The sequence below is a fragment of the Poromitra crassiceps genome, assembly GCF_964638095.1.
Source record: "Poromitra crassiceps genome assembly, chromosome: 13".
In the NCBI taxonomy this organism is placed as follows: Eukaryota; Metazoa; Chordata; class Actinopteri; order Beryciformes; family Melamphaidae; genus Poromitra; species Poromitra crassiceps.
Genome location: NC_139644.1, coordinates 2,432,300 through 2,576,478, shown reverse-complemented (window position 1 = coordinate 2,576,478; position 144,179 = coordinate 2,432,300). Strand labels below are relative to the sequence as shown.

Below are 144,179 nucleotides of genomic sequence, written 5' to 3'. Positions count from 1 at the left end.
TGTTCTTTTGTAAATTTTATTTCCATAATCTGAAACTCTGTAAATGGTTTAGCCCGGCATCTCTCGGCCTGTCCCGGAGGGGGGTCCACAGCTGGACCCCTACAGTACATCAGCCTCACAAGGTTCCTGCTCAGCCAACAAGTCACTGAGGCAATCCATGTGGCAATCCATGTGGTGGAAAGGTTTCCTTGCGCGCACGGCAGGTGAGGGGGTGCCGCTGTGTCCCGGCCTCATTCTACTCTAAAGCATGGCATCCCCTCCTTTCCCTGTTCTCTCCACATATTCTCGCTCATACTCCCCCTGCTCTCCCTCCCCACGTCCTCCCCTTCCTGAACTCTCCCCCCACTGTTCTAAAGCATGGCATCCATTCTATTCTAAAGCATGGCACCCATTCTCTTTCTCTTTCCCCCTTCCCCTGCTCCTTCCCCACCTCTCCCTCCCTGTTCTCTCCTCCCCCACATTTCCCAATCCCCCCCACCTCTTCCCTTTCCATGCTCTCTCCTCCACCACATCCCCCCGCTCTCCCCCTCCCTTCTCCAGCTCTCTCCTCTTTCTCCCTTCCGCTGCTCCTTCCCCTCCCCCTCTCCTCCCCAACATTCCCCATTCCCTGCCACTTCCTGCTCTCTCCTCTCTCACATTCCCCCTGCTCTCCCTCCCCTGCACCATCCCCACCTCCTCCCTTTCCTGATCTCTCCTCCCCCACTATTCCCCCACTATTCTAAAGCATGGCACCCATTCTACTCCACAGCATGGCACCCATTCTATCCTCTCCCACTATTCTAAAGCATGGCACCCATTCTACCCTAAAGCGTGGCACCCATTCTATCCTATATTTCCATATTTTCTATATTTCTCTATCATATGATTGTTCAATGTGTTATTATTACTACTGTAATTTGCTACTGTTGTGTCAGCTAGCCCTCCTTTCCCTGTTCTCTCCATATACTCTCATACTCCCCCTGCTCTCCCTCCCCACCTCCTCCCCTTCCTGAACTCCCCCCCCACTATTCTAAAGCAAGGCATCCATCCTATTTTAAAGCATGGCACCCATTCTCTTTCTTTCCCCCTTCCCCTGCTCCTTCCCCACCTCTCATATCCCCACATTTCCCATTCTCTCCCCACCTCCTCCCGCTCCCTGCCCTCTCCTCCCCCACATCCCCCCGCTCTCCCTCCCCTCTCCTGCTCTCTCCTCTTTCCCCCTTCCCCTGCTCCTTCCCCACCTCCTATACTCCCCAACATTTCTCATTCCCTCCCCACCTCATCACTTTCCTGCTCTCCCTCCCTTCTCCTGCTCTCTCCTCCGCTCTATCCTATATTTCTATATTTTCTATATTTCTCTATCAATTGTTCAATGTGTTATCATTACTATTGTAATTTGCTACTGTTGTGTCAGCTAGAATTAGCTAGACATATTTTCTGTGAAGCCCTCTTGACATGCTTGTGAATTAGGGCTATACAAATAAACTTGACTTGACTTGACTGATGGGAGTCCATTGGACTACTTTATTTCATCATTTGGCAGACGCTTTTATCCAAAGCGACTTACATCACATTTCAATACAATTCATTCAGAGAAATACAAACAATGAAAACATAACTAAAACCATATATAATCAATAAGGGTTAACCGATTCCGGAGGGGCCCAGGTGTAGCCCGAAAAGGTAAGTTTTTAGTCTCCGGCGAAAAATCGGCAGTGTCTCGGCCAGCATGACGAAGGGGGGAAGTTCATTCCACCATTGCGGAGCCATGGAGCCATATATTAATAAGCCCTACCCTGTTCTCAGTTTGATCCTCCTAAAGCAAAGCATTAAAACTAACCCTAAACCTAATTCTAATTCTAATCCACAGCCTATAATAATAATAAGAACACTCAACTCCCTCCGTTAACCACAAGGACTGCACTGTGTATACTGTATGTGGCTCTATGTGTGTCTCGTCAATGGTTTTGTTAAATGGTTGTTGTTTGCTAATTGCACTGTTATTGGTTTTGTCTGGTTGCACTTTATTGTGATGCACTTATGTGTTGTAACTATGATGTGTCTATTTTTACATCCTGTATGTACCGAAAACAAAAAACCCCGGCCCTGGTCGTGTGGCAATTAAAGATCTATTCTATTCTATTCTATTCTATTCTATTCTATTCTATTCTGTTCTATTCTATTCTATGAAGTTGGGAAATGTCTTCAATCTCTCACACACACGTGCACGCGCGCGTGCGCGCGTGCGCACACACACACACACACCCACACACACAGATACACCCACCCACCCACCCACCCACCCACACACACACACACACACACACACCCACACCCACACACACAGCATGTGTAAAGTGAAGAACAATCAGTCCGCAGGTTACATAACATCAGGAGACAGAGCGCTCAGCTCACTGCCAGCCGCCCAGCTATCACTTTAAATTAGACTGTGCGGCATGTGTGTGCACGCGGAGAAGAAATAGAGTGCCAAAGTCACGCCCTCTTCCCGGTTAAGGATACAAACCAAAGGATTTCATCCGCCATTCTTCTTTTCATGAAACGCCTATATGTTTGGTTCAAACTAATAGGCCCTATTGAGAATCAGGAGAGACCATAGGTACAGTATGTCTGTTTGGGAATGCCCACAAAATATTATACGGCTGACGCGCGTGTGAGGTAAAACCCCCCCATATAGATCGTGTCTGCCTGGGCTGAGCTAGCAGCTAAATGCTATGCTTATGCTGAATGTGGAGAACGGGGGATTTACCCCCTAGCGTAGCCAGCTACCCCAGCGTCTATTACAAGACACAAACTCTCTATAGAAGATTTCACTCAGACCAAAACTGAAAAACAAAACGTTGATTTTTCTTTTATCTGCTATTTGTGGTCCGAGTGAAATGTTCTATGGTCTTTCCTGATTCTAAATTTAGCTGAATTGGTTTGTATAAAGTAAAACAATTTGTATACGTTTTTATGAAATTCTTAGAGACGTCACACATGCCGCCACATGGAAGCCAGCCAGAATAATTGTGGGTGCAAGCATCGTTGCATACATGCATACCACGGCTTTGATGCCCTTTTTAACTACTTTCTGGGTAAATTTGCTGTGATGTCGGCTGATTACCTTAACATGATCCAGCTCTAGGACGATCTAAGCAAAAACTGAAGCTTTGTGGACTGCAGGACTCAAAGTATATAACAAAAGTACCCTACCTTTATGAGCTTCAAAACTAGATTTAGCGTTCAATTTCACAAGACTCTTTACACTGAATGAAAGCCAAGGAAAATCTGGTGAAACCCCAAAACAGCCCAAATCAATATTTTCTCATAAAATCACATGATGCAGGTCACATTTTGTCTAATCTAATTCAACCATCTTTTAATTTAGTTTTTCAACATGGTCTTCTGGGAGAGAGTCCACTTATGTTCCAAATCTTTAACCTTGTGCCACAATTTTGGGCCTAAAAGGTTAATAATCTTAAATGCTAACAAAGGAATTGGTTTTTGTGCTGTAGGACCAAAAAAGAAAGAAATGTTGAACTTTGCCTTTACAAACATGCAATCTTTTACAGCTTAAAACAATATTCCCAACTAATCTTCTCCAGCCATAAGCAAAGAAATATTGCCAAATAATCACAAAATGCTGAAGAAAGACAAGAATAATAATTGTCCAAAATGTAAGAATATCACCAACGTTTCTTTGTTTTGTTTGTGTCCGCCAAGCTACATTGGAAAAGCAGCAAGTTTGAACAAACTGCTTCATTTAGTGTTTTTACCCGTTTTGATTACCGAGAGCGGGTGTTTGAGGAGGAATCCTTGACTATAATTCGGCTGTCTGTAAAAACCTTGTGAACTATGAAAATGAAGTTCTAACGTAAGTTCAGTCAGGAAGACTATAATCTGCACTTTACACTTCCTCAGTTCACTTCTTATTTCTCCACCCCTTCAAATCTGCTGACATGCTCAAAATAGCCTGTCAACTTCCGGGCTTCAATTGAATAATCAGCTGTTTACCGCCTGGTCTCTATTATCCAATAGCATAGTGTCACATCACCTCTCACACCACACACCTCCATTTGTAAGCCTATCACATTGCTTTTCACCCCTCATCGTAAGCCTATCACATGCCTTAGTCCTAATAAATACACTTGTTTCTATCCATTCAGCCTCTCAACCTTGCTGCTGACAGTCTCGCACCCTCCACCTCCCCTTCTCCGCCCAGTCTTCGCAGACCCATCAGATTCTTCAGTCTGAGGAGTCTCATCAGTTTCAGAAGGAGAGGCATCACCATCACCACTAGCCTGGGTAAACCCAGCCTCCACGTGACCTACTCTCAGACCTGCTCTCAGTAGTGACTGAGAGCAGGTCACATGGAGGCTGGGTTTACCCAGGCTACATCACCACCACCAGTATCTAGACCCGTGATGGAATTGCAAAAAAAAAAAGAAAAAAAAAAAGTACAGTGCACCTGAACGCAACATGCAAGATACCCGCTGAATAAGGCCATGTTCAGACTAGGAGGCCAAATCTGATTTGTGAACTTTAGTGACCTATTAATGACTTTATCCAGATTGGTTTTATGAGTCTGGACGCTCCAAGTCTGATTTGTGTCACTTGTCCCAAACCACATATGGAGGTAGTTTCCAATCTGCTTTCGACTGATGTGACTTGAGTGCGGACGCGCAGATCCACCAAATCTGATTTGAACGTCACTCGCATCTCGTCATCAAATGCTTCTGCGCAGGAAAACCACGTCACCAACGTACGTATTTACTGACGCCCACGTCGTTACCATAGCAACCCATGCAGATAGGCTGTTTAGGTCTGGCTACTAGGGATGTTCATCAATTATCGAAAATCGATAATTGATCGTTAAGGATTGGAATCGATCCTGTGGCATTTGGATCGATTTTTTAATTATAAAAAAAAAAAAAAATTTGGACTAGGTTTGGGTGGAATTCGTTCCTCCTCGCCCCACTCTATTGCACAGCCGACTAACGTGAGGTGGAGCTTCATATAGTCTCTAGTTTTCTGGCTGGGCACGGGCCTTTGTGCCAACAAAACTATTTTAAACATGGGGAATTCACACCGGCATGCGCCGGGGACAGCAGTGTTGGAGAGGAGACACATTGAAATAAAGAGTTCATTGAGGAGAACACGTTGTCTTTCGTATTTTCTGCCATAGGCATTTGTAAAAAAAAAAAAAAAAAAAAATATTGAAAATTTTCTAAGTTTTTTAGGTTTTCTAAGTTATTTCTAAGTTATTTCTAAGTTTTCTAAGTTATTTCTAAGTTACTATTTTCTAAGTTTTTTTCTAAATTTTCGATGATCGATAATTGATCGTTAATTTTCACCAATTATCGATTTTGGAAAATTTTCAAAATGAACATCCCTACTGGCTACACAGATCCGACTTGAGAATCAGATTTGTGGCAGTGCGGACACACTCCCAAATCAGATTTGGGAAACCAATCAAGATAATGATGATTAATGACTGTTGGGGATTACATTCTCTTATGGAACTATACATTAGATAAAATATGACTGAACCGTTCTCTCCAGGTTAAAACTACATTTTGACCTGTCCTGATCAAAGGCTGATCTAATGCAGGAGCCCCCTCCTCACATCCTGAGATCATCCAGAGGACCAGACTGAATCTAATCAGCACCAAGATGCTGATTAAGTCATCCCTCAGGTGACTTCACACCTCTGAATGGTTCAAAGCACAGCTCACCACGGGTGGGGTCGCTCCCTCCCAGTCCTCAGACTGAAAGGAGCCGGGCCACCCCTCCCCACTCGAGGGATCGGGGGGGCCCTAAGGACACTCCCTCCCTCTTAGCAAAAGAGGGTTCGGTCGAACCTTCTAACCAGACGCCATTGGCCAATCAGCCCACGTCCACCGATTGGTCGAACTACCACAACAAAACCGCTGCACACAGCAGAGTTCAATGAGCTACCAGAAGTTTCCAGGAGCCTCCTGAGGTCTTCAAGTCTCCATCCAGCTTCACCTGTCTTCACGGGGAGGGGGGGAGAAAGGGGGGGGAAGGCAGACCGTGATGGGACCCTCCATGGCTCGCTCCCTCCTTTCCTTCCCCTCTAGAGGAGAGAGTTTGGGGTTTGGGTAAGCGCTGGGACCCGCCGCCGCTCAACCTCTCCCTCTCCTGAAGATCCGGGCATGGACCAACCAAGCTGAACGACCAAACACACCTGCATTTTGACTCAGTCTAAACCCAGCTCGTTTTATTTTGTTTAGTTAATAGTAAGTCGCAGGGAGACAAGCTCGTTTGTGCCGTTAACCAGTGTCAGAGGTTCGTCAACGCCGCCCCACAGGGCAACCAGGAGAAAAGCCGAAAGCCCACACGAAGCGCACCGCGGCCTGAATCGAATCGGCCGCTGGGGTCCTCGAGGATCCACGCTACCTTGGTTCCACGACGGAGCCCGGAGGACATTCCACTCCTCTGAGTGGAATGACGTGAGACTTTCTGGTTAAATTACCTGGGCAGAGTTGTGGTTAGATACAATTGAAATGCATTTACGTGTTATGGTAACGTTGACTGAAACTGCTGTTATATGCTGTCAAGTGCTGGTTTACAACTGAACGTACTCTGTCATGCGCGGAGCGAGACCGGCGATGCGGCTGCTCGCCTCTCTCCCTCCGTGCTAATCTCTCATGCACCACAAAGCGATATGTGCATTACAATGCTAGCTATCACTTTGTCCTCAAACTGCACCCTCTCTCTCTCTTTCCCATTCTAACCTCCTCAGCTGGGAAACCCAGCTGACGGATAACCAGAATCGGCATTTATTGTGATTATTGTCCCTTAGAGAAATAAACACCTCCAAATTGGCTTTAAGCCTACAGCAGGCTACTTTCCTTCCCAAATTCGGCCATTCTGGTGGAGGAAGTAACCCCTACTCTCTCAGAGCCTCTCTGAGCCACCCATAGGCTAGGGTAACTCCAACCCCGCCTACTACCATCTGATACAGATGCAAACCCCTGCGACTCACACCAAAGTGACATCACATGGAGCTGCCAGGTAGCCGCAGACCTCCAGTCTGTGACCCCTTCTCTCTCTCTCCCTTAAACCCCATGCACGCACAGACACACACACGCACACACACTTGTATATTGCTTTCCATTTAGGTTTGATTAGTTATAAGTTTCTTAGTTAGTAAATGTGATACCTTTGCTCGATGATCATTAATATTTGATATTGTGATTAAAAGGAATCTGTTTTGCATAACTGCAAATCCTTGTGACTTTATTCATGCATATTTACATCTTTGGCAGAGTTGTGATAGATTTGAACTCACTTACCTTCAACCCAAATGATATTAATCCGAGACATTAATATTTGAGACTAACTGTGATTAAGGTTGGGTCCTGCGCAAAGCAGGTGGTGCCCCTAGGTTAATCCTTATCAAGGATTACATATTTGATATTTCAATAATTTTATGAAATATTAATAATTTTCGGATTATTAATATTTTATTTTACCCAACTAAATTTTATCCAAATAACGAGCACAACATGACTTTATCAGCAAATCGGATTTGCCTGTAATGTGAACATGGCCTAAGTGTCCAAATGTTCATGTCATTCTGGCCAATACTCCACTTCTGTTATAGCATTTCAGTCTGGAATATGGAATATCTTTCAATAATCTATGATTTAGCTGCTAAATTGTCAAATACCGCCGTCTGCTCGCTACCCAGGCACTTATGTATGTACTTAACCTAACTAACTATCCGGTGTGCGCAACATTGTCAGACTAAACTCCGGCTGACACCCCAAAAACCTACAATCCGCTACAGAAAAATGTATATTGATTGTTTATTAACTGGCCCCTGGCCTTCTATCATTTCACGAAAGTGGCCCCCGGGCAAAGCAAGTTGAGTATCCCTGATCTAGACTCTACAGGGGGATCTATCTGGCTGCTGCTCATGGCTGATGCAGCTCTATCAATATCTCCCTGTAATGTCTAAGCGCCAAAGACTATTAACAATACCTAATTCTCATCATATTTTCTGTAATTCATCATTCATCCACTATTGTAATAAATATAATTTTATTCATTTTCTGGTATCTAGTCTCTCCTGATTGAAATGGAATGTGACGGAAGTGAGGTCACTCGGGCAGTTGTGTGTGTGTTGAATGCATTTGCAAATGCTCAACTGTGATGTCACTCAAGCAACTATGATCTTATGTTAGTCACAATTTGTGACGGAATATTACCCAAATTCCAGAATCGGGGGTCCGCCCCCTTCTCAATGTTCCTCCCTCCGGCTGCCTCGCTCTCCTAATTGGACCTCTGTGTTCCCGGACCTCTCGGCCCTCGTGCCAGCACGCCGATCTCCCTCGCTGCTCGACGGCCTTCCTAGGGTCCTGCTCAACTCTTCCACACCTGGGCTGTGTGAAGTCTCAGCCCGGGCTATATTATATCACATCTGCTTATCATATTTTATACATTTTCACAAATCCTTTGATGCAGCTGGTGTGCCTCTGTTGTGTGTCCCCATCCATCGGCGCCGGAATGAGTTTAGAAATGGGCGCACAATAAAATGAATAGAATAAAATAAAATAAAACAAAACTGGATATTTCTTTACCTCCACAGTGATCGACGTGTCCTGTGTGTAAGCCAGCATCTTCTGCACTGCCTCTTTGTGCTGATCGCTCTTCTCATGATTGTCCAGGATCTGGCATTTCTTCCAATTGTTCACTCCTATGCTGGAAAAGGTTTCCTCTCCACATTTGGCTTTTCTTCTTTGGCAGCACGTTCATTTTTCTAGCTAATGTAGTTAGGCTGTACAGTCGGAGATGTCACCATCTTGACTTTGACCATACAGAACGGACGGTTAAAGCATTAATCTCTTGCTTACTTACTGACTTTTATTATCAGCATAACCTGTATGAACATTATACAAAAAGTTGGCTCTAGCCTAGCCGCGGTGACTTGTGCCACAGTGTTATTGTTCCCCGGAACAACATGAACTAGGAACTAACAATCCTATAGTTGCAATCACAATACCCAGAGTGCCTTGTGCCACTGAACAAAGCCGAGTAGCGAGTCGGGGGGTGGGGGTGGCTCGCTCACTCGCTCTCCCCTAATAGTCCATGGGCCAGACCAGATATCGGTATCACTCAAGGTGGCAAAATCTAGTCACATTTTTTGAAAAGGTACATGTCCATAGATGATATTTTGGTATGATAACCTTTGCTAAGTGGTAGCTTTGTCACAGTTATCAGCACATGAAGTTAACCACCCCCTACAATAAATTGGTATCTTAGGCGCTGGTGCATATCCTACTTTAGGCTCATTTTCAGGACCTTTACTCATGTTTTATGAAGGCATGTTTGGTCTAATTTTAAAGGGTAGACTCATAGGTTCATTTAAGCACAGTTGTGAGTTTGTCTAATAAACATAGAGGTCACATGGGCTCTTCAAAGTGTCAACAACATTCGTTTTTGCACCATTTCCGCCTAAACTATAGTCTTTATTTGAGCATTGTGACATGTAGGAACATCACTGACACAAATAACAAAACCTGAAATACTCACAGGACTGTAACAATTGAGGAAATGTATAATCTTCCCATATTATCCCACCATGAAGGCTGATTGTGGGACTTAAAGTAGAAGATGAACCCGGGCCAGAATTTTCACTAATTGGTACCATCCAAGTTGACAAATTCTAGTTTTGTATTTTGAAAAGGTCTGTACCTTTAGATGATATTTCAGCCTTGATAAACCTTCCCAAGTGGTATCTTAGTCACAGTTAACCCTCAATGACACCAAACGTTGTGTTGGTAGCAGGATTTGGTTGATTTGCTAGCCATCTTGTATTGACAGGAAGTAGATTTTTCTTCTTCTACTATGACAAGATTGTAGCTTAGGTGTCCCCAAGTGAGGACAAGAGCTCTGAGTTCAGCAGAAATAAGTATAATAGTGTAGAAACGGCAAAATGTGATGTCCGTGCAGGAACCCCGGGGGACTCAGGAGGCTAAGGAGCACCGGCTCGGCTGGCTGCTGCTTATTCGACTCTCTTTTTTCAGAATCAGAATCACTTTTATTGCCACAGTAGCCTATGCAAGTTACATACGAGGAATTTGTCTTAGTGTCTGTATGCAGCGTAGCGGTCACATCAATATACAGAAATAAGAAGTAGGAAGATACCTAAAGACAATCACAAAGTTGCAAGTGCAATCAAATCGAGTAAATATATCCAATATGTACATGAGTGGTGAAGTGTTCTGTGGATAATAAATATTTACATGAGATTTACAGACTTAAATAGACGTTAAATAGGCAGTGGATTTACATGAATTTACAGTCGGAGTTAAATAAGAGTTTACATTGAATGTACATCAAATTTACAGGCTAAGTTAAATAGGCATTAAATGTGCAGGGAATTTACATTAATTTACAGTCCCAGTTAAACAGGCATTAAATTAGATATGAGTTCCAGTTTTATGGGGGGGGAGTTCAGTTGAGTTTAGGAGGAGGTAGTGAGTTTGTGTGTGTGTGTGTGTGTGTGGGGGGGGGGGGGGTTGTTGGTGAGGTCATTGGCGGAAGGGGTTTCCGGACCTTGTTGGTGAGGCTGATGGCGGTTGGGAAGAAGCTGGTCTTGTGGCGGGTGGTTCTGGTTTTGGCAGACCTCAGTCTCTTGCCATGGGGGAGTGTCTTAAAGAGTTTGTGGCCAGGGTGGGAGGGGTCAGCCATGATCTTGCGAGACTGCTTCAGTGTCCTGGCTGCATGCAGGTCCTGGAGGGATGGCAGGTTGCATCCGATTATCTTCTCAGCGCAGCGGATGATGTGCTGAAGTCTGTTGATGTCTTTGAGAGTGGCAGCAGCATACCAGACGGTGATGGAGGAGGTGAGGATGGACTCAACGATGGAGGTGTAGAAGTGCACCATCGTGGCCTTTGGCACTTTGAATTTCTTCAGCTGCCGCACAAAGTACATCCTCTGCTGTGCCTTCTTGCACCAAGTCAAAAGTTGATGTAGAGTGTTTCCACACTCTCATTGCAGGGACAATTTGTCCCCTTGCCAGCCCCAGCTCCCCAGCCATTCCGTTTAGCGGGCAGTAATGGGCAGCAGCAGTGTAGCAATTTAGCATAGCATAGACTGTAGCAAGGCTAGCAGCAAGCAACCAGTCCAGAGCAGCATACAGCAGCGGCATAGACGTTATATTACTATAGATGGGTCACCCCAGGCCCCGCCAATTCTAACAAATGGTAGCAGCAAGTCTCCCGAAATTGTCACGTGACTCCAATAGACTCAGACCTGCCGAAAGTCTCCTAAGTGGCCATGTCCGTGGGAAACCATGGGCTTGCCCACGTCACAAAATGACAGGAAGTGAGTTGAAGTTGGGCCGTCTTGCTTGAAATCCCATCGTCTTTGGCAACGGTAATCGGACAGCAAGATGGCGGTCAGTGTATCTTTGTGAGAGCAATTCGGACACTCCCCCCCGACCATCCCTGACACACCCCCACTCACCCCCCACCTGCATTCGCGGGCTCCAGATTTGAACAGATATCCCAGAATGCTCTAGGAAAATCCATGCATCAATCAAACCAGGAGGAAGCAGGACATTCGAGGCTTCATTTTGTGGTAGCTATCAAAAACCAATGGGTGACGTCACGCTCAGTCTGTCCAGATAATTTATACAGTCAATAGAGAGCCAAAGTGGAATGTCACTTCCTGCTTCAGCACTGTACTAGAGATTTTCATCCGCCATTTATTTTCCCATCGACATTTTGTAAAATGCTTATAAAGAGAGTTTTACAGGTTCAAACCAAACGGTTCAGCTAACGCTATAATTGGGAGAGACCATAGAACATTTCACATTCAAACATTTAACAAAACTTAAAAAAAACATTGAAAAAGTATTTTCTTCAAATCCAATTTTGTTTACGTTTTGGCCCGAGTGAAATGTTATGCGATCTCTCCTGTTTCTAAATATATCTGTACCGTTTGGTTTGAACCAGTAAAACTCTTTTTATTAGCATTTTACGAAATGTCCATGGGAAAATAAATGGCGGATGAAAATCTCTGGTACATTGCTGAAGCAGGAAGTGACGTTCCCTTTGGCTCTCTATGGTCTGAAAGAATGTCTATGCATGGGGAAAAGAATGGCGGATGAAATCCCTTGGTTCGTAGGCTACGCCTAACCCGGAAGAGGGCGTGACTTTGGCACTCCATTACGAGACAGAGGGCGGCTCTGTTGTGGAGGAGGAGGACTAGGCTATTGAAAGCGCTGTCACACAGAAGCCTTCCTAACATTTAATCCATGTTGGAGAAGGCTTCCTGCGTCCCCGTTATCAGCTATTTGATTTTAGATTTTTTTTCTGATCCTGATTTTGGACTTGTATCGTTTTTCCTGCCCGCTGCACGGCGCGGCTCGCTCTATGGGCTCGGTAGGCGCATCCCTCGCCGCCTCCCGGTAAGACATAACGGGGCAGGGCTGCTGGCTGGCTGCCTCCTCAAAGCATCATTTATTTCAACACAGGCAGGGAGGACCGAACGGCGGGGCGACCATGGACTGATGTCCGTGTCAGAGCTTCATCTGAGAGGTAAGAAGGCCTGCCCGGCACGGAGCGGCCCGGGGGAGGGAGGGTGCTGCTGCTGCAGAGAGGAGAGAGGGGGGGTCTGTCTGTGGATCTAATGGAGGCTGTGTTTGGTGATGGCAGGAGGGAGCAGCAGCATCACTGCGGGGTGGGCGGACTGCGGTCAAGGGGGGGGGGGGGGGGGGGTCGGTGAACGAGGCAGAAAGCAGCGTTGGGCTCGGGTCCCGGCCCGGGTCTTTGTGTGGATGCTTCCCGGGAACAAGAGAGCCAGCGCCGCATCGAGCTGCGTTTTTAACAAACACCATGACGTCAGCGTCTCTCCATGACGTCACTGCTTTTGGTTCTTCTCGTGCATTTGTGCAGCATCACCACCGACTCCGAGGCAAAAAAAGAAGTGGGAGTGTTATTTTGTTTAGCAGGGATGCGTTTCTATTTGATATATTTGTCTTTTTGTGCAATTTTGACTGGCCACATTCTGGTTTGCAGTGACCAGATCCCAGCAAACCAAATGTGGGGCAAAGATGTGTGGGACCAATGCTGAGTAGGGCTGCAACTAATGATTATTTTCATTATCAATTAGTCTGTCGATTATTTTAGACTACTCTACTTGATTAATGGTTTGGTCTATAAAATGTCACCAAATGGTGAAAAATGGCGATAATTTCCCCCCAAAGCCCAAGATGACACCCTCAATGTCTTCTTTGATCCTGACCGAGTCCACAACCCAAGTCTGTCATATAAGACTAAAGACCAGACCGCTGGAACAAGAGAAAACTTTTCCCTCTTAAAAATTAGTGTCTCTCAGTGATTTGACTTTTAAAAACTAGAACTAATCAAAATGTGGGACATCATCTCAATATGTGGGACATGGGCAAAGGCATGAAAATGCTGTGCAGTCCCTCACAAAGTGGGACATCTGGTCACCCTATGACAGGCTTTTCACACCCTGCCTGTTCTCTGTCAGGTTCTCTTCCTGTGTCTCGTGCCTGGATGGAAGTGATCAGTAGCAATGCAAACAGTTAATAGCTTGTTCTAAAAGGTAATAATGGCTATCATTTACCCAAATAATATGCACATAATATATATATATATATATATATATATATATATATATATATATATATCTCCAAAATGACAATAATGCTGCTGTTACATGTGAATTAACGATCTATAGGTATATAGGCTATATGACTGTGGCGCTGCTGCTGTTTAGATTGGGGGGGGGGGGGGGGTAAATTGGGTCATTGCAGCAGCAAAAGTAATACTGTACAAGTGATTTGGTGATGTAGTGAAGCCACCTGGTCTTTCCCTCCCCAAATATGATCCCCATCCGTGAGCGTGACACAGGCCCGGATTAACACAGTGTGATGCCCCTGGGTGACCCAGACTTGAAGTCCCCCCCCCCCCCCCCCCTACACGTAAAAAGTAAAATTTACTATGGCAATAAATACCACAGATTTACATGACTGTATGGCTAAAGTAGAGCCTCAACACACACATACCAGACACAAGACACAATGTAGATGATGGGGAACATCATCACACATGAATAGAATTGGGCTAATTTAATTTACAAGAGTCTCAGCTTTCAGTCACACTCAAATTCTGCAATTCCAATATTGTTTATGGGTCCTATCCACCTTATTCCTGCACTTACGTTTCCAATGATTCTCAGCTGTTGCCAGTTGTCGACTTCCTGTTTAATTTCTTTTCACTGTGCTGTCAAAAGAGTGGGAACGTTTGGCTTATTTGATCCGAAATGGCTAAAAATAGTAACGTGTGTTTGCATAGCAGCAATATTTGACAAAAACGAGGTGAATGTCAATTCACTCGTTCTGTATGGGCTTATTTTAGCCGAAATGGCTAAAAATTGTATGTGGTTGCGTAGCGGCCGCTCTTGTTTTGAAGGCTAAACGTCCAAACCGGAACTCTTATTATTTGGTCATTGAACGGAGCTTTAGCGGTCTCTCTCTTTCAAGATTCAAGATATTGTCACTCCGTTGTACAATTATGCACATGTGAAATTATTGTGCTCATTACAAGACATAGGTAGATACAAAGTCACAACAATTATTATGATTATTTTCAGTCTCTTTCGCTATGAACGGTCCTGGGCAGAAACAAGCAGCCGGCAGCTGAAAACAGGGAGGGAGGCTGTCATGGAAGTGCCCACAATATGCAGACATATTCAAATAGAAATAGGCAAGTAGTGACGTTGACGGCGGGCCTGACCACGTGACCGTCCGCCTGGCTTGTGTTCTTCTTCTTGTGTTCTGTACATCCATGGTGTGAGCCTCCAGCCTGTTAGCTGCTAATAAGCCTCCACAAAGTAAATCGAATTTCAAAATGTGTTATTTTTGATATACTGGCCTCACAACGAGAGCAATACAGTTATGTGTGTCTACTGACATTATTAAAACATCATAAAGATAACGTTTCTGATAGTTTGCTAAATTCCTTCATGCTAATCTCCTAGCGAGCTATCTGGCGAGCTTCTTCTGCAGCTTTCTGGCAGACTAGATGCGGAAGTATTGCTGTTCTTATTTATCCAATGTATATTGTCTCTTGCCCTCGAAATGGGGCCATAATTTAGAAAACGGAGGACATGAAAGCATGAAAAAGACGTCAAATTGTCTTTTCAGACCATAAACTCATATGCAAAGGGTTTATTTAAGACATAGACCGAGAGAGAAGTCGGGCCATTTTTCCATTCAAATGCATGTACCGATTTTGTTTGTGGAGTACACACGTCGCCCCCTGCTGGCCATTTGAAAGAATACAATTTCCGCCTTAGCCTCAAAAAGAGGGAGGCTGAATTGCCGACTGTCCCTATCAGAGTGAGCATTCTTAAAGGGATAGGCCAACTTTTTGGGAGATTCACCTATTTGCCATATCACTCATGCATACATAGCTTTGATGTCACTCTGCACAGTATGTTGTGAGGTACAGTATGTTGTGAGGTACAGTATGTTGTGAGGTACAGTATGCTGTGAGGTACAGTATGCTGTGAGGTACAGTATGTTGTGAGGTACAGTATGTTGTGAGGTACAGTATGTTGTGAGGTACAGTATGCTGTGAGGTACAGTATGCTGTGAGGTACAGTATGTTGTGAGGTACAGTATGCTGTGAGGTACAGTATGTTGTGAGGTACAGTATGTTGTGGTGAGGTACAGTATGTTGTGAGGTACAGTATGCTGTGAGGTAGAGTATAGGACTGCAACTAACGATTATTTTCATAATCGATTAATCTGTTGATTCTTTTCTCGATTAATCGATTAGTTGGTCTATAAAATGACAGAAAATGGTGGCAAATGATGATCAGTGTTTCCCAAAGCCCAAGATGACGCCCTCAAATGTCTTGTTTGTTTTGTCCACAACTCAAAGATAATATCAGTTTACTGTCATACAGGAGTAAAGAAACCAGAAAATATTCACATTTACGAAGCTGGAATCAGAGAATTTAGACCTTTTCTCTTAAAATTGTACTCAAAACGATTAATCGATTATCAAAATAGTTGTCGATTAATTTTCTGTCGATCGACTAATCGATTAATCGATTAATCGTTGCAGCTCTAGTAGAGTATGCTGTGAGGTACAGTATGCTGTGAGGTAGAGTATGCTGTGAGGTAGAGTATGTTGTGAGGTACAGTATGCTGTGAGGTACAGTATGTTGTGGTGAGGTACAGTATGTTGTGAGGTACAGTATGCTGTGAGGTACAGTATGCTGTGAGGTACAGTATGCTGTGAGGTACAGTATGTTGTGGTGAGGTACAGTATGTTGTGGTGAGGTACGGTATGTTGTGAGGTACAGTATGCTGTAAGGTACAGTATGCTGTGAGGTACAGTATGTTGTGGTGAGGTACAGTATGTTGTGAGGTACAGTATGCTGTGAGGTACAGTATGCTGTGAGGTACAGTATGTTGTGAGGTACAGTATGTTGTGGTGAGGTACAGTATGTTGTGGTGAGGTACAGTATGTTGTGGTGAGGTACATTATGTTGTGAGGTACAGTATGCTGTGAGGTACAGTATGTTGTGGTGAGGTACAGTATGTTGTGGTGAGGTACATTATGTTGTGAGGTACAGTATGCTGTGAGGTACAGTATGCTGTGAGGTACAGTATGTTGTGAGGTACAGTATGCTGTGAGGTAGAGTATGCTGTGAGGTAGAGTCTGCTGTGAGGTACAGTATGTTGTGAGGTAGAGTATGCTGTGAGGTAGAGTCTGCTGTGAGGTACAGTATGTTGTGAGGTACAGTATGTTGTGAGGTACAGTATGTTGTGGTGAGGTACAGTATGTTGTGAGGTACATTATGTTGTGAGGTAGAGTATGTTGTGGTGAGGTACAGTATGTTGTGGTGAGGTACAGTATGTTGTGGTGAGGTACAGTATGTTGTGAGGTACAGTATGCTGTAAGGTACAGTATGTTGTGAGGTACAGTATGCTGTGAGGTACAGTATGTTGTGAGGTACAGTATGTTGTGAGGTACAGTATGTTGTGGTGAGGTACATTATGCTGTGAGGTACAGTATGCTGTGAGGTACAGTATGTTGTGGTGAGGTACAGTATGCTGTGAGGTACAGTATGTTGTGGTGAGGTACAGTATGTTGTGAGGTACAGTATGCTGTGAGGTACAGTATGTTGTGGTGAGGTACAGTATGCTGTAAGGTACAGTATGTTGTGAGGTACAGTATGCTGTGAGGTACAGTATGCGGTAAGGTACAGTATGTTGTGAGGTACAGTATGCTGTGAGGTACAGTATGCTGTGAGGTACAGTATGTTGTGAGATACAGTATGTTGTGAGGTACAGTATGTTGTGAGGTACAGTATGTTGTGAGGTACAGTATGTTGTGAGGTACAGTATGCTGTGAGGTACAGTATGTTGTGAGGTACAGTATGCTGTGAGGTAGAGTCTGCTGTGAGGTACAGTATGTTGTGAGGTACAGTATGTTGTGAGGTACAGTATGTTGTGAGGTACAGTATGTTGTGAGGTACAGTATGCTGTGAGGTACAGTATGTTGTGGTGAGGTACAGTATGTTGTGAGGTACAGTATGTTGTGGTGAGGTACAGTATGTTGTGAGGTACAGTATGTTGTGGTGAGGTACAGTATGTTGTGAGGTACAGTATGCTGTAAGGTACAGTATGTTGTGAGGTACAGTATGCTGTGAGGTACAGTATGTTGTGAGGTACAGTATGTTGTGGTGAGGTACAGTATGCTGTGAGGTACAGTATGTTGTGAGGTACAGTATGCTGTGAGGTACAGTATGTTGTGAGGTACAGTATGCTGTGAGGTACAGTATGTTGTGAGGTACAGTATGCTGTGAGGTACAGTATGCTGTGAGGTACAGTATGTTGTGAGGTACAGTATGCTGTGAGGTACAGTATGCTGTGAGGTACAGTATGTTGTGAGATACAGTATGTTGTGAGGTACAGTATGTTGTGAGGTACAGTATGTTGTGCGGTACAGTATGTTGTGAGGTACAGTATGCTGTGAGGTACAGTATGTTGTGAGGTACAGTATGCTGTGAGGTAGAGTCTGCTGTGAGGTACAGTATGTTGTGAGGTACAGTATGTTGTGAGGTACAGTATGTTGTGAGGTACAGTATGTTGTGAGGTACAGTATGCTGTGAGGTACAGTATGTTGTGGTGAGGTACAGTATGTTGTGAGGTACAGTATGTTGTGGTGAGGTACAGTATGTTGTGAGGTACAGTATGTTGTGGTGAGGTACAGTATGTTGTGAGGTACAGTATGCTGTAAGGTACAGTATGTTGTGAGGTACAGTATGCTGTGAGGTACAGTATGTTGTGAGGTACAGTATGTTGTGGTGAGGTACAGTATGCTGTGAGGTACAGTATGTTGTGAGGTACAGTATGCTGTAAGGTACAGTATGTTGTGAGGTACAGTATGCTGTGAGGTACAGTATGTTGTGAGGTACAGTATGCTGTGAGGTACAGTATGTTGTGAGGTACAGTATGCTGTGAGGTACAGTATGTTGTGAGGTACAGTATGCTGTGAGGTACAGTATGTTGTAACAATAACATTGAAGCATTCATATTGACTTAAATATTTTGTTAACACGTTCACTGCCAATGGCGAGTTGACTCGTCAAAAAAATTCCAACGGTTGACTGCCAATGACGGTGCTACGTGGATCAATGCCCCCCACGTCTCCTATAAAAATATTGGAGCCACCGAAGGTGTACAACCCATTCCACCGACCCACTAAGTGGCGACAGTGCTCTCCATTCTAGAGGAAGGCAAGCAAAAAGCAGTGTGAGGAAGCCATTCTCATGAAAATGGATTGGCGAAAACGCTTTCGCACTTGGGAGCTGGCGGTGGGGTTTTGCAAATTTGCATAATAGATTACGGGTGGAACACACTTTGAAACACGCAGCATAAATAAGACCAGAATCGCAAAAGCTTCATCAAAGCTCTCAGAACCCCAAGAAACGAGCGAGCCCATCCATCCAGACTTCCTCAAAGAGCGGCCGCCAGCAGACAGGCACAGCAGCAGCAAAGCAGTGAGCCTGGTGACGCGAGGTTACAGCAGCAACAGAAACGAGCTTGTGACACGCCCGCTGCAGCCAAGAAGAACACACACGGAGGGAGGAGTTTGAAGGAGAGGGGTGTTTCCTGCTGTTATGGAGGAAATTACTGTTCAAAACTATTGTTTAGATGTCTGACGTCTTACTGATGCCAAAAATGAATGGTTAAAGTGATTGTTCTATCGAATTTCACAAAAAGCCATTTATCTCAGAATAAATTTTCAGACGCTGAAACCATGCTGTATTCAAGTGCTAATGCCTACATAACTACTAACTCTACAAACTAACTCTTGTAGACAGAGAAAGCACACATTCTATTAGTTCTTTTGAGATATTGTGTGTTCACAAAATCCTAACAGAAACGAATCCTCGGCTCTTGAAAGATGAGCCAGAATCCTCAAAAAAACCCTCTGGCAGAAGCTAACTACAGTTTTGAAAAACGGCTGGCAGTGAATGTGTTAATATAAAAACGTGTGTAGAGCACAGTGGTAGAGTACATGTAGGCTATATTATGAAAAAAGTATCCATCGCTGCTGTAATTTTAAGAAAAAAAAGAAAAAAAAAATCCTATCTATCCCTTGCTGCCACTGGGAAAAAAAAGAAAAAAAAATCCCTACCAAACCATCACCTCAACTGACAACCAACAGGAACCAAACTTTAATTGTTTTTTAGGCCTTGGGGCCATGGACCCCCAATATGATGAGATTTGGTTTCTCAGATACAAATCAGATTTATTTTTATTTTTATGTAGCCTAGATATGATTTTGTCCAGAATTCCATATATATTAGGTTGAGAGACAACAGAGAATCTTGGAATCCTCTCAATGACCACTGGTGGTCCCCTGACTCCACATTGAGAACCACTCAACCACTAGCCGCTTTCACACCGGCCTTGAAAGCAGTAAAATACATGGAAAGTGTGATCCGCGCCTCCGATGTGAAAGTTGTGAAAGCGGGTTGGTGGATAATTGTGTTCTGCCTTTCGTCCCGCCAGTGGACCTTGTCACAGTGCCGGATTACCCTCCAACCCGCCTCCACCTGAAAGCGTAGGAGTGGCAACACGGAACAGAGGTGCGAATGGTCAGCTCATTCATAAAAAAAGACAGGGGAAACCACCTCATGCAGCAAGAAAGGCATACGTGAAAGTAAAAAAAAAGAGTAGCCTATACAATCATGACTGCAGGGACGCCAGGAGGAATGCTCCGTGCCTACACTATGAGGAAGTAGGTTAGGCTTCATGCTAATGTTGACATTAGTAGGTAAAATTAACGGATATAATAAGCTTCAGAGGACGTATAGCTGCACTCTGTCTAGCTAGCCAGTTGTGCCTTCCCTTACAAAAACTACTAATGTTATAGTAGTCATGTGCATTTATAGCCTATATACTATTCCCCCGATGAACGTTATGCAGACTGCAGCTGTTTGATATGCGGGCGTCGTCTTTCAGAACGGACGCTAATTAGGCTACTTCATGGGAATCATTTGCTTTACAAAAAACTGGAACTAAAAGATAAGAATGAGCCTTGTACCTAATAGCCTACATCAGTGGTTCCCAACCTTTTTACACCAAGTACCACCTGAGAAAGTAGTTGGCTATCCAAGTACCACCATATGACCGACGTTAAAATACAGTCTATTCAGCCAGGCCCGTAGCCAGGGTTTGAGAAATACCGAGGTCATTTTAGCGCGGCGTGGGGGGACCAGGGGGGGCTGTGCACCCCCGGATAGAATTTTTTTTCCATTTTAAAGTAAAATGCTTCAATCTGGTGCACTTTGAGAGCAAAATGAAGAGGCTAGATCTATAAAGAACTACATACATCATGTTAGATTAATATCCTCTTTACTGTGCTGTTGCTTTAAAATGATACAAAAAATAAATGTCTCCCCATATGATATAATTTATATTCTGCATACAGGTCACATGGCAGAATACTGCTTACTTACCCATTCACTTAAATAAAACTGTCCCCAAAGTCTAGCCCCAATCTAGCCTCAATGCAAAATCTGAATGTTGTGAGTTATCTCTCTTCTATAGCACACAGAGAGGAAGCAAATTGTTGCATTTCCGATCAACTGTCGCATTAAAACATCAATGACAGATTAATAGATCTGGGGACCAGTGCTATTTTTCAAAAAAAAAAAAAAAAAAATTTTGGTGTGGAAAATACCGAGGTCATAACCTCGGTGTCCTCAATGGTAGCTACGGGCCTGTATTCAGCTATGCACAGTTCACGCAGGAGGCAAATTTATTCCAACCTGCAGCCTATGTGCAACCTGCAGCAGCTGCACTTGTGCTGGGTTGACTGCTGTCTTCACCTCCTTGTGCTTCATCGTTGCTGCTCTCCTCTACTACAGCTCTTTTACGATTCCCTCCCATTTTGATCCACTTCATAATTTAAACATTGGGATTCCAGGGATCAAGTACCACCAGCAGGGGGGGCGCAAGTACCACCTACCTTGAGAAACACTGCCAATAATATTAATAATTATTATTATTTCACTTTCACATGTTTGAAAACTACTACTAATGACCACCATGGATTTTGCACAAAAACTTAAAAAAAAAAAAAAAAAAAAAAAATTGGGGAATTTTCACAGAGCCTTCCAAGTACCACCAGCAGGGGTCGCAAGTACCACCTACGGTACGCGTACCGTAGGTTGGGAACCACTGGCCTACATGATGGTGCCTCTGTGATCCATAAAGTCGATCAGATTAATATTGAAAGCCTTGTTACCATGCTGCATGCTGCAAAACACCTTGGTGTTTTATCACTTTGATGTTCAACGACCGCAGCTGCACGTTGGCTGGCGTACATCGCCGATGTTTGGTTGTTGAATTAATTTGTTCATCATACAGTAGCCTAGGCTACACTAACCTATGGAAATATTCATTTAGGCTAGGAGGAGCTGGCTGGAAATGCCTCCCCTCGCTTCATTTCAATCCGGGAGGGGTGGATATCACCTGAAAGCACACCCCAGGACGGGAATGTGGCGGTGCTGCTTGGCTCTGTGTGAAAGCAATTTCTGTGGCGAGGCTGCCGGCTTTGCGGGCCTTCTGAAGTGCAATATTGCGCGATCTGTGTGTGAAAGTGGCTACTGACTTGATTGTGCAGAGAGAGAGAGGAGGGAGGGGGGATAATGTTGTGTTTGTGCTGCGGCCCAGCTGCAGCTATCACGAAAAACCCCCAAACGAAAACGACTTCATGGCGGTCTAGAGGACAAGTTGGACAAGTTAATAACGTGCAGAAATCTCCCATTGTGATTACATTAGAGCGTGTTCAGAGCAGGGGGTTTGTCCTGGGTTCGTGTTCTGCTGGCTAACGATAACCTCACGTTAACAATCGTTACATGGGAGTCAATGGCAATAAAGTAGTTTGCCACTGAATGACCAAATTGATATAAATTTCAACCATTTTGAGCAACGCTGTTTCCATACAGGCCACCAGCGTTGGCTAGTTGTTGATATTTATAAAGATTTTGTAGCTCTCATATAACTTTTTTTTAGGCGGTGGGCAAACTGTCATGGCGTCGTTTTCTGAAAAAAGTTTCCTTTTCCTACCACAGCCAAAGAGTATAGTGAGACAAGAGGAGACGTGCTTCGCCTTCATTTCTTGGTTTTTCCCATAGTTTTTTTCAAATCAAGCAGCATGCCGTTCTGCCAGAAATCTGGGGGTTTAGTCCTGCTTTAACTACCAGAATTATTCACGGGTGTGGCCAGGCAATGCTGGGCATTACGTCAATCAAAACCAATCAGATTCCCGTCTCGCAATCGCTGTTTGCGTGAGGCATGCAATATGCTGTAATTCTCTCTATGCGTAATAGAGTGGACTCACTCGTGCGAGGACAGAGAGAGCTTATTGACAGATCGTCTGTGTTGCCAACGACCCTCCGGGTTATGAAGGTAAATAACCTATGTCCATTGTCCAACAATTTTTCTCAGTTCATTTCCCTCTTTGCGATGTGATAAAAGTTTCTCAGTGAGTTATAGTTGATTGCCTCACTGAATTATCTGCTAATACCCAATTTTAGCAGCATAATTTGATGTCCTGGCATGGAAAGGCTGTGCGTAATGACATATCCAAAAGGAATTTTACTTGCATTGCGCTGCGCTGCACGGAGATTATGGTGCGCAACCCAGCGCAGCGAGGTATTTGCGCACTAAAGGTCCTTTTCAAAGCTCTTAGCGCAAAGTAATTGCGCGCTGCTGACGATAGGATAATGCCATCTATCCCCACATTTTAGCGTTGAAACGCCTGCTTTGGCATGTGGCAGCCTATGCCCAGTACAATTATCCCAGGCATGCGCTTGTGTCCGCCCCCAATTTGCATTGCGTACGGTGTTAAACGAGCGCAAACGCTAAATTAGTCCTTTTGGGAAGATAGAGCCCAACATCTCTTTAATAGAAACAGAGCGGGGAGCTTGGTGGTGTCAGTCAGGCACAACTCATCTGTATTTTTGAGACATCTTTGTTGCAGGGGCGTAAATATAGACGGTGTAGGCAGTGTGGATGCACTGGGGCCCCTGTGGTAGAGGGGCCCGTGGAGAGAGCAGGCTCTCCATCAACGGGGAGCGTACCTATGTTCCCCCGGTTCTATGTTCCCCGGGTTCTATGTTCCCCGCTCCTGCTAAAAAGGGTTCTATGTTCCCCGGGTCCTATGTTCCCCGCTCCCAAAAAAGGGTCCTATGTTCCCCGCTCCCGAAAAAGGGTCCTATGTTCCCCGGGTCCTATGTTCCCCGCTCGTATGCGTAAAGTCGGCGAGTGCAAACCGCAATATCTCGAGGTTGTGAGACTTCATTGACAGACTGCATGAGGGAAAGCTCAAGTCTATAGGCTCAGATGCACACATTCGAGTCCGACAGTAAAAATAAATTATAAGTTGGTGACTGCGCGGCGGCAGCAGCAGCAACATGCTATCCATAATATTACATTTTTCAGAGAGAGAGAGAGAGAGAGAGAGATCAATATTTGCAACATTGACGCAGCACAAATCGCCTCTGCCTATATAACCCACAGACATGCACAAGTTCTGTAAAGCCATTCAAATAAATTGTTTAATTTCGCTTGATATGTTTCCCAATGTTTTTTTATATTATATATTTTTTATTTCATTAATAGAGCATGTGGACTTATAGGCAATGAAAACAAATAGGCCTGCTTTAATGGCTTTCTTTAGCGGATAAATCACCTCCACCGACAGCTAATAGGTGGCAGTTTCTCACCAGTTCTTACTTAGACTACTTCGGGCCCGGCGCCACGAGGGGGCGATAGGGGGCTTTGCCCCCTCAGTTCAATTTTCTGCCCCCTCACTTAATTATTATTATTATTATTTTTTATTATAGAATAGTTCATCTATAAAGGCCAGTTAGGCAATGTTTGTACCTCACATGTTTCGGCTGCTGTTTCTGCAGTCTTCATCAAATTTGATCAGTTTAAGTTGATGTAGGCTACCCCCTGTAAACATAGCTCTGTTGTTTCAGAATTGGCAGGGAAGCGCTATTTGCTGTGCTTTGGTTGTCACAAGGTGTCAGAGATGTAGCTATTTATTAAATTTGAACCTCACTGCATGTTGTAGTGATCATGGTGTGATTAAAACACACACACACACACACACACACACACACACACACACACACACACACACACACACACACACACACACACACACACACACACACACACACACACACACACACACAGAGAGAGAGAGAAATCAGCTGCACCCAAGCACACAGCATGCCATGAGCAGCAGAAAGATGGAGACAACGCATCTGATCACTTTATTTCTTTAATTTAATGAACCTGGCACTGACTGGCTATTATTTTGTTTATTTTTTTGTCGATTTTTGCAGCAATTGTTTATTCTATGACTTTTCATATAGACATATATGTTCAGAGTGCTCCAGACAGGTCCCGCATTTCACGTTATGCAAAGCTCAGCTCTATTAATGCCTTAATCTGCTGCTGTGAAATAAAGGTTTTATTTGATTTTGAATAGTAGTCTTTCTTGTGTTGTTATTGCGCTTTTCAGAGGTTATTATGGTTAAAAAGTCCAGAAATAGGCATAGCGGGTATATAACCTATGTTTTACCATATAAAAATATCATATAAAAAAAAAAAAAAATCAGCCCCCTCCCCAGTTATAACCGCCCCCTCAGTCATTTCATCCTGGCGCCGGCCCTGGACTACTTTGAATACCAAAATATAATAGCCTGGGGCTAGGCTACATATCAAGCGAAATTAAACAAATTATTTGAATGGCTTTACAGAACTTGTGCATGTCTGTGGGTTATATAGGCAGAGGCGATTTGTGCTGCGTCAATGTTGCAAATATTGATCTCTCTCTCTCTCTCTCTCTCTCTCTCTCTCTCTCTCTCTGAAAAATGTAATATTATGGATAGCATGTTGCTGCTCCTGCTGCTGAATGTGTGCATATATCTGAGCCTATAGACTCGAGCTTTCCCTCATGCAGTCCGTCAATGAAGTCTCACAACCTCAAGATATTGTGGTTTGCACTCGCCGACTTCACGCATACGAGCGGGGAACATAGGACCCGGGGAACATAGGACCCTTTTTCGGGAGCGGGGAACATAGGACCCGGGTAACATAGAACCCTTTTTAGCAAGAGCGGGGAACAGAGAACCCGGGGAACATAGAACCCGGGCAACATAGGCATGACCCCCATCAACGTATTGGGCAGAGAACGGACCCTTGCAAATGACTGAAATTACCACCCCAGAAATATGCCTGTGTTCAAATAAGAACATACATGGTGCCATTTGTGATATCAATCAATCAATCAATCAATCAATCAATCAATCAATCAATCAACCAACCAATTTATTTGTAAAGGGTCAGTGTACGTTAATCAACATTCAACAATCAGTCATGTAAATGTACCCGACTTAGCCAGAAGTCTAATTTTCATCGGGAGTCCCTTTGCCTTGTGTTGATCGGCATCCTAGAATAAAACAACCTGTAATAGTTAAAAACGAAAGACAAAAACGAAAGACAAAAAAGAAACACCACTTTTAAGAAAAAATAAGAAAAAGCACATACAATACAGGTAGAACAGGATAACAGTAGATAAAAACCACATAGGTATCATGAGCGGACAAGATAGACAAGGGATGGGGATGGGTAAGTGAATGAAGGTGGTTGAACAGCAGACATCAGTGTTGACATTGTTGGTTATCAATTAGCCATTTCTTAACTGTTGGGTTTTAACCCTGAATAGCTGGATAATCGGTTTGGCCGCTATATACAGGGCTCCTGCCAGAAAGCACTTGAGACACCAGGTGGGGTTTAACACGTTTACTTCTGGTAAAGGCAGTCACCGACTGTACAGTGGTTTACAGTTTATCTTCTCTGACTGTTGTACAGGCAACCGCCGTAGTGAAAGGAAAAAAGGGAGGTTTTATCCCTCTGACAGGTTTCTAGCCGTTTCTAGGTGCCCCACATGTGTTTACTCGTTTCTGACTGCTTCTAGAAACTTCCACAGACGTTCATACCCGCGGTTAAGTCAGCTGCAATAACAGCTCTAACTTCCGGTTTGTATTTCCAAAATAAAAGCACTAACACAAGATAATAACAACAAAACTTGCTGCATTAATGCTAAATAAGTGATACAGCTCTGCCAAATGAGGAATTCTCAACATTAACGTTGTATTTGAATGAGCAGAAGGATAGAGATTCTCTGACTGATTGTGGTATTGGATTCCATTGGTGAGATGCTTTGAAGGAGAAGACAGCCTGGCTAAAAGTAGTTTTCCTGAGTGGGATTGTACAGTCTCCTCTAGGGATGTCAAAAATGAAAATTTTTCTTGACAAACAACGACCGACAACGATTGATCGGTTAACTGAGAAGATTAAAATGCGTTATTTGACGGTCTCTGCCCCATTAAACGATTACAACAAATGCTTTATTTTGTTCATTAGAAAGCATTTATTTTTACATCTACAAGCAGAGAAAAAACACATTAAAGTGCCCATATTTTGCTAATATAATGTATTATTATTTTATTGTTGGCCTCCAGTAGAGTAACTTATTGCATCATTCATAGTTCAAAAAACTCATTGTTTTATCTTGTACTGGCCTTGTACTGCCCCCTTCAGTTCACCCTCTGTCTGAAACGCTCTGTTTTAGGTCCTGTCCCTTTAAGAACCCCCACCCTCCGGGAAATACTCCAAGCGGGCAGCGGGGGGAAAGTGTTTGCAAACCTCTGCCCAGAGGACCCGGACCCCACGTTGAGAACCACTGCAAATCACAATCGTGCAGAGAGGGAGAGAGAGGGAGAGGGAGAGGAAGGGGCAGAGGACGCTGTGTTTGGCTGCAGCTAGTCTCCCTGAGACTAGGCTGCAGCTACCTCGATGTTTCCTCAAAGTTGAATCGAGAGTAACGAAGGGACTGAAGGGAAATGACGCGATTTTCGTCAGTATAACTCAAACCAACCAAAAGGAAACATTCACCATGACGTGTACATAGGGGTTGGCTATAATTTAAGTGACAGACCAATGGTCAAATCAAAAAATCCAGTTGGGGATTTACTCTCAAAGGCGAGGAGTGACAATTTTTTGTTGTGCCGTTTTTGTTGTGCCGTGCAGCCTGAGACGCTGATTTCCCCCCTCTAAACAGAGCTCGATTTAACTTATTATTTTGGTCTTTTTCAAAATTATTTTTTTATTTTATAGTAGTAATGGTGCATATTTATCGATACAAGCAGTGTTTTTATTCCAACATGAACCAATAGTATGTTTAATACTAGACTGAAATGAGGCCAGAATGCAGAAATCTCCCATTGTGATTACATCAGAGCGGGGGGTTCGTCCTGCCTACACAGCACAAAGCCAGCACCAAGACTGAAGAAACTCACTGACTTTAAACGACTGGACACTGCTTACCACTACAGCTTTTAACCAGGACTTCTATCAGGAACTACTAGATACTCAGATAAACACAAATAAAGACAGCTTTTAACCAGGACTTCTATCAGGAACTACTAGATACTCAGATAAACACAAATAAAGTGAAACGCAGATACGGCCGAGACGAGTGGAAACTAGCAGCATTAGTTACTGTCGCGGTGCAGTCTACTGGAATGTCAGAACAGGGAAGGGAGGGGCAGGGCGCGCACGCCGCGGGCCCGGGCTAGGCTTGGCATCACCATGGTAACCTCGCGTCACCAGGCTCTTCTCGGCGAGGAAGAGCCTGGTTTCCGCTCACAATTGATTTTGTCACCCTACCTGGTTCCGGCCTAGAGCCCGCCCTAGACAGGAAGGGCAGCGTTTCTAGCTCGTCAACTTTTACGTTAACTTGACAATTTGACACAAGTATCAGAACGGCAAACAACAAAACAAAAGATGGACGTACCGAACAAAGTTTTTGAAGAAGTTATTTTAGAAACATTGCGGATTGACAATCTCACATCTTTTAAGCCAATACAGAAGCTTTGCATCTGACAATTAATCGAGGCAAGAGACGTCAAGCTAACGGCAACAAAGACGTTTTTTTGCGCACTGCCTTCCGGTGTTCATTCTGGTTCCGTGGTTTACGCCCCATGACAAAAAGCGGGGTGAAAGGTGCCCAGACTATCACCATGGTAACAAGTTCTACTGACGTCACTAGAACTATGGCTCTCGCACAAATCCATGTCCTCTCGTCTACAAGACTTCATGGGGGGGAGGGGGGGTTCATGGGGGTAACATTAAAACACTTTCACCTATTTAATTAGAAGCTTAGCCCATGTTTAATATGACCATCCAAGATTGAAACAACATACAGTATATATGATACAAAATTAAGAAATGCATAATATGGGCCCTTTAACAAAATGAAAAGACAAGTCCTCCAGCACACTAAACAAAAACATTCCTCCGATAGTGGACAACGTGGACAGAACGAAAAAAATCCATACCCACAATTCTCAAATGAATGATGTTACCGCAGGTGTCAGAATTAGTCTAATAAAACCAGCAGAAACACATTTTAAAAGCTCAGAACGAAAACGTGTTGCTGCTGGTGAACGAATTTCCACTTTGAAAAGCACATCACGCAGCCGCCCCATGCAGTGTTTCAGTGGATGACAGCCTCCAGGCTGCAGGACGCACTGACCAAGCGCGCATCGCTATCTCCTCCTTTTAGCAACATTCTCACTTATCCCACAGTGATAAGCTGCTTTTGAGATCTGCAAAAAAGAGTTTGCTTCGCTCTCCCCCCCTCTCCCTCTTCACACGTCCTTATCCGCGACTCCAGAAACAAGTAGGCTATAACAGAACTACACGTCCATGGTGTCCGCAGCTGTCCGTTTCGTATATCAGGCATAGGCGAAGTTTGCATTGGTTCAGGGGGTGCACTGCACCCCCTAGTGGCCATAGCCAAAAATGCATGTAGTGATTTAAATATCAATTTAATAGAGAGCTCCAGGAACGAGTCCGGAAATCATCGATGCTAACAGCCCTGGTTCTTCACAGTTTTCGCCTATGGGAGTTTTGAATGGGTTTTTGGCGCGATGCTTCTAATAATCTCTCTGGGCAACGCTGGCTTAATCAAACGCGAACCAGTGTTTAGTAACATCATCTTCACACATGAAGACCACTTTTATGAGTTTTGAAGCTTTTATGTGCCGTTAAAAGGGTGGCTAGCTAGCAAATGGCTAAATGAGACTACAATGTCGACGCGGATATTATACGTCATCACGAGTGAACGCGGAAATTCTTTCTCTCGCAATCAATGCGTGGACGCCTATGCGACACTGTGTGTAGTTCTGGATTAGCTTAGCACGAGCTTTTTACCTCTAGGGCTCGCAGTTACGCTTCAAAACCCATGAAAGTGGTCCTCATGTGTGAAGATTATCCCGCTGAACCTTGGTTCGCGTTTGATTAACCTTGCGTTGCCCACAGACATTATTTGAAGCATCACGCCAAAAACCCATTCAAAAATCCCATAGACAGAAGAACCAGGAAGTTCGGGACTTCCGCATTCAGCCTACAAAAATACGTCATCCCTGGAGCTCTCTATTATAACACAGAATAGTAATATTTTATTGTAATACCTTGCTCTAGATAAAGGGTAGAATAATTGTGTGACTGTGATTATTTTCAGTGTTTATTATGAAACTGATAATATTATTCTCATCTAATTTCCATTACCGTGGTACGGCAGCCAGATGCAACCGCCTCGCCTGTATGGGCATCTTGCATGCGCACCCATGACAGGCAATTGCGACGCTGTACATTCAAACATAGGCTACACTGCTCAGTGCTCAAGCACTCATAGCTCTCTCCTTTGAACACTTTCTCACTTGTTTAGTAGGGCTGTGGCGATTCACTTATCTCCCGATTCGATACTATCACGATTCTTGGGTGCCGATTCGATTTATATTGCGATTCTTAAGTATTGCGATTCTACGATTATTGCGATTCGATATTACGATTTATTGCGATTTTTGTTTATTCTTTTCTTTTCTTTTTTCAGTTTGTTTGCTTTTTTACACTAGATTAGAACATGGGAAAAGTTGAATCATACACTAGAGACTGTATATTATATATCATGAGTAGGGCTGGGCGATATAGTTAAAAACAAGGGCGGACTGGGATCATAATTCAGGCCGGGCATTAGATACCAAGTAGGCCAGGCCAATATGGGCCGACGCGCGTGAAATTTGGGCCGTTTGAAGCCCAATTTGGGCCGTTTGAAGCCAGATTTGGGCTGTTTGAAGTCCAATTTTACAATGAGATGCACCCACTTTAACCCTGAAGTGTAATTACTTCAGACTAACTAATAAAGTAATAAAACCACTAGTAAACCAGTAGGCGGCGCCTGGCCTGCTGTTCAGTGAGTGGCCTGACTGCAAGCACCTAATTTTTTTTTTTTTTTTTTTTTTTTTTGGCGATTATCGATTCTGGAATAAAAGATAGATTAAAAAATCGTGACATTAAAAATCGCGATACTTAGGTGAATCGATTTTCCCCCCACCCCTATTGTTTAGACTACACAATTGTTGGTTTTGCAGTTTGTTTGATTTGAGTTTGATTTCTAAGGTAAATTTCATCACTCATTGGGCATATTAGTCGGGATATGAAAATGCACCTGCTGGTATTCTAATTATTAATTTTCCTCTAGATTTTTTCTGCATCCCCAACCTTAAAGTTAAAACTTTGCCTATGATATCAGGGCTGTAGTTATCCCCTATCGACCTTCCGGGTATAATAATTAATCCCCTCAAGTCCCTTATCCACCCATAGACTTCCACGCCATTCTCACGCCCAAGCTGTCTAAGGCCATGTTTACACGGCGACGCTCCCCACATAAAATGGCAAACTTTTTTAGCGTTAGTGCCTTCCTTTTACACAGTGACGGCGTTATTGGGGGTGAAAGTGCAAAAAAATGAAAACAGGTCCCAGAGTGGAATTCTTGATAACGCTGCCCCTTACTGTTGCCGTGTAAAGTGGAGAAACGCAATTCAGGTGATGACACAGCCCCGCTTCACCATGGAAGACAATGGTAGGCAATAGGAGCATTGAACTAGCCCAATACTATACAGCCTTATGGCACAGGCACAATGAGTCGCATTGACATTCAACAAATGTGATAACGATTTGCTAAAAACACATAAGTAAGGGTTAATGCCCGACGAGGTGTACATTATCACTTTTTAAGGGACGACGCTGAAGCGAGAACCGGGCCGACGCACAGCCGAGGACCGGTTGCTTCAGCTAGCACCATTGAGGTGCCAGGGACGAGCAGAGTCGCGAATGGGATGAGCGACTTTTGAGCCCCCCTAGCGGAGGAGGGGTGAGGCGTCCTGCGCTGGTGGAGGAGCAGAGGGAGCGGTGAGAGGTTTGGAGCCTGACCATAGATTGTAGGTACTGCCCTGTAGGCCAGAACCAGTGTTTTGAATTTAATGCGTGCCGAGATGGGAAGCCAGTGAAGGTCCTGGAAGAGGGGAGTGACATGAGAGAATTTGGGTTGGTTGAATACCAGACGGGCTGCAGCATTCTGAATGAGCTGAAGCGGTCGGATACTACGTTGCAGTAGTCCAGGCGGGAGATGATAAGTGACTGGACCAGGAGTTGTGTCGCTTCCCTGGTGCGAAACGGGTGGATTTTGCGGATGTTGTAGATGCTCAAAAAGTTGTGAACCTTTGCACATGCATCAGAATGGGCGAAAGTGCAAAGCTGATATGGGTCGTGGGCATGGGCGTGGTGATAGCGACCCCTAGAAAAATTAAACGGAGTAGCCCTCACGGTACGTTTCACCTACAGGTACGAAATTCGCAGGGCACATGTATCATGTCCAGACTGACAAAAAAGTCTCCTGGTGCCATGACCTAGACCAAACAGGAAGTCAGCCATTTAGAATTTATTGTGCAATATTTTGGACGTTTCAGCCATTTCCAGGGGTCGTACTTTAACTAACTTCTCATCGGATCCCCCTCAAACTTGCACAGCATATATAAGAGAACGCAACGATGAAAAGTTATTAAAAGTTTGCGTTTCCGTCAAACGGCGTGGGCGTGGCTACATGGCGAAGATCAATGTCTTGCCATGAGACACGAAGCCGCAGTAACTCTAATGCACGTTGTCCAATCTGCTTCAAACTTGTAATGCATGATAAGTGTCCATGCCTGAACACATATGCATCAATATCTGGTTATAGTCATAGCGCCACCTACTGGCAACAGGAAATTACACGTTTGACACTTAGATGAACGGCGGCGGCGGCAGCTGTGGCTCAGCCACCAACCACCAACCAGAAGGTTGGTGGTTTGATCCCCGGCTCCTCCAGTCCGCATGTCGAAGTGTCCTTGGGCAAGACACTGAACCCCAAATTGCTCCCGATGGCTCTGCTAGCACCCTGCGTGGCAGCTGGCTATCCTTCCGTGTATGAATGGGTGAATGTACCTACTGATTGTAAAGCACTTTGGATAAAGGCGTTATATAAATGCAGGCCATTTACCATTTACCATGAACTGCTCATAGAGGGTTGACCAGATCCAGCTCAAATGTGATCAGAAAAGCCTGAAGACCTCGATGAAGCTTGAATGTGAAGATTAGGAGTGTTCATTGAACGGTGTGGCCGTGGCACCATGGCGAACGTCAATGTTTCGCCGTGACACAGGAAGTTGGTGTAACTCCAATGTAGATTGTCCAATCTGTGTCAAACTTCTCATGTTTGACAAGTGTCCCAGCCTGAAGACATCTGCCAATATCCATTCATAGACATAGCGCCCCCTACTGGCAACACAAAGTGGTTTGCAATGCCCTGGGCAGCACCCGTGCTGATAGACCGAAAGTCAGTTAGTGGGATGATCGTGTCGAAAGCTGAGCTAAAGTCCACGAACAGGATCCTGGCATACGTTCACACATTGTTCAGGTGTGTGAGGATGTAATGGAGGGCCATGTTTATGGCATCGTCTACAGACCTGTTGTCTCTGTAGGCCAGAAAGGTCAGATCGCGATGCCTGTAAAGTAGGGCTGCAACTAACGATTATTTTGATAATCGATTAATCGGTCGATTATTTGTTCGATTAATCGATTAATCGGATAAAAAAATGCACTGATATTGTTTCCATCCGTTTATTGAAAAACAACTTTTTTTTTGTTAAACAAAAACCCACCGGGCTTTGCTACATCAAATAGCTTTGACAGGGCATGAACGAATACAAAATACATACAAATGTATGGTGTAAGTGCAAAAGATATCTTCATATCTTCTTAAATAAAGTGCTAGGAGGAATTTCAAATCTAGCTACAACCTCCTCCAACCACTTTGCGATGTTGGGAGCTGTATGTCTCTCGTGCAGAGGCATGGTGGTCAGGGAGTTTGCCTGCATGACCCAATCATCGGTTATGTAATGGCAAGTAATGCCAAGGTAGGCTTCGTTTGCAACACTTGTCCATACATCTGTGGTGATTGCAATTTTGCTGGTGGTGGCCTTTAATGCATTTTTCACCTCCTGGAATGTGTCTTCATATTTTTGCTCCATCAGTTTTGTGAAGAATGTTCTTGAAGGAAGAGTGTAGCCAGGGTGGAGGGTGTTAATCATGGCAATGAAGCCTGCATCTCCAACCATTGACATGGGCCTCATGTCGGTGACCAGCATGTTCAGGACACTGTCTGTCATGATGGCTGCTTGCCTTGGTGTACATGCCGCAATCCCCAGAATGAAGCCCCTCATGGTGAGTTGTTTTTTTCTGAAATGAGAAAGACAGTATGAGCGAGTATGCCTAACAGCACTATTAACATAAAACTCAATAAAACTCACTCATTGATGATTTAGTTGATAATTGCTTATGTAAAGAAGGCCTTTATATAACAGAAGCCTCAAATGCAATTTGTCCTAGCTCACTCCTTACATTAAGATGCGCACACACACACACACACACACACACACACACACACACACACACACACACACACACACACACACACACACACCAATGAACAAGGGACAACAACCCCTCTTTTAGCTCTAGTCTGCTCTACCACTAGTCTGCTCTACCACTAACGTTAGCAAGCTAACGTAACGTTAACTAGCCGGTCGGCTTAACACACCATGCTTGTCGACCTGGGTGCGGGCGCATCAGCTGTTAACGTTAGATAAACGAAACAAACTATCTGAGTTTACATACCACGTCTGCTCTACCACTAACGTTAGCAAGCTAACGTAACATTAACGAGCCGGTCGGCTATAACGTTTTTATTATATTATGGGTCTGAAATAAAGTTTGAATTGAATTGAATTGTTAACGTTGTCGACCTGGGTGCGGGCGCATCGCCTGTTAATGTTAGATAAACAAAACAAACTACGGTATCTGCTGTGAGACGAACATTTCCACTTCAAACAACAATACACATGGGTCTAATAATGTAACATTAGTTTACATGCATATCGAGTTTGTAGTAGTATAACGCTAAGTTAACTTACCCGGCTGCTGAGCTCCCTTCACCCGGCATCATCCAATGATCCAACATGTTTGCGTTTAAGGTGTTCACGCAGGGACGTTGTGCTTCCATGCCATGCAAGATCGGCTTTGCACATTTTGCACGTGACAGACTTTTTATTTCCAGTTAATATGAAGTGCTCCCAAACTTGCGAAGTTTTGGGTCGAGCTGCTTTCTCGTTCTCGGCCATGTTTCAACTTGTTTGTCGTTTACTGCGCGTGCGCTAGGCGAGTGACGTAGTCGGCTCCGCGACAGCGGGGCCAGGGAGTGACGTAGCCAGCACTGCGCCGCAGCAGCTGCGGTCAGCTGTTGTTAATATCAACAAAACAGATGGCTCTGCGGTCCAACTAATCGCGAGGCAACAAATCGATAATCAAATTCGTTGCCAAGGAATTTAATCATCGATTTTAATCGATTTAATCGATTAGTTGTTGCAGCCCTACTGTAAAGGACTATATGTATTTTTCCATCCCGAATCCAACGCCGCCATCTTTGAGTCTCTATGAGTTGCGGAGATATGCCCGCCCTGCTTGCATGACTACAGGAAAGAGATAGAGGACAGTGGGGGGTTGGAGGTTTCAAGTCACTGACCAAACACTATTTCAGTGATTGCTGTCAGAATATATAGAGCCATTCAACACTTATTTTAACACAAAAACATCGCTGAATGCAGCTTTAATCCGTCATCCGAAAAAGAAACGTCACACACGACACTTTGCACACTGAGTCTGATGCGTTTTATTAATAAGTTTGTCGTTCTATTCGCAATGCGAAATAAATATTCATCCTCTCCTGTATGCACATTACAATGACAGGCAGCAGGGCTGACTGACTGCAGCAGCGGTGATGTGGACTGGAGAAGGCAGATCATGGCAGCAGGTCGAGGAATGGTGCTGTATTGCACTGGACGGGCTCCATGCTCACCTTCACCTCGCCAAAGCTGGCTGTGGTGCACCGTGCCCCGGGGGAAGGCAGCAGAGAGGGGCCAGTGAGTGGAGCGAGCAGCGTCTCTCCAGCTGCCTCTCCGTTCAGCCCCTCCTCTGTCTCTCTCTCCCTCCCAAACACACACACACACACACACACACACACACACACACACACACACACACACACACACACACGGGTCAGGTGACTGATGCGGAAAACGCAGAAAATCGAACCTGTTCTGAAAACTTTAATGACGGCCAAAATTGACAACAATGTGTCAACAATGATTGACACAAGTGAAATCGTAATTATTTATTTTACGTGCGTCAATTTTGAAAATACGAGCTTGGTGTGCAAAAGCCAGTAATGAATGGGGAATGCCATCTCACTTTTAAAACTATTGTAAGCTAGTAGCGGGCAGCCTATTAGGCTAATTTGGAGTATCTTTGTTGTTGCTCATTTGTATATTATTTTATTTTGTTTAGGCTTCAGTAAAAGGTGATCTTTGCACAACTTGCACTACCATGTAGGGATGTGCGGGGCAGAACCTATAATGCGGGGTTAAATGTAACAACAAAATACTTTTTGGGCCCTATCATTGTACGGCGCTATCGTTTGCGCTGCGTTTGCGCGCCTCTCATTGCTATCTTCCCAGCGTCTTAAGCTATCGTCTGCCTCCACCGTCCAGTTTTGCGCTGGGACGACACAGGTGTAGGCATGGCCCAGGCGTGTCGGTGGGCCTCTAGCCTATCATGTGTCTCGCGCAAGTGTCATTTAGCACTGTGGAGAAGATACCGTCGGTATGTATGTTCCGAGCGCAAAGAGAGGTTTGGGCGTTGCCCATTCCAAAATAGGCGTTCCAGCGCAACGTGTTAGAAAAAGGGGCCTTGGGTGCTCTCAATTTTAACGCCAGCAAATAGCTGGTCTTAGCGCAAACAACCCCACTACGCCAGGCGTACCCCTGAGCGCACACAGTATTTTCCGTGCAGTGCAGGAAATCCCTGCTTGGATACATTTACGCACGGCATGGATGTCACTCTCCTTGCGCCTGCACACACTCTTCTCTCCTCGGAATGCCATGTTGATTTTAAACTATAGGCTACATTGCAGAAAAAACACACCTTGATTTAAAAATGAATAAATCGTTTGTCATGGTTTTATTAGGCTACATAATTCCCGACCATACAGGTTTGTGGTGTGAGGTAACAGTAGATTGCTTTTGAGAAAGTTGTGATGGTGTTGTGCCAAGCTGCCTCTCCCCACCCTGGCCGGCCCAAAACACCCAGGGCACCGACCCGTAGTGTCCGGCCAGTACAGTAACCTCTTTCCCTGTAATTGCACGCATGCAAGACCAGCTTCTCCACAGCACGGATGGCGTGACCGCAGTCAATGGCTTAAACAAAGTGGACAATTCTGACACAGGCTATTGAAATAGGCTAGAAGTACTCCACAGAATCGGCTATAGGCATGTTAATTGAAAGAACTAAATGCCTCCTGGACAAGAGTGGCTGTGTCGGTGCTCTGTTCCTCGACCTCAAGAGGGCTGTTGATACAGTCGACCACCGCGTACTGCTGACCAAGCTGGCCCATTTTAACTTCTCGGCCCAGGCACTCGATTGGATTGAATCATATTTCTCCAACAGAAAGCAGTGCGTGGTGATCAATGGGGCCAAATCACCATTCATAGACTGTCCAGTAGGGGTCCTTCAAGGATCCATTCTCGGCCCGATCTTATTTTCTTTGTATATTAATGATTTCTTTGATGTATGTAAAAATGTCCATGCACAGTTATATGCGGACGACGCCGTAATCTTTACGGCTGCAGCAAGGTAAGGTAAAGGTAAAGTCCCACTGATCGTCACACAATGTGTGAAATTTGTTCTCCGCATTTGACCCATCCCCTGGGGGAGTGGTGAGCGGCGCCGCGCTCGGGAATCATATGGTGATCTAACCCCCCAATTCCAACCCTTTGATGCTGAGTGCCAAGCAGGGAGGCAAATGGGTCCCATTTTTATAGTCTTTGGTATGACTCGGCCGGGGATCGAACTCACGACCTCCCAGTCTCAGGGCGGACACTCAGACCACAAGGCCACTGAGCTGGCCAACGCCGCAAAAGCTGCACAAGCCCTCACGGCAGCAATGGTCCACGTCCAGGAATGGCTGAAAGATTCCTGTCTCCTCCTAAAAAAAACGGTTTGTATGATGTTCGCAAAAAGAAATAACAAAACTGTCACTGGGTGTGTTCCTGAACCGTGAGGAACTCGCTCTAGTAAACAAGTTCAAATATCTCGGAGTCACCTTGGACTCAACCCTCACCTTTCAAAAGCACATTAAGAAAGTGACCAAGTCAGTTAGATACAACCTGGCTAACTCCAGACAAATCAGAAATTTCCTGACTGACGATGCTGCCTTGATGTTCCTTCACTCTATGATCTTTTCCCACATCGACTACTGCCTAACGAGCTGGTCCTTGGCTTGTAAAACTGCTCTTAAGCCGATTTAATCTCTTTCTAAAAAAGCCCTAAAGATCTACGACAAAAAACCCATCTCCGCCCATATCTGTAGCATTTAAAAAAAGCATAATTTCTTTGATTTTGACCATTTTAAAACCTTTAGACAGGCCTGCTTTGTTTTTAAGTGTCTCCATTAGGGATGTTCATTTTGAAAATGTTCCATAATCGATAATCGGTGAAAATTAACGATCAATTATTGATTATCGATCATATTAATACTTATATATTTTTATATATATATATATATATATATATATATATATATATATATATATATATATATATATATATATATATATATATATATATATATATATATTTTACAAAATGAATGTCTATGACAGAAAATACGAAAGACAACGTGTTCTCCTCAATGAACTCTTTATTTCAATGTGTCTCCTCTCCAACACTCTGATGTCCCCGGCGCATGCTGGTGTGAATTCCCCATGTTTAAAACAGTTTTGTTGACACAAAGGCCCATGCCCAGTCAGAAAACTAGAGACTATATGAAGCTCCACCTCACGTTAGTCGGCTGTGCAATGGAGTGGGGCGAGCAGGAACGAATTCCACCCAAACCTAGTCCAATTTTTTTTTTTTTTTTTTTTATAATAACAAAATCGATCCAAATTCCACAGGATCGATTCCAATCCTTAACGATCAATTATCGATTTTCGACAATTGATGAACATCCCTAGTCTCCATGGACTTGCCCCACCCCCTCTGGGAGAATTTTTTAAGCGGAGGTCCGTGAAGGGCATGACTACCAGGGCATGTCAAAGAGGAGACTGTGAGTTGGGCCACAGACGCACTGCATTTGGGAGAAACGTTTTGTCCATCGTGGGTGGTAAGGTATGGAATGGTCTCCCGGCCGCAGTAAGGGAGTGCCCTACATACCCCACCTTCAAAAATAAACTCAAGGAATGGTTCAAAACTAACCAACATTGCACCCATAACCAATAACTATCCGGGACCTCCACTGGCTTCCCATCTCAGCTCGCATCAAATTCAAGACACTGGTACTGGCCTACAGGGCAGTACACCAGTCAGCTCCCCTGTACCTGCAATCTATGGTCAGGTTCCAAACCTCTCACCACTCCCTTCGCTCCTCCACCAGTGCAGGTCGCCTCGCCCCTCCTTCGCTACGGGCGCTCAAAAGTCGCTCATCCCGATCTCGACTCTTCTCGTCCCTGGCACCCCAATGGTGGAACGAGCTGCCACCTTCGGTCAGGACTGCTGAATCACTGCCGATCTTTCGGAAAAGACTAAAGACTCACCTTTTCAGGCTCCCTCTGGGCCCTTCTTGATCTAACTTCTTTCTCTCTCTTTCTATAAAAAAAATAAAAAAAATAAAAAATAATCCTAAACTAAACTCGTACCACTGTTCCTTCAGGATTTGTAGTTGTCATAGACTGTGCTCCATAGTTGATTGCTCTATTGCTGACAAAAAGTGTGTTATTGTAAGTCGCTTTGGATAAAAGCGTCTGCCAAATGACGTAATGTAATGTAATGTAACTAATTTCCTTGATTTTGCACTTTATTGAACTGTATCAGCACTTTATTGTACTGATCTTGTCTCCCGTGCACTTTAACTGTATTGTTTTTATCTTGTTGAGTGTATTGTTTTTATCCTGTGTGTATTGTTATCCCTTGTGCATTTCTATTTTAGTATATTGTTTTCATTCCCGTATTGCTTCTTATTTCCGTATTGTTTTTTATTCCTGTAGCTACCTTGTAGTTTTTTAGTTCTTTATGTCCCGAGGACTACGGGTGAAAACTAGCTTCGGCTAATCCCGGCATATTTACTGTTGACATGTATGGATGATTCTATATGTGTAAACTGTTTTATTAATGTGCACTGTCCTGTCCAACTAAACAATAAACTAAACTAAACTAAAATCTCACACATTCCCTATTAAAGAAACAAATATTTTTAGATGTGTAGGCCTATGTTATAGCCTATATGAACAAAACGTCTAATTACAGTACGCGCACGCTTTGGGACATCACTGCGTAATTGCGCGGCGGCCCTGTCTCTCTTCCCTCTCTCGTTCTCTCTCCCCCCCCCCCCCTCTCTCTCTCTCTCTCTCTCTCTCACCCTCTCTCTTTTCTCTCTCTGTTTCTCTGCTTGCTCTCAGCAAGAAACAAGCTGGTGACGTGATGGCGGTGATGCTGTGGCTTTTAAGGGGAGTGATCTCACCTTGTGAATCCTTTATGGGCATACTGTAAACACGCCTATGGAGGTTTGCGCCGAGATGACGTGAAGCACAGCGGGCCGACACGCCCACAATTATGGGTTTGCGCGGAGCTATTCCAGCGCAAAATGGGCGCTAACGCAAAATTACCGCCGTTGGCAAGATAGAACACTTTATGTTGTTATGTTGTCAAATTTAAGCATCAAACAATCATTTTTACTTGTGTATACTGTACTTTTAGATCACTGTACCTTGCATTTTTTAGCCTATATCTTATATTCCTGGCACTGTGTGTGTGTGTGTGTGTGTGTGTGTGTGTGTGTGTGTGTGTGTGTGTGTGTGTGTGTGTGTTTGCACCTTGAACCTACAGTATGCACTACTGTAACAACAGATGTGTATGATGACCACATGAATTTCCCCTTGCGGGATAATAAAATAAAATTAACCTTTGACCTTTAAACATGCATTTTAGATTTAAACAGCATGGTGCATGGGCTTTCTTTTATTAAAATACATTTTGGGCCCATAATTAGTACGAAAATACTACTCCTAATAATAATTATTATTACTGGCCCCCTGGGCAGATATATGGTAAATGGGCGTTCAACACCTGTGACATCACTTGCTGGATATTCTGCTGCGGTCACCAGTCAGGATGCAAAAATTGCAACAGCAACTATTCCACAGTTCCAAGAAGCATGTAGAGTAGAAGCATGACTTCTACACAGTCAGAACAGGGTTTTGGTTTCTTCAGTTTTGGTCCTGGAAACCTCATTGTCAAAGGTGGTGTTGCTGGAATGCCTTAATGACTTTCCAAGGGTGAAGAGAGGCTCTTCCTTAAATCCAACACCACCTTACCCGCGAGTGCACCTGTTGAACGGCTCTTCAGCCATGGTGGTAACATCTTTACCCCCCAGAGCAGGGATGGACAACTTTGATGATAGAGAGAGCCACAAAAATATGTCCTCGCTACCAGAGGACCAGATTGTGACCGTTTACTTCCCCCAGTAGCCTACAGTAACACCCCACTCCCAATTATAGCTACTAATTTGATGAAAAGGACCGGTAATCAAAGTTTATTATACCAACATTTATATTTTTCATATTCAAATGTAGTAATTCTTCCATTCAGATGACACCAGAAACGTTGCTCTAGCTTTGAAACCGCCCACTGCAGCAATTTGATGGGGTACATCACCCAAATATGTCATATTAATCAGATTAGTAATGTTGCATTTGCAATGTGCATCCTGGATATAGTTTGTTACAATAACATTAGCTCAAATGCTAACGTTAACAGTATGTGGATGGACAATGCTAACACCATTAGCGCCATGTTCTGGGATGTACAGTAAAATAAAAACACAGATAACATAACCTAACCAAAAATGTACGCCTTGTAAAAAAAAAAAAAAAACGGGGGCCGCCCAGTTGCCCACCCCTGCTGCCCCAGTCAGAGGAACCGCTTGACAGATGAGTATTTTTAACATGTGCTCCTCTTGTGCTACAATAGCAAACTTCTATCTGTGGCTTTTGATTAAGGGTCACATTTCATGCTATTTTTTAGCAGTTTAAAACATGTATCTGTTTAAAACATGTATCTGTAGGGCTCTATCTTCCCGACTTGCGTTAGCGCCCGTTTTGCGCTGGAACAGCGCCGCGCAAAGCCCTAATTGTGGGCGTTTCGGCCCGCTGTGCTTCACGTCATCTCCGCGCACATCTCTGTATAGGCGTGTTTATGCCCAAAAGCATTGTGGAGGTGTGGTCATGCCCATAAAACCACAGCGTCACGTCAGCAGCTTCCTCCTCACTCAGAGGGAGAGTGAGAGAGAGAAAGAGGGACAGAGAAAAGATAGCCAGATGGGGAGAGGGAGAGAGAGATGTGAGGCTGTCATAGAAATCAAATAACGTGCTCATGCCCACCTGTGAATCACCTGTGTATTATTGTCATTTCACACGCTGAAAAAGGGCTGCTGCCCAAACGTCTCCTTTTGGGGCTCTCTTCTCCTGCATCTCCGCTGCGGGCATATAGGGTACTGCATGCGTAATTGCGGTGATGAGTGATGCTGCTCTATTTGAAGTTGAATTTCGTTCCACCAGCACACATTTTATTAATCGGCTATTTTCTATTCGTTTTTATTAACACATTCACTGCCAGCCGTTTTTTTTTTTACTGTAGGTAGGTTCTGCCAGAGGGTTTTTTTGAGGATTCTGGCTCATCTTTCAAGACCCGAGGATTCTTTTCTGCTAAGATTTTGTGAACACACAATATCTCAAAAGAACTAATAGAATGTGTGCTTTCTCTGTCTAAAAGAGTTAGTTTGTAGAGTTAGTAGTTATGTAAGCATTAGCAGTTGAATACAGCATGGTTTCAGCGTCAGAAAAATTATTCTGAGATAAATGGCTTTTTGTGAAATTCGATAGAACAGTCACTTTAACCATTCATTTTTGGCATCAGTAAGACGTCAGACATCTAAACAATAGTTTTGAACAGTAATTTCCTCCATAACAGCAGGAAACCCCCCTCTGCTTCCAACTCCTCCCTCCGTGTGTGTCTTCTTGGCTGCAGCGGCCGTGTCACAAGCTCGTTTCTGTTGCTGTAACCTCGCGTCACCAGTCTCATTGCTTTGCTGCTGCTGTGCCTGTCTGCGCGGCCGCTCTTTGAGGAAGTCTGGATGGACTCGCTCGTTACTTGGAGTTTTGGTTGAGAGCTTTGATGAAGCTTTTGCGATTCTGGTCATATTTATGCTGCGTGTTTCAAAGTGTGTTCCACCCGTAATCTATTATGCAAATTTGCAATCCCGCACCACCAGCAATCAGCGCGAAAACGAAAGCGTTTTCGCCAATCCATTTTCATGAGAATGGCTTCGAGGAAGCCATTCTCATGAAAATGCTTGCCTTCCTCTAGTCAGGAGAGCACTGTCGCCACTTAGTGGGTCGGTGGAATGGGTTGTAAACTTTCGGTGGTTCCAATAATTATATAAGAGATGTAAAAGGGTTAGATGCACATCCCACGGTCAAAAAAAAAAAAACATTTTTTTGACGGAGTAATACGTCATTGGCAGTGAACCGTTGGATTTTTTTTGACAGAGTAATACGTCGTGTTAATATATATACATCGAATCCCGCCAATTTAGCCCGTCATTTTCCCCTTGGTGCACATAAAGACACATGCTTCCGTCACTGTCTGCTTGATGGGGAGAGGGTGTTTCTCTCTCTCTCCGCCGACGAGGGAAGTGGAGAGGGCTATTGCGGTGCTATTAAACGTATAATGGTTGGAAAAGATCAACATTTGCTTTTTATTTTCTCCTACCCTCTCCTACCTAAAGTAATCTAATGTTACACCACAGACCTGTATGGTCGGGAATTATGTAGCCTAATAAAACCATGACAAACGAATTCTCATTTTTAAATCAAGGTGTGTTTTTTCTGCAATGTAGGCAATAGTTGAAAATCAACGTGGCATTCCGAGGAGAGAAGAGTGTGTGCAGGCGCGAGTATAGTGACATCCATGCCGTGCGTAAATGGATCCAAGCAAGGATTTCCTGCACTGCACGGAGATGTGGAGATTGTCTGCGCTCAGGTGTACGTCTGCGTTTGCGCTAAGACAAGCTATTTCCTGGCGTTAAAATTGAGAGCACCCAAGGCGATTTTTTCTAACACATTGCGCTGGAACGCCTATTTTGGAATGGGCAACTCCCAAACCTCTCTTTGCGCTCGCCACATACTGACGGTATCTTCCCCACAGCGCTAAATGACACTTGCGCAAGACACATGATAGGCTAGAGGCCCACCGACACGCCTGGGCCACGCCTACACCTGTGTCATCACAGAGCAAAACTGGACGGTGGAGGCAGATATCTGGGAAGATAGCAATAGGAGGCGCGCAAACGCAGCGCAAAGGCAGCGCAAACGATATGCGCCGTACAACGATAGGGCCCATAGTTGTTTACAACATGTATCTGTTTAAAACATTGATCTGTTTAAAGGGATAGTTTGGTTTGTTTGAAGTGGGGTCCTATCAGCGAGTTCGATACACTAACTGAAATAGGTACAGTGTTCTGGACGCTGAGCGCACCGTGTATCGAGACCCAGCACTCTGAAGCAACAGCCTCCACAGCTCTGTCTCTCTAGTATAGGGGGCCAAGAACTAAAACGTAATTTAGCCACCTAAAACAACATCCACCTAAACAAATCAATATCAGAGTACATTCACGCTCTATTTTGACAATTTTAAGCGCTTTACTTTACCGTCAAACAGCCCTCTCATTCGGCACTATTTCCTCCCAACCATACAACTACCGTATCCCTCCCTAAACGCCTGCACAGAGCCGTTGGCTCTGTGCTGATTACTCCGCAGATCAGCTGTTATTTTGGGTTATTTCTCCCGGCTTGTTAGTGAAGACAACAAATAGAATACACGAACGAAAATATGAGTGATTTTGATAGCGAGGACGATATGCCATTCACCTTGGTGACAAGAGGATACAATTATGAACCAGCAAATATACAGAAGAGGAACTTTTGCAGAGAGTGAACAGGCAGGAAGAGAGATACAAGGAACTCCCATAATATGCTGCCTAAATGCTGGGGTGTCCTGCAGACCTTTTTCACCATTCCCAGGATAAATTGGGGAAAACGGCCCAGATCAGAGAGGCCAGGTGACTTGTTGTCTCTAAAGTAAGTCAGTGTTTTGTCTCTCTTCTAAGCATTCCTGTTTTGTAAACCGCGGCTCTGTGCAGGCGTTTAGCGGAGGAATACGGTAGTTGTACGGTTGGGAGGAAATAGTGCCGAATGTTGATTGCAAATGTTGAGATGATTAGAGAAAAACAATATATTTGTGGAACTCAATTTCTTGTGACTGCATCCATTTTTTTTAGCATAAGGTGCAATATTTTCAGTAGGATTTTGAAGTAAATCCAAAAGGAATCAGATTACATTACAATTGGATTACGTTACTTATTACAAAAATTGTCATGTAATTTGTAATCAGTAACTGACTACATTTCAAAGTAATCTGACCCAACTCTGACAGCCGCTGTCCTGCTAAGGGAGCGTCAACAAAGGACTCACAGTGATAGAGTAAAATGTTCCAAATTGTTGGTTATGACCCTAACTGGCTTTCGATACATCATATGCACACACATATGCACATGCACACAGCTTTATGAAGCGTCAGTAGCTCAGTGGTGTGTTGCTATGCCGACAGTAATGTGTGCACTTTGTGTGGAACAGACAGTCATATGCTGTCTGTTGGATGAAGCACCCTGTGTTGCATAATAGAGCCTTTGGTTTGAGCAGTGCTGCTGGTGCTGATACAATGCAGAGCACAGAACAAGCTCAGGCCATGGAGCTCAACCCATATCGGAGCCCTAATCTAGTCCACATGACATGACATGACATGATTTAGCATATACGCTTTTATCCAAAGCCACTTACAATAGATTTGTCAACAGTAGTAAAATCAACTGTGCAACACAGTCTGCATCAGCCGAGACCTTTTTAAAAGGAATAAGTAGCACTTGTGAATAGTAATACTTGACGGAATAAGTAGCATTATTTATTTATTTATTTATTTATTTATTTATTTATTTATTTATTTATTTATTTATTTATTTATTTATTTTTAATAGAAGGATGGGTTAGTTCAAGAAGGGTCCAGGTGTAGCCTGAAATTGTGTGTTTTTAGTCTCCACTGAGAAATGGGCAGTGATGGGCTGTCCTGACAGAAGGATAGGCAGCGATTGGGTCATCCTGACAGAAGGGGGGAGTTCCTTCCACGATTGTGGCGCCAGGACGAGAAGATTCGTGTAGCGAGGCAATCTGCAAGGGTGGAGGAGCGAAGGGAGCGAGGCGAGATTTGGAACCTGACCATAGATTGCAGTCCGGTGTACTGCCCTGTAGGGAGCAGTCTGGTGTACTGCCCTGTATGGGCAATACAGGGGGCAGTCTGGTGTACTGCCCTGTAGGGGGTAGTCAGGTGTACTGCCCTGTAGGCGAGTACCAGTGTCTTGAATTTGATGCGTGCTGATCATCCCATATACTCCCACGCGCACCCTCCGTTCACAGGATGGTAATTATCTCACAGTCCCAAAAATTAAAAGAAAATCCGCAGGAAGTAGAGCATTCTCCTATCGTGCTCCATATCTCTGGAACCAGCTTCCCCGATCAGTTAGGGAGGCTGGCTCCATCGATATTTTTAAAACCAGACTTAAAACATATTTACTCTCACAAGTGTATGATATTATTTGATAGTGCACTTTATTTTATTTTACCAGTATTTCTCTGTGATTGATTTATTACCTGTGTTTTACCACCCGTCCCTTTAATTTTAACTTACCTGACCATTTTAACAACCTGATCATTAACCTGATCTTTAACTGTAAAGTGTTTCGGAACCATGTCTCACGGTGATTTTACACTATAAATAAAACTGAATTGAATTGAATTGGAGCCAGTGAAGGGATTGAGTGACGTCAGAGTATTTAGGTTTGTTGAACACCAGACGGCAGAAGCATTCTAGATGAACTGTTATGGTCTGATGGCAGAGGCAGGTAGCCCATGGCCTGGTTAAAACCATCTGGATCCATGAACTTACATTCAGTTTCATTTTGTGGATCCATCTGGACTCAGCGCTGTGCACAGTCATTTCAGTGGGTGGAGTAGCCAGTCCTTCAGCAAATCAGCGTCAAATCCAGTCAAATCCAAACCCACTCAGAAGAATGGCGAAAATGTCTTTTCAGCGGAGAAACTCCGCTGTTGTTAGATTGTTACCATCTAACAATCTTCTGCTGCCGCTAGGGGCGCTAATGTAGAAAACTTATTATGGTCGTATTTGAGGGTCGGAACAAACATGGTGTGTGGTCATATGGGTTGGAGGGCTTGTTGAACGAAACAAAACTCAATAACTACGTTTTGATGCACACAATATTCCACTATTATTCGGAAAATGACAATATTCTGAATTTGATATGGGTCATGTAAACAGCATATTCCAGTTGCATTTTCCAAATTTGGCATTTTCCGATTAAGATGTGGGATATTCCAGTATTATTCGGGATTTAGGAGGATTCTTTGATCATGTACTGTATACGGCGCATTCGGAATATGCATCTCAAGCAGGTTTTTTACCGCAGTTTGCCACACATCTTGCCTGTTTGCGGTCAGCTGATGTGTGTTAGAAGCGCTAGAAGAGGCGATATAATCATATAATCCATCATGTCTGGCATGCGAAAAGAAAAGCCCACATTTCTGATCGGGAGGAGATGAGAAACATGCCTAACCCAGAGTGATTTAAAGAGAGTGGCTGGTCCATTGGAGTGAATGGAGATTCAAACTCTATGACTCTGGCTGTAGCCTACTTTTAACACATTCACTGCCAACAGTTTTTTTTTTACTGTAGGTAGCTTCTGCCAAGGGTTTTTTTGAGGATTCTGGCTCATCTTTCAAGAGCCGAGGATTCTTTTCTGCTAGGATTTTGTGAACACAAAATATCTCAAAAGAACTAATAGAATGTGTGCTTTCTCTGTCTAAAACAGTTAGTTTGTAGAGTTAGTAGTTATGTAGGCATTAGCAGTTGAATACAGCATGGTTTCAGCGTCTGAAAATGAAAGGTGAGAAAAATGCCTTTTTGTGAAATTTGATAGAACAGTCACTTTAACCATTTATTTTTGGCATCAAAGACATCAGACATCTAAACAATTTGTTCTGAACAGTATTTTCCTCCATAACAGCACCCGCACCCCCCTCTCCTTCAAACTCCTCCCTCCGTGGGCGTTCTCCTCCTCCCTCCTTGGCTCTGCAGCGGGTGTGTCACAAGCGAGTTTCTGCTGCCTGTCTGCTGCCTGGCGGCCCCTCGTCGGGCGAGCCTGGATGGGGCTCGCTCGTTTCTTGGGGTTTCGGTTGAGAGCTTTGATGAAGCTTTTGCGATTCTGGGCTTTATGCTGCGTGTTTCAAAGTGTGTTGCACCCAGTCTATTTTTGGAACCCCCCACCGTTGTGCGCCAGCGCGAAAGCGTTTTCGCCAAACCATTCTACCGTATGAGAATGGTTTCCTCACGCTTTTCCCTGCAGTTTTGGCTCGCTTTCTCTAGTCTGGAGAGCACTGTCGCCACTTAGTGGGTCGGTGGAATGGGTTGTACACGTTCGGTGGCTCCCATATTTTTATAGGAGACGTAAAAGGGTTTGATCCACGTCCCACCATCAAAAAAATTATTATTATTTTTTTGACGAGTTGACTCGTCATTGGCAGTCAACCGTTGGTTTCTGCTTGACGAGTTGACTCGTCAACGGCAGTGAACGTGTTAATATAAAAAACTTGGATATCAGGTTTTTGGATATGCGCAAATATCGCAACGCCAAACTTTTCAGCAGCAAGCTCCAGAAATGGACCAGATGATTCTGGTCAGCATAGAGTCACTTCCAGTGATTTACACCAGTAGGTGTAGGGGCACTGTGGCCAGCATCATCGGGCAGGAGGCTGCGAAGCATTAAGACCAGAACAACTAGGCTCAAACCCACAGGCTGTAAGACTGGTGAACTCTAATGTATGCCTCACTGACGCACCTTACGTTACGTTCACACAGGCCGCCGAACGTAAGCAGAACTGAAGCTTGAAGCAGGCACAAGCTGCACGTACGCCTTGTTGTTCACACAAGACGCCTTCTCTTTTCCTCTCAGCTCCTCTCAGCGCCTACTCTCGCGCCTTGAACCCGCCCACAACAACCCCCATTGACTTCATGCCTCACGGCTTCACGGCTTCAGCGTCAAGCTTGGAAATTCAGCGTCAAGCCTGAGTGATCGCTTCGGCGTGGCGTGAGCGTGCCTTCGGCACCGCGTCAGCGTGGCACGCGCGCGGGTGGTGTGAACGGCTTCGCCTGTTAACAAGGATGCCGAAATTAAACTTGTGGGTACAGCGTAGGTACAGCTTACTTACGGCGTGCTGTGTGAACGTGGGCTTACCCTGCTGTGCTGCTGCTTTAACACACTGCCCTGCATGCTGCTGGGGTTTTAATATGCTGCTCTATCAGTTTTTAACTGTTTTAATCTCTACGGTTATTTATTATATGTATAGTTATTTATTATTATAGTTATTATGGGTCTGAGTTATTTAGGTATTAGTTTCTTAGTCTACTATAGGACTTATTATTGGATAGTGTACGGACAAATTTCGTTTCATGTGGAAACATGTAATGACAATAGACCAAATCACCGTGACGTCACCATGTAAACAACATTTACTTCCGGGTACCAATTCGGGAAGGCGGCAGGTTTAAATTTGCGTGTTGTCAAATAAATGCTGTCAAACTCTCGTTGTTTTCGGGCGACTTCTTTCAATTGAAATGTTCAAACGGTTGGTAAACATGCTTGTCCGACGTATCTAGCCTTTCTTCTGTGTTTGTTTTATGTAGTGTTAGCTAGCTAATAACGTTTGTTTACAACTGTCAAACTCGCTGTTTTTTTGCAGACTCGTTAACGTTACGTTACAGACAGAGGCTACTGACGCCGCTCGGATACAGCTCGGAACCCGGATGTTGTAGCTGTAGTAAGCCTGTGCCGCCGAATCCAGAGTTCTCTTTGCTCATGTTTGCCCTTTGCAGAGGGAATTTAGAATAATCCAAATCTTGACCTCCATTTTTGTCTTCTTTGTCTGTTTTTGTCTTCAACACATCAGTTTGTGCGGAGGTAACCGGAACCAGGGGTAACCGGAAGTAAATGTAAACATCCCCGCTGATTTGGTCTATAAAGACCCTTGAACCTTGAACTTCTGCTTATTCTCAACAGAAAACCTCTTGCTGCTTCTACCTGCATCTCTCTCTCTTCCCCCTCCCTGACATGTTGGGGAGGGCGAGCTACGGCTGCATGTAAACGGGAATATTAGTGGATTACTCATTTAGTCGGGAATATTGTCTTTTTCCGAATATTGGCAAAAACCACAATATTGTGTGCATGTAAACATAGTCACTGTGAGTTCACATGACTGGATGGTTTACCAGGCTAGGTAGCCCAGACATTAGAGCCACAGAACCCCCCCCCCCTTTTTCTTAGATGACCCCCATTGGATGAGATTTTGCCTCTCTGACCCAAAGCTGATTTTGTTTTTATTGTCAAATATTGTGATCAGAATTCCATGAGTGTCTGTATAGTAGTTAGAGAGGTAACAGAGAAACCATGATTAAAACAACATTCTGCTACATTCTCTAATTATGTTCACTGCCTATAAATTAAATAATGCTGAAATGTAACAATTCACCAGTTTGCTGGGACTACAACGCCCCCCCCGGTGGTCCTCGGACCCCATGTTTAGAACCACTGGGCTACAGCATTCATTTATTACCAGTGGGTAATACCCCTTTCCCTGATTATATAACTATAGCTCCATTATCCATGTTTTCTGTTTTCAACAGCAAACTCACCATGTATTCTCTCTCTCCCCCCTCTCCGCCCTCTCTCCCCCACCTCTCTTTGACCCCCCCCCCCCCCCCCCAGTTTCCCAATGTTGAACATGTCTGCCCCCAGCGAGCTGAAGTCTCCGTGTGTGACTCGGAACGGTATGGTCAAGCTACCACCCAGCCAGCCCAATGGCCTGGGCAGCGCCAGCATCACCAAGGGCACGCCGGCCGCCAAGAACCGCCTATGCCAGTCGTCCTCTGTGCCCTCCATCCTGCCCCCTCCCCCCTCCTCCCTGCCCTACCACCACCACCACCACCCCCACCTGGACCTCCCCGCCATGCCCCACTCAGGGGCCTCCCTTCTGGGCCCTGAGCTGGAGCCCGGGAAGCCTTTGGTGGGCCTGAAGCCGGCCCTCCGCCAGGTACCCCCCCTCACCCTGCCCAAGCCCCTGCTCCTGGAGCGCCAGCTGCCCCTGGATGAGAAGCTGCTCAACCGCCTGCTCTGGTACTGATGTCAAATAATTAAAGTCAAAGTTCCTGAGTCAGCCTTTCGGTTTACTTGAATATATTTAGCATGATTTAAAGCCCCCCTAAAGTCAAACAAATGTTTTTCTCCTTGTTGGATGTTTGAGTTTTACTGTGCCAGGCCCATTATGATGTCTGTGCAGAGTTTGACACTAGAAGCTGTTTTCACATTTGTCTGCTGAAAGTGGAAAGTTTCTCTGAGCTGACTGAAAAGGCGATTTTCAGCATGATTCGTGACATCACGAATACTGGAGCCAATCCATGTCCAGTATTCAGCAGTTAAAGGCTTTAAAGCCCTTGTTTGTATGCTGTGATTGGATAGTTATGTTCTAGATAACTCTGATTGGTTGCTTTGGAACTTTTTGGAGGCAGGAAGAGGAGAAGTAATTTTAAGGATTTTAACAAGATCATTTGTGGGGAAAGCCATCAGACAAATTATTATTCAAAGTAGAGTATTTCATATACATCTTAAGACATTACTTTAGGGGTTCTTAAGATATGTCTGGCCTGGTGATTAGCCACACTGTTCGCCAGTACTTTTTGTGTGACAAATAACCTAATTTCAGTCAGGACCACTTTAGTAAAAAACACAAGACCACTTAGATCAATTTAAAGCTTTTATTAGCATGAGTTATATTTGGTGGTATGGCTCTGTTCTGGAGGCTGGAGACTGGAGAGCGGCAGCAGCAGATTCTGGGAGCTCCTTGCCCCTCCATGATCAACATGGAATGTTAAAGGACGGCTTTTCCGTGGGGAATATGAATATATATTAAATCTCACGCCCCTAAGGTTTTCGAATCCGTTGAAATTTTTGAAATTGGTTGTTTACAGCCAGAGATATCAACTATCTCTCACATATTTTTTGGCCCAGCCGACGCGTTTTGCGTCATCTGGGCCAAGTCCGCCTTGCGGAAGTCGAGCACCTATGAACTACACTACTTGTGGGCCTGTGCTGCCATGGTCCCGCCTCTAGAGGTCCTCCACGCCCCTTCAGTGGTCTTGAACAAAAACAAAAGGCAGCCATCTTTTTCCACCGCATAGCCTATGGTAGCTAATATTAGCTTTACATAGTTCCTTGCAAAGAGACCATATCTCGGGAAAGGAAGCACGTACCGACACGGGACTGGCGGCATTGGAAAGCTCGTCAAATTTTACATCTAGTAGTAGGTGCGATGAAGTAACGAAATCAACGCTGAGCAATGTACCCGTTTTTACACATTTTTACATGAAATAGTTACAACATCAGATGCGCGTAACTCCTTGGAAAATGCCTTAAAATGCATGAATTTTTTTTTATGAAGACATCTCCCGACATATATACTTCGGTTTAAATTTGGTGCAATTTGGAGGCAATTTTATTTTTGATTTTTTCTTCTTCTCATAATGTTTTATTGTCGAAGCCTTCTTCTTCTTCTTCTTTGAGTTTTATGGCGGTTGGCAAACATATATGTGCATTACCGCCACCTACTGGAGTTTGATATCAGCCAAATGCCTGAGGGGTGGGCGTGGAATCTAAGGCCACGCGAGCCCAGTGCATTGTGGGAACTGTAGGATTTCGGCTCCCCGCAAAGTAAAAAATACAATTTGTTGCTAAAAAGGGGTGAAGACGTGTGACTCAATGGAACATACGTTGTATCATCATGACTGATATAAAATACTGATATAAATAGCTAGCGTTACTCTGGCATCAGACAGCTAGCTGTTAGCTATTAGCTATCTTCATTAGCTACTATGTTCGCCGGGCTCAAAACGTTACTGAATGACAAATTCTATATAACTGTTAACAAGTTCGAGTCACGCTCTTTCCATTAAGCCCCATCAGCTTTGATATCTGTTGGCCAGTTTGTTGATAATATAGCAATATTGTGGCTTCTAAACTAACGTTAGTATATGGAAGTATTAGGTATAGGGCGACCATACTTTAAACAATTGCTGCAAAAATCAACAAAAAACTAAACGGTACATTAAAGCTGCATTCAGTGATGTTTTTGTGTTACAATAAGTGTTAAATGGCTCTATATTCTGACAGCAATCACTGAAATAGAGTGTTTGGTCAGTAACTTGGAACTCTCTGATTGGATAGTGGGAGGTGGGCGACCTTCCACTATTGCCTGGTCCCGAGCGTAAACACAGGTTTGTCCAGTCATTTGTCCTACCTGTATAACCGTTGGTGTTGTAAGAAAACGTTCCTTGTATATTTGTATGTCATCTGATGTGCGCCAGAAGATCTTACATTGATAAGCACTGCAACATCATGGCAGGGCGGACGTAACTCGTAGAGACTCATGAATGGCGGCATTGGATTCGGGGTGAAAAAATACGTGTAGTTCTTTGGACAGATCGCGATCTGACCTTCCGTTTCCAAGAAAATGTCAACTTTTCTCTGATTGGATAGTTTGACGTCGGCGCCAATTTTGATCCAATCAGACAAAAGTTTACATTTTCTGAGAAACAGAAGGTCCAATCGCGATGCGATATGGTTGCGGAGATACGTCCGCCCTGCCTGCAGGACTACAGGAGAGAGATAGAGGACAGTGGGGGGTTGGGGGTTTCAAGTCACTGACCAGAATATAGAGCCATTTAACACTTATTTGAACACAAAAACATTGCTGAATGCAGCTTTAAGCTGTGGTACAGAGATGACGTGTGAGGAAGAGACGGTTACATTGCTGACATGGCTGACATCAGGACAGTTGGCAAAAGATTGGGATTCCTGTGGTTGGGCATGTGAGATCAAATGGTGTACAGAGTTGAAAGAGTGTGAAAGTTAGAGAGAAAGTTGAAGAGCATGGTGCAGGTTGCAGACCACATTGCATGGCATAGCAATGGGATTTTTGGTGGGATTTTTGTTTAATCACACATAACTGCATCTAGACTGGTTTTTGTAATGCACCTGTGATGCAGGGATGCAAACTCGTATTTTCTTTCCATCCCAAAATAGGAGGATTTCTGAGTGGTTTTGTGGCTGCCCTGGTATCTGTCACCTTTTTCACTCTCCATGACTTTGCATCCCTGTGTCAGCCCCAGCAGAACGTCTAGCAACAAGTGATGTCACAGGTGTCGAATATCCATTTAGAATGCCACCTTTTTCTCCATATTTCTGCCCTCTGGGGCTGTAAAAAAATTTCTGGGTATTTTTGTACTAATCATGAGCCCAAAATGTAAATTCAGATTTTTTTTACCTGCACCAGGCTCTTGAAGAAGAGATGTGCTTATGAAAGTATATTATGTGTATGTATTTAAGTCAAAGATTAAGGGTCTGATGGGTAAATCTTTCATGTCAGGTACTTCACCACGGCTGAGAAGTGCGTGCTGGCGCAGGTGTGCAAGACGTGGCGCAAGGTGCTGTACCAGCCCAAGTTCTGGGAGGGCGTGACACCCATCCTACATGCCAAGGAGCTGTACGCCCTGCAGCCCGGTGGGGACAAGGAGTTTGTCAGCCTGCAAGCCTTTGCCCTGCGTGGCTTCCAGGCCTTTTGCCTGGTGGGCGTATCTGACCTGGACATCTGCGAGTTCATCGACAACTACCCGCTGTCCAAGAAGGGCGTCCGCTCTGTCAGCCTCAAGAGGTCCACCATCACAGACGCTGGTCTGGAGGTGAGTCTGTTTTTTTATTGCAGGTTTTACCTTTAAAATTTAACAATTTCATCACTCGTTTAATTCATCCTGCCACATTTATATATATTTTTGCATGACCAGCAGCTCTATAAGTCACTCTGTTGGTTGGTCTCAGTTCAAAAAAGGTTCACCACCCTTTAGCGGGCACAGTTTTCACCCTAGGAGACTGAAATTTGCCATGGAGGTCAAGTGCGTGTGTGTGTGTATGTGTGTGAAGGTATGTGTTTGTGTTTATGCCAAATGGCTAAAAAGGGTGGTGGGGGTTGGGGGGGCTTTGATTTAGAATTCACATATGTGGTCGCAGCTATTGCGAATTCACGCTTGTTTATATAGATAACCAAAGATGTGGAAAAAAGGAATTAGAAATAAATTAATTATGTGTGTGTGTGTGTGTGTGTGTGTATACTAGGGATCTCGCGCACTACGTGCGCTCGATTCCTAGGCTCGCCTAGTCATTATCAGATAGATAGTGACTTAACAGACATTTATTTAGATGAAAATCTCCCGTATTATCACTTTAACCAATTAGAACATGGCACTTGTATCTGTTTCCATTGAATGCAGGTAATGTTGGAGCAGATGCAGGGCTTGATGCACCTGGAGCTGTCGGGCTGTAACGACTTCACGGAGGCCGGGCTGTGGTCCAGCTTGAATGCACGGCTCACCTCGCTCAGCGTCAGCGACTGCATCAATGTGGCCGACGACGCCATCGCCGCCATCTCCCAGCTGCTGCCCAACCTGTCCGAGCTCAGCCTGCAAGCCTACCATGTCACCGACACGGCCATGGCCTACTTCACAGCCAAACAGGTCATAATAATAATAATAATACACTTTATTTGTATAGCACCTTTCATACATAACATGCTCAAAGTGCTTTAGATGCAAAAACATTAAAACAAGAGCAAATAAAACCACAAAGAACAAAGAAAGAAGAATGAAAGAAGAAAGAAAATACAGTAAACCAATTAGTAGACATAAAATAAAAATAATTAAAGCTGCATTCAGCTTAGGGCTGGGCGATATGGCCTTTATTATTATTAATTAATACACAGGACAAGATGTTACTATCCCTTGTGCCAAAATCCGAGGAAAAACACATTTAGAAGCCCAATCCAGAATAAAACAAGCTAACAGGCTAACAAACTAATAAACAAGACACAAATCACCAGTTACCTACCCTAGCCAACAGCAGTATGAAGCATGTCATTGGGGTTTTCAAGTGGGCACCTTCCTTCACCGACGTTTCGTTAAGTTAGGCCCACGACACCTCAAGAAGGCTTAACGGTGTAATCCAGCGTCCTGGAAACACCCCCCTCCATGCTACCACCGCACAACTGCATATTACCTCACTATCTAAGCCTAGCTATCCAGGTCGGTTCGGTATGACATTCCTCACTACACCACCACTGTCAATGATTCAGCCCTGTTGATGCGGACCGTTAATCATGACCAACAACAAACAATCAATCTGACCTTAGCGAGCTCCCCAGCTAGCATGTTTCCTCCTTATCCACAGCCATTCACTTGCTCGTTCTGCTGCCTGAGACATGTTGCTAACCGCAAGTTTCAGGCTCCGTCCCCGAATGCCCAACTCAGTTAGTAAGGCAATAACGGACTTTGCCACAAAACCACGGCAGCCCACCTCTACAGGCCGCACTCGAGCCCTCCAACCTCGCTGCTCTGCCTCTGCTGCCATTTCAGCATACCTAGCTTTCTTGCGCTCATAAGCCTCCTCAACTCGATCTTCCCACGGGACTGTGAGTTTGATAAAATAAACTCTCTTCTCTACCTCAGACCACAGTAACAAGTCCGGACGTAGCCGGGTGCTAACTATATATGCTGGGATGACTAGCTGTTCATTCAAGTCAACCCTCATTTCCCAGGCTCCACCTACACTTAGCTGCCCTAACTTGTGCCTGACCTTAATTGGTCTAATCTTTTCTCCCTCACGTACAAATTTGATCTGTCTAGTCTCTTTGCTAGCAACTAGAGAATTTACTTCTAGCCGCTTTTCCTCAACTGCAGCTGCCAAACATTTCAACACCTGGTTGTGACGCCAGGTGTATCGCCCCTGGGAGAGACTGACCTTACACCCTGACAGTATATGCCTCAATGTACATACACTAGAACACAACGGGCAGGCACCATCCTCGCCCAACCACTGATTTAAGTTCTGGGGAGATGGCAGCACATCATAAGTAGCCCCTAGAATAAATCTAATTCTGCTGGCCTCCATGCTCCACAACTCTCTCCACTTCAACTTTCTCTTCTCTACACTCTCCCAGTTCACCCACTGCCCTTGCTTTGCCTGCGACACTGCCTTAGTACATCTTACTGCCTCCTCTTGCCTATGTACTTCTTCAACTACCATCTTCCTCTTTTCTATTACTGATGCTTTGTTCCACACAGGTTTCCCTATGCACAACCCTAAGCCTCCACGCCCATGCTGCACCTGACCTATGATATCCCTGTGTCTAAGAGCTGACTGTGCTTGCTGTACTGCCTCCTTTAGGTTCCACTTCCTCCCTGTTTTAACTATGGGGGCTACACTCCTAACCACTGGATCCTTTGACTGAGTCAAAGTCATTTCCAGTCTAACCTTAGCACACTTGAACTCCTCTGTCAGGCTAGATAATGGCAATTCCAATATGCCTTTCCCATATAAGGCTACACTGCTTAGGCAGCGTGGGACTCCGAGCCATTTTCTAATGAATGAGTTAATCATCCTTTCTAGCTTTTCTACCTTTGAAAGGGGAACCTCATACACTGTCAGTGGCCACATCAACCGAGGCAACAATCCAAACTGCAAACACCACAACTTTAACTTTCCTGGGAGCCCTGACTTGTCTATACTTGAAATACCGGTACCTTGAATCATTTCCTGCCTCACCTCCTCAAACTGTCCCTTATCACTGAGACTTGCATCATACCATCTTCCCAAACTCTTGACTGGTTTCTCTAACACTGTAGGCACCACCTCATCATTTATAACAAACTTCTTACCTACTACCCTCCCTTTAATGATTGAAATACTCCTGGACTTACTTGGCTTCACTTTCTTTCTAGCCCACTGCAGATTACTATTTAACTTATCCAACAATCTGCTAGTACATGGAGCGGTTGACGTCATAGTCGTCATGTCATCCATGTATGCCCTAATTGGAGGGAGCCGCAGCCCTCCCTGCAGCCTTTCTCCACCCACTACCCATTTTGAAGCCCTAATAATGATCTCCATTGCCATGGTAAAAGCTAATGGGGAAATTGTACACCCTGCCATAATGCCTATCTCCAGCTGCTGCCAAGCTGTAGTGTACTCTGCTGTGGTAAAGCAGAGTTGAATATCCAAGAAGTAGGCTTTAACTAAGCTCTTTATACTACTGGCACTCTAAAGAAATCAAAGGCCTCCCATAACAGACTATGCGGCACTGACCCGAAAGCATTAGCCAGGTCCAAGAATACTACATGCAGGTCTCTCTTCTCACGCCTAGCTGACTGGATTTGGTGCCAGATCATGCTGGTGTGCTCTAAGCACCCGGAGAAGCCGGGAATTCCAGCCTTTTGCACCGAAGTATCTATTAGCCTATTCTTTTCTAGATAACTAGACAGCCTCTGTGCCACAACACTAAAGAAAACCTTCCCTTCAACATTAAGTAGACTGATAGGTCTAAACTGACTTATCTCTAACGAGTCCCTTTCTTTAGGAATGAAGATTCCCCCTGCTCTACGCCACGCCTTAGGAATAACCTGCTTCTTCCAGACTACCTTCATCAGCTTCCATAGAAACTGCAACACATCTGGAGCACTCTTATACAGCCGGTAGGGGACTCCATTAGGACCCGGGGCTGAAGAGGCCCTTGCACGTCTCACTACTTCTTGAACTTCTTTCCAGCTTGGTGGGCTATCATCACACTGGCTCTCTATTTCACCAATAGGTGGAATATCAGCTGGGACTGTCATCTCTCTAAACCTTTCCCTATCTTTGTGAACCTCCTCCAAATATTCCTCAAGCTTCTGCTTAGGTACCATAAGGCTACCATTCTTTTCCTTACTAAACAATGACTTCACAAATCTAAATGAATCCTTATAGAATGCTATTCTAGCTCTCTCTTTCTTTTTCCTATTTTTCCTAATGCTCTCTGCTCTTCTTAAAACTGCCAACCGATCCCTCACATCTGACTGCAAGCAATCAATGCCTTCCTTCTCAACCTCTGTAGCTTTCCTCCACTGCCTCTTAAAGGATGGGTTTTCCGTGGGGAATATGAATATATATTAAATCTCACGCCCCTAAGGTTTTCGAATCCGTTGAAATTTTTGAAATTGGAGGTTTACTCACAGAGATATCAACCGAAATCCACTCTGTGTGTGGGGGGGGGTGGTGGGGGGGAGGTGCGGGTGCGGGGACTCGAAATACTACATTTCCCACAATGCACTGGGCTCGCGTGGCCTTCGTTTTTATGCCCACCCCTCAGGCATTTGGCTGATATCAAACTCCAGTAGGTGGCGGTAATGCACATATATGTTTGCCAACCGCCATAAAACTCAAAGAAGAAGAAGAAGAAGGCTTCGACAATAATATATGGAGAGAAGAAGAAATAAATCGAAAATAAATCGAAAATAAATTGCCTCCAAATTGCACCACATTTAAACTGAAGTATATATGTCGGGAGATGTCTTCATAAAAAAAAATTCATGCATTTTAAGGCATTTTCGTAGGAGTTACGCGCATCTGATGTTGTAACTATTTTCTGTAAAAATGTGTAAAAACGGGTACATTGCTCAGCGTTGATTTCGTTACTTCAACCCACCTACTACTAGATGTAAAATTTGACGAGCTTTCCAATGCCGCCAGTCCCGTGTCGATTAGTGCTTCCGTTCCCGAGATAATGGTCTCTTTGCAAGGAACTATGGGAAGCTAATATTAGCTACAGCAGGCTAGGCGGTTGGAAAGATGGCTGCCTTTTGGTTTTTGTCAAGGCCTCTGAAGGGGCGTGGAGGACCTCTAGAGGCGGGACCATGGCCAACAACAGTTGTAGTTCATAGGTGCACGACTTCCGCAAGGCGGACTTAGGCCAGATGACGCGAAACGCGTCGGCTGGCCCAAAAAATATGTGAGAGATGCTTGATATCTCTGGGAGTGAAGCTCCAATTTCAAGAATTTCAACGGATTCGAAAACCTTAGGGGCGTGAGATTTAATATATATTCATATTCCCCACGGAAAACCCATCCTTTAAGCTGTCTTCTCTCCTGGATAAGTCTATCTATCTCTTGTTGGCGCCTAGATTTAACTACCTCACCCTCTAGTTTCTTCCTTTTCTCAAAGACGCCAAACCTTTCCTTACCATAATCATAAATACAATCTCCCATTTTCTCCAACTTACTCTCAGCAGTTCCTTTAAGCTTCTCTAACATCCTAACCAAATCACTATTGATATCTTCCCACTTCCTACTTTCCGCTGCACCTGGCCACTTAACTCTAGGCTTCTGACCGCTAATCTTCTCCCTTTTTGGCTGGCTGGCCTCTCTGCTTTCCTTGGTGCTAGGACCTGCCTCAACATCAGGGGTGCTGATGTCCTGCGAGCTGTGGGTTACTTCCTGTCGCTGGACTTCACCCGACTGACTTGATAAACTTCTTAAGAAATAATTATCAATGCGGGGTCTAGGGATGCAACGGTATGATTTTTTGACGGTATGATAACCTTGGACAAAAATACCACGGTTTCACGGTATCGCGGTATTGCGGACCTTTATGTGGCATAAAAAATGCCAATGAACAAAATGTATTTTATTTTCTAACAGTTTGCTGAATTGTGGACTGAGAAAAAATAAAGTCATGTTAATGTAACCTCCAACTGTAATGACAGTTAACTGGCAAGTATGTGTGTGCTTTGGTAATATAGTAGCCTACTGTTCTTACTTATAAATGTAAACGATTTAGTTCATCTAATTAATTTGATGTAAAACTAAAACATAACAATCAAATACACACTTCTTTTGTAATGGGTGAACACTGGACACAAATAATGATTGTTTCCTCACACATACACCCCCACTCTGTCTCACACAGGACACATACACACACAGCCCTGTCCCTCTCTCTCTCTCTCTCTCTCTCTCACACACACACACACACACACACACACAAAGTTTGTGCATAATTTTCCACTGCCAGTTTGGAGGAATCTTTCGTCATTATCTAATGTTACTTCTCTTCAGTGCAATACGTTTTGATAACGACCTGCTGTACAGCGACGTTCGCTCAGTCAACTAACGTTAACGTGTCATTAGAGGAGAAAGATAGCTGGTGTTAGCTAGCTTATTAGCCATGTTAGCTGCCTCAGTAGGTAACGTTAGCCTAGACTAGAGAGAGTATTTATCTGACGTTTGTTAGCTACTCCTCAAACCTGCGGGTGGAAATGGTTTATGCGATGCGATGTATGTTGAAGCAAGACAACATTTTAATGTACCTTGAATTGGACAAATAACGACGGGTCGTGCTCACGCAGATCTAAGCCCTGGCCATCCTAGCCTCAACGCGAGACTCATCAGTCATTCGGATGAGTCTCGCGTTGAGGCTATGGCCATCTGTATTTTTACAATACCCGAAATATTCCCAAACAGACGACGTCGTCTTTTTAGATGGAGGGAAAGTTCAGGGGGGTCCTTGCGTTCTCCTGTTTTATCACACACGGTTGTAAACACACAGGGACAGCTCCTCACAACTGTGCGTCTAGGTAGGCATCCAGCAAGGGGGAGGGGCCGCGTAAGCTGCTCTCTGCAAAGCGACCTGGGCACTTTGTTTTGGGGAAACAGCTGATACCGTGGAGAAGGTATGACGGCAAATCTTAGTGGTTTTGATACCGTGACTTTTTCAAACCGCGGTATACCTTCAAACCGGAAACCGCTGCATCCCTAGCGGGGTCCCTGTGTTCCCTCTACCAAGCACCTCTTCCTGCCTTGATGGATTCTAAGGCCCCTCAAAGTTGTTACCTTCTGCCAGCCACACAAGCAAACCTGACACTTCTTTCCATCTACATCTGAACTAGTGGCTTCCGCTGACATGTTTTCCCTACTCATAGTCAAGTCCGTTCCAGAGTCAATAACCGTGTCAACCATAGGTGAGTCATCTTCCGCCCCCGCTCTCGCAGACTCTAGGGGTGTTTTTTTATAATTCTGTTTCGTAGCAAGTTTGGGTGTAACCAATGGCCTATTGGCCTTGGCTACTGCCACAATGAGCAGCTAACCCATTGCAGCCCCGATGGGGTCTAATCCCTCCTGTCAGCTGTCATTCCATGCTGTCACTAGGTCTTTCCCTAGTTGTCAGCTGCACTATTCACAACAGTCACTAGCCTAAGCTAGCTTTAGTATTAATTAATACACAGGACAAGATGTTACTATCCCTTGTGCCAAAATCCGAGGAAAAACACATTTAGAAGCCCAATCCTTTAAAGAATATCGCAATATTTTTCGGCTATATCGCGATACACGATATATATCTCGATATTTTTGAAATCTCTCATAAATGCTCGATTTAACCCTTCAGGGTTCATACACATTTTGACCAATGGATTTCCATGACTTTTCCATGACTTTAAACCAAATTTCCATTAGGGATGTCCCGATACCACTTTTTTGCTGACCGAGTACAAGTACGAGTACTGACATCTGGGTACTTGCCAATACCGAATACCGATACCGAGTATTTAATTAGGGGTCGACAACGTGTTTTTGTTACGCCTTATGGTTAATTAAAAGATAACTTTTCAAGATAATGGGTTTTAGTCATTTTCTTAAGTATATAGCCTATTATCTGCAGAAGTATAGGTTTCACAAGATAAGTGTCATTTCGCATAATGGGTATCACCTATACTTGATAGTATCTTCTCTTGATGCTTTATGAAACAAAGGTTTCCCATTAAATAAGGAAATAAGCTTTCCCATTAAATAAATGCTATGAATCAACCATTTAAACCACATAGCTGTGCATCTCCTTTGTATTTGTTTTGCTGGTCAATAGAGAGCCTCAGGGATGACGTATTTTTGTAGGCAGAATGCGGAAGTCCCGAACTTCCTGGTTCTTCACTGTTTCTGTCTATGGGATTTTTGAATGGGTTTTTGCCGCGATGCTTCAAATAAGGTCTCTGAGCAACGCAAGCTTAATCAAACGCGAACCAGAGTTCAGTCGGATAATCTTCACACATGAGGACCACTTTCATGAGTTTTGTAGCGTAAATGCGAGCCGTAGAAGTAAAATGCTCGAGCTAAGCTAATCCAGAACTACACACTGTCGCATAGGGTTCCACGTCACGTCTGGACTGTTGTTGATGTGTGCACTGATTACCCCGGGCTGAACGGGGCTGAACCAGGTGAGGAAAAGAGAATTTCCGTGTTCGTCCTTTGAGGTGGTGACGTTATTGACGTATATATCCCCATCGACTCAAGAGTGTAGTCTCATTTAGCCGTTTGCTAGCTAGCCGTCCTTTTAACGGCACGTAAAAGCTTCAAAACTCGTAAAAGTGGTCCTCATGTGTGAAGATGATATTACTAAACACTGGTTCGCGTTTGATTAAGCCAGCGTTGCTCAGAGAGATTATTAGAAGCATCGCGCCAAAAACCCATTCAAAACTCCCATAGGCGAAAACTGTGAAGAACCAGGGCTGTTAGCATCGATGATTTCCGGACTCGTTACTGCGGCTCTCTATTTTCATTAAAATAGAGGTTCCTCGTGTTTTTATGTTCATTATGTTGGGTCTCGTAGTTAGATTACTACTTTAATGTTTATTGTAAAAAACAAACTTTATCATGCTTTTATTTTGAAGGCAAACCCAATAAACCGGAAGTGAAATTGGGACAATTGTCGCTAAATTCACGGAAATTAACGTTAGTTCTACTTTTAAAACGTTAAACTTTAAGGCAGTATGGATTACGGGACACATAGCACGTATTACAACGATCTGGTAAGCCTTTGCTTGTTCCACAGCACTGTGTTGTCTGCTAGAAGAGCAACTAATGTTAACCTGTAAGTTGAACAGAACGTTTTCTAGCTTGTTGCAGGCTACGCGGCTAACTGCAGAGCTAATGCAGTCAGTCAGACAGTGAATGGGGAAGCGATGCAGTGCAGGCTGTAGCTCTCTCGGCTGATTACTGACCTGATAGCTTTTTATTTCTCCTCACAAAGCGCTCCAAGTAGAGATGCAAACAAACAGGCTGTTATAGTGAAGCTTCTCTACATGCATTGACAGCTGTGTGAGCCTGACGCTGGCTTGCTACTTTGAGGTTAATGTCACGTTGCATGCCCTAGGTGTAAAGTGGTATTGGGCGCGCGGCCGTGTCAGTATCGGGCGAGTACGAGTACAGCAAAATAGGCCAGTATCGGCTCCGATACGATACTGGCATCGGTATCGGGACATCTCTAATTTCCATGACCAAACATTTTGTAAAGTCTCGTGTATAGACGGTTTTCACCAGAGCGCAACCCCACAGCACTTTCTCAGCATTCGGCAAACTGCAGAAATATTCACTCGACATCGTTACTTTTGTTTTCGCCTCTCAGCTGTATAGACGGTTTTCACGGAATGGTCAGTCCTGCACTTGAATGTTTTTTTTTCTTTTATGTCCATAGCAAACACTGCAACAGGAAGTGAGCGGGGGTTCAATTTAGAATGTTTTTGTTGTCAAGTTAAAACCGTCTATGAAAAAGTCAGTGAGTAAAAATATTCTATGTAATGTAACTACTAACAGATTACAATAATTGAAAAACTAACATGGTCATTTAGTACTAAAACACGTTACTAGCCCCAACGCTGACGACAACAAAGATCTTAGTAGAGCTGGACAATATGGACCAAAAATCATATCTCAGTATTTTTAGGCTGAATTGCGAAATATGATATATCTTGGTATTTTCTACAAAGTGGGCTAGATTTTCAATTGTAAATATATTTACACAATGTGATTTTTGATTAAAAAAAATCATCAGTGAATAATGATATTGTGGCGATTGTGGGTTTTAGCTAGGAACTGATGTGTGGGGTTGTTCCTGGGGGGAACGGAATGTAAGCGGGAACTTCCTGTCTGACGGTGCATGCCTGAGTCAGTCAAGCTATGTGAGGAACTGGAGTAGACGTGTGTATAGCTAGGAGCGCAGCTACCGCTAGGAGCCATGAGTGTGAAGTGTGAATAAAAGCCTGTACCAACTATAAGTCTCCTGGTTCCTGGACGAATACCTAAATCGTCACATTGGTGTCAGGAGTAAAGCGTGAAGTATCGCCTCCGCGTCGGCCGAGAGGGGAGAGAGCGAGAAGGAACGACGGAGAAAGTTGGAATTGACGGCTTAGAGGCTCGAGCGTCCTAGCGGTAGCAGGTTAGCTGTCTGTGTGCTAGCTGCTAGGAGCACCACGTGCGATGGTGCGCGACGGAGAATGGCCGTCGGTGAACGGGAGGGAAGAGGAGCTGACCCCGGTGTTCAGCTCGGTGCTTGCGGGCATGGAAGCCCGTTTGTTGAAAGAGGTCAGACGGCTATTGGAAGCTACGCCTGCCTGGGCAGAGGAGTTGATGCGGGTGCTGCGGGAAGTCATGCAGCATGTGGACTTGTTGAGCACGGAGGTAATGCAGCGTGGAGAACGGCCGGAGGAGCCGCAAAGGAAGTGTTGGACTTGCGGGGAACCTGGTCACCTAGCGAGGTGGTGTCGCAGCGGTCCCGGGGGACAGACCAGGTACGCGGAGCAACGGTACTGGGCTACAACTCGCACTCCTGCACACTGCCTACAGGCGGTAAATTCTCAAACACCATCTACATTTTCTATTATTTTTAAAGACTCTTTACTTTATACTGTGGATGGCTTCTGTGATCACAGTGTTGATGAACTCACCGTCCTCTTTGACTCCACTTGCATCGATATCTTGGACTCTATTGCTCCACTCAGGTCTAAACGTACAAAAACACCTGGAGCCGAGTGCACCAGCTGGGCAAAAAAGTCGGTCTTGGGGTGCAGCTCGAAGGTCCTGGGTTCGATTCCCACCTGGAACGCTGAAGGAATGCGTACCCGTCCGCATGTCCTCGAGTGCCCACCGCCCGGGTGGGGTCGTCAAAAGGATCTTTCTGTGTGGAGTTTGCATGTTCTCCCCGTGCCTCCCAGGGGTTTCCTTCATATAGGAACCCCCTTCACCAAAACATGCAATATCCTGGTTGCTAATGTGGTTCCTCCTCTGGTCGTTAAGGGCGCCTGTTCGGAGGGAAGGGAACTGGTTGGAATAGCGTGAACCTCCCACGTGCTATGTCCTACCGGCGAAGCTTCCCCTGTCAGGTGAAAAGAAGCGGCTGGCTAACTGCCCATGTCTCGAAGGAAGCATGGAGCCAGTTTCGGCTCTCCCCAGATCGGCAGAGGGTGGAGTAGCAACCAGGATAAATAAATTAAAATTAGCACTAAAGGGGGATAAAAATGGGATAAAAAATCGGGAAAAAAGAGAGAGAAAAAATAAACTCTGTCTTAACTGACTTTGTGATTTGAATTTACACCGAGTGCACCAAGCCTGACTTACCACGGTCGTAGCTGCGCCCGGTCTTTAGGCTGCGGAAGTGCATGTCCATGTGACACACTTCTCTCAGACAAGCTCGAGACAGCTCCAACTCAGCTCAAACTTATAGAGTTGTATTCAAAGCATAGAAACGTTCTCACAGCTAAATTTAACTCATTCATGGCCAGTTTAGGACTGCCAATATTTAGCTCAGGCCAAAGATTTTCATAATTGTTGGTCATCTTTCAAGACCCACAGTAAATTATCTATTAGCACCAAAGTGATTTGCAATACCTCAAAATGAAGATGTACGTCTCTGGGTTCACCAGAAGAAGAAAAAAAGTGAGCTTTTAGCATGTTCTGTACTCTACTTATCGCCATTTATATACACCCTGTTTTCACCAAAAAGGTCTCTCTGAGAAGAGAAATTGGAGAAAAAGGCATTTTTGTAAAGGACACAATCTCAGGCAGAACTCGCTCTCAATTCTTTTATTTTGAACTGTATTGACATCAGACATGTAAATACTATTTGTTATGACACAAATGACAAAAAAAATATATATATATATATATATACATGAAGTGCTTTTTTTACATTCAACAATACAGTTTACTCAGTGTGAGTGAGTGTGAATGTGTGTGTGTGTGCGCGGGGCCCATGTGTGTCTCTTTACATTACATTACATTTCGTCATTTAGCAGACCTAAATGACCGTCCTGACCTCATTCTGAGATGTGGGCTCACAATCGGCTCCTCATCTGAAATAAAAGCAACATATCCTCAGTAAACTATATAATCACATTTAGTACAGAGACAGTGTAGTGTACTAGTGTCTCAGTAAACTATACGATCATAGAATGCAGAGATCAGTGTAGTCTCTCTCACACACACACACACACACACACACACACACACACACACACACTCCTTACCGTGAGATCATCCGGGTCCTGTCGCATTGGAGTCCAGTCTTTCTCGCCCTCACATGGAAAGTGGCCGTGCTGCTTGGCTCTGTGTGAAAGCCATTTCTGTGGCGAGGCTGCTGTTCTCCTCCTCACAAAGTTGTGACTCCGTCTCGTCTCTTTCGGGCTGGCACACAGGAACGGGGTCTAGGGACCAGGATCGATCATGTTGGTCACGGGTTTGACTACCGCGAACAACCGATCCATGTCCACTGCCCTGCAGCAAGGCGACCAGCTCGTGCAGCGCGCCGAGGGGCGTTTCAATGGCGTTTCTCCTCTCTGCACAAGGAAGCGTTCCTCCGTTTTCTGTCTTTCCTCCTGCTCAATTTCAAAACAACAGCTGCGGTATGTGTTTGTTCACGTGTTGTCGGCTTTCTTTGAGGCCAGGGACCTGATACAATGTCACAGGCTGGGGAAGTCTTTGAACTACGCGCTGCACTAATAAAAACAAAAACACGTCAAACACGTCTTTGGCTGGGAGGGCTATTCCTGATAACACGTTAAAGACGTCTTTGGCCATGAATGAGTTAAACAAGTAAAACTGGTCAGGCTAATCCAGTTTCAATAATCTGAATTTAACTCAAATGAAATATGGGGGGTGGGGGGGGACAATTTTTTTTTTTTTTTTTTTTGGCCAATGTCTGCGACCCAATCAAAACGGCCCGCGACCCACCTTTGGGTCGCGACCCACCAGTTGAGAAACGCTGCTCTAAAGGAACAAAAAGAGGTGAAGATAAAACACAATTATTGAAAGATGCAGATGGCAACTCGTGATAAAACATTGTTAAAATTGACGTTATAGAAAAATTAAGATGTTAATGATGATAATAATAAAGCTAGTTGTGTGGTGCTTTCCCTGTGATATCAAGAGGTTAGTGATATTGGTGATGGGTTTAGTTAACGGTGAGCTAAGCTCTTTAAGCATTGTTGTGTCCATCCCAAATGCATCCTTTGCTTTTGATGGTTTCAGTGATCTGATAATTCTCGTAACGTTTGATTGACTGACATTCCTAATGCTGAAGGCTGGCCCCACTGTGTTTGTAATGCTGAAGGCTGGCTCCACTGTGTTTGTTGTAATGCTGAAGGCTCCACTGTGTTTGTTGGACACACATTAATATGTTCAGCAGAGAAGCTCTGTGCAATAGCGGCCACAGAATCAACAAAGTAATGATTAAGAGCCACTGTTACTTTAGCTGGGTCCTTTGTCAGGTTTCCATCCAGATTAAGATCAATTGGTTTTCCTGCTATGTGATGTTGCCCCGTAAGCTTTTTTAACTGATTCCATATTATTTTATTGTTACCCCTAGCCTCGCCAATTATAGTAATAAAAAAGTCTGCCTTAGCTTTCCTCAGCGCCCTTACTGCCTTATTCCTTAGCATAGTGAAGTTGTATTTGTCATGGAACAATTTTGTTCTAGTGGCCATTTTTAAAGCAAGATCCTGTTCTTTCATGAGTTTTAAAATGTCTGCATTTATCCAAGGAAGGCTGTCCTTTTAATTCCTATGCTTAAGTTTATGGCTAAATTCCATAATAATACTCTGTACTTTGCTTGAAAATATCTGACTGTCCTCATTCAGATCTTTTCCTAGTAGCAGATCATTCCAGTTAAAATGTTGAATAGTACTTTTAAAATGCTCATGCTCATTTTTGGGGATTCTGAAGAATTCATGCTCTTTGGCAATAGATGGGTTAAATAGTTTATTAGTTAATTTTCTGGCCACCAGAGTAAGATTATGGTCAGATACAGTAGGCCAGTTATCATCTCTCAGGTCTGTTACTGAACACTAAATCAATCTGAGTTCTGGTGGAGTGGGTTATCTTTGTTGGCCCGATGGCCCCTTGATCAGCTGAGAGAGGTCCAAACCATCAGTTATCTGCTTGAGCTTTTTTCTAATTGTTCTGTCTTCCCAGTTAATGTTAAAATCTCCCATAATTATCACCTCTTTATTAAAATGACATTCTCTTAGCATATTTTGGAATTTCTTGTAAAAATCATTGTTTGTAGATTACAATAAGAATAAAATACATTTGTGGTGATAAAGTGATATTCAAACCAATACATTCCAGCTCTTTACAGTTTGACCAGCGGATTTCCTTACATTGTATACTATCTTTCACATAAACCATGACACTGCCTCCCTTTGATCCCACTCTATCTCTCCTATAGATTTCATAACCAGGTGTATTTAATGCTGCGGATGGTGAGTTTTCATGAAGCCAAGTCTCAGATAAAGAGAGAAAATCTAGATTTGAGTCCATTAAAATACGTTGAATTTAGTCACTTTTTGATTTAAGGGATTTAAGGATTTTATGTTCAGATGCCCACCAAGTAGACCCTTTGGTTTTCCTTTGGGATCCCATATTATTCTGGAGTGATTGACAGTTTGATGTCAAAAATAAACTAAAGATTTCACTCCCCCTCCCCCTCAGGGCTACACCACCCACACACTGCGGCTGCACTCGTGCTGGGAGATCACTAACCACGGGGTGGTGAACATGGTGCACAGCCTGCCTAACCTGACAGCGCTCAGCCTGTCCGGCTGCTCTAAGATCACGGATGACGGGGTGGAGCTGGTGGCCGAGAACCTCCGCAAGCTGCTCAGCCTGGACCTGAGCTGGTGCCCCCGCATCACTGACATGGCCCTGGAGTACATCGCCTGTGACCTGCACAAGCTCGAGGAGCTGGTGCTCGACAGGTACGTGTGTGGCTTTGCCTTCTGATTCCACCCACTCCACCCAGTTAAAGCCCCCCTCCAGTGTATTGTGTAATTTTTAAGATATTTCATGTGTTGGTGAGTTGATTGTTGTTGATTGTATCAGAACCACTTTTTATGCCTCCGCCGGCGATAGCCAGGCCGGAGGCATTATGGATCCGGGTTGTCTGTCCGTCCATCCATCCGATGTTCATTAACGTGATATCTGAGGAACGCCTTGACAGAATTTCATCAAATTTGCCTCAAACATCGACTTAGATTCAAGGATGATCTGATTAGATTTTGGTGGTCAAAGGTCAAGGTCACTGTGACCTCTCAAATGCCATTTTCACGCTTGTTAACACGATATCTCAGGAATGCCTTGACGGAGTTTCATCAAATTTGCTTCAAACATCGACTTGGACTCAAGGATGAACTGATTAGATTTCCGTGGACAAAGGTTAAGGTCACTGTGACCTCACAAATGCCATTCCCAAGTTTATTAAAGTGGTATCTCAAGAACGGCTTAATGGAATTTCTTCTGATTTGGCACAAAAGTCGACTTGGACGCAAGGATGAACGGATTACATTTTGGTGATCAAAGCCCAAGGTCACTGTGACCTCTCCAATGCCATTTTCAAGCTTGTTAACGCCATGTCTCAGGAATGCCTTGATGGAATTTCATCAAATTTGCCTCAAACATTAACTTGGCCTCAAGGATGAACTGATTACATTTTGGTGGTCAAAGTTCAAGGTCACTTTGACCTCATGAACGCTATTTCCAAGTTCATTAACACGATATCTCAAGAACGGCTTGATGGAATTTCTTCTGATTTGGCTCAAACATCAACTTGGACGCAAGGATGAACTGATTCCATTTTGGTTATCAAAGGTCAAAGGTCAAGGTCCCTGTGACCTCTCGAATGCCATTTTCAAGCTTGTTAATGCGATATCTCAGGAACTTATTGATGGAATTTCTTTGAATTTGCGTGAAACGTCACTTGGACTCAAGGATGAACTGATTCGATTTTGGTGGTCAAAGTTCAAAGTTACTGTGACATCACGACCGCTCGTTTCATGCTCGTTAAGGGTTGTCCGTACGTACGTAGTGATTAGATTTTGGTGGTCAAAGGTCAAGGTCACTGTGACCTCTCGAACGCCATTTTCAAGCTTGTTAACACGATATCTCAGGAATGCCTTGATGGAATTTCATCAAATTTGCCTCAAACGTCGACTTGGACTCAAGGATGAACTGATTAGATTTTGGTTGTCATAGGTCGAAGTTCAAGGTCACTGTGACCTCACGAACGCCATTCCCAAGTTCGTTAATGCAATATCTCAAGAACGGCTTGACGGAATTTCTTCCAATTTGGCTCGAATGTCGACTTGGCTGCAAGGATGAACTGATTAGATTTTGTTGGTCAAGGTCAAAGGTCAAAGGTCAAGGTCACTGTGACTTCTCGAACGCCACTTTCAAGCTTGTTAACACAATATCTCAGGAATGCCTTGATGGAATTTCTTCAAATTTGTGTCAAACGTCCACTTGGACTCAAGGATGAACGGATTCGATTTTGGTTGTCAAAGTTCAAAGTTCAAGGTCATTATAACCTCATGACCGCTCATTTCAAAGCTCTTTAACGCGATATCTCAGGAACACCTTGATGGAATCTCTTCCAATTTGGCTCAAACGTCGACTTGGAATCAAGAATGAACTAATTCGATTTTGGTGGTCAAAGGACAAATGACAAAATGTCACTGTGACCTCACTAACACATTTTTCAAGCTTGTTAACGCGATATCTCAAGAACGCCTTCACAGAACTTTTTTCTAATTTGCCTCAAATGTCCACTTGGACTCAAGGATGAACTGATTACATTTTGGCGGTCAAAAGTCAAGGTCACTGTGACCTCACAAACGCCATTTTCAAGCTTGGTAACGCCACATCTCAGTAACACCCTTGGCCAAATTTTTTCACATTTGGCTCAAACGTCAAAGTCTCGACAGACATGCATGTGGACTGCTCACCTGTTGGCGGAGGCATATATCCGCAGTGCGGTCGTTCTAGTTTGTGATGTCATTGCAGTTGGGAAAAGGCTTGAACCCCTGTAGTGGCTGCTTGCAGCTATATTTATGAGCAATCATCTGCGATACATGATTCAGATTTACATTCAACACCAGCACAAGGCCATCTTTCCTCAGTTTATTCTCACAAAAGCAAGCAAACATCTGATAAATAAACTGACAACTGGGTGTTGCACTGATAAATAAATGTTCAAATTCACTAGTCCTTAACGTTAAATAGTAGCGTTAAATCATATTGTTTCTCACCATTTAGCGTTAGCTGATGTTATTGCTGATGTTTATGATCCCAACAACAAACAGATCACCAGCAATATGTACTTAACGTTATACATCTCAGGATAGCAGAAGAGCTTATAATAAGCCATGTACATGAAGATTAACCTTATACAACACTTTGGCCCCTATCTTCCCACTGGCCTTAGGCACAAAAACTGGCGTTAAACGCAAGAAAACGCGCCTTGCGCCTGCCTCGGGAAGATAGCATCATGGTTGTAGGCCCCGAAATGCGCTTTACGCCGAAGAGGCGTGGCGCAGTGCCAGAATAGGCCAGAATGGGCATTCCGGCCTTAAATACAAGCCTAACGCTATCTTCCCCCCTGGTGTTAATTTAGCGCTTAGCGCTTTTCAAAACCAGGCCTTATTCAGTGCGCCGGTTATATTACTGTGCGTAATTGCGCTGAGCTCTCCTCTGCCATCTCACTCTCTCTCACCCTCTCTCTCTCTCTCTCTCACTCCCTCTCTCTCGCGCGTCAGACAGGCACAATGACTGATGAAAAAAAGTTGTTATACCGTAGTTTTGAGCCCCTGTCATTCAGAGGCTGTTGCATCATCCTACCTGTGCAGCAGGGGAGAAGAAAAGGTAGCGAGAGAAAACGATATAATTCTGCCCAAAATTTCACCAATCTAATCTCATCATGACATCCAGGGATAAGCTATATTTTTCTAACCAATGCATTTAGAACATTCTTTTCCCTTTGATCTTGCTATAGTGTAGCGTATTTACATGCTTGCTGTATTTAAACTGCAATACGATTTGTTTGAGAGTATAATATGGAATAATATAGGCTATATGGAGACAGACGGGGATGAAAGAGGCTATATGAAGACAGACGGGGATGAAAAGAGGGAGGGGGGGGCTCAGAGCGCCGGCTCCCCTACCAAAGCCACACGTGAAATCTCCCAGCATGCATTGAGGCTAATACATTTCGACAAGAAATAGCAACCAAATCATCCTAAATAGGCTAAGTGGTAGATATAAATAATATGTATGTTAACACATGATGCAATTCTGGAACATTTCAATATTGGACAAAATAAAACATAAAAATTAAAACACAACCCTATGTGAAACATATATGTAATCCAGGTGGTATATATATCCCTCGCAAAGTTAATGCGATGTAGATGAGTGATAGCTGTAACACGGTGATGTCTGCTCCAATAAGACTTGGCTTGCTTCACATGTACTTTTACAATAAAAACACATTGGAAATGGATGCTATCAGGAATGTCACCGATAGTTAACGTTCTATATTGTAGGCTACAGGTAGACCGCATCAGCCCTGCTGAACAGATCTGTATTTGCCTGGCTGTAGGTTGAATTGTTTTATTCAGGCTATGATCTGTGATGTGCTGAGATATCCAAATTGGCATGGAAAGATGACAGCATGCAGCCAAAACCCGAACATGGATCGAGTGGATCGGAGTTTCGAAAGGAAGAATGTTATTGAGTAACTGCAGTTCACCAATGAGCAGGTTGTGCATAATTTTACGCTTAAAAGGCGTGGTTATAATGCTTAAGGCCGCGTGTAGCGCCGACACCAAAATATCGAGTGCGCCGGTCCACGCCCACTAATCTGCACTGCGCCTGGCGCTAAGCTTTTAAGGCTGTTGCAACGATAGAGCCCACTGATTGCACCCTGCAGCTGGATTTGTTGTTAGCATGTTACAGTAGCTAGCCTGCTTCGGATCTGAGCTACTACGTCATATCCAAGTCCCGATGATAGACAGATGCTTCATCACCTGCCAAGAAGTTTTTTCCCCCCCGTCACATCGGCTCTGGGCAGGCCATACCCAGATGGGTGTGCGGTTTGGTTTGTGAAAACAAACAATACCGGCCCCATCTGGCTATGTCAGGTTAGACCGATTAGCGAATCATCACCAAACTTCAGGGAGATCTTCAATAACAATAATGGCCATAACTCCACACCTGTTTGTCCAATGAACACAAAACTTGGCAGACATATCAAGGATGCTGTACTAGTCAAAATCAGAAGTGTTGTCATCATTGGTGAAAGTGGGCGGGGTCTATGGTGTAACCATGTAATAGCGGTAAATAATTCCATTTACATAATCGGTCCCAAACTGCTCAGCCTCATCTGGAATGGCATATCTGACATACTGTGGTGTGATTTGAGCAAAAGGGGGTGCCGCAGATGGGAAAGTGGGCATGGCCTAACACAATAATGGCCGTTATTCCACACCCCTTGGTTCAATGATCGCAAAACTTAGCAGATATACCGAGGGACATATTTGGACCATGTACCAGAACCACTGCCACTTTTTTGTGATGTCATTGCAGTTAGGAAAAGGCCTGAACCCCTGTAGTGGCCACGTGCGGCTATATTTAGGTATTCACAGCGAATGCTGGGAATACATCCTCGCGTCAGAAATGTAATCATCCGTGTTGGCACAAATGACACCGCCTATGAACAATCCCAGCTGCTACAGCGTGATTTTACCATGAGTCTTTTAAAGTCACTTAAGCACTGCAACAAACCAATCTCGTCCTTCCACCGAGGTATAGGGCATTTTAGCAGGCTTCCAGGGACACCTGGCTTCAGTCGGCATGCCCTAAGCACGACATAGTTTTAATTGACAATTTTAATCTCTTCTGGGAGAGTGCATCATTCTTCATCAGAGATAGAATTCACCCCAGTCCACAGGGCTCCCATGCCCTTTCTGCAAACATTTTCCATGCCGTCACCACCGCCACATGCGCATGACGCTCATGTCCACACCTGGTCCAGCTGGACACTGTCCCGGTCACAGAATACAACTCTCCTTCGCTGTCAATATCATCATCCACCCCACTCACTAGCTCCCCCGGTCACAGAATACAACTCTTCTTCGATGGCAATATCATTATCCACCCCTCTCACTAGCTCCCCCTACCAAGTTAAGTCAAGTCAAGTCAAGTCAAGTCAAGTCAAGTTTATTTGTATAGCACATTTCATACACAGGCAATTCAAAGCGCCTCACATAAAATGGTTGGGAAAATAAAAGAAAAGAAGAGAATAAAATGGACATTTATAAGCATCACAACAAAACTTTAAAAAAGAGTATAAAAAGTGCATTAAGCAACAGGCGCAGCAGTTGCAGAAAGAGCTAAAAACTTATAGAGGACTCATTGGGTTTGCATAGTAGCTGTCAGCAGTTAAAAGCGATGGAAAACATAAAAGTCTTTAGTCTATTTTTAAAAGTAAGTAAGGTTGGGGCAGATCTGAGGTCTTCAGGCAATTTGTTCCAGCTAGCAGAAGCATATGGGTAAATGCAGCCTTCCCATGATTTGATTTGATCCTAGGGACTGTTAATAAGCTGGACCCTGTTGACCTAAGAGTTCTAGACGGTTCGTAGCGTGGGAGCAATTCAGCTATGTATTTTGGGCCTAGGCCATTAAGTGATTTATAGACTAATAATAGTATTTTAAAATCTATTCTATGACACACTGGCAACCAGTGTAAGGACTTAATAACTGGAGTGATATGATCAGCTTTCTTAGTCGTCGTTAGAACTCTAGCAGCAGCATTCTGAATGAGTTGAAGTTGCCTAAGTTCTTTTTTGGAGAGACCAGAAAAAAGGCTATTGCAATAGTCTAACCTACTATAAATGAAGGCGTGAATTAGTTTTTCTAGATCCTGTCTGGACATGTATCCCCTAATTCTTGCTATATTTTTAAGATGATAAAAAGCTGATTTTCTAATTGACTTAATGTGGTAGTTAAAGTTGAGATCGGAATCAATAATAACTCCAAGATTTTTGACTTGATCCTTAGGCTTCAGGGATAGAGACTCAAGGCGTACAGTGATTTTAAGCCTTTGTTCTTTGGGGCCAAAGACGATCACCTCTGTTTTGTCTTTGTTTAGCTATAGGAAATTCTGGCACATCCAGTTATTTATTTGATCAATGCACTGGCACAATGATTCTATGGGGGCATAGTCAGCTGAGGAAAGAGTTATATACAACTGAGTGTCGTCTGCATAGTTATGATAGGCTACTTTGTTTTTTTGCATAATTAGGCCTAGAGGGAGCATATAAAGGTTGAAGAGAACGGGCCCCATAATGGATCCTTGAGGCACCCCACAAATCATCCTAGTCAGATGTGTAATTGCCAATGGAGACGAAGTACTTCCTGTCTTGAAGATAGGACTTGAACCACTGGAGGACTGTACCCGATAGCCCAACCCAGTTTTCCAGTCTGTCCAATAAAATTGAGTGGTCAACAGTGTCAAATGCAGCGCTAAGATCCAGTAGCACTAGAATCAAATTTTTGCCTGAGTCTGTGTTCATTCTGATGTCATTTATGACTTTAGTAAGCGCGGTTTCTGTGCTGTGATGGGGTCGAAAGCCTGATTGGAGTTTATCTAGGAGATCATTTGAGGTTAGGTATCTATTGAGTTGTAGGTAAACAACCGTTTCAATTATTTTGCCTATAAAGGGGAGCAGAGCCAGATTAACACCCCAGGGGCCCCGGGGCACTGAAGCTCCCAGGGGCCCCCCTACCCATCGTCCGGATGTTTGGATGTTTTTTCGCCATATTTAGAGGAATATCTAATTTTAAATTAACATTAGTATTATACTGTTATGTTATTATTCCGTTTCTGAGATTCAGTTTCTCACTCAGTCATAGGCAATTCTAGGCTTTGCAAAGAGGTAGCACCAGCAGGATAAAGATATTAGTCTGACTGGGGGGTTTGTAGGGGGGGCTGTGCCCCCCCTGGACAAAGAAATTTTGTACATTTTAAAGTAAAATGCATGAATCTGATGCACTCTGAGAGCAAAAGGAAGAGGCTAATCTTCACATTAATATCCTCTTCACTGTGCTGTGGCTTTACAATGATGAAAAAATAATTGACATTACATTTCCAATACAAAACAGCAGAGGGTGCCGCAGCACCACAAGCACCCCCACTTCCCGCGCCCCTGGTCACCACTTGCCCACAGGCATCCAATGAGACTAAATCATCAGACTTAATCTTCTTGGAAACACATTTTATTTTGTCCTGATTGGTCTTAGATTTGTGTCATAGTTCTGTGGAGCCCAACATGAGCCCTCCAAAAAAAAAAAAAAAAAATTTTTTTTTTGGAGGGCCCCTTCACCCCGAGGGCCCCGGGGCACCTGCCCCGGTTGCCCTATGGTTAATCCGGCCTTGAAGGGGAGATTAGATATTGGTCTGTAGTTACTGATTACCGATGCATCAAGGCTACGCTTTTTTAGTAGGGGTTTAATAACTGCAGTTTTCAGGGACTCAGGAAAAGTGCCGGTCAAAAGGGAGCTATTAACTATTTGCAATAGGTCCGACGACAGACAGTTATAAACGCTTTTAAAAAAGCTTGTTGGAAGGGTATCGAGACAGCACGAAGATGATTTAAGGCCTTGCACAGTTTCCTCTAAGATGTCGTGGTCGATAATGCTGAACTGGGACAAATTTATCGAACTAGGGATCTGCGGGTAGGATGATGTCACAGCATTTCTTGGTGTGGAGCCACTAATAACCTGCCTGATATTAATAATTGTATCCGTAAAAAAGGCAGCAAACTCATTACATTTGACAGTAGAGAGGAACTCAGGTGCTACACAGAGAGGCGGGTTAGTCAGTCTATCAACTGTGGCAAATAGAGTGCGTGCATTGTTCACATTTTTTGTTAATTATTTGTCTCGACCTTTTCAGTTCGAGGTTGTAGGAGTGAAGGCTTTCTTTGTAAATATCATAGTGAATGTGAAGATTAGTTTTCTGCCATTTACGCTCAGCTTTCCTGCAATCTTTCTTTTTGCATCTAACGGATGCAGAATTTCGCTAGGGTGCTTTAATCTTGCCAGACAGCAATTTTAACCTAACAGGCGCCACACTATCAATAGCATTCAGAATTGTTGAATTGAAGTTATCGAGAATGTCATTGACAGAAGCTGATATGGGAGGAGATAAAGAAAATGTCTCCATAGACAACGCGCTGGTGCCTACATTAATGTCTCGTCTTTTAACGGTTTGTGACCTATTAATGATCTCAGGGGAGATTTCCATTTCAAAAAAGATGCAAAGATGGTCAGACAACGCAACATCAATAGTCAACACAGAAGAGGACTTGAAGCCCCTAGTAATAACTAAATCCAGGGTATGGCCTCGGTTGTGAGTAGGCCCTGAAACATGTTGAGACAGATCAAAAGTATCAAGTAAGATATTCAGTTCTTTGGCAAAATTATCCGTCGGGTTATCAACAGTGTTGGGAACGTTACTTTAAAAAAGTAATTAGTTATAGTTACTCACTACTTGTTCCAAAAAGTAACTGAGTTAGTAACTGAATTACTCTATAATAAAAGTAACTAGTTACCAGGGAAAGTAACTATTTGCGTCATCTCCACCTTGAAAATGCCAAATTTTCATGGATTGCTGCAAACCTGAGGGTACCCTCACGGGCCCCTCAGGCCGACCAAAACGGGCCGAGGCCGGGCTTGTTTTTTATTTATTTTGAATTAATAGGTCCGGGGTCAGGCCGTTTCAATAATTCAATTAAATAATGTTGTATTAGCGTACTCGCTTGATTTTACACAGCGGAGCACAGTCAGACAAAGAGGAGGAGAGGTGCACAGACACTCCCATAGCCACACACAGACCCTGTCCGTCCATGTACAGCGAGCGGACAGCTCCCGAACACAGAGAGAGAGAGAGAGAGTCAGAGAGACAGACAGAGAGAGGCTGCGCAGGACGGCCGCGCGGCGACGCAGCACGCGGAACAGAGAGGGAGAGAGATGTGTCATTATATCGTAATATTGGCTTCGGGCCTCGCAACGGGCTGGATCGGGCACGGGTCTGCATGTCACGGGCCGGGGAGGGCTGGGCCGAAATGTCAGCCCCGCTCAGCTCTCTACTCCGGACTCGCCATTTCTGCTGCTTCCTCGAATCTGTTTGGTGTGTCTGTGTGTGTGTCGCCCGTGTCCTGACTCCTGGCTCGTGTGTAACACTGGCTCCGATTGGCTACCATGAAACACATGACTCTGCCTTAGCCAATCATAATCGTTTATCTCGTTATAACCCACCCGGTCTCCTCACTTGACAACACTAGTGTAGGCTACGGGTAGTTTACTCAATCATTTCATAGTAACGCACCGCATTTAGCGTTCAGTAACGATAACGGCGTTGTAACGACGGAAACAGTAATTAGTTAGATTACCCCGTTACTGAAAAAATAACGGCGTTACCTAACGCCGTTCTTTTAAACGGCGTTATTCCAAACACTGGTTATCAATATGAATATTGAAATCCCCAGCAATAGATATACAGTCATATTCCATGACAATTAACACTTTGAGTGCCACGGCCCTTGGGCAAAAGGTTGCTTGCTGTGCCACATAGGCCGCAATGCATTTTAAAACAGTCATATAATTTCTTTAATAATTACTATGTAAACACTGAACACGCACAAATAACGATGAGACTCTCTTCTATCACCTGCAAAAAAAAGTTTATTGATCCCATTTTCCGTTCTTTAGTTATGAGCCGGAGAAGATAGCTTGATTGAACGAAAAACAGACCTTTTTTTCTACGAGCTGAGATAATGAGCCTTTTGTGAAATTAAACATTTCAAGCACATCACTGACTCTGAAGCTAATTTTCTGATGTAGTCATACCTCAAAAATAATTTCCTTCAATAAAACAGTGAAGGCAAGGGAATTTTGTTTGGAAGAATAATATTTTTAGCTGCAACCAGCAGCGCTGGCCCCTGCGTGCGCTGCTGGTTGCAGCTTCTTGCTGATCTTTTGCTGCTGGTGGGCATCGGATATTCTGGCTTGCGTTTGCCAACCCTGTCCTGCTGTCTGGGTCTGTGTTGTGTGCTGCTCTGCGTGCCCCACCTCCCCCCCTCCTCCCCCCCCCCCCCCCCCCCCCCCCCGTTGTGGGAGGAGTGTCTCTCTGCTCTGCTTGGCTCTGCTGTTTGCTCTGCGTCTGCTCAGCACTGAAAGTCCGCTAGATCCAGCTTTTTTACAGCCGCGTGTACCAGCTCCCATGCTTTCAGTTGAGAATAATAACAAATCCACGGCTGATCATGCGAATGGGTGTTGCAGCGGACACGGAGGCTGTTGCAGCGGACACCGAGGTGCTCAATTGTGATAGCAGATTTGGCTGCTGCAGGGGCACAGCTAAACGTTATGCTTCAATGAAGCCGCTGCATACGGACGGATGCGATGCGATTTCCTTTTCCCCAATGACTTCTTCTGTGTGTTTTACTCCACGTTCTCTCATCTGGAGAGCGCTGTCGCCACCTAAGGGTTCTGTAAAATAGGTTAGACACATTCAATACCTCTGATATTGTAAGAGGCGATGTAAGAAGCTGAGATGGACACCCCCCCCGTCAAAAAAACAATTTCGAGTTATTGACGCCATTTGGCGTCGCTGGCACTCTACGGTAAATTTCTAATGACGCCATATGGCGTCGCTGGCACTCAATGTGTTAAGGAGAGTAGATCAGCAAATTCAACGAGAAAGCTGCCTGAGTATTTTGGTGGTCTATAGATATTCAGCAGTAACACAGTGGTTGAGCATTTCAGAATAGCAGCAAGGTATTCGAACGATGAGAAGTCTCCAAATGTTACCTGCTTACATTGAAACATATCAGAAAAGACAATCGCTACTTCCCCCCCCCCCCTCTTATCAGCTCTGGGAGTGTCAATGAAGCTATAATTAGGCGGTGCTGATTCGGACATAACAGCCACTCTGTTGTTCATATCGAGCCAGGTTTCGGTGAGGAACATTAAATCCAGATTATGACTGGTAATCAGATCACTGATGAGGAGAGATTTATTTGACAGCGACCTAACATTAAGTAGTGCGGCTTTAATATTTTTAGAGCCTGTGGGCCCTATCGTTGCAATCGGCGTAGAAACTGCGTTTAAGGCCTGACGCAGCGCAGATTGTGGGTGTGGACCAGCGCACTCGCTATCTTGGTGTCGGCGCTACATGCAGCCTCAACCATTATAACCACGCCTTTTAAGCGCAAAATTATGCACAGTCCGCTCATTGGAGAAGTGCAGTAAAGAGTCACAAGCTTGCCTTTTAAGCTCCAATTCCAGGAGAAATCCGGTAAAACCAGACAAAGCCAAGCGCTCTGCCCAGCCCCCCCCCTTCCCTTCATCCTGTCTGTCTCCATATATAGGCTATTATTCCATATTATTATGCTTCTCAAACCAATCTAACTGCAGTTTAAATACTGCAAGCATGTAAATACGCTACACTATAGCAAGATCAAAGTGAAAAGAATGTCCTAAATGCATCAGCTACAAAAATATAGCCTATATGATGAGATTAATTAGATTGGTGAAAGTTTGTCCAGGAAGATATCGTTTTCTCTCCCCTGCTGCAGGTAGGATGATGCACATAAATATACCCTACATTATGTAAAGTCATTGCATACAGTTTTTATTGTAAAACTAAAATGTGAAGTAGAGCCAATTTATTGGAGCGGACATCACAGTAGGACATGACAGTAGAAGCGCGTTACGCTGTCACTTATCTAAATCACATTAAATCGACAAGGGATATATATAGCCCCAATATGACATATATATTTCACATAGGGTGGTGTTTTCATTTCGATGTTTTATTTGGTCCAATATTGAAATGTTCTACAATTGCAGGTTGTGTTACCATTACACATTATTTAGATCAGGGTTGTCAGACTCATATTAGGTAGAGGGCCGGATTTGTTCAACTGAGACCTCATGGGGGCCGGATTTTTTTTTTTACTAAAATCAATTCGACTCATTTACCCATTTACTTCACAAAATAAATACTGCTCTTTCCATTTCTCTTGAAACTGCCTGCATTCCGTGTCAACCTTTCTCTTTTTCGACAGCATCTTGTTCAGGGGCGGACTGGGATCATAATTCAGGCCGGGCATTAGATACCAAGCAGGCCAGGCCGATACGGGCCGACGCGCGTATCGGCGCGTCGGCCCGATCGTCGGCCCGATACGATTTGGGTCGTTTAAAGCCAGATTTGGGCCGTTTGAAGCCCGATTTGGGCCGTTTGAAGCCCAATTTGGGCCGTTTGAAGCCCAATTTGGGCCAAGTCCAATTTGACAATGAGATGCACCCACTTTAACCCTGAATAAAGTAATAAAACCACTAGTAAACCAGTAGGCGGTGCCTGGCCTGCTGTTCAGTGAGTGGCCTGACTGCGGGCACAATTTTTAATTTTTTTATTTTTTTGCAGGCCAGGCCAGGCCAGGCCAGGGCACCGGGCATTTGCCCGATGTGCCCGATTATGCAGTCCGCACCTGATCTTGTTGATTCTTTGTTTTTTTTGGTAGGTAGCTGAATGCGCGATTCAATTCCAGCATGGCATCATGGCGGCTTTGTTTACACCTGATGACCTACTGACATACTTCCTTGTAGTGCAGGTTAATTAACTTATGAATGAACTCTTAGCTTGCTTATTAGCCACACGTAGTTCATGATAATGGGGTGCGAATTTAATAATAATAATAAAAAAATAAAAAAAATAAAATAAAATAAAATCTTTTTTAATATTCCAAAACATCTCGCGGGCCGGATGAAGCCGTATCTCTGACATCCCTGATTTAGATCTACCTTTATATCTATTTCGGCTCATTTGGTTGCTATTTAGTAGCGAAATGGAGTAGCACAATGCATGCTGGGACATGCCAGGCAGTGAACTTACAACTTCTTTTTCCTATGGGACGTGTGTTGTGTCTGTCTGAGCGAGGGAGTCAGAGAGAGACAGAGAAGGGTGACAGAGAAGAGGCAGAAGAGCGCTCCTCGCAACTGGCGCACTGAATAGGCCTGGTTTGGGTGACAGGGGAGAGGCAGAGAAGCGCCCCGCTCAACTGGCACACTGAATAGGCCTGGTTTTCAAAAGCGCAAAGCGCTAAATTTACGCCAGTTGGGAAGATATCATTAGGCCGGCATTTAAGGCCGAAACGCCCATTCTCGCCCATTCAGGGAGTGTGCCACGCCCATTCAGCGTAAAGCGCATTTACCAGCCTAAAGCCATGTTGATATCTTCCCGAGACAGGCGCAAGGCACGTTTTTTAGCGCCGAAGGCCCGTTTTAGCGCCGAAGGCCTGTGGGAGAATAGGGGCCTGTAACTTGTATCGTTTGCTTCACAAGGGGAATGGAGATTAAGGCCCCTATCGTTGCATCGGCGCAGTTTCTAGGCCGAGCGGCAGGCGCAGATCAAAGCAGTGGGCGTGGAAAGGCGCACTTGATATCGTCGTGCTGGCGCTAGATGCAGCCCAAAGCATTACAACCACGCCTTTTAGGCGTAAAATTATGCACCGTCATGCTCATTGGATAAGTGCAATAAACGAATCGCACGCTTGCCTTTTTAGCTCCAATTCCAGTGATCCCGCAAAACCAGACGAAAGCCAAACGCTCTGCCCCCCCCCCCTCCCTTCATCCAGCCTGTCTGTCTGCATTATAGGCTATTATTCCATATTATTATGCTTCTCAAACCAATCTAACTGCAGTTTCAATACTGCAAGCATGTAAATACGCTACACTATAGCAAGATCAAAGTGAAAATAATGTTCTATGCATCAGCTAGAAAAATATAGCCTATTAGATTGGTGAAAGTTTGTCCAGAAAGATATCATTTTCTCTCGCCTGCTGCAGGAAGGATGATGCACATAAATATACCCTACATTATGTCAAGTCATTGCATAAATGTGTTTTTATTGTAAAACTAAATGTGAAATAGGGCCAAGTTATTGGAGGGACATCACAGTATAGCAGATGCCATTAGAAGCGCGTTCCGAAGCGCGTTCCGCTGTTACTTCTCTAAATCACGTTAACTCGACAAGGGGTATATATAGCCCCAGGAGGACATATATGTTTCACTTAGGGTGGTGTTTTAATTTCGATGATTTATTTGGTCCAATATTGAAATGTTCTACAATTGCAGGCTGTGTTACCATTACACATTATTTTAGATCAACCTTTTATATCTATTTCGCCTCATTTGGTTGCTATTTAGTAGCGAAATTTAGTACCCAATTGCATGCTGGGGCATTCACAGGCAGTCAGAGAGAGACAGTCGTATTGTGCCTGTCAGACTGCCTGCAGCCTCAAAGCGGTACGGACGGAGTTGTTTTACCCAGGCTGGAAGCGTTGTCACACAGGCTTGTGACAGTAACTCAACGCGGAAGGATTTATTTCACAATAAACTGGTAAACGCACACCAATGCCTGCTCCTGTCAGTAGGAGAGAGGGAGAGAGTGACACAGAGAAGGGTGACAGAGGAGAGAGGGGACGGACTGGCCCATTGAATAGGCCTGCTTTTCAAAGGCGCAAGGCGCTAAATTAACGGCAGGTCGGAAGATAAGAGTACGCCGGTATTTAGCGCCGACACGCCCACTTTGGCGCATTCAGGGACTCCGCCACGCCCATTCGGCCTAAAGCGCATTTGGCAGCCTAAAGCCTATTGCTATTTTCCCGAAACAGGCGCTAGGCACGTTTTTTTGCGGTTAAGGCCCGTAATAGCGCCGATGGCCTGTGGGAGAATAGGGCCCAATGTCTTCTTCCCAGTATGGGAGAGGGCTGGAGGGCATGTGAGGGAGGGGACGGTCGGGGGGCCAGGTTCGGGGTCGGGAGTGGTGGGTTGGCGGTGGGTCGGGGGGGCGTGGGGCATGGCAGTATGGGAGAGGGCTGGAGGGCATGTGAGGGAGGGGACGGTCGGGGGGCCAGGTTCGGGGTCGGGAGTGGTGGGTCGGGGGGGCGTGGGGCATGGCAGTATGGGAGAGGGCTGGAGGGCATGTGAGGGAGGGGACGGTCGGGGTCCAGGTTTGGGGGCGGGAGGGTAGAACGAGGGGGCTTAGATGGACAGGGGGACTGGGGGATCATAGACAGTCCAACGCTTATCAGTTCGTTCAACCTGCTGGAGAATGGAATGGGGGAGGGGGGTGGGGAGAGGTGGAGGAGCAAAGAGGTAGAGGAAGGGGCAGCGTCCTCCTCTTCATCCTGGAAGGAAGACGTCATGGTTGGTTGTTGGTGAACTGGGAGTTCGCGGAGGGGTGTAGAGGCCCCGAAGGGCGGGGGGGGGGGGGGGGCAGTGCCCTCTACTTCATCCTGGAAGCAGACAGGAGGAGAGGAGGGGGAGGGGGCAGCCATGCAGCCATCTCCTCTCAGCAAGAGTGCTATCAACAGTCAAAAGGGAGACATTTTTAACATACCAGTTTTAATTAAATCTAGACCCACATTAGTAGTAGTAGTAGTAGTAGTTTATTAGTATATGTTGTCAGTTTCACATATAGATGCATTGCAGTAATATATGTTATACATAAAAGGACCGAAAAGGTGTAGGCTGAAGCCGTAGCTTATGTATACCTACCCTTTTTACATTTCATTACATCAAAGACAAAAAGCAAGACAGTTGCAAGAATCAATTAACAACGAAAAGCAAGATTGACATTAGATCGTAGATAGCTTTAGATACTTGGTCATACTAAGGTTTTATATTTATTAAGCGCTCTAAGTTTTTTTTTTTTTTTTTTTTACAGATAGAATTACACGATTTTAGCTCATCACAGAGACTACAGGTGTACCCCTTTAACAGAGCTGCATCTACTTTTAAAGTTTAACCCTTGCTCGAATTTTTTTAAACATTGCCCTGAGTTCATACCAACTAACTCTGGGTGAAAACTTTTTCTGAATGCAGTTAGGAAGAAGGTTGTTCTGTGCCTTGTACATTATAAGAAAAGTTCTAAGCTCGACTAGATCTTAACATTTTAAGGTATTTAATTTGATTGATTTGGGTTAATTTGATTTGGGTCGCAATATTTTGAACGATTTACGATTCTTATGGCTCTCTTTTGTAGCTTAATTATTGAACCAATGTTCGTTTTGTAGGTGTTCCCCAAAACCTTCACACAGTAATTAATGTATGGAGCAATGAGAGAACCAGTGGTGTAAAGTAACAAAGTGCAAATAATTCATTACTTTTTTTTCAAGTATTTTTTTTAGTATCTGTACTTTACTTGAGTATTTATTTTTCTTTCAACTTTCACTTTTACTCCGATACATTTCCCAAAAGCATCTTCGTTACTCGTTACTATAAAATAAACAAACATCTGGGGCTCTATCGTTGCAACGGCCTGAAAACAGCGCTTAGCGCCAGGCGCAGTGCAGATTAGTGGGTGTGGGCCAGCGCACTCGATATTTTGGTGTCGGCGCTACACATGACCTTAAGCATTATAACCACGCCTTTTAAGCGTAGAATTATGCACGACCTGCTGATTGGAGAAGTGCAGTAAACGAATCACAAGCTTCCTTTTTAAGCTCCAATTCCACGGAGCGATCCAGTCCGGCTTCAGAAAAGCCGAGGCACTCTGAGCTCCCCCCTCCCTCTTTCATAACCCCGGCTGTCTCCATATATATTATTCCATATTATTATGCTTCTCAATCTCACTGCAGTTTAAATACTGCAAGCATGTAAATACATACACTACACTATAGCAAGATCAAAGTGAAAAGAATGTTCTGCATCGCCTAGAAAAATATAGCCTATCCCTATGTCATGATGAGATTAGATTGGTGAAAGTTTGTCCAGAATTATATCGTTTTCTCTTGCTACCTTTTCTTCTCCCCTGCTGCACAGGTAGGATGATGCACATAAATATAGCCTACATTATGTAAAGTCATTGCATAAATGTGTTTTTATTGTAAATGTACATGTGAAGTAAGCCAAGTATTGGAGCGGACATCACAGCTATCACTCATCTATATCACTCATCTATATCACGTTAACTTTGCGAGGGATATATATACCACCTGGATTACATATATGTTTCACATAGGGTTGTGTTTTAATTTTTATGTTTTATTTTGTCCAATATTTAAATGTTCCAGAATTGCATCTTGTGTTAACATACATATTATTTATATCTACCACTTAGCCTATTTAGGCTGAGTTGGTTGCTATTTATTGTCGAAATGTATTAGCCTCAATGCATGCTGGGAGATTTCACATGTGTGGCTTTGGTAGGGGAGCGCACAGGTAGGATGATGCAACAGCCTCTGAATGACAGGGGCTCAAAACTACGGTATTACAACTTTTTTTTCATCGTCATTGTGCCTGTCTGACGCGCGAGAGAGGGAGTGGGAGAGAGAGGGGGGGAGAGAGTGTGAGTTCGGCAGAGGAGAGCTGTGCGTAAATACGCACAGTAATATCCGCGGCGCACTGAATAAGGCCTGGTTTTGAAAAGCGCTAAGCGCTAAATTAACGCCAGGGGGGAAGATATCATTAGGCCGGTATTTAAGGCCGAAACGCCCCTTCTGAGTATTCTAAAGTATAGGTCTTCTGCTTAAGGATTTCAAAATAAAATCCTTATACTTAATATTAATCTTGAGTAATGCTTTACAGCCACAGTCCCCCCCCCCCCAGGATTCTCCAGGAGTCAAGACTTGTTGGTGATGGACTGGGGAGATGGGTGGGGTGAAATGATGGCTTCAGAGGATGGTTTCAGGGGGAATGAACGGCCGCGATGCCGGCTGCTGCTATGATCCGCCAGAGTGGGGGGTGACGTAGAACTAGGGTTGTCACGATACCAAAATTATGACTTCGATACCGATACCTGCCTAAATATCTCGATACTCGATACTTAAACGATACCACGGCAAAAAGCTAAAGCAACAGGAAAAGTTGTGTAATAATGGATGACAGAAGAACATGGAAGTTAAAATTCATGTTTTGAGTCTTCATCATACTTTATGTGGTGTTCAAAGATAGCTGGGGAAGGCTGCCTCAACTGAGTTGGTGCTGATTCTGCTGGCATCTCATTTGACTACCGTAAATAGAAAATGAGGAAATGTGTTCAGTAGAGCGCAGAATAGAATAATTTCTGTTCAGTCTACTTTAGTATAATCCTGAGTTTGAGCTTCATCATTAAGTGCCAGATTTACAGTTAATGTCATGTATGTTTATTATTTTTCACAATAAAATGTACAGTAGGCCTATGTGGTATGTGGTGTCAAGTGTTTTCTTGTTTGTTAATACATGTAGGTGAGTTTTTGACAATTAGTATAACATTAATCATGGATTATTCTAAATAAATAAAAAAAAATCAGTGTTATTAAAGCTTTTACATGGTAATATGCAGTAATCTGATGTCCCTTATACTTAGTGTATGTGATTTCTTTAACAGTTAACGTTATACAGTTTGCAACCTCATATCAATCTTAAACACCGTCATATAGCCTACCTCCTTGGCAGAGGTTAGGCGCATTGCCTTTAATTGCCTCATCAAACGACGCTGAAAAAAGTTTGCTTCTCACAAAATAAATCACACTCGCTTGACTTGACGTTATCACATTCGCTAAACTGTCACACTTTGTACTAGTCGGATCGTCTGTTGGAGAGATGCTTTGGCAAGTCAAGTGGACGTGTTGTCTCCCTTTTGCCTGTGTAAACATGTGTAAACCTCGCGACGGACAGCTTTGTCCGTGCACGCTTCGGCATAGCCGTTGTAATCTGACTGTATGGTTGTAATATTAAGTGCTGACTCCGCCCGTGTGGGCCAGATTCGACATACGCTGTTAGAAATGAGCAAACCCTATGCTGCTGCTCTCGGGTGGGATAGAGGCTGCAGTCGAGTGAAGGCAAAGCGCTGTGTGTGACAGACAGGCAGAGAGAAGGAGAGAGAGAGAGGGAGGGAGAAAAGCCAGCAGCTCCCGCACCAATACAGGCAAAATCCGTAGAGATTCAACACATTAACGTTGCTTCCCATGGTCAGAAAAAGTCGCCAGATTTGTCGCTAGTCGCCTTTGAGAAATAAAGTCGCCACGTGGGTCTGAAAAGTAGATAAATATATCGACAAAGTCGCCAAGTTGGCAACACTGCATGTCGGCTGAACAGAGGAGTGGAGAGTGGCATGTCAGTGAGACAGGGGAGGGCGGACTTGGCACGCCCACAGGGAGTTGAAACAGACAGAGCAAAGCTGCAGCACACAGACTCCAGTGGAGAAACAGACGGTGGCACGTGGATGCAACGCAACTCATGTCATTTTTAAAAGCACCGGTACTAAATTAACGTGGTATAGTATCCTTTTTAATGCCAGGGTATCGCGGTACTGTTGTAGTACCGGTATATCGTGCAACCCTACGTAGAACCCTCGCTATATATACTAGGGAGGACTGACGTCATGCTTGACGTCATGAACTGAGGACAACTGATGTCATGCCTGACGTCACGCTAGGGCTTGACTGACGTCACGGGCTGATCAGGTAATACAGATATGACGACCTCTCTCTCAGCTTGAAATTTGGTATGGAAACCTCACTTCAATCATGAGAGACCGGTCGGTAAGGTTTAACAAGGGACTTTATTTAGCAAGTGGCGTGCATGGCAAGTACTTTGGCGTATGACTCCATTGGTAAGACTCCATTGTAAGATGGAGCTCCTCTTTAGGCGTGAGGGCGGCATCTATTTGGGCTAGAGAGAATCCCCCAAAAGGAAGATCTAATTTCCAGAAGTGAATTGGCATACAGCGTTACAGCTTACAGCGACTCTGACAGCTTCCCAATTTGGCCTGGCCTTCAGCCTTGGTGACACATGGGCCCTTTACACGAGGACAGTTTCTGGAAGAAACGACACAATAGCGTTTCCTTCACACCTTTTCCTTCACACCTTCTCCCTGTTTACATGAGCGCTGTTGAATTTTTAAAACGCCGTAATGTACATGCCAGGTCGCTAGGTGGCAGTGTGATCACCTTATTCTTTGCCCATACAAGGACGCTTCTGCATGACGTCATTTCGTAATCGTCTTTCCGGTTTTAAACACGGAAGTAGAGTACGCCTACCGCAGTCATTTAGACTTGCCAAAAAGCTGTTTTCAAGCTAAAAAAGAAAACCCAAACTGTTTTAAAGATTTACTATTTGTCGGGTGAGAACGTAACATATATGACCAGTTTATCAGAATAAATTGGAAATCTTTAACGAGCAGCGAGGACCGGGAGCGCTGACTGTGATCTGTCAAACCCTACTGTAGTTAGGCTACTGGCAGTGAGAAAACACTGTCGACGTGCTTTTGTAACTAACGTTAAATGCCGACCGGGTACAGCCATCGGCTCCTCGCAGCAGTAACGTTATGAACATGTAACTGAAGTTGGCCGCAGTGTAGCTTAATTCTGAATGTTGCCAAACTTCATTCATACTGACGTTTTATTTTGAAAATGGTTGCCAACTCACGCACGGCTATATGACGTAATCGCGTGTGTCGCGTGTGCAGGCACGTCAGAGTTCCTGAAATGAGCCGTCTCAAGTGATTACATGGAGCCCTCAGCGGGAAGCGTCACCAAGAATTTCACTCTGGAGGGTGGTTTCAAAATGTGTCGTTTCCTAAGCCCAAATTCACCGTCGCCGTCTAAAAGGGAGGCACTAACAATAAAATAATTCCCATCACCATAGGAAACCGTCCTCGTGTAAAGTGCCCCTTAGTGACTTATGGCGTCTTGCGGCGACTCACGCTTCCGGACTTGGGTGACTTAAGGGTTTATACGGTGACTTAGTGACTTACGGCTGGCGCTTCCCGACTTGGCCTGGGTGACTTAGTAACTTAACTTGGTGCTGGACTTTGATGACTTAGGGGTTGGTGACTTAGTGACTTACAGCTGGCGCTTCCCAACTTGGCGCTGGACTTGGATGACTTAGGGGTTGGTGACTTAGTGACTTAGGGGTTGGTGACTTAGTGACTTAGGGGTTGGTGACTTAGTGACTTATGGCTGGCGCTTCCCAACTTGGCCTGGGTGATTTAGTGACTTAACTTGGCGCTGGGCTTGGATGACTTAGGGGTTTGTACGGTGAACCGAATTGTACGATGAGGAATCCGGAATCTCCATTGTAAGATGGCGCTCCTCTTTAGGCGAGAGGGCGGCATCTATTTGGGCTAGAGATAACCCCCCGGGATTCTCCAGGAGTCAAGACTCGTTGGTGGTGGACTGGGGAGGTGGGTGGGGTGAAATTATGGCTTCAGAGGATGGTTTCAGGGGGAATGAACGGCCGCGATGCCGGCTGCTGCTATGATCCGCCAGAGTGGGGGGTGACGTAGAACCCTTGCTATATATAACTCACCTACTCGGTGAGTCTAGCCAACTTCTCCTCCCAGCAAGCCAACCTCACCTGCGGGGTCCCACAGGGTTCAATCATGGCACCCATCCTCTTCAATCTCTACATGCTCCCCCTCAGTCAAATCATTACACGGCACAACATCTACTTCGACTGCTACGCCGATGATACACAGATCTATCTCCCACTCCCAACAGCTGACTCCACAGGTCTAGACCGCCTGAAGACCTGCCTGGGCAACATCAAGGATTGGATGTCACAAAACCACCTGCAGTTGAATGAGAGCAAGGGGGAGATCATTCTGTTTGGCAGCACCACCTCAGTCACTCAGATCTCCAGTAACATGAGAAGCCTCTCCTCCTTGGTGAAACCCACTGTGAGAAACCTTGGAGTCTTATCTGAGAAATCTGTCTTATTATATATATATATATTACTCAGTCTTATCTGGAGTCTTATCTCTTACTCTACCCCCTCCAGCGCGTCCAAAATGCTGCTGCCAGGCTGGCCTCAGGGACCAGAATGAGGGACCACATCTCCCCAGTTCTTGTCTCTCCATTGGCTCCCAGTGAGGAAGAGAGTCATATTTAAGACGCTGATGTTTGTGTACAAAGCCCTCAACGGTCTCGCCCCAGCCTACATTGAGGAACTCCTAGTCAAATCCGTCAGCTCCAGGTCCCTCAGATCAAATGACCAACTGTGTCTGAGGGTCCCGTGAGCCAAACTGGTGACAAGGGGTTATCGGGCTTTCTCAGTGATGGCACCGACACTGTGGAATAAGCTCCCTTTGAACATCAAGTCTGCCAACACCTTACACACTTTTAAGGCCTTGCTCAAAACCCACCTTTTCGCTCTAGATGATCACTGAGTTACTTTGCTGTTGTGTTGTGCATCTGAGGTGTACTTATGTTCTCTGTCTGTCCGTCTGCCTGGTTCCCTGTCTCCATTGTCCTGTCTATTCATTTATTTTCTTTTTCTTTAAAAGTTGGCCGAGGGGTGCAATATAAATGAAAATATCATCATATCATCATATCATATACTAGGGAGGACTGACGTCATGTTGAAATTGAAATTTGGTATGGAAACCTCACATGTAATCTTAACATCAAAACAAGTATTTCGATTTTCCGTTTCATTCGTTCAAATCAGTGGGCAACACAGTGGGGGAATTTATGAGGCCCGTCCTGGAATTCCATTCACTCGAAAGGCCGGAGGGGGGCGCACGTCAGGTCCGGAAGTGACGTCACGTACATTGGCTTTAATTGAAAAATGAGCCGACTTCTTTCTCGGTCTGTATCTTAAATAAACATTTTCCGAATTAGTTTATGGTCTGAATAAACAATTTCAAGTTTTTTTCATGCTCTCATGGGCTCCGTTTTCTAAATTATGGTCCCATTTCGAGTAAGAGGCGATAAAAAAGACAAACTTTTGGGGCGGGATTTTCCTTGATTGACACCAGCCACAGGAAACCAGATGATCCCAACCACAGCACAACCAGTTGCCAAGGCAGGCTAGCTAGCTAGCAACGTAGCCATAGATTAAAAGTAAACTACCAGAAACAGCGTTACCTTTATGATCTTTTAATGATGTTAGTAGACACACATAACAGTATAGATCCCGGTTATGAGGTCTGTTGATCAAAATAACACCTATATCGAAATCGGATTTTACCGGACGGGCAGCGACCATACAAGCTGGGGCTTCAGAGCTGATCACCTGGACACATTTTACGGTGAAATTATCTGATAAACTGGTCTGTGCAGCTCTGTGGTGATCAGCGAATGTATTCATAGCATTGTGATTATGATTTAATGCATTATGGAAGATAAATGCTGGTTTAACATAATGAAAATAATTCCCTACCAAACATGTAAAGTGACGCTTCTGGGCAGTAGACCATTTGGGCATAATGTTATGTAATGTGACATGATCACCACATTTCAATAAATATAACGTTTTTGCACATTTGAATGCTGCTGGTCGTTTGTTTAATGCTGTATATATTGGACATTTAAAGCTGATACACAATTGTGTTGAGGTAATTCCGCAAAGCTCAGTTAAAAATATAACGGGCCCTATCTTGGTACAGGCCTTAGGCCCAAAAACTGGCGTTACACTAAAAAAAACGTGCCTTGCGCCTGCCTCAGGACGATAGCAACATGGTTTTAGGCCCCGAAATGCGCTTTACGCCAAAGAGGTGTGGCGCAGTGCCAAAATAGGCCAGAATGGGCGTTTCGGCCTTAAATACCGGCCTAACGATATCTTCCGCCCTGGCGTTAATTTAGCGCTTGTCGCTTTTCAAAACCAGGCCTATTCAGTGCGCCGGTTGCGCAGAGCTCTCCTCTGCCATCTCACTCTCTGTCCCCCCTCTCTCTCTCTCACTCCCTCTCTCTTGTGCATCAGACAGGCACAATGACTGATGGAAAAAAAGTTTGCCGGTTCTATTATTGTGCGTAATTGCGCGGACTCTCCTCTGCCATCTCACTCTCTGTCCCCCCTCTCTCTCTCTCACTCCCTCTCTCTCACCTCGCGCATCAGACAGGCACAAAGCCACACATGTGAAATCTCCCAGTATGCATTGAGGCCAATCCGTTTGACAAGAAATAGCAACCAAATCAGCTTAAATACGGTAAGTGGTAGATGGAAATAATGTTTCTCTTAACACAACATGCAATTGTGGAACATTTCAATATTGGACAAAATAAAATTGCGAGATCAAAACACAACCCTATGTGAAACATATATGTAATCCTGGTGGTATCCCTCGCAGATTTAACGTGATTTAGATGAGTGACAGCCGTAACACGGTTCTACTGTGACTTCCTACTGTGATGTTGCTCCTCCAATACTTGGACTTGGACCAATACTGGACTACTGCAACGTGCTCCTGGCTGGCCTACCTGCCACCGACATCCGACCGCTTCAGCTCATTCAGAACGCTGCAGCCCGTCTGGTATTCAACCAACCCAAATTCTCTCATGTCACTCCCCTCTTCCGGGACCTCCACTGGCTTCCCATCTCAGCTCGCATCAAATTCAAGACACTGGTACTGGCCTACAGGGCAGTACACCAGTCAGCTCCCCTGTACCTGCAATCTATGGTCAGGTTCCAAACCTCTCACCGCTCCCTTCGCTCCTCTACCAGTGCAGGGCGCCTCGCTCCTCCTTCGCTACGGGCGCTCAAAAGTCGCTCATCCTGGCACCCCAATGGTGGAACGAGCTGCCACCTTCGGTCAGGACTGCTGAATCACTGCCGATCTTTCGGAAAAGACTAAAGACTCACCTTTTCAGGCTCCACCTGGGCCCTTCTTGTTCTTACTTCTTTCTCTCTCTTTATTTAATATTATTAAAAAATAAAAATAAAAAAAAATAAACTATAACTCGTACCACTGTTCCTTCAGGATTTGTAGTTGTCATAGACTGTGCTCCATAGTTGATTGCTCTATTGCTGACAAAAAGTGTGTTACTGTAAGTCGCTTTGGATAAAAGCGTCTGCCAAATGACGTAATGTAATGTAATGTAATGTAATGTAATGTAATGTAATACTTCACATTTACTTTTACAATAAAAACACATTTCTGCAATGACTTTACATAATGTAGGCTATATTTATTTGCATCATCCTACCTGTGCAGCAGGGGAGAGAAAACGATATAATTCTGGACAAACTTTCACCAATCTAATCTCATCATGACATAGGGATAGGCTATATTTTTCTAGCCAATGCGTTTAGAACATTCTTTTCACTTTGATCTTGCTATAGTGTAGCGTATTTACATGCTTGCAGTATTTAAACTGCAGTTAGATTGGTTTGAGAAGCATAATAATATGGAATAATAGCCTATATATGGAGACAGACAGACAGGGATGAAAGGGAGGGGGGGAGCTTTTCTGACCGGACTGGATCGCTCAGTGGAATTGGAGCTTAAAAGGGAAGCTTGTGATTAATTTACTGCACTTCTCCAATGACCAGATTGTGCATAATTTTATGCTTAAAAGGCGTGGTTATAATGCTTAAGGCCGCCTGTAGCGCAGACACCAAAATATCGAGTGGGCTGGTCCATGCCCACCAATCTGAGCTGCGCCGGGCGCTGGGCGCAGTTTATAGGCCGATATATTAAATTATATCGAAATATATTTGCAAGGTGTAGCATGTAATGCAGTCTGTTAAGATACTGTAGCTAGATACTCTGTGACACAAATGCAGACAAGCTAGCAGCAGGGATCTTGTCACACTGATTCCAGATAAACTCGTCTGTCTAGCCAGCTATACAATATTACTGTACCATAATACCACAAGCTAAAGGCAGCATATGCCAATGGAAGGCTGGGTAGCATTAGCTAACGTCATCCAGGCTATACAGTAACGTAGGCTATTATAAAGTTATGAAACGCTAATTCAGACATTAATAATAATAACAATAATATGACACAATATGAGCCAGTTACCCTAGCTAGAGAGAGTAATTTCAGACCACCAGATATCACCATATTTAATTTCAATAAATATAAAGCATTCATTGATTGAAGCAGACTGCTGGTCGGTTAAGTTTCTCCGTCGTCATGTCCTCTGGTCCAATCTTCGGTTCGTAGTTTGTGTTCATGCGACACAATCTTTATACATGATAATATACAACAAGGCTATCTTTGTTGACAATGTTTATTGACAAAAGCATTAAAATAGCAAATATAACAATATTCTCCGGTCACTGGCAGATACTAGCTACAACTTGTTCAAAGCAAATCTCTCATGTCAGCATTTGGCTTATGTGTTATTGCAATATCCTATGTTGAAACATGTAGTTTAGCATTAATCTCAGGAGAACAGAATATTATACCTTTGATCTTCACAAATCATTTGATCCTCTGTTGTGTGTCCCATCACTACTGGACGGCGGCTACCCCTTGAAGAAACGAATTACACTGTTAATCACTGTATAACGTTAACATTTGCTTACCCACGTGCGATTGGTAAATACTATAAATGCAGAGTTGGATAAACTATCCAGAGGAGTTTAACCCCCTTGTTCCCCCTCATTGATTGATAGTTGATCTAACGTTAGCTAGATATATAACGCTATAGCTGGTAGATGAGTATATGCTCTGAGTCTGCCTCATCTTATAGAGGTAGGTAAACAGAACTGCGTTTGTTTTCCGTCTACGTCCGAATCTGTGCAGCATGCAATACTGTTTAACGTTGTATAACGTTAACTTCTGCTACTCTAGTCTAACCTTAGTCCTCCTGTAATGACAAATGGACATGTAGCTAGCGTTAATGTCATGCTATGCAATTACGTTACGAAAATAAGGTTACCTCGATTTTGTGGAAGATAGGAAGATGCAAGTTGCAGGCTGGTGACGCGAGGTCTGGAGGAAATAATACTCTGGTTTTTCTTCGGGCTACTGTATTCACTGTGAGAGCAATGGAACAAGGCTAGCAATAGCAACTAACGTTAGCAACATTCGTTAGCCAAGCTAACGGCTAGCGGGGAAAACAACTTGAACAAGATGACTGTTGTGGCTAGGAGGAAATTTTTCAGAGAGCAATTCCGACCCTCCCCTGAGTCCCGTCCATGCTCACGCCCCTTCCTGTTTTCCCGGCTCCAGATTTGAACAGATTTCTCACAATGCACCAGGAAAATCCATTCATCCAATCAAACGAAATCAAACAATATCGGGAAGTGAGCTTCATTTTGCCGTGTCAAAAACTATTAGCTAAGGTGGTCCATATATTTACTGTCAATGGTTGAAATTATGTATTTGTTTCTCCAAAGGTGAGAAGCATTTTATTCTGAAAGTAAATTGTGGTATTTCCATTGCTAGTCTGGTGTAACTGTCGCTATTTTGTCACAGCCCAAATAATGTCATGTGTTTCAGAAAGGTAACGTCAGTTTCAATTTCTATAGAGTGATTACATTGATGAACTGTTTATTTGGCCGTGACAATATATAGCTATATGGAGGAGATGTCCATGATGGATGGTGATAATGATGAGGATGACGATAATGATGATGATGATGATTATTATTATACTGTATATTTCCCCTTGATGGAGATATCTCATCGCCATGATAGCCTAAAGCAGGCACTTGTGCCAAAAGCTGCAGTCAGTTCAAATGGCAGACTATAAGGTAAATACTCAAAAAAAAACTCAAAATAAAGCCAAAAATTCTGAAAATCCGGACCGCTTGCTTTCTTATAAACAGTATCCTGTTTATAAGAAAGCAAGCGGTCTTGTACTTTTACTTTCAATACTTTTAAGTACATTTAATATAAAAAAAATACTTTTGATACTTTAGTACAGAAAATATTAGCTACTTTAAGACTTTTACTCAAGTAATATTTTAATGGGTGACTTTAACTTTTATCCAAGTCATTTTCTGGTAAAGTATCTATACTTTTACTCAAGTATGGATTTCGAGTAATTTATACACCACTGGAGAGGACAATACAATATGTAGGAAGATTTTTGATTTAAGTTATTTTGTCTTGTAAACGATTACAATAGTTTTGGACAATTTAGATTTAATATTATTAATATGTGTTTTACAATTGAGTTCATCATCAATAATCACGCCCAATAATTTATTGTCATACACACGTTCAATTTCAACATCATTACAACATTCCGGAGCTATTCAAATCATTTAAATCATACTGTCACCGCTACTAATCTAGTCTCAATTCTTCTTATTCCTCTATTGCCTGTTGTCTGCTCTCAAATCCCTGCCCAGATTTCTCGTCTTGAATCGGCCACTTTTAAGAACAGAAATGGGCTGGGAATAATTCACTTAAATATCAGAAGCTTATATAAAAAAGTAGGTCATGTTAAAATCTTTGTTCTACAAACGGATCCAGATGTTCTTGTTCTGAGTGAATCATGGCTCAAAAAAAGTATATCTGACTCTGATATTGCTTTAGTGGGATATAATGCATTTAGAGTAGACAGGCTGAAGAGGAGGGGGGTGGATGAATGTGGAAACAGCCTTCTAGTGTCAAACTCAGCACAGACATCATTCTGCACAGTGAAGCTCATCCAACTGTAGGAACATGAAGAAAAACTGATTTTTGACTTTAGGGGGTCTTTAAGTAACAACTTAACGATTTGCTGGGGACCCCTGGAACCCCCTCAAGGACCCCTAGTGGTCTCCGGACCCCACGTTCAGAACCACTATTTTAGATAATGCGTATGTGCACACATCAAATTAATAACTCACCTGTTTTAACTGTAACTCATATCTAATTTAATGCCTGTTTAACTGAGACTGTAAATTCATGTAAATTCCCTGCACATTTAATGCCCTATTTAACTTAGCCTGTAAATTTCATGTACATTCAATGTAAACTCTTATTTAACTCGGACTGTAAATTCATGTAAATCCACTGTCTATTTAACGCCTATTTAACTCAGTCTGTAAATCTCATGTAAATTCAACGTGAATTCATATTTATTATCCACAGAACACTTCACCACTCATGTACATATTGTATATATTTACTCGATTTGATTGCACTAACTTTGTGATTGTCTTTAGTTATCTTCTTCCTACTTCTTATCTCTGTATATTGATGTGACCGCTACGCTACATACAGACACTTCAAGACAAATTCCTCGTATGTAACTTGCATACTGTGGCAATAAAAGTGATTCTGATTCTGATTCTGATTCTGATTATACACCCATTTAGAGGAAAATAGATGACAGAAAAGACTATGTTTTGGGCGTGATTGACAGGTCGCCTGTCCAGTGATCATGCAGCTTGCCGATCACAGACCAATAGCAGGAGGAGCTGCAGCTCTGGGAAACCGCTGGCTGCGGGAGAACCAAGATTGCGACATTCAAAATGCCAAACTGGATTCTTCAGAACGCGAGTCCACAAACCAATGGGTGACGTCATGCTGAGTCTGTCCATATTTTTAAGGACGCTTGACTGAAGCATGTTGTGTGTTTGTTGTTGTTTGTTTGTTGTGTTTCTGTAGGTGTGTGCGGATCACAGACACTGGCCTCGGCTACCTGTCCACCATGTCCTCCTTAAGGAGCCTCTATCTGCGCTGGTGCTGTCAGGTAACACACACACATGCACGCACGCACGCACGCGCACATACACACACACACACACACACACACACACACACACAGTCAGTCACACACACACACACACACACACACACACACACACACACACACACACAGTCAGTCACACACACACACACACACACACACACACACACACACACACACACACAGTCAGTCACACACACACACACACACACACACACACACACACACACACACACACACACACACAGTCAGTCACACACACACACACACACACAAAAACGGTTAAAAACATTATCATTGTTGTCAACAGTAATTAACCTTGTTTCGTGTCTCTAACTATGCCGTGTTGGGTCCTTGAATTTTACGGAATTGGACATGGAAAGTCCTTGAAAAGTTCCATCCATTTGAAGTTTAAGAAGGTGTGGGATCCCTGTTTAAAATAAATACACTGGGTAGTAGTAGCTGAGTAGACTTGCATTTGCATTTTCAATATTATTTCCACCTCCCTAAAAACAGATACAAACACACACAATGACCAGCCTTCAACGTAGGGGTGGGCGATATGAGGATGTTAGATCGTTAACGATCAGAATGGCTCCACGATCTGCCTTTACAGACAGATCGTTAGAAGCTACATGCAGTGCACATTCTATTATTTGCATTTCTATGTCTGAAAGACGACTCCAAAGTCCCCCCCCCCCCCCCCTTCACAACATAGAGGAGGAGCTGGTTTGACTTGTGATGTGAACACTCACACACACTTAATGTAGCAGGCTGGCATCTTTGAACAAGTTAAATAATAATAGCCGCCGTCAGCGGCCAACAGTTCAGACTTAATTTTTCGGCCACACCGCCTGCTTGGTACTGTAGCTGACGAGAGAGAGACGTGCTGCTCGGTGATATGATACCAGTTCCCTCTCTGTGGTAAGAACCTCAGTCCAGTGATGCAGTAACGTTACCTTACGAGCAGCAACGCCTTGTGTTTGCCTCTCTCATGTTCAAAATATTGAATGTTTTGACACAACACAACCTGCATTTTGCTTGGCCTGGGTGGTGTCAGGCCCGGGCCACCACCAAACTAGTTTTCAGCTAACGTTATTGAGCGCGTGCCTGCTTGTCAATGGTATTATTTCTTAGTGTTTCCCAAACTATGGGTCGGGACCCAATTTGGGTCGCGGACATGTGGGAGGTGCGTCGCCAACTGGTCGTCATGGCAACTCATTATTATGTTTTTTTGGGTCGTAGGCAGACACAAAATGTATCTTTTGGGTCCCAAGATAAAAGTTTGGGAAACAAACATGAATTATTGTAAACTCAGAGTAATTAACTATAGGCTACATGAAAATATTTATGAAACAAATTTCCATGACTTTTCCCAAACTTTTTCTATAACTTTTCCAGGGCCTGGGAATTGTATTTTAAATTGGGCTTTTCCAGGTTTTTCATGACCGTACAAACCCTGAAATTAGTTTGGATGTACTTGTACTGTTCAGTAAATTGCAAAATAGTCTTAAAAACCAAGATAAAAAATAATCATGATAAGATCGTGAATCGTGATCCTGCCTGAAAAAATCATGATATGATATTTTTGCCATATCGCCCACTCCTACTTCAACGTGACAGACTATCTCTGTAGTTTCATCTGGTATCTTATCTATTCAGAGAGAGTTCAATCGCAGAATCGCAGCCAATGAGTGACAACGTGACTGCCACCATCAGTTCCTGCCATGATCTGCCAATCAGAGAGTGGGTCTTTGTCAATGACGTGTAACGGCTGCGGCAGATGTAGCTGATTATTTATCTCAGTGGATGTAGCATTAGCATTGGATAGGATTGGATTTATTTGACAATTATAAATAAGATATGCATACATCTGCAGAGCAGGAATACATACAATAAAAGATCATCGAGGTTAAAAACACAATAAAGCCAAAAGGCTTATTTCCATTGTGGACCTCTGGGGATAGGGAGGGGAATGGTGGGGAGAAGGGAGTGGGGAGGGGAACAGTAAGGAACATCATGGACAGTGACCTACTATGAAGCCCAAAAGAACAAAACATACGAGGCAAATCACACAATTAACAGTACAATACACACGTCAACGCATCCACACTCAAATTCAATTAATCTTCCCTTCAGTTGATCAAATTAACACTATCAAAAACATATAAAAATAAAGATTAATCTGAAAACAAAATAGATCAAATGGAGGTGGACACTAACCACTTTTTCATTGCTGCCTTAAAACTTCTTTCTGTCGGCAGTTCCTTGCAAACAATGGGTAACTTGTGGAACCAGTCTAGTTCCACAGAGCTGCTGTATACAAAAATGAATTTTGCCCCATAGAGCTTCTAAACCTGCGTGGAATCATATCTGTCTGGCTCCCTCTAGTGGAATAATTATGTCTCACACACCCAGCTAAAGTAATTGACCAGATAAGAAGGGACTGTAGCCTTCCTTATTTTAAAGGTCAACCCCAACTTAATCTGAGCCACTCTCTTACCCACAGGTAACCAGTTCAGCCCCTCAAAATGTGACGAGCTGAGATGAGTACATGGGGGAAGTTTGAGCACAGTCCTGACCAACTTATTTTGTGATGTCTGTAGTCTGTGCTTTATATGTTTGCAAGTGCAAGCATAATCATAGTGGCACTGCACTAAGGCCTCTGCTAATGTTTTCAATTAAGAAACTGTGATTTTCTTGCTAAAAAATATATACTTTTTGTTTACATTGGTCAGGACCTTTAGTGCTGACCATGTTTTCCCCTGACAACGACTTGTCCAAGATGCAGCCTAGGTAATTCACAGACTCTTGAGAAGTAATCAAAAAAATCACTACAAGAGTGAAGGTAGCAGCACTCCAAAAATTGAGATGCAAGACTTCAGATTTCCATTTTCTTTTTTTATTGAGGGCTAACGCGTTTCTGCATATGTGCCTTCATCAGAGCATCATACAGAGTGGTAGGATTAGCCTCCTTTTTAAAATGCAGGTAAAAACAGAAACAATCATCCCACCTGTGTAGGGGGAGGTACTTCCTTACAATCAATTAGGACACAGAGCACAGACAGAGAGCACACTCAGCATAGGAATACATTTCAATAACAGTGGTGCATTCTCAGACTATATTCTATGAAAATATCACATTTCTTCTGGAGTTCAGAGGCACTTGGGTCAGACAACAGTACAGATCAGGCATCAAGAGCAGCAAGCTCTATGGGTCACATAAAAACAACCCAAACAAACAGGAGAGCAAAAATAAACATGAGAAAACTAACCAGCCACTTAATTTATAAGAAAGATCGAAATGTAAAGTCGTCATTAAGTCCCTTAGGTTGCATACTATTCAGTTGGTAAATCCAAAACATCTCTCTCTGTGACAACAGCTTGGGGAGGTTTCCCCCTCTAGGTGGCGCAGTGACTTGTTCTAACCCAACAAACCGGAGGGTGGATGGCGAGCCATGGTTTGCTTCAAGATAATGTTTTGCCATAGCGTATTCTACATTTCCTGTGCGTATTGCAGTTTTGTGTTAAGAGATCCGTAGTTTCAGACACCTTTTTGTTTGTCCAACATATGCTTTGCCACAGGGGCAAGTAAGCATATTATACACTACATTGGTGGAGATGCAATTAATGAAGCTTTTATGTTTAATTTTTTTACCAGTAAGTGGATGTGTAAAGAACTTACAATCAGAGGTATTATTACATTGAGCACACCGGCCGCATCGGTAATTGAGATGAGAGATGAGATGAGATAAACTTTATTGTCCCTGGAGGGAAATTTGTCTTGGGCAAAAAGTGCCAGTGCCAACATCGGTGTTACAGACACAGTAACAAAACAAACACGGTCACAGTCACAGCATTGCACTTCACCACAGAAAGAGTGCCAGCTAGACACAAGATTGCACTATTTCGAAGATTGCACATGCCCTATTGCATAGTGTGTTTAAATCATCGAACCAGTTAATAAGGGAAGAATAAAATAAGCAGTAAAACCATAATACCATAAAAATCATACAAATAGAAATCAATATAAAAATCAAATCAATTAAAATTAAAACAAATCAAAATCAAAATCGGCAGCGGATTTAATAAAAGAATAAGAGAATAAAAGAATAAACCAATAAAAATGGGGTTAAGAGGTTAGAGAATAAGACCAAGGAAAAAGCGGTGAAAAAACATAACCAAACAAACCAGACTATAAATACCGCTTCTACCGGACTACCTACCTAACCTAACTAGAGTGCTACACCTGGGGGAAGAGCAGGCTGTTTGTTCAGCAGAGCAATTGAGGTGGGGAGAAAGGAGAGCTTATAGCGATTGCTCCTGTGTTTGCTTGCTCTGAATCTTCTCCCGGATGGTAGCAGCTCATATTCCGAAAATAAAATGTGAGAAGGGTCATTCAGGACTTTGTGAGCCAGGCTGATCACCTTTTTCTCAAAGATGGACTGTAGCGTCGCCGATTCATTCTTTCCAATCACTTTCAAGGCTGTGTGGACTATTTTTAGAATTCTTGCTTTGAGCTGGACGGTCAGAGACCCAAACCAAGCCGCCATGCCATATCTAATCAGGCTTTCCAACACAGCATTATAAAAGGTGGACATGATAGTTGTGCTCACACCAAATAGTCTGAGTCTGCGTAGGAAGTGCAGGCGTTGCGCTAATTTGGCGCAGAGGTAGTCCACATGGACATCCCATTTTACCAGGTGGTCCATTTGGATCCCCAGATATTTATACGAGCTGACCTGCTCGATCGCACTGCCCCCTATGACCACGGGGTCATGAACCCTAACTGTTCTCGGATCGAAGATCATTTCTTTGGTTTTCTTTATGTTTAAAATGAGGTGATTCCTCTCGCACCAGTCTTTAAAGGAGTCAATTTCACTGTGGTAGACAGATGGGCAGTCGTCTCCCTTCAACAAACTTAAGATAATGGTGTCGTCGGAAAACTTAATGACAAAGTTACTAGGATCGCAGTTCCTACAGTCGTTTGTATACGCAGTAAAAAGAAAGGGCGAGCTCACCCCCTCAACTGCCTTTGAGTGACAGCCAAGTGGCATGTTCAGGGTTCCAGGAGGAGTGGACCACTGTGTCCCTGAGAGTTGGAGCTCTTCTGTATGTAAAGAGAGGAGAGTTAGTAAATACATTGTTCAGCATGGGTTCCATTTGTAAAATTGGCCAATGTTTCATATTTGTTTTATTTGGTTGGAGCAGTGGTTATAGTCTGTGATGAAGCACAGTCTTGGAGAGTCTGTGTGTCCTGATTATGTTTATTTAATAAGTTGCTCCTTGGGGTTTGTTGGGCACGAGTCATGGCTGAATGATAATGTCTCTGGGGTAGCCTCTGTCTAGGAACCGACCCCTCATGTCGGTAGCCTGGGTGTTGAATTCCTCGAGTGAGGAGCAATTTCGTCTCAAACGAAGGAATTGACCTGTTGGGATATTTCGTTTTAAATGGCTTGGATGATTAGATTTATAATGCAAAATGGTATTTCGTTCCATTGGTTTTCGATAAATTGTAGTTTGGATTTTATTGTCCAGGGGCCACATTACAGAAACTCCCTATCTTATGTCTTAAGTTAGGATAGGACTAGTTTAAGATAGGATTTCTTCTGATTTTGTATTACAGAAGCAAATCCTAACTAACTTTAGGAATCCTATCTTATCTTGCTAAATCCTATCTTATGTCTTGTTAGGAAATCCTAAATACTCATCCAGCATCGGTTATCAACTTTTCTGTCTGTTACCCTAGCAACCACTAGCAACAGACACCTCCTCCTTTCTCAACTCGCGGGGAAAGTAGGGGTGAAATAACGCAGGAGCGCTAGGAGCCTGCTATTAGCTAGTAGGCTAACGATGTGTGTTGTTGTTGTTGAACATTTTTGAGATTGTGGGGCAATGGACCAAAAACGAAGGGCATTTAACTTCAAGGCAGATGAGTTGGAGGTCTTAGTGACCACCGTAGAAAAGGTTAAAGACGTGCTTTTCGGAAAGTTTCAGCCACCCTCACGCGGGAGGTGAAAGAGAGTGAATGGGCTAAAATAGCAGAAACCGTCTCTGCCGCATCTGGCATTCAAAGAAGCGTTGATGCTATCAAAAAGAATGAGTTCCTCCCCCCTTGGAAACTGTATGTACCGAGGAGCCAAATTGCTGATGGCTGTTGCTACCTCAGTTAAATTATGTGACATAGCAGGCTGAGATATTTTGGACATGTCGGCCACTTCAGTTTGAAAATCTCCCTTCGCAAAAAAACTAAGTGCATTTGTAAGTTACAACCGGCAAAGCCCTGTGTCGCCTAGTCGGTCTCTCCAACACAGGTCTCAGCTCCTCGGCTAGCTGCAGTATCATGTCCGGGGTGGTCTGTATCGATTAACGAGTGTTCTGTCATCAAAACGCAAAACGCCATTCGGGTCCCGCGTGAGCCTTTCGGCAAATAAATTGCGCCTGTTGACATTTTGTTGGTTTTGCAAATGTAATAACAGAGCAGCCATAACGTAGGTAGGTAGGCTATAAATAGGCTATACATTATAACGAGATGCAAGATGGCTGTTGTTCCAGTTGAAAATAGCGTAAATTAGTTAGGACAGCATAGCTGGCATCTTAAAGTTAGGAGAGCTTTTTTAAGATTTTGGGACGCTTCTGTAATACGCTTTTCCCATTTTAAATTAGGATGAGAATATTGACTTAGGATTAGGAACTGTTGTTCTGTAATGGGTGTTTTCCTAAATCAAGTCCTAACTCTAATTACCATGGTTACCAATCATTTAGGATAGGATTTGGAATTTAGGAAGTTTCTGTAATGTCGTCGCAGGTCCTTAACAATTGTTACATCCAGGAAGTTAACAGATGTAGGGCTGCTGTCTGCTGTGAATTTGAGGAAGGTTGTCGTCTGATTCAGATAGGAAACAAACTCCTGAAGGTCATCTAGGTCTGATTCATAGAAGCAAATGATGTCATCGATATAGCGTTTCCACAGTTTAATGTTGGAGACAAAAGGATTCTTGTCGCTAAACACACAATTGGCTTCCCAGTCTCCAACTACAATGTTAGCATAGCTCGGCGCTACAGAGGTACCCATAGCTGTACCAACAGTCTGAATATAGAATTTGTTTTCATGCATGAAATAATTTTTTGATAGCACCAAGTCAACATTTCACACAGAAGAGGGTTTGGAGGGGTTTCTGAGTCAGCTCGAGCCTCTTGTATAGTCTTAGCAGTTGATGCCAGGCCGATGTCATGGGGAATGCATGTATATAGATTAGTTACATCCATAGTGACAAGAAGAGTGTTAGAATTGATGGTACAATCTTTCAGACAATTCAGCAGATCCTTAGTGTCTCTGAGGTAAGATGGAAGTTTTACCACAATGTCTTTAAGGAAGTGATCCACAAATTTAGACAAGGTCTCTGTGACTGAGCCAATACTGCTGATGATTGGTCTCAGTGGAGGTTGAGTTGGATTCTTATGTACTTTAGGGAGGCCGTAGATCACAGGTGTGACAGGAAAAGGGACTGTGAGATATTAAAATTCACCTTTGGAGATCCATTTTTGGTCAAAGCCATGTTTAAGGAGGTTATCAATTTCAGATTTGATCGCAGTTGTTGGATTACGTTCTAATAGTTTGTAAGATCCAGATTTGTCAAGGTGATTTAAGAAGTAATGACAGAATCCCCTACCTTCACTTCCAGAGCTGAAAGTCTACCCAGCTTGCTCTTGGAGCAAGGAGTTTTACCTAGGTGGAGGGATAATTTATGATCTGATAACCATATACTCACACTGCCCAGCTCCTTGCTCAAAATCTCTTCTACCACTACCTTATCTTTATGGGACACAAAGAGCGCATTGGCATACAAAAATGAACTAGCGATGATTGTTTTTAGCTTAGCTGGCTTGCTAATAATAAAGGGCATGCCGTGATGGCATCATCTGTTGTACTGCGCATGTGCTATGTGTGCTAAGCTGGTTGGCTGATGGAGTTGTCTATCAAGGGAGGTACTCCCGCCCCTCTCCCTTCCCCTGAAAACAGTCTCAACCCCCAATCCGCCAGACTCTACGTGACTGATAGTACATGGAGGTCACGTGGAGGCTGGGTTTACCCAGGCTACTCAATCACAATCTTTCAGTCAGTCAAATGAATAACAACAAATTTGTGCTTAATGATCATAAGGTTTGCAGCACTCCTTCATTAGAAAGCTCATGTGTGTGTGTGTGTGTGTGTGTGTGTGTGTGTGTGTGTGTGTGTAGGTGCAGGACTTTGGACTACAGCATTTGTTTGGAATGAGGAGTCTTCGTCTGCTGTCTCTTGCAGGTATGATCTTCTCCTTCCATTCTGTGCATTAAAGGGATAGTTGTGATTTTTTCATATGGGGTTGTATGAGATACTTGCTGACAGTCAGTGTACTACATGCAGTAGAATGCAGCCGGCGCGGTCCCAGTTTGGAGAAATGGAGACCGGACGCATCAGGCAAGTAGAGCTGTCTGCTGAGTGTGAACAGGGTCACATTGGCTCGCACATCGGGGTGAAGAAATACATATAGTGCATTACAGGCATCGCGATCTGACCTTCCGTTTCCCAGAAAATGTCAACCTTTCTTTCTGATTGGATAAAAATTGGTGCCGACCTCAAACTATCCAATCAGAAAAGTTGACATTTTCTGGGAAACGGATGGTCGGATCACGATGCATATAAAGGACTATATTTTTCACCCTGGATCCAATGCCCCCATCAGGACTACAGGAGAGAGATAGAGGACAGCGGGGGGTTGGGGGTTTCAAGTCAGTGACCAAACACTATTTCAGTGATTCCTGTCAGAATATAGAGCCATTTAATACTTATTTTAACACAAAAACATCGCTGAATGTACCTTTAAAGCAGCTACGAGCAAGATTTTCGATTGTTATTAAACCGTCTAAATTTAATATCGATGCCTCACATCTTACCTCTAATAGTAGATGAGACCAACGCCAAGTAGTCTTGCTTGAACGCCGAGTGAATCGGAGAGTGTTCTCTTGATGATTATAGTCTGTGTGCGGGCCGGGGCAGATCAGGAAGTGAAATAAAACGGTTTGCGGCAGCCACTTCGGCCATAACCACAAAATGACTTTCAAACAAACTGTTCGAATATAACGAGAGATGTTTGCGAGAGCAGAAAGTAACGAGGACAGCTGTTTTGGGTCTGTTGCACCGTTTCGCTCTGCCTAGCAACTGTTTACAGCTGCCGTAAACCGTTTCGCTCTGCCTAGCAACAGACCCAAAACAAGAAGGACGGCTTTCCTCGCTACATCAAAGGGCTTTCTACTCTCGCGAACATCTCTCGTTATATTCTAACAGTTTGTTTGAAAGTAATTTTGTGGTTATGGCCGAAGTGGCTGCCATAAACTGTTTTGTTTCACTGTCTTATGGTACCCTTTCATTAGTGTATAAAATTTACAAAAAAGCAGACAAAGGACAACCCTGAGGTGAGCCAGTGGAAGATGTTAATGTCTGGGATAGTATCCCATTGACTCTTACCTGTGGAGATCTGTTAGTAAGGAAATCAAGAATCGAGCCTACAAGACATGGATCTAAACCAAAAGAGCTAACTAGTTTTTCAACTAGAACATGAGGCTGGATAATATTAGACGCTAATGAAAAGTTGACAAAAAGCAGCCTAGCGTGGTTCTTACTATCTTTTACATGTTTATAGAGAAGGTTAAGTTTAGCAAACTGTGGAACAGCTTACCACTGTCAGTCAGAGAGTGTAGCAGTCATGGCTCAGAACCAACCAGAACTGTGACCACTTTTAAACCCTTTTTTTCCTCTGTTTTTGTTTCTTGGTATATGTATCTCCCTGAAAGTCATATGTCTCCTTTATGTATCCATTATCCATTATCCATATATATATATATATATATATATATATATATATATATATATATATATATATATATATATATATATATATATATATATATATATATATATATATATATATATATATGTGTGTGTGTGTGTGTTATTCATATTGTATCCCTGTCAGTTCAGTTGTCCTATGTATGTATTACCTTTTTTTTTTTTTTACTCAATGCACTTTACATTAACCTGTCGAGGGACTACGGATGGAAATTAGCTAAGGCTACAATCCGGCACATTTACCTGCAAATGTTCATTAATGTTGCCCCCCCCATTATCCATTATCCACATATATATATATATATATATATATATATATACATGTATATATATATATAGTGTGTTATTCATATTGTATCCCTGTCAGTTGTCCTATGTATGTATTACTTTTTTTTTTTTTTACTCAATGCACTTTACATCAACCTGTCGAGGGACTACGGATGGAAATTAGCTAAGGCTACAATCCGGCACATTTACCTGCAAATGTTCATTAATGTTGCCCCCCCCCCCCCCCCCCTGTTGATAGGGAACAGTTTGAATCCTATCTCATTTCCTGTCAGCTATTGTATCAGCATGCTGTATACACTAAGTTGAAACCATCTATAAGCACTACAGTATGTTTACCATAATAGAAGTGCCGAAGAAATAAAAAAGACTTTTTTTATTTTATTTATTTTTTATTTTTTGGTCTCTCCTGGTTCTAAATATAGCTGAATCGCTTGGTTTCACCAAGTAAAACTATTACTATTTTATTTACTTAATACTTTTTAGAAGCATTTTACAAAATGTCTGGAAAAAAATAATGGGGAATTTTATATTTCTATGAAAATGTCGTGGGTTATGACACTGTGAACATGTGGTGGGTTATGACACTGTGAACATGTGGTGGGTTATGACACTGTGAAAATGTGGTGGGTTCAGGCCCGATTTTAGCCTGCTACATTAGGGTGGGCTGGTAGGGGGCAACTTTGGCGGTAGGTTGCCAGAGGTTGTTGTTTCGGGGATGGGGATTAAGTTGCATTATATTCTAATTTATAAAGAACGATTTGAAGCAGGGTGTAGAAGCCATTTCCAGAGTTAAGTGTAATGGGTACACCAAATTGTTCCAGTAGGAGTCAGCCACCTACTTGTGACAGGTTGACAGATATGGGAAGATGTCATTATAATGTTTATGTTTACTATGGGGGACCAACAACTTATTTTATTTACCTTATTGCACCGACAGATAATTTGATAATTTTATTAGTTTCAACTATTTGGGGTTTTAGGATGATATAACTGGTTTATTTCATAAAAGTGGAACTGTATTCCTTCTGGTTTTCTTCATTGTTCATGATTTTGAGGAAAGCATTCACTATAGACAGTCAGTTGGAACAGTTGACAGTTGAGACAAGTACTTTGGTGTGTGAGAATGCACTACACGATTCACGAGGCAGTATGTGTGAGGAAGTGGCGACTGTTGTAAACGGGGTAGAAGAAGAAGTATTGAATAACGTAGCAGTCTGTAGCTATAACAGCAGTTGTCAAGCAGCAGAGAATGTGCAGCCAGACAGAGAAAAGTCCAGAAATCTGCCTGAAATATCTGGCTGGTTGGGGTGAAAAGAAACATATTGTAGGTGGAGTTCCCAGCATGCTCTGGGGTAGATGTGTTTGTTAATGTGCTTTGTGAGGTTAGTTAAAGGACTTCCTGTTATATGTTATATGTTATGATGTTAGTTATCTGCAAGGTTATATGTGTCGACTAATAGTGCTCTTCTGCATGTTAATTACATTGCTTCACAATGTTGAAATGTTAGTATCATGGGTGAGTCGGGTGTGCAGTTCAGTGACCCCTTCTGAGATGCTGAGTGCGGGTGAGTGTGTTCTAATGCAAAAAACAGTATTTCCTGTAGTCTTGTGTTGTATGGGGCGCAGGATCTGCTAATAAAACGGAGATCATCTCTCTCTGCCTGTGCTTGTGTTGTTGCAATATTTTCCTAACTTTTGTTTGGGTGGGCAAGACTCATGTCTGAGTGGGCATTGCCCACCTCTGCCCATAGCAGAAATCGGCCTCGGGGGGTTATGACACCGAAAATGCGGTGGGTTATCACACTGTCAAAATGTATTTGGTTATCACACTGTGAAAATATGGTGGGTTATGACTAGGGATGTCCGATATTATCGGCCTACCGATATTATCGGCCGATATTAGCATTAAAAAATCGATATCGGAAAATATCGGTATCGGTTTTCATGCCGATGCCACTGAGAGCAATGCTCTCTTTTTCAGGAGTGCCCTGTTCACATTCACACACACATTCATACCTGGAAGCTGACCAGTACAACCACAGTCTGATCTGTTGGCCACTGAGCAGCTCCACTGGAGCGGTTGGGGTTAAGGGCCTTGCTCAAGGGCACCTCAGTGGTGGTAATGAGGGAAGGGCAAGCGCTGCCTTTTCACTTTCCCCACCCAGATTTATCCTGCCGGTCCCGGGGATTGAACCGACGACCTTCTGGTCACAAGCTCGCTTCTCTAACACTTACAACTTTAACACAACATGCATATTATATATTAAACTCTTCAGCTACATTAAGCTACATTATGTAACTTGTTACGTGAAATTTTGGTGGAAAAAAAGCCTGCTTATATCGGTATCGGTTGATATCGGTTGATATCGGTATCGGAAATTAAGAGTTGGACATTATCGGATATCGGTAAAAAAGCCAATATCGAACATCCCTAGTTATGACACTGTGAACATGTGGTGGGTTATGGCACTGTTGCGTGAGTGAATAACTCCCCTCCTTGCCTTGCCCCTTGTCCCACTCCAGGCTGCCCCCTGCTGACCACCACCGGTCTGTCAGGCCTGATCCAGCTGCAGGAGCTAGAAGAGCTGGAGCTGACCAACTGCCCCGGGGCAACGGCCGAGCTCTTCAAGTACTACTCCCAACATCTGCCCCACTGCATGGTCATCGAGTAGAGCCACCGCCCGCAAGCGCCCCAAACACCAACCGACCGCCATACTTCAACCACCCCCCTCTTCACTCGTTCTCTCTTTTCCGTCGAAGGACGAGAGAAAACCCTGGCCAGACTGCCTCCTCTACCCGCCCCATGCCTTCGCTGAAGGCTCAATTATGCTCAACGTTAAATACAGATACAGATGGAGCCTTCTGTCCGTTCTCAGCCTTCATTTCGTGCGTAATTCTGACATTTTCTGAAAGCTTATGGATACGGAGGAAACGGAGCAGTACAACACACACACTCACACATTTGACACTCTACTGCCCACTAGTGGCTGTATTGCTTAACATGATACCAACGTGAAAGACACATGGAAGTATGTGGGCAGTGACGGTTACACCGTTTGAAGCAGACCTATTTATTTTCGTATGAAAAGGGAGCATAAATGAGCCATGAAACTGTCAAGATCTTACCCTCTGTTCCTTCTCTGTCCCCCCCATTGAAGTAGACTGACCAGAAGGCAGACAGACAGGCGGGCAGGCAGACAGACAATGGTACTTGCCAAACCCGAGGTGACAACGGGACAAGGCGTTCGGGCTTCGACTGACAAAGCTTGGCGCCACGTCTCGTCCAACCGCGAGTTGCAGTTCTTTTTCAGAAAAGGAAGAATCGTTTGGGTTTGTTCTTGTTGTTGTTGTTGTTGTTTTTGTTATTGAGGAGGAAAGGCTTCTTTAAAGACTTTGACAGGTTTGGAGGATGGGATGCCGGAGGGAGTGCCACACCCAGACGTGGCATGCAGGAATTTGACAAAAGGGAAAACAAACCGAAGACTTTTTTTTTTGCATTTGGGCTGATAGGGTGGAACTCACACATGCGCTCACACACGACAAACACATTCTCTCACAGATACTCAACACGGTAAATGAAACAAATGTGACTCCTGAAGAACACAAGTACTAACATTGATATTTCCATCACCCTGTGTAATATAACTGCTATTAGTTTTTTATCAGAAGGTGGAAACGGTAATCTGTTGTTTGTAGAAGGAGAGGAAATGAGCTGTGGTTTAAGAAAGCCAAGGACACAGATGGAGAGACTCTTTCGTTCTCTCTTCCTGTGTGTGAAGCATGTGTCATGGACCCACACATCCCTACGCTCTTGGGACACCGTCTCTTTTCTCCCATCTCTGTGTCTCAATCGAAAAACACAAAAAGAAAAATGCGAAAAAGAACGGTTTACCTAGATTTTTCCATCTTTTTTTCCTGTGTTGGAGTTGCAAATTCACTCATTGTCTCACGGGTTATTTTCCCTCATATACAGTGATGTCATCAGTGATGGTACTCGACCACTGATGATGTCTATTAGATCATCAGTGATGTCATAGTGTCCCACAGTAACACATGTCATCAGTGATCGAAGTTGAGAAATTGTGCGCTGCACTTGAGAATAGAGCAGGCGAGGCTGTGCAGCGGCCAAGCTGCGTATGCGAGCCTGCACAGCGGTGAGCTGCAGGGCAGGCGAGGCCGCACAGGGACGAACCTAAGAATCGAGCGCGAGATTTCTAGTATACATATATATGTATATATATGTATACATTATACATATACACATATATATATACCGTAAAACTTCCAATAAGGGCCCGGGCGTTTATTACACTAAATCGAGTTTGACTCCAGGCGTTTAAAGGAGACCAGGCGGCAATTGGAGTCAGGCGGTTATTTCTTTATTGTACAAAATTGACCCAGGCGATTATTATTTTTTGTACAGATTTCCTGGTCAGCAGTATCAAAATGCTCATAATATGGTAAATATACCCCTACTTGCACAACTCCACTACTTCCTGAAATGAGTAGGGCATCTTGGTTTCCTGTCCTACACTATTGGATGAACTGATTAATGTCAGGTGTGCCTGATCACTGTTGTGACTGCAGCAGTCAGGTACACCTGACATTAATCGGTTCATCCAATAGTGTAGGACAGGAAACCAAGGTGCCCTACTCATTTCAGGAAGTAGTGGAGTTGTGCAAGTAGTCTATAGACCAAATCACCGTGACGTCACCATGTAAACAACATTTACTTCCGGGTACCACTTCGGGAAGGCGGCAGGTTTAAATTTGCGTGTTGTCAAATAAATGCTGTCAAACTCTCGTTGTTTTCGGCCGACTACTTTCAATTTAAATGTTTAAACGGTTGGTAAACATGCATGTCCGACGTATCTAGCCTTTTTTCTGTGTTTGTTTTATGTAGTGTTAGCTAGCTAATAACGCTTGTTTACAACTGTCAAACTCGCTGTTTTTTTGCAGACTCGTTAACGTTACGTTACAGACAGAGCTACTGACGCTGCTCGGATACAGCTCGGAACCCGGATGTTGTAGCTGTAGTAAAGCCTGTGCCGCTGAATCCAGAGTTCTCTTTGCTCATGTTTGCCCTTTGCAGAGGGAATTCTGAATAATCCAAATCTTGACCCGCCCTTTATGGTCACTGGGCACCCAACAACACAACACGAACAAACCATTTTTGTCTTCTTTGTCTGTTTTTGTCTTCAACACGTCAGTTTGTGCCGTAACCAGCCGTAACCAGGGGTAACCGGAAGTAAATGTAAACATCCCCGCTGATTTGGTCTATTGGGATCACTGAAAAAAAAAAATCTAATAACCGCCCCCGGCTGTTATTGGAAGACCGGCGCTTATGTGCAAAATTGAGTTTGACCCCAGGCGTTTATTGGAGACCCGGCGGCAATTGGGGAAGTTTTACGATATATATATTTCAGATTGTGAGGAGAACCCACAGTAACTGTGAATGTTTTCGTTATTAAGGGGAAATGACTTGCTGAGGCAATACAACAGAAACAAACCAGGAAATACTAGAATGAACTGGTCTTTTTTTAGACCCTCCCCACTTTTTGCCCATCATTTTAACATTGGAATTTAAAGGGATATGCCAACTTTTTCGGAGTTTTGTCTATTTGCCATCATCCCTGATAGTAAAACGAGAAGATAGATGCCCTTTTCTTCTCTGTGCATGTAGTACAAAAATTGCGAGCACTAGCTTAGCACAATGAATGATAGTCAATGGTACTGGAACGTACACCACTTCCAGCTGGCTAGCCTACTCCCCCCACATAAGCAAAAACATAAAAGCAAAAAACATAAAATGCTTCCATACTGCTTGCCTGGCTTAATTCAAGTTTCCACAAGCCCTGAGACACCAAGTTGACTTGCAAAGACATCATTTAAATTTTTAGCTGAAATCTGTACAATAGCCATGTGCTGCTGGAAGTAGTGTACTTCCAGTACATTTGACTACCATTCATTATGCTAAGCTAACTTAACTAGCACTCGCTATTTTTCTACTACACACACGAGAAGAGAAGCATCTATCGTCTCGCCTTACTATCGGGGAGATGGCAAATAGGCAAATCTCCAAAAATCGTGCTGTGTTCTTTAACATCAATCTCAAGCAGCTCTTTTTTGTTTCCTCGCGGCCCTCTGTGATGTCAGGTTCGTATGTGCTGGCTTATGGTTCGCCTTACAGAAAAAACACATGAACTTAACATATGCAAAATGACATGTGATCGCATGTGATCACATGTGATTTTGCGCATTTGAAATTTCACATGTGAAAACATGTTAAATTTCACATGTGAAAACATGTTAAATTTCACATGGGAAAACATGTGGAACACATGTGAAACATGTGCTTTACCCATGGGAAGCATGTGGTTTTGGAACGTTTTCACATGTGAAATGTGTGAAACCCATGTAAATTCCCATGTGATTACATGTGAAACCTATGTGATTATCTGTTCAACCCATGTAAATGTTGTTTTCCACATATTACATGTGATAACATGTTTTTCACATGTGAAAATGTTCCAAAACCACACACTTCCAATGTGAAATGTAACATGTGGACACATGTGGTGAAACGTGGAAACATGTGAACCTTGTGTTTTTTCTGTAAGGGTCAGGTTAACATGTGGTCGCTTATGGTTTGATATGAATTTGAAGGGCTGAATTCCAAAACGCTGTCAATCCAATTTTAGAAACAAAAAACATTGAACAATATTTAAAAAGATACCGATTACATTCTTTGGACTCAAAGATAACTTCAATGATTTAACAGAGGGAGTTTTACTTATCTAATTTTGGAATAGACCTTTTTCACAGCAGCTATTTTGTGTCTAAAAGGCATGAAGTAACAGGTACACCAAAACATTAATTAGGGTTTCCAACTTCCAGTCCATTCAAGTGTGCCAGTGCTGGGGCACTAATTAATGAATTGGTTGCACCTGTGATTACCCTGCCTTTTAGACACAAAATGGCGGCTGTGAAAAAGACCAATGAGACTAATTTTTAAATGCTGACAGAAACACTTCCTGTTTTAGTGTATGTGCGGACAGAAACATTTGCTGTCACTGCAGTGACTCGGAGGACAGAAATACTTCCTGTTTTAACGTGTGTGCGGCTCTGAGGTGCCCATGCTTTGTGTGATCCTCCCCCACCTCCAGTTGAGGACATATTAGCCTGGTAAACCACATGACCTCACATTCTGTTTGTTCTGCGGGACCGTCTGGCCTCCAGCCAGAAACTACAACGTCCACGGGCCAATCAGTGTCCTGCCTAGTTGACATCATAACCAGCCACTCAGGGACGCCGCTGGCAAAACAGTAATGGCTGCTCTCATGGCTCTGCGGCTCCCGAAGCAACGAACAGTAATGTTAACGTTAGTAGAGTAAACAGCTGTGAGTGCAGTTATTGCAGAAATAGACTCAATAACAATTAAGAAGAACAGGAGTATGTACCAGTGGAGAAGAAGACGTTTTCGCCATTCTTCCGAGTGGATTTGGCTTTGACTAGATCCGATGCTGATTGGCTGAAGGAGTGGATTTGGTGATGCTGATTGACTGAAGGAGTTGCCTGTCAAGGCAAGTACTCCCCCCAATGAAATGACTGGACGGCTTGGAGTCCAGACTGATACGTAGAGCCAAACAGGATGTGAGGTCACATTCAGGATGGTTTTAACCAGGGTGTACTGAGATCTGCAACAGCCAACTGTATTAGGTTGTGCCAAATGCATCCACAGTGCACACTGGACAGTTTGGCTGGTTGCCTCCAGCTGATCATTGGCAATACTGGAAAGGACTGTGACTGTGTTGCCCCCACATGCATGTGTTTTAGATGCTCTGCCTTTCTACTTCAAGGGCCATTTTTGGAAGTTGTTCTGCATCTGTTCATTCATTATAGTGTACATATATTTTTTTCTATTTATTTATTTATTTATTTATTTATTTATTTATTTAAATTAATTTGTGTCTTATTTATTTAATTTACTTATTGAAGAGACATCTTTTTCCAAAAGGCCTATTTGACTGCTTGAAAGTTGGGCCTGGATAAGTTTGTACATCGATCACTGGTTTTGGAATTGGTTGTGTGGACATTTCAGAGGTTGGAGTGAAAAATCGACTACACATTTGACCTACACTCTTACACACCAGTGAAACCATTAACACGATCTCAAAGTGTTTAGTTCCTAATGTAATTTAACATACAGAAGCCATTGTGTGCATAAGAGTCAATTTTCCTGTGGCTATTTTGTAATGTCTGTTAGTCCGGCATTAAGATCGGGGGTTTGGGTGCAAACAGTGGTGACAATTGGTGACGACAAAATACAATTGTAGGATAAGCATAACATCGCTGTCCAGTGAAAACCACTTACCGTATCTCCAATTTAGGTGATTTTCATGTTTCCACATCATAAAGTCAAAAATGCATTGTGATCAAGCTAAAAACAAGGCTGTTCATCTTGGTTCCTGAAAAGGTGAGATTTTGGAGATAAGTGGTTTTCATTGGATAGTAGGGGTGTCACGATACACTCAGTTCACGATACGATACGTATCACGATACTGGGTTCACGATAACGATACGATACGATACGATTTTAACAATATTTTTTTAAACATAAAATAATGACAATATATGACTGGAAAAGTAGTATTTTATTTGAAATGCACAAATACAAAACATGCTGTTGTGGGAAATTGTTATTACAATAACAACTAGAAAAAACATGAGATTGGAGATAAGGCTTATCTTGAAATAGAATGAGTTACACCGTCACTTAGATTTACTTTGAACTAAAAGGTTTCTCAGCAGTATAAATTCTCATTATGCATCTTCAGTTTTTCTTCAAACTCAAACAACAAGACTTCAGTTTTTCCTGTCAAGTAAACAGTTTTGCCAGAAACTCAATTGAATGGTTTCTCTCCTGTATAACTTCTCATGTGTCTCTTCAGAGACTTGTTCAACTGAACTACTTTCCACACATTGAACTTCAACAAACAAAGACGTTTCTTAGTCTATTTTTGGGGGGGGGGGGGGAGTTTTTTTTTTTTTTTTTTTTTTTTCTCTCGATATGAGATTTCATCTCAACGATACATATCGTGACGTTTTACTATCGCGAAATTTCGTGGGACGATATATTGTGACACCCCTATTGGATAGTGATGATAAGCATGTCACATCTAAGACTAGGACTGGGGTCCAATGGGGCCAAGCCAACCTCTGAAGGAGAAGTTATAATAGGGCTTTTCATAATGCATTCTGTTAGCCCCGGGCTAAGAATAGGGCTAAGATAGCCCCAGGCTAACATAGCCCCTTTTCACATGCACATTTGTTAACCCAGTTTAACCTAAACCCATGGCTATACAATTCACACTACTGTTCTACTAGCCCAGGGTTAGTGGCAGTTCGAACATGTGACTAATGTTTACATTCTAGTTTGGCCCCGTCTCTGCACCCATTTCACACTGGCAACTTTTAGTCCCATGTTCAAATGAAAAGTCTGGGCTGACCCAGCTCCAGAGCAGGGCTAGCTAGCCCTGGACTAAAGTCGGGATTAGCCCACTTTAGGGCTTTTCACACCGCATCCCCTTAGCCCCGGGGTTATTTTAGCCCTGGGCTAATAGGGCTAAGATAGCCCTGAGCTAACTTAGCACCTTTTCTCTCTCTCTCTCTCTCTCTCTCGCACACACACACACACACACACACACACACACACACACACATTCCCCCAGGTTAAAGGACAATTAATGTATTTTTCAACCTGGACCAGATTTGTGTGTTTATTGTATGTCATGTGAGCATACATTTTTGAAATTGGTGCAGTATTGACCAAGATCGCTTCAGGCGCTTTTCCCACATGCCCCTCCTGCCTTGGCAGCCTGCACGTACGTCCACTAAACAAGCTTGTTTCAGCAATGGACACAGGCTCAGATTGCTATTGTAAAAGAGAGAGAACATTAATGTACTTTGCAGCAGCGTGTTCAGCCTGTCTCTTTCTGCTGTCCGTCACATTGGTAGAGATAGAAGCTCCCGTTGCCCCTGCTCTTCAGTTTTCTAATCCGTATCACGTTAGTCCAGCTCAAATAAATACAGGCAGCCATCGAATTCAAATGTCTTGTCCATATTCTCGAAATCAGATAAATATTCAGTCATAACTTACAAAATCATTCAGCTACACTATGTGTTACCCCAAACAAACATGGCAGCTCCCAGTCCCAGCTTTCCGCCTTACCACAACCTTTCCGCCTCACCACCATAGGTGTAGTGCTGGTAGAACGCGGGGGAACAGCATTCCCACACTTCTCCAAGGCGTGTTTTGTGTATGTGTGTGTGCGTGTGGAGCCAATAAAACGAGTGAAACTGGGCAAAGTTGTCATTCCTATTTACCTATTTAAGGTGGGCTGAATGATTCACACGGCATCAACTTGTGGCTTCAAGGAAGAAGGAAACATTCCACTTTAACTAGCTAATGGCTTTTTCAGCATCAAAATATGTTTTTTTCCCCCCAATACCTCACTATAACAAGTAAAGATGAAATGGCAGCCAAACATCCTTTAATTTTTGGACCAGCTGCTAAAAAGGTACATTTACAATCATGAAGAAACAATGTTAAAAGCTGTTTGGCCCCAGGCAGGCACACGCCCCCTTAATTTCTTTTCAACGTGGTTGAATCAAAAGTTTGCGTTAATCAGCGCATTGCAATTTTCATTGCCAGAATTCGCCACAAAATGGTAAGTTACTTACTAAAAATGCCGGCGCCCGTGCCAAATGATCAATTATGCGTTGTGCAACTTGTGTGATGCTTGAGACTCGTTGAGAGATTGTTTAGCTGTTTGTGGTAACTGACTGCTCTGCTGTGCCTATTGCTTGCTTCATTGCTGAGGCTGGACTACGTCTTTTTTAGTTTCAGAGCTGGAAATGTCATGGGCTGCTTCTGCAGTGTGCAAGCTAAGTCATGTGTCAGTGTGTGTGTATGTGCGTTCGGGGGGGGGGTTGTTGGGACGGGGTCATCCCTATGTTCTCCGGGTCCTATGTTCCCCGTTTTTGTGGGACCGGGGAACATAGAACCCTTTCTATGAAAAAGGGTCCTATGTTCCCCGCTTTTCCCAAATAGGGTCCTTGTAATGCTGTGACTTAGGACCCAGGTGCAGAGATGACAGACACAAGGAGCAGTTTTACGTCTTTTACTTAGACTTTCAGGCATCAAAAACAAACAAGGAATTTAGTGAAAAGGGATAACAAAGCTAGCCTAAACTGTGTCGGTAGAACCGACGGATAAAGTCAATAATTCCACAAGGAGCCAGGAGCAGGGACAGTCCAAGGAATCTCTCCGCATATAATTCCACAAGGAGTCAGGAGCAGGAACAGTTCAAGGAATCTCTCTGCATCAGACGAGAGCAAGGAGAGGCACAGCGTCAGTAGGGTTAGGATCAGCAACGGGTTCTGAAAGCAGAAATGATTATATAGTGTGCCAACCAGGTGCAGGCAATCACAGTGGAATTAGCAGGATTACATCATTGATCACTCATAGGCTGCCTTCTACCGCTCCTGTCAGTGGCGCGGGAAGGCTGTCTAGCACCAAGGACAGCGTCGGCTTGGCCTCCGCGTGCTCTGGCCGGTTCAGCACTCCGGCCAGCTCCTTCACCACAGCTCGTAGCGGAGCCACTAGGCCGGACTCCCGCGGGTGTGTCAGTTTCTATGTTCCCCGCTATGTTCCCTGGTCCGATGTGTCTCCCGAAATGCCAAAAACAGCCTACCGCATATGATCGCGTGATTCAATCAAAAGACAACACTCTCCGTAACATTTGGAAAGGGCCTGCCGACTAGGTCATTTTTTTCCCACCATCATTTCTGAGTTCTGTCTCGGGGATTACCAGGCCTTTTTTAAATATTATGTGAGTGTTGTCTGCGCCTTCATCCCTATTACGACATGCCTCTATGGGGCGGAGCACATGAGCGGGGCTTTAAACCCAATAAAGCTTGACATTGTATGCTGTAACATAGCCTACATGCCCGCAACAGCGGGGCTTACAAGCATTAACACATGTAGGCTAAGAGGAGAAAAATACTATTTCTTAGAATAATAATGTTTACTTGCAGCAGGGTAACATATGATTTAATGTCCGCCCCGATTCACGTGTCTGGATCTTTTGTCTCTCCCTGCGCTGCAGGAGAAAACGTAAAAAAGGCCTGGTAATCCCCGAGACAGAACTCAGAAATGATGGTGGGGAAAAAAATTACCTAGTCGGCAGGCCCTTTCCAAATGTTACGGAGAGTGTTGTCTGTGCCCATATGCATTGATTGAATCACGCGATCATATGAGGTAGGCTGTTTTTGGCATTTCGGGAGAAACATCGGACCAGGGAACATAGCGGGGAACATAGGACCCTATTTGGGAAAAGCGGGGAACATAGGACCCTTTTTCATAGAAAGGGTTCTATGTTCCCCGGTCCCACAAAAACGGGGAACATAGGACCCGGGGAATATAGGACCCGGGGAACATAGGTACGCTCCCATTGGGACCTGCGTGTGTGCCGGGGGAGGGGGGTGTTTGTTCCCCATATAGGTGCGTTCCCCCACTTCTCCAGATAGCCCTACACCTCTGCTCACCTCTTGACTTTCGGCAAACAACGTAACTCTCGTGAGACTTGAGCTTGAGGCTGTATGGCTACATGAGGATTAAGCGAAAGGAAAATGATATCTGTAGAATAATGTCATGATGGAATAATCTGATCCTGTCAGTGATAAAAACAAGCTTGTTTAGTGCAGTTGGGCCATGTAGGAAAAGCTGCTGCCAACTGAAGCGATCTAGGTCAATACTGCATCAATTTCAAATATTTATGTTCACATTACTTAGTTATACATAATAAAAATATATGAAAATAGGGTCCAGGTTGAAAAATACTGAAATTTTCCTTTAACCTAAACTCAGTGCTGCCAGATATAGTCTCTGGACCTGCTTCACAACTTTTAGTCCCGTGTTTAGACGAAAAGTCAGGGTTAACCCTGAAAAGTCAAGGCTAACCCTGCTCCAGAGCAGGGCCAGCTAGCCCCAGGCTAAAATTGGGGTTAGCCCACTTTCAAATGTTCCAGGATTGTGCAAGTGTGGAAGATTTCTTAACAGCCCCCTTAGCCCCAGGTGTAGTCAGCCCTAATGACATTCTCCACATCCAAGCCGTGTTTACACTGTCTACTAAGATGACAAAAGCCAAGATGTCTGACTTGATGATGCTCGGTTGGGGTTGGAGGTTGGAGCTCCTCTACAGGCGGATGTGGGCTGTGATGAATCATTCTGTCAAGTCAGTCATCAGACTAAAAACATGCTAACCAAACAGGAAACATCTCAATATTCCTCTGAGTTTACATATCACACGCACAGCGGCACATTTGTCAAGGACAACTAAAGGCGTTCCCAAGGTTCATAATTCCTGTCAACTCTGTTCTGATCTTTGGTGTACATCTGTGGACGTTTGGTTTAACACTCTTGTACAGCACAACTTTGAGTAAGCAGTGAAATAAATACTGACATTTACTGCTCATGTTGAAATTGGCAGAATTGTGTGTGCTCATTCCTTCTCCCATTTTAGTCATAAGATGGAAAAGTCAGGACAGTCACTCACTCGCTCACTCAGTCAGTCATGGACATTTACTGGGAAAATGGCTATTGCAAAGGATAGGAAGGTGCTAGAGAGTCAGGATTCAAGGGGTGGGTTGGGTAGAACTAGTGGCTAGAAGGATGTGGGTGGTGTTGGGGGGGCGAGGGAATAGGGGCAATAATGATAGACAGTCAGGCTCCTCACAGAGTATACAGACCATAGATATAAATACGTAGATGCCTCTTTCCGTTCGTGACTGTGTGTCTGTGCGGTGACGTAATCAAGCGTTGCTGGTCGCGCTGTTGTTAAATGTCTGTAGCGCTCTAATCTCGGGCGATGCATGATTCAAGGATATGCCTCCGTCGTCCTCTTGTACCCGACGTGGTTGCTGCATTTCACTCAGCACTAAAGCAGGGAGATTCCTCCTGGTCACTGAAAATCCAGTCGGCAGTAGCAGTCCTTCAAACTCATTTCATATCAAAACACCGCAGCTTGCATTTCCGGGTAAATGTTGAAGGTGACGTCATCACCCAGAGACTTTCAGAATAGCACCAAGCATGCTGGGAAATGTAGTTCATTGCTTTACTTCGAGCCGTATTTCCGGTCAGGTAGTAGATTCAGCATTCACAAGGCACATGTTAAATGCAGTATGATGTGGATCATTGTTCTTTGCATTGCACCGTAACACATTAATCGTCTGATTCTTGCGCATCGAACCATGTCTTCTTTTTTCGGATCAGATCAACACAGCGGAAGTTATAGCCGTTTTTGTACAAAGACAACATTTCAGATTATCTGGCTTTTTCAAATGGCTTTTTGGAAATCCGCCTAGGTATCTTCCTACAAAAACTCATGTTTTGGTATTTTTTCATCTTCTTTGAGTTGGGATGTGATAAGGCTGTGGCTGTGTCTCCATTGGGTAACGCATTGGGTAACGCAGAGTCATTCTGACACTTGGAACAGAAACTTCAAAGCTTTACCTTTCAGAAAAGGTCAGGCACTTGTCTGTAACCCTAGCGGTTCAGCCACAGTAAGCGTTTTAGTTTGGGTATGTCGTTTTCACCATTTTCTTCAGAAATAGGTGGCTTTAGAAGATGATTTGAGATGGAAGCTCACACGTTAATTCCATTTCAATGTGAATTATTGTTGGTTATTCAGTATCTCATTCAATCACATTCTTAAAACCTACGCAAGACATGAGTCCTGTAATTCTCATAGCATCATAAATTTAATATTTTTTATGGTCAAATTCTATCTTTAATGTCTTCCCTTTCAGCAAGCAGCTCATACATTCCCCGTGAGTCACATTTGCAATTTAATTTTGCAATGGTATGCTATCTTGCTCAGCAGTGTATCATGGCATTAATGTTTCTAACTAACCTTTTTCAGCTTTTATATATATATATATATAATATATATATATATATATATATAGGCTAAATAATATATATGCTTTTTGGGGTGGTGTGTGAAGGATGTTGGCCAGCGTTTCCACATCTCAGACCAAACTGAGACTAACCCTATTGCTCTCTTCAACCTGCAATCCAAAAACACACTTGCCTGGCCTTTCAGTATATATTTAAAAGGCATTTTCATCCAGCATTCCAATAATTACGTTTGTCCTCAGCTTTCAGCAGCCGCGTTAAAGTTTGTTAACCAGCACATTCATTCCGGCAGTCTACAGCTTGGTTTTTTAGCATATGTTTTCTGCCCATTACAGCTTCAGCCGCATTTTTTCATCGTTTGTTAAGTTCATAACGCCAACCTTGCAGGTCACTGCTGGCTAAACTTGTGGCTGGTATTAGTTATGTTTATCAGCATGCTTCAGCTCACTCAGCATTTAACTCGTCTTGTTTATCCACAGATAAGCAGTCGGGATTCGGCAATGTGTTTAAGATCTATCCTGTAGCAGTAGCTTGTCACATGGGGAAAGTTCTGGCGTCATAAAGGCATAGCACTGCAGTGCGACAACAAAGCAGTTGTAGGCATTATTAACAAAGGCGGTCATGTCTCAAATCATGCCCTTCATGCGCCACATGACCACATCACATGGCTTTTCATAAAAAACAATTTCATGCCACATCAAATTGTTTGTCTGGTTTATTCTTTACTTAAATTGTGTTCTTTCTCTTTCAGCAAGCAGCAGCAATCAAGTTCATCTGGGTAATCGTATTGCTCTCTTTTACCTGCAATCCAAAAACACATTTGCCTGGCCTTTCAGTATATATTTAAAAGCAAATAATGAATAAGCAGCAGTTGCATCATTTTCAGCTCCTGAGTTTTTATAGTCTTGGCTTTTTGCAAGTCACTCGCCTAAAGCTAATAGACCCTTCTCACGGGGGCCATTTTGTGTCGAGAAGCCAGGGTAAACACAGGCGCAAGCAAAACACTAATGAGGGTTTCCAAATTCCAATCATGGAAGTTGGAAACCCTCATTAGTGTTTTGCTTGCACCTGTGTTTACCCTGGCTTCTCGACACGAAATGGCCCCCGTGAGAAGGGTCTATTGTCTGCATGTAATTCCCCAGGGCCACTCGTTCATTCAAGACTGCTAGTTATTCTTAAAGGTATTTCAAAGGTTTTCCCCACAAAAATTGATAATAGGCTGCTATTACTCTCTCCATTCTGCACAAATCGTTATTATTCTTGAGAAAAGGTCATGTTTTTCCTTATGTTGATTCTCTGTTGGATTGCTCCTTCCTCCTAGCTTTTTATGGTTTTTAAGGATTGGTGAATTCACCACCAATTTAAAAAGGTTTGACCCCAGCAAAGATGTGACTGTTTCAGTCATAGTTTTTCCGGTGCTACTGTGCGCCATCCGACCTCGGAACCTCCGGGTGCCCGTCCAACTCGCTCTCCCCTTCCGGGGGAGGCGGGGGGCTTAATGCGCTTCCTCCCCGCTCCGTCCCATGCGTGGGGCTTGCGGATGGAGTCGCCCGGGGGTCCTAATAAATACCCAGGTCATTTTAGTTTCACTCTTAAACATTCTATAACAGGTGGATCATGTGCCATTTGTCGCTAGCACAGATTCTCAATTTTGCCTCAAATCCATGTCTACATTTTTAAATAACTTGGTAAGCATTGCATATTACTGGTGATTGGTGGTTTTCATTTAAGCAAATCAGTACTGCCATTCGTGTATTTATCTTTTTGGGGGGATTTCATCTGGCTGTGTAAAAGGGGCTGCTCCCCTTTCCCGGTACTCCTCGTTCCGGGTCATGGTATTTAAATTAGAAATCTGCTGGGAGTTCCTGCTCGTCATGCTAATCACATGCATTCATTTTGTCATTCATATCATTACAGCCTATGCTCATGCTGGTCTCAGCAACCTAAGTCAAGGCTGACTCCAGTTCAGGCTATCTGAGTCACAGCAACTCATTCATGCATTGTCATTCATATCATTATGGGCTAAGCTAATGCAGGTCTCAGCAACCTAAGTCAAGGCTGACTCCAGTTCAGGCTATCTGAGTCACAGCAACTCATTCATGCATTGTCATTCATGCGGCCTGAGTCACAGCTGACTCCATTCATGCGGCTGCGTCACTGCTGACTCATTCATGCGGCCTCAGTCATACAGGTATAGCCTACCTCAGTCATACGGGCTTCACAAGCCTCAATCACGTGGGTCTTAGCAGATTCCTAAGACCTGCAGCAATGCTCATCATACTAGTTGGCATCATGGGTTAATGTCGACCACATTTTGCTGGTGATATTATCTCTCATTTATTGTTCCAACTGCCATAATCATATTCAAAATTTCTTGTTTGCTCTGATATGTTCAATCCCTCAGCTGTCATACCATCCTGGTAAGATTGTGTCTCCTGATCCTGTCACCTGGTGAGTTCTTCTTTTTAGAAAGTTCTAGGCTGGGTTTTGGGGCTTGCGCCTTCTTTTGGGGGGTATATATGGCTGTGCTGCTCGAGCTGATCCAGCTCAATCTCGATATCTCCCCTGTGGTGTCAAGCTCCAAAGACTAACTAACTTTCTCATCATAATATTCTGTAAAGATCATTCATCATCATTATAATAAATCATTGTTTATCCATCAAGTCTCCTGATTGAAGTGGAGTTTTAACGTAGGTTCAGACAGAACGATCTTGATCCTCACCGGTTCCACAGTCACTGCACTTCTGCTTGCTCACCTGTTAACCTGTCAGCTTCCTGGTGATAATTGAATAATCAGTGGTTGCCTCCTAGTTTACCATAAGCCAATAGCATAGCAACACATCACCTCATACACCTTTGCTCACCTGCACTTTTAGCCTATCACATTGTGGCACTCCCCTTTAGGCAGCCTATCACATGGTTGCTGTGTGCATAAATATGCTTTTCTGTGTCTCATTCAGTCTCTCTCATCCTGCTGGCTGACACACACCCACCACCTCCCCGTCTCCGCCAAGTCCCTGATCCATCAGTCATCAAGAGGTTTCACCAGCACCAGTATCCTGACTCCACACGGGGGTATATATGGCTGTGCAGTTCGAGCTGACCCAGCTCGATCTCGATATCTCCCTGTGGTGTCAAGCTCCAAAGACTAACTAACTTTCTCATCATAATATTCTGTAAAGATCATTCATCATCATTATAATAAATCATTGTTTATCCATCAAGTCTCCTGATTGAACCCTACTTTCTGCTAGGGCTGCTTGATTATGGCAGAAATTATAATCATAATTATTTTTGGCTAAAATTGAGAATACAATTACTTTACACAATTATTTTGCAACATGCATTTATTGAACTTGAAAACAATATTTTTAATAGTGGATTTCTTGATTGAACTTTAAATATATATAATTGAACTGAAAAACAAATAAGTCAGAAAAACAGAAATATCCTATAGCTAAAATAAAGAAAATATGTGAACACGTGATACATTACGTAATTTGGCAGACGCTTTTATCCAAAGCGACTTACAATAACACATTTTTGTCAGCAATAGAGCAATCAACTATGGAGCACAGTCTATGACAACTACAACTTCTGAAGGAACAGTGGTACAAGTTTAGGTTAGTTTTTTTTTTTTTTTAAGAAAGAGAGAGAGAGAGAACAAAGTTAGATCAAGAAGGGCCCAGATGGAGCCTGAAAAGGTGAGTCTTTAGTCTTTTCCGAAAGATCGGCTCGGATCGTGATACCCAATATAAAGATCCAAAATAAACTGGAGCCAGAGACTGCTATACCAAAAACAATAAAACAAAGGACACAAACAATCTGGGGCTCGACTGGACTACCCGGGAGATTAGTGTACAGAGTCAAGCATAAAAAAGTCACAAAAGTCCTGTAAGATCTAATCTACTAGTTGTGAAACACACCTGATTGTTTTATGAAGATTCCTTTATTGCCTTTGTACAAGTACAACTACATGTATTCTCTGCGTCTAACCTTTCACTAGACACAACAGGAGCAGTTAGACCTGCACCTGGGGACCAACTCGAGTTCTTTACTTTGCAAGTGCCTCTCAATTTCTCCTTTCTCCAGGTCTGTCCTGATGCATTGTTTTGCTGCACTGTTTATTTGTGTGGGTATGACAAAAACCACACACTTGTATGACACATTTAGGCCTACCGTTTGTACACTCTTGGATTACATTGCAAACATTTTGTATCCATCCTCCATCTTCCCCTATTCTTATTGGGATGTATGATCCAGTCTCCTCAGTCAATATTAATTTAAATGACACCAATAGGCACAGCATTTGAAATATTCTTCAGTACATAGAATGCGAATATTGGTGGAAATGTGTGGTGGGTGCTGGGGCTCAAACATGCACTCTTTAACAGGTGTTACAATCTGTAAAATATAGGCTAAATTAAGACTAAAAATAATCAAATAAAATCATAAAAAATTAAAAATGATGAAATGTAAAAATAAAAAAATAAAACCACAATCTTTTCAGAGAAATGTTTCTATAGAATTCCCTCCCTAAATTTTCTCCCTGAGACATATTTCTCCAACCAACTGTTATTGCCAATGCTTTTTCAAATTAAAATGAAACTGGAACTAATAAAAACATAGGAGTATGGCATACTGGGATATGAAAACAAAAAATACATGGGCCCCTCTTTTCCAGTGCCTCCCTTAACCTCTCTTCTTAACCTTCTGGTTTTTATAGACCACCAAAATAAAAATAAATAAAATAAAGAATAAAATAAAATAAAGTCAAAATAACAATTAAAATATGTAAGGCTGTCTATGAATAAGTATTCAGATATAGACCACCCTGTTACAACTGTATATATTCTATATAATGGCACACCATCTGTGTGTGTGTGTGTGTGTGTGTGTGTGTGTGTGTGTGTGTGCGTGTGCGTGTGCGTGTGCGTGTGCTTGTGCGTGTGCGTGTGCGTGTGACAGGACAGTTGAATCAGGGGGCAGTTACTTGTTTTGTTGTTGTTCAGAATCAGAATCAGAAAGACTTTAATGATCGGTTGTTGTTGTTTTCTGGCCTCAGGTTGTTAGGCTTAGGATTAGTGTTCTATAGGAGTCACACTCACACTCTCCAGTCTGACCATACTCCCAACAGGACCAAAGCTCCCAACATCAACCTTACTTTTCCAATCTCCAATCTGTCAGTGCAGGCCATTGTTATTTTCAGCATTGACATGGCATCACATGTTTGTTATCTTATTACCATGTGCCTTCCATGGCCGTAACTAGCTATGAGAACGGGGAGGTCCGGACCTCCCCTAATATTTCAGCCTGCAAAAAAAAAAAAAAAAAAAAAAAAAAAAAAATTTGCAGGCCAGGCCAGGCCAGGCCACTCACTGAACAGCAGGCCAGGCGCCGCCTACTGGTTTACTAGTGGTTTTATTACTTTATTCAGGTTTAAAGTGGGTGCATCTCATTGTAATCATGCATGATGCCAATTGCCAAGCTCCCGAAGTCAGGTATGCAGGTGGCTATATGCATGGTTTCAGTTTCATGACCCAATAAGTAACAAAAAGAGGTGGTGTAAAGTTAAAAACAACATAATATATTTTATTTTATTTTTCAATCGTTCCTATCAGGAATAAATAAATGTCCCTCTGTATGTTTTTTTTATTATCGATGATGACTTTGTGTGTTGTGTACGGCTTGGGTTGTGTACCTGTGTTTGTAGGTGTCATTTTGATATGAATTTGGCTAAAACAGTTTGTGTTTGTTAGTTACAATTATGTTGACAGGAGAGCTGAGCAGGTGGTGACATGAAAGAGAATATACTGAATAATGACATCACAACAGTATAATCCTAATGTTGATTTAAAATGATATATTACTCTAAATATGGCTAAAAAAGGGGGGGGAAAAAACTCAAAATTTTTGAATCCGCCTCCCCTTGCTGGACCTCCCCTATTTCGGAACCCTGGTTACGGCCCTGGTGCCTTCCCTTAATTCATCTGTCCACACCTCCACCTCAGCTGGGCTTCAACCAAAAGAAAAGAGGTGAATTCAGCAAACCTCATTTCCTGCCTTCGCCTATGTCATGATACTCCCACTCGGCTTGTTTAAAGCTGTATGACTATCAGGATGTATAGTATCCGAGTATATAGAGCATACATGGGCAACATACGGCCCGCGGGCCGTATGCGGCCCGCGGGCGCCCCCTGTGTGGCCCGCGAGGGAATTGCAAAAAATTTTTTTTTTTTTTTTTTTTTTACAGTGCACTTGAACGCAACATGCAATATACCCGCTGAATAAGTGTCCAAATGTTCATGTCATTCTGGGCAATACTCTTCTGTTATAGCATTTGAGTCTGAAATATGGAATATCTTTCAATAATATTTATGACTAAAAGGCTAAAAGTAATCTCATGTGTAAGAAATGACTGTTCTACATTCAAGTAGAAATTTAAATAATTAACTTGTTGGTTTTGGATTTATTTAGCTTCAAGAGTGCATTTTTGTTCTTGTGTGACCCTCACACTTTGAGAATCCCGGGCCACTTATTGATACTTATGCTTAAATTAACCCACTCATATTCTGGTTTATTTCAAGAAAAACATTTCGGCTAGTGGAAATTCTAATTGGCTGGTAACTTTAAAATCTAGCAGCCATATTGGCAGGTGGTGAAAAATGTTAATTTCAAGCCCTGCAGGGAGAGCAGGTGGTGACATAGGAGTGAGTGAGGAAAAGGATCAAATATTGGTGGTTAAGACTGAATAATGACATCACAATTGTTAATTTAAAATGAGTTATTCCTCTAAACCTGGCTTCAAATGCCCCAAATTTTTCGTGCTGGCGGCGTTCAGCCCTCAGCAAAATCTGGTAGCGAGGACATTTTTTTGTGGCCCTCTCTATCATCAAAGTTGCCCATCCATGGGTTACAGCATGACAATATTTGTTCGGCCCCCGGCAACAATCTGGGTTTCTCATGTGGCCCCCCATGAAAAATAGTTGCCCACCCCTGATATAGAGTATATACTGTAGTGAGTATGTATGTATATGTATATATGTATGTGTATATGCTATATGTCAATGTGTTCCTAATGTATGGAGGTTCTTATGTCAGAGCGTTGTTGCGTATTACATATATCTATATAAACTCTACTACACGTGACATGTGTTGATAAATGAATGATACCTATAAGTGGTAGGCTATATAGGTCCTAAAACTAAACCCTCGTCAATTTCAAAATCTGTATTCGTCGTTTCAGAAACCTCTGAACTCAGCCAATAAACCAAAAATATTTTGAAGTCAACTCATCTAAAACCCAACACTCCTTCAGCATATCAACAATTAATTTCTTCACTCTTTTAGACAGGCAAAACCTCTGAAATGAATCACATCAACCAAAACAATCAAACATACTTCAAATATCACTAAAACCAGGCCTGTAGTAAAATATCCTGGGTCTGGCGATACATCTGTCAGTTCAAAACTCAGACCATTAATAAAACAGGAAATCAACAACACAAACATCTGGATACAACTATAAATTGAATTCACATATAACTTGACATGAAACACAAACATAAATGATATGGGTCTGAGATATGAGATATGAGAACCTCATGAAGAGAGAGAGAGAGAGAGAGAGAGATAGGGTGTGGGACAGAAGTGACGGACAGGAGGTCCAAAGGGGAATTTGGCCATAATATGTGAAACAGAAAAATATATGAAAATAGAGATATATTTGTGATCACTGTGAAGATGTGTGTAACTGTGAACTGTGTGTAGTTACTGTTGACGCAAGTAGACGTATTGTCCAAATTGGCAACCAGTCCGCAGGGCCATTCTTTAACGCCCTCTTCTTTGAGCAAGTAAGTCCGGGCGTTGTTCGCAAAGTATTGTATATCCTTCAGACAGTCTGAAAGTTAAATTGTATTCCACTTTGACAGTGTCCCGTAAGACACACAACACTATTAGTTTATATGGTGAGACCCCCCCCCCCCTTCCCCCCATCAAACGTGACTTTACAGGTTACAGCAGCTGGACTACACTCCTTAAAGTATTTTATACAACAGTTCGTTCCGGCCGAGCAATTTGATTGGACAAGAGGGATCCTAGCAGTGCTGATATTTCACGATAACAGCACTGACACTTCACTGTGTGTATATCACTCCGCTTCACAGCATTACTTGACAGAAATGCTATTATGACTTGATGAATAGCTTTGTTTATGTTGTACAACTGTTGTATAAAAGCAATATCACACTCGAGGTCGTGCTGTTGTCTAATATCCTAACAGCTGTGAATCACAGCCGTGACGATGTTAGCCAACAACAGCATGACCTCGAGTGTGATATTGCTTAAATAGCGCCACTTCTCCTACCAGAATCTTCGGCTCCATTAGATTACTCTTGTTAACTTTATTGAGCACCACTTAGACTGTAATTTCTATTTAATTTAATGCCTACCTAACTCGGACTGGAAATTCATATTTAATGGCTACACCCCTCCTATTCGTATATGTTGTATATATTGGTCTGCACTTGCAATGTTGTGATTTTGTCTTTAGATACTTTTTCTATTTCCATTTGATCTCTGCATACTTACACTAAGGCAAATGCCTCATATGAAATATTGGGGCAATAAAAGTGATTCAGATTGATAGGCTAGTGCTAAATTCAAGGCCTTACAACTCTGTCTGTCTCTCTTGCTGAGGGTATACATGTAGCATTGTGCCTGGGAGCACGGATGGATCCTTCACCATCCTTCACTCATCAGTTTTCTCTGTCATTCTATTTCTTCTATTACACACACACACATGGGCAAACACACACACACATATCACCATGATTGATTGATTTAATTTATTTGACAAGTTAAAAAACGATAATACACCAACAAGCATACAGTATAAAAGAATTAATCAGGATATTCACAAGTCGCTAAACTTATTTCCATTGTGGTCCGTGTCTTGTGCTTTCCCCAGAAAAGGGTGCGGGGCTATGTTGCTGTTCTGACGTATTGAGCTAGTCGATTAATCCCGCCCACTCTGGCAAACTGGCCCAGGGATTCGCTCCTGCTGTTTCTGACAGTAGGTTAGGCCAATCGATGTCTCTTCTTGACATTACTGCACAGCGTATGAAGGGGACCTTCATACCTATGAGTTAGTGTATTTTATTACTTCCTGGTTTGTATTGATTACAACCACTGAGTGGAGAATAGAAAAGGTCTTCATAAATAAAGACAACTAGCTCTGCTGGTCAAAACGTCTTTAAAGACATTTTTACATGACATAAGTGTAAAGTTCAAGGACGCAATTTTTGACTTTAGAGTGAAAAACCCTCAAAATAAACAGACAAAGGTAAATCCCAGATAAATATACATTGTTTGATAGAAATTATAATTATATAGTATATTACAAGCATAACTTAAGGTAAATAGCAGTTGTTTTTGCTGTTACTTAAGCCTATAGCTATTCCTGTTGGGCCCAGCTGTACTGTTGGATACAGCACGTCAGTATTATGCGGTGCCAAACTGCCTGATTTCTCAAACTATGGCTTGGGACCCAAAGCAGGTCACTGCAGCTTCTAAAAGAACGTGGCTCCCAGGGTGACGACATCCAAATTTCTGTTATTGGAACCTGCATGGGCTCAAAACCTTGAAGAACTTAATAAACATGGTAAAATAAATTGTAAATGCTAAATTTGTTCACAAATCACAATAGTGCATCATTTAAGATCTATATGCATACGAATCCACTCACAAAGTAAAAAATACTTTTGCACTGTGACCTTTTGGATCTTATATGTTACCTTGTATCTTTTCTTCTTATGCATTTTATGTAAAACACTTTGATGTATAAAATGTGCTATAATATACAAATAACCTTGCTTTGCCTTGCCTGTGTGTTTTGTGTCTCTGCTGTATGACTCTTTCATTCTAAAGGCTGGATGTCAGTGTTTCAGTGTCCCAGACGTGAACCGTGCACGGACCCAGAGTCCAGCTGTGCGGACGCTCTGCTACACCGGCACAGTAACATTGTGTGTGTGCTAATTCTCTGTCCGTACTTTCCTGTCCGTACAGAAGATAAAGACATTCACCAGCAGTGGATCAAAAACCAGAAAGGACTTTGTTCCCAGTAACCATGTTTACAACGCAAGAAATCACGAAATGCATTTTCTACAATGCAAGAAATCATGAAATGCATATTTCTCTTTCATTGAAATTGATATGCTAGCAAAGTCTGATGTTAGCTGGGCGATTCCACAGAACTTCAACCAGGCGTCATGTAGGTCAAAAATATTTTTCTCCAAAGACCAAAGTCATGACCAATTTTTATAAACTCATATTTAAAAGCTGAATCAGATCCACCTCCACACAGGCTGCCTAACGTCGTCAATCAACAATCTGTGCTTTCACGTTCAGCAGTATATTTGCAGCAATGCAAAGCTGGAGGGGGAAAGACATAAATCAGTAAGCTTATTGGTCTAGTATAGAGTATAGTATAGTATAGACTCTATAGATGGGTTTCTGTGCAACGTCATCACATAGATGCGCGCGCATCACACACTCACTGCTGCTTTTCTTCTTCTACAGTTTTGTTTAACAGCGGTTTGTAAACAAATTAAAACATGCATTAGCGCCACCCACACTCACTGCTCAAATGACCCAGCCCTTCAGATTACTTATTTTATTGTTAATGTAGGCATTACAGGTGGTATTTATGTAAAATGTAGAGTGACAGCTTGGAATAGATATAAAATTGAAGTTTCTACACTTCACTGTGGGTTTGTGATGCACCTGTGTTGAACCAATGGGCGATCAGCTCGATGCGTTTCTCGTCATCCTCTGTCACTGTGATGCGCGCGCACACCCACTAATGTTTGTGTACAAGAAACCCGTCTATACGTTGGACTCCACAAAGGGTCTCTTTGGTTTGATGGGAGAGGTGGGGCCTGTCTGTCTGTCTGAGTAGCCTGTCTGTCTGTCTGAGAAGGCGTGGGTTGGTGGCAGCGTTCGGGCTAGCTTCACGTCCAGCAAGACGGCCCGCCCCGAACCGTTGCCCGGCAACACCTGATGGTGCTGGAGCTGGTGGTCGGGGGGGAGGTGGCCGTTGGTGGTGCGGTTGTAGCAGGTGATGGAGCAGGGCTGTGGTTGGTTGCAGCCCCTGTGATTGGAGGGTTTTTTGCTAGGCGAGGTGACGACCGTGTCCAATGAGGACACAGCCCAGGGGCGGGAGGGGGCAGGGCAGGGAGAAGAAGTGGGAGGAGCTTGCTGCTGATTCACCCTGGCTGTCTTGTCAATCACTCCCATAAAAGGCGTGTTCCTAGCTGAACGGAGCGCTTCCCCAGGGTAAGTCCCGCCCCCCAGCATGTGCATGTCTGATTGGAGAGAGGAGGCTGGAAATAGGTCGTCATGGTAACCAGTAACCCCTGCCTCATAGGCCAGATCCAAAGGTAAATCCACGTGCTGGGTGGAGGCCGAGGTCCTGAAGCTTGGGCCTGGATTAGCCGGCTGCCCCCCGGTAAGGCTCCTGCTGCTGGGGGAAAGACGCGGGCGTCGCAGTCCCCCCTGGAGGTGGTGGTGATGATGATGATCGTGTGATGAAGGAGGGTTATCACGTGACCCCAGCATCCCCTCGGTAACCTCCACAGGGTAGCAGGCTGCAGTCGATCGGCTGTGGTCAATCTGAGGGGCGTGGCCATATGGATTTTGCCCTGCCCTCTCCCCGCCCTCTCCTCTCCCATAGGCTGATGAGAGTGTACTCTCATCCAAATCTTCCTGTGGGTACGTAGTTCCGGGACTCATCAGGGCAGCCTGGAGTGGTAGGCTGGGTGGCACGTCCAGGGGCCTCGGGTACACGCCCTCAACCAGCTGGGCTGGGTCAGGGGGTGGGTGGGCGATCTGTGAGTAGACACAAGTTCCCAGAACCAAGGTTATTATTGTTTACGAAAAAGGAAAACTAGGTGTGAAAAAAACATTTTCGTTAAATGAAATAAAAATTAAAATGAGGCATTTACAAAAAAATATATAACTAACTGAAACTGTGTTTAAAACTAAAATTATAGAGAAAATGCTATGTATTATTATGTATTTCATACATAAGCCTACAGTAGTGTTTTGGGTGTATTCCCGTTAATCTTTTTCTGACCTTTTTGAATCTTGCTCCGACGAACATCCCATATTACAGAAAAGATTAAAACTAAACAAACTAAGCATTAAAAAAATTAAAAATTAAAACCAAACTAAAATATAGCCGAAAGCAGCAATAATCATGGTCAGAGCAACATTTGACATGATTGCCATGATTGCCATGATTGCAAGTTCTGGGTAAACAGCGAGATTACGTCATAGTAGTGCGCCACGACCCGCCTAGTGCACCCGAAGCCACCTAGTGTGTCGGAGGTTTACTGCAACCAACGTGCTGACTGACGTCCTAGCATGTAGGGCTCGCTGGCGCCGGCAGACGGCTCCAATTCGAGGCAGACGGATGAGTCTGTTGTGGCCAACACGGGGGACCCTCGTGTTGGTAGGCAGGGTATCTACCGCTACACTACCTGGACGCCCCTTCAAAAGTTGACATTGTTAAAGCAGAAGACCATTGGAGCAAAGATGCAGATAAATTGAGATTAAAATGATGAAATAATTTTGACTCTAAGCCAAACCGTTTTTGAGATAATTGCAAAAACTCAATGAGTGTTGTTTTATGTGCCTTAATCTCTCGAGACAGACTTTCGACTTGCATCAAAAATCTGTCGGCGCTCCATGAAAAGCCGAATAACAGCACTCATAGGGGGCAGGCTCACATGCTGCGCTTTACCCAATCAAAATGGACGTGACGAGAGTAAACCGGTGTGTATTAAAACTTGCCATTTTCAGTCTGTAGCAACGAGCTAGCGTTGTTGTTTCACAGCAACGGAGGCATTTGAGATCGACAGGGAGCGGAAAGGAAATCCATAAATGGTCAGAGCCGGTCGGTCGGAGCCAATGGCAGAACTTGCAGGGAACGGAAAGCGATTTTCTTCCGCTGCCGATCTCTGGCAGAGCCCCTTGTGTTCCGGTTATTCAGGCATTCAAAAGTCATATTTTTTTAAACCGTTGGGTCCCCAGATTGTATGTGACTTAGTGGTGGAATTTGCAACCCAGCTTCCAATTTTGGTGAGTTTCTGATCTTTTTTTTGCTGCAGGAACATTTTTAGCAGAGAAAAATAAGAAAGAAGAAGCAATGAGAACAAAAACAATAGGGCTCCAGCAGCAGCTCGCTGCTTGGACCCCTAATGAGCAAACCCACTTTAAAAACAAATTAAAAACTAAACTGTAATTGAAAACAAAAGTCAAAGAAATATAAAAACTAATGACAAATGCAAAACTATAGTAACCTTGCCCAGAACCGCACTGGAGTGGGCTGAGGAGCTGGGCTGGCTGGTCCTAACGATCTGGACTTTGGCAGGTTGGTGCCATGGGCCCTGGACAAGGTTCTGCTTCTGGAAGGACCTCTGAGCGGACAGATGCTGCTGCTGCTGCTGCATCTCTGGGCTCTGGTGGTACTGGTCTGACTGGTGGCTCTGGTACTCCTCTTCCTCCTCCTCTTCTTCCCTTTCCTGTACCTGCTGAAGTCCTGAGTCTCCGCCCCCCGCCTCCTCGGTGGGTGGGGCTTGATGGTCGGTGGGAGTGGCTTGGTGGTCGGTGGGTGTGGCTTGATGTGGTCGATAATAGAGATGAGGTGAAGGATGCGGTGGGACTTGTTGCCGAGCGACCTGCCGACACTCTTCCTCCACCCGGGTCAGCAGGCGCTGGATCTCCTGGTTGGATGGGCAGAGGCGGCTGGCCTCAATCAGGTCCTCCAGGGCTGCATGGAACTGCCTGCACAGAGAGAGGGAGGGAAACAGAGAGACAGAGGGAGAGAAGCAGATATGGTTGAGATATAAGTTAATGATATTATTGTAGAGATAAGAGGAAAGGTGAGAGAGCCGGATCTCAGGTTGGTCCATCTCATGAGAGTCAAGTGACTCCACACCTGCACTTGTGTGGGTTTTTGTCCGTTTCCACTAGAGTTCCCCTAGTGGTCAATTTGTGCACCACACAGGCCCCTCCAGAAAGCGCAAGTGCATAAAACAATTGTATATAAAAACAAGCATGAAAAATTGAGACAAAGCAAGAGTCCCTGGGGCGTGAGGCGTGCAGCACAGACAGGACAGGGAGAAGTCTGTTCCAGACATGCAGGCGGTCAATCAGAGCTGAGAATTGCACCGCATGGCGTGTGGTGTGGCATGGCGTGGCATGGCGTGTGGTGTGGCATGGCGTGGCATGGCGTGTGGTGTGGCATGGTGTGGCATGGCGTGTGGTGTGGCATGGCGTGGCATGGCGTGTGGTGTGGCATGGTGTGGCATGGCGTGTGGTGTGGCATGGCGTGGCATGGCGTGTGGTGTGGCATGGTGTGGCATGGCGTGTGGTGTGGCATGGCGTGGCATGGCGTGTGGTGTGGCATGGCATGGCATGGCGTGTGGTGTGGCATGGCATGGCGTCAGGCCGCATGGCGTCATGGCTCCCAAGAGTGAGAGCGCACAGTGTCCCTGTGCGCTCCCTTCGCTCCTCCACCAGTGCAGGTCGCCTCGCCCCTCCTTCGCTACGGGGGCTCAAAAGTCGCTCATCCCGATCTCGACTCTTCTCGTCCCTGGCACCTCAATGGTGGAACGAGCTTCCACCTTCGGTCAGGACTGCTGAATCACTGCCGATCTTTCGGAAAAGACTAAAGACACACCTTTTCAGGCTCCATCTGGGCCCTTCTTGATCTAACTTCGTTCTCTCTCTTTCCTTATTAACAAAAAAAAAAAAAAAAAAAAAAAAACTAACCAACCATGTACCACTAACCTAAACTTGTACCACTGTTCCTTCAGAAGTTGTAGTTGTCATAGACTGTGCTCCATAGTTGATTGTTCTATTGCTGACAAAAATGTGTTATTGTAAGTCGCTTTGGATAAAAGCGTCTGCCAAATGACGTAATGTAATGTAATGTAATGTCCCCTCGGCTGGCGGCATGAAGGAAAACGGGCGAAGAGTGAAGTGAGTGAAGAGTCAAGCTGCATCACACCTGCTCAGCTGTGTTGCATTGGGAGCGTACCTATGTTCCCCGGGTTCTATGTTCCCCGGGTTCTATGTTCCCCGCTTCTGCTAAAAAGGGTTCTATGTTCCCCGGGTTCTAGGTCCTGAACAGGCTTCAGTATGTGCAGAACTCGGCTGCTAGGGTTCTCACCCACACCAAGCCCTGGCAGCACATCACCCCCACCCTCATCCGCCTCCACTGGCTCCCAGTCAAGTTCCGCATGTCCTTCAAACTCCTCCTCCTCACATACAAGTCCCTCCATGCCCTCGCCCCCCAATATTTGTCTGATCTCCTCCACCAGCACACTCCATCCCGGGCCCTAAGATCTGCTGATGTGGGTCTCCTCTCCATCCCCCGCACCAGGTTGCGGACCTTCGGCGACAGAGCCTTTAGTGTGGCGTCTCCAACCCTCTGGAACTCTCCCCCCCCCCGAGATCCACAACGCTCCAACACTGGCCATTTTCAAAACAGCTCTCAAGACGCATCTTTTCAGCCAGGCTTTTCCCCATTAGTTAGATAGGTTTATTTTTCCCTCTACCTACGGGTCCTCCCCCCCCTCCCTACTGCCCCTTTTCCCTACCCCCCATTCCTGACTTGTAAAGCGACCTTGGGTTTCTAGAAAGGCGCTATATAAATTTGATTTATTATTATTTATCATTATTATGTTCCCCGCTCCCGAAAAAGGGTCCTATGTTCCCTGCTTCTGCTAAAAAGGGTTCTATGTTCCCCGGGTTCTATGTTCCCCGCTCCCGAAAAAGGGTTCTATGTTCCCTGCTTCTGCTAAAAAGGGTTCTATGTTCCCCGGGTTCTATGTTCCCCGCTCCCGAAAAAGGGTCAGAGTAAAGTCGGCGAGTGCAAACCGCAATATCTCGAGGTTGTGAGACTTCATTGACAGACTGCATGAGGGAAAGCTTGAGTCTATCCACCTTATTTTTGAATGCCCCACTGTAAAAAAGAAGCGTGGGTACAAGGTCCGGTTTAACGTGACTCATTGTTGCCGCTTGCCATTTCCTTTGTTATACTCTGGCTGCAGACCCGAATTATAAACCGGAAGCTGGAGTCCGTTATAAAAGTTATAAATATAGTCACGTTATAAACAACTAACCAACGCTGGAGGTCCGTATGTATAAACTCGAAATGTGTGTTACTCGAAATGGTTAAAAGTTAAATCAATTTGGTGGCGTTTTACTGCCATGTAACATAGCTAGCTAGCCGCTAGCATTAGCCACAGTTAGTAGCCGACTACCCACAATGCATTACGTTATCCCAGCACCCGAACGACACGGCTGTAGAGCAGAATGGCTCTGCTGTAAAAGGGTAAAATCCTCATAGACGTTTTTTTTGTCAGGGGCTGGGGGGTTATCTAAATTGGTTACACCGGAAATAGAACCCATACTTAACGTAAGGCAAAATGGCCGCCAAAAATAAGGTGGATAGGCTCAGATATATGCACACATTTGAGTCCGACAGTAAAAATAAATTGTAAGTTGGTGACTGCGCGGCGGCAGCAGCAGCAATATGCTATCCATAATATTACATTTTTCAGAGAGAGAGAGAGAGAGAGAGAGAGAGAGAGAGAGAGAGAGGAGAGAGAGAGAGAGAGAGAGAGAGAGAGAGAGAAAGAGAGAGAGAGAGAGAGATCAATATTTGCAACATTCACGCAGCACACATCAACCCACAGACATGCACAAGTTCTGTAAAGCCATTCAAATAAATTGTTTAATTTCGCTTGATATGTAGCCTAGCCCAAGGGAAAGTAGACTCTAAGTAAGAACTGGTGAGAAACTGCTGGCCCCCACCTATTAGCTGTCGGTGGAGGTGATTTCTCCGCTAAATAAAGCCATTAAAGCAAGCCTATTTGTTTTCGTTGCCTATATACAGTATGTTCGTTGTCATATTAGGGTATCCGTTCCGTTCATTTTATGAAGTTAGAATTTACAGTTAATGTCCAAGTCACATCCAAGTTGCATCCGACAGGTGCAGAGGAAAGCGAAATTAAACAATTTATTTGAATGGCTTTACAGAACTTGTACATGTCTGTGGGTTATATAGGCAGAGGCGATTTGTGCTGCGTCAATGTTGCAAATATTGATCTCTCTCTCTCTCTCTCTCTCTCTCTGAAAAATGTATTATGGTTAGCATGTTGCTTCAGTTGCGCTCCTCACCAACTTATAATTTATTTTTTTACTGTCGGATGATGTATTTCCCAATGTTTTTTTATATTATATATTTTTTATTTCATTAATAGAGCATGTGGACTTATAGGCAATGAAAACAAATAGGCCTGCTTTAATGGCTTTCTTTAGCGGACAAATCACCTCCACCGACAGCTAATAGGTGGCAGTTTCTCACCAGTTCTTACTTAGACTACATTGAATACCAAAATATAATAGCCTGGGGCTAGGCTACATATCAAGCGAAATTAAACAATTTATTTGAATGGCTTTACAGAACTTGTGCATGTCTGTGGGTTATATAGGCAGAAGCGATTTGTGCTGCGTGAATGTTGCAAATATTGATCTCTCTCTCTCTCTCTCTCTCTCTCTCTCTCTCTCTGAAAAATGTAATATTATGGATAGCATGTTGCTGCTCCTGCTGCTGAATGTGTGCATATATCTGAGCCTATAGACTGGAGCTTTCCCTCATGCAGTCTGTCAATGAAGTCTCACAACCTCGAGATATTGCGGTTTGCACTCGCCGACTTTACGCATACGAACGGGGAACATAGGACCCTTTTTCGGGAGCGAGGAACATAGGACCCTTTTTCGGGAGCAGGGAACATAGGACCCTTTTTCGGGAGCGAGGAACATAGGACCCGGGGAACATAGAACCTTTTTTAGCAGGAGCGGGGAACATAGAACCCGGGGAACATAGAACCTTTTTTAGCAGGAGCGGGGAACATAGAACCCGGGGAACATAGGCATGACCCCGTTGCATCACACCTGCTCAGCTGTGATCCAACACAGCTGAGCAGGTGTGATGAGCATGTGGAAATCGAACAGCGGCCGCAGGTCCCGGTTGGCTCCGGGGTTTGTGAGATGAAAAGATGAGGCAGCTGCTATGAGCATCTTGATGGCTAGCTCGGTGACCAGGGCCGGGCTGCTGGAAAATAACCTTGTGGTTAGCATCATGGTGGCTGGCGCAGCTGGGATTTTGTTGTCGAGAGCTAGCTTCATGGCGGCTAGCAGTAGCACAGTGTCCAGTATCTTGTGTGCTCGTAGTTACTACAGGCAGTAGCAACTCACAGGGAAGATGTAGAGGCCGCAGTTGGTGTCCAGGAGGGCTAGCATCGGGCCGGCTAGCATGGACGGAGCTAGTGTGGGCTGACTAGCGTTGGCACCGATGTCCGTGGGAGCTAGCGTGATGTAGGCTAGTTTCCTGGGCCGGTGCTTGTTCATGGCCCCTACAAATGGTAGCAAATCCTCTTGGTCACCAGCATAGAGATGAAAGAAGAGGTGAGAGTCGGATCTCAGGTTGGCTCAGCAAGTCACAGGAGCTATTTATTTCCTTAATCTCTAACATAATAATTCATTTTATTAATAATAATAATAATAATAATTTTTAATTTGTATTATTACATATTATATTGACTGGCAATGTATCCGGCGTTGCCCGGGATCATTTTCTCAGTTAACCTCTCTGCTTCTATTCTGTGTATCTCTCCTCTGCTCCCTCCATGCCCTGCTGCCAGCTGTGCCTGATCACCACTTCACTGGGATCTCTTAGAGAGGCAGCGTCAATTTCTTCGAAGCTTTAAGCATTCACTTTCCAGGTGGTTCGAGGACTTTACAACCTGCCCATGACCTTGCCCGGATCATAACCCACCTCCCATTACCTACTCACCCCCATTACCTATTCACCTCCATTACCTACTCACCTCCATTACCTACTCACCCCCATTACCTACTCACCCCCATTACCTACTCACCTCCATTACCTACTCACCTCCATTACCTACTCACCTCCATTACCTACTCACCCCCATTACCTACTCACCTCCATTACCTACTCACCTCCATTACCTACTCACCTCCATTACCTACTCACCTCCATTACCTACTCACCCCCATTACCTACTC

At 43.8% G+C, this 144,179-nt stretch overlaps 2 protein-coding genes across 2 annotated transcripts in view; one reads left to right on the top strand and one right to left on the bottom strand.

Annotated features, from left to right (window-relative positions):
• Positions 1–51,159: 51,159 nt before the first annotated feature.
• Positions 51,160–112,707, top strand: fbxl16 (F-box and leucine-rich repeat protein 16; the record flags this gene model as incomplete). Its single annotated transcript, XM_083649416.1, has 7 exons — positions 51,160–51,560; positions 54,865–55,177; positions 55,763–56,005; positions 70,107–70,372; positions 99,777–99,861; positions 108,100–108,163; positions 112,559–112,707. 7 exons carry the CDS (start codon positions 51,160–51,162, stop codon positions 112,705–112,707), a joined length of 1,521 nt encoding a protein of 506 aa, XP_083505542.1.
• Positions 112,708–135,899: 23,192 nt separating this feature from the next.
• LOC310787869 (protein TANC2-like) overlaps positions 135,900–144,179 on the bottom strand; it is a gene marked incomplete at both ends in the record, with an annotated part of 70,480 nt that continues 62,200 nt past the window's right edge. The window contains 2 exons of the mRNA XM_083649329.1: positions 135,900–136,901; positions 138,377–138,860. Coding sequence (XP_083505455.1) covers positions 135,900–136,901; positions 138,377–138,860 — 1,486 coding nt within the window. The remainder of the gene's footprint in view (positions 136,902–138,376; positions 138,861–144,179) is intronic.